This window comes from Eumetopias jubatus, unplaced genomic scaffold (assembly GCF_037043125.1).
Source record: "Eumetopias jubatus isolate StellerSeaLion01/CBP00866 unplaced genomic scaffold, mEumJub1_p1.0 scaffold_4, whole genome shotgun sequence".
NCBI classification, from domain to species: Eukaryota; Metazoa; Chordata; class Mammalia; order Carnivora; family Otariidae; genus Eumetopias; species Eumetopias jubatus.
In genome coordinates, this window is record NW_028274810.1 from 61,786,734 (window position 1) to 61,930,912 (window position 144,179).

The 144,179-nt window shown below is 46.0% G+C and overlaps 1 protein-coding gene across 1 annotated transcript; it reads left to right on the plus strand.

The window, feature by feature from the left end:
* The first annotated feature begins 740 nt into the window (after positions 1-740).
* PLPP3 (phospholipid phosphatase 3) lies at positions 741-83,184 on the plus strand. Its single transcript, XM_028106843.2, has 6 exons — positions 741-882; positions 42,009-42,166; positions 56,641-56,921; positions 57,358-57,415; positions 68,125-68,301; positions 81,677-83,184. The coding sequence occupies exons 1-6, from the start codon at positions 744-746 to the stop codon at positions 81,800-81,802; spliced, it is 939 nt and encodes a 312-aa protein (XP_027962644.1). The 5' UTR covers positions 741-743; the 3' UTR covers positions 81,803-83,184.
* Positions 83,185-144,179: the final 60,995 nt, after the last annotated feature.

The window sequence follows — 144,179 nt, forward strand, 5'->3', positions numbered from 1 at the left end:
GGCTCCCGGATTCTCTGGTTTGAGAGTAACTTTTCCTTTTAGGATTTTTTTTTTTTTTTTTTTGAAGGGGGTGGGGGAAAATGTGGCCTTAATTATCCTACGTCTTAGGCAGCTTAAGGAAGGGGCTGTGCTTTCGGGATCTCTTCAGAGCCAAGTAAGGAGGTCCCTCTCTTTCCCTCTGCCTCTCTCTCTCTCTTTTTAAAAGGACCTCGTGCGATAAAAGTGCAGAAACAAACCCAGGCGACCACAACAGCAGCCGCGGCGACAGCAGGAGGAGGAAGAGGAGGAGGAGGGAAAGTTGGAGTTGGGGCAGGCGCTGCGGAGCGGCGGGGCTCGGAGCGGCTCCCATTCATTAAGTACGCAGCAGCCGAAGAAGGCGGCCAGGCGCCCGCGCTGCCCACTCACCCGCTAGCGCAGCCGGACACGCGCCAGCCCAGCGCGCCCCGAGCAGCACAGCTCTGCAGCAGGGTCTGCTCGGCAGCCGGCTCTCCTCCCCCTGGACCTGCGGACGGTTTGGGGCTGAGAGAGGAGCGCAGAGGAGCAGCGGGGAGCAGAAAACAGCCCGGGCTGCAGTGGGAAGCGCGCGGCGGGCTGCACCGTCGCCGCCGCCGCGCAGCGAGCCGGGGCCCGACCCTCCGCGTCCCCGAGCAGCCGCGGCCGGGAGGCGGGCCGGGCGCGCGGGTGTGTGGCTGCCGCCGCCGGGCGTCTTCGCGGGGCCGAAGGCTCGCGCCGCAGCCAGCGCCATGCAAAACTACAAGTACGACAAGGCGATCGCTCCGGAGAGCAAGAACGGCGGCAGCCCGGCGCTCAACAACAACCCGAGGAAGGGCGGCAGTAAGCGGGTGCTGCTCATCTGCCTCGACCTCTTCTGCCTCTTCATGGGTGAGCCTGGGCCCCCGCCCCGCGCCCCCGCGCCGTCAGCCCCGAGCCTCCCCACCCCCCGCCAGCCCTGTCCCGGAGCCCTCGCGCCGCCCCGAGCCCGCCCTTCCCCGGGCCGCCGACTTCCCGGCCTGGCAGCGGGCGTGGGGCGCGCTCAGGCTCTCCCGGGCCACTGGAGCCCGGCCCCTTAGAAGCCGCCTCCGGCCGCAGGCTCAGGCAGGCTCCCGCGGAAGTGTGGGGTTCGGCCTCGTAGCGCAGGGCTGTGGGCGGAACCGTGACCGCGAGCCCGCGCGGAGCTTGGTGCCCCCGATCCGAGTAAGATGGATCTCCTGGGGCCCCTGCCTGCAGCCGCGCAGCCTCCTCGCTCGCTGGCTGTGTGTAAACACCCAACCCTTCCGCTGCCGCCGGCTCGGCCCGGCCGGACTCGAGCTGGCCTTTCCCTGGCTTTCCCCCCAGCCCCCGACCTCACGTCCGCGCCCCCCTCCCCCGGTGGGGCTGGAAGGTGCGCCCCGGGGGCTCGATGCGGGCACCCATTTAGCTATCACTTGTTAGGCGCCTACTGTGTGCCGGCGGTAGGAGGTGTCACCGACTTAGTTTCGACCACCCCTCGCCCCGACTCTGTGCGGGTTGGGTGAGGAGCCCCATTTCACCGAGTAGGAAACTGAGGCACCCGGAAAGCAATCCAAGATCAGGATCGCGTTTGGGGACCACGATTAACTGCAGTCTCAGAAAGTTAAGGCGATGGTCCCTTTCTGTTTTCCAAACTAGTTGGATTCCCCAGCCCGAAGAGCGGTGGGCACTAAAAAAAAAAAAAAATGGAGCGGGGAGTGAGGAGATTTATAAACTTGGCGGGGGCGGGGAGAAAGCTATTGACATGAATCTACAGGAGTTCCAAGGTTGAAGTCAGAGTAGAATATTTTTTTTAAAGCGATTCATGGTGTAATGGAAAGCGCACAGGACTTGTCATCAGAACACTGCTACTCTGCCACTTGCTGGGCGTGCCACCTCCTTGCCTCCTGGGCCTCGGTTTCCTCATCAGTTGAGTGAGTGGGTTGAATTAGATGCTCTCCTAAGGCCCCTTCCTGCATTAAGAACTCGGATTTGGTCCAGGAGCTGTTCTGCCAACTCTGCTAACTGAAGAAACATCTGTGTTCCCAATTCAGTTCCCTTAAAATAGAACTCCTGCACGGAGACGTAAGTCCCCTTTGAAATGGATTTGTCCGTGCAGACTGTGCAAACCAGAGACTTAGTGGGCTGGAGTTACACTTCTCTCGTGTTTCGTGAATCTTTTCTGCAGCAAGGTCCTCACTGAGGTCCGTCTGCCCGTGGCTTGACTGTCCGTAGTACGTTTGGGAGTCAAAGGAAGATGGGATACTTAGAATTATTAAAACATAAGAATTGTTCCCTTTGGGTACCGGGAGATAGCTGTGGGTAAAATTGTGCTCTGTGGAAGGCCAGAGAGGTGACTAGTTCAGGTGGCAAATTCCCTTCCCACCTCTTCATAGAAATTGGACGTTTTAAGATGCTATGTAAAGGAATTGTCACTGGGGGGCCTGCCTTCCTGTGGGCCGCGCGGGCTTATTATCCTGCACAGTGGGAAGATTAGTATTTAAAGTCCGCTGCCAAGCTGTTGAATTTTTAAAAGGCCCTCCCTGGTCCTGGGGGAGTACAAGGAGAACACTAAACACATTGAAACTGTTTGCTGTAAACTTGTCTGGGGCTTCCCAGTGTTTACTGGTGTGTTTTGTTGGTGGTAAGGTAAACTCTTCCCAGACAGCCTGTGCTGAGTACCCTCCTACCTCCTACTTTGTGATTAGGAAAGCAAAGCTAGAAACACGCCTGACAGCCTTTGGAGAGTTTCATTGTTCTCCTCCCCTCTTCCAGTCTTCTGATTTCAGAAGGCAGTCCCGATAGGTGGTACATTCTTATTAAAGGGGAAAGAAGTGTGAAGGAATTTGCCGGAAGACACACCTATCAGCTGCAGTTTAGCCAGAGACAGTGTTGTGCATTGACAGTGCAAGTAAGGTGAATGTTTGCACATTTCACTTCATCTGCCCCAACTCTCCCTGTGTCCCCCGAAAGCTAATATTCTCTACCTAGCTTTTGATTATGTTTACTCACGGTTGGTCTGTTGGAATAAATGATTTTGTTTACCAAAAAAAGGTGATAACTGGAGCCTGCATTTTATTCTGAGGCACATAGCTATCTATTAAGGAGTATTTGCCCTGCTGTTAAAAAAAGAAAAAACAAACATGCCAACAAAGTCATTTTCAAAGTGACTTATCCATGTCTCCCCTATGCATAGACCAAAATACAACATCACTAGTTTAATGCCTCACCTGCCTTTAAGAGGAAAAACTGTAAGGTAAATACTTGAGAAATTTGCGCAGGAGAACTCTATTTGGCTTCCAAAAGAAAATGAATAACACAACATGTGATTTTAATATCCCCTACACAACAGCCCTAAAAAAAATGATTTCTTCTTGGTTCACTTTTTGCCTAAGATTGTCAGTATGGTTTAATTTTTATATAGTTTATGGATCATATGGTCTGGATTACAGGACACTAATATAGTAAAAAAGAGAAACATAGTTTTCTGTTTATTCTCTCACAGGAATATATACCAAGCTTCATCTCCTTGTATCTGGAAAAAATAAAAGCTGATGTGCTACATAAGTGTTATGTGAGTGGAAATATGTGAGCAGTTGAGCTTGTTTCACGTACCTTCTTGGAATGTGAAATTCTTAGCAAAAAAACAAAAGTCCCCTCTTGTTTGAAGGCCAAAAGAATCTGGTGTCCGAGAACCCCAAAGGGAGTTTACTGCCCATTGAACAGCTGTCTTTGCCAACTTACTGCTTTTATAAATACAGTTAAGAATCTTTGTGCTCTAGTTTTTCTGAAATTGATTTTGTTTTCCTTTCAGTTACATAATATGTCCTGCCTTATGTTTTCCAAGCACTGGTTCTGGTGTACCGGGTGACAGGAGAGCGGTGGAGGCTGTTCCCAGGCAAGAAGGGAGGAACAGCTTTCTTTCTAAGCTTTGTTAGCCTCTTAATATAAATGTGTGTACTCTTCGCTGTAACCTTCATGAAGAGATTATCTCCATTTCATAGGTGAGAAAACCATGTGGAAGTTCTGAGATGAACCCTGAAGTCGATTTGGGTCGATGCCTCATTTTCAGTGAGCATGACTGGAGTCCATCTCCCTTTCAGACTCAAGGCTCTTATCCAAAAAACCTGAAGCTGTTTGCAGAAAGCCCTGCCTCTCCACATTTCCAAGTTACCCATTTGCGCCAAAGCAAGTGGAGAGAGGTGGTTGAACTCTTCTGGTCAGTGATGCTGTCTTGCTCCACGGCATTGTTTGGATATGGAGCTGGTTCCGAGACTAAGTAGTTCACAGATTTTTGAGGGCACCTTTTTACCCCATGAGACCATGGTTCCACAGAAAGAACACCAGCAGCTAGTGGCTGGAGCAAAATGCAGAGATTTGGTAAATCCATGCTGAGTGTCTGGGCCCCAGCTTTCCCTCTCTCCTGTCCCTCATCCCAGCTATTTACTGATTGCCTCCTTCCAACCCATGCACTTGGAGGGCTAGGCAGTTTTAGGCAGGTCCAGCTTTTTCTGCGTGGACTTCGCTCAAGGCCCTTCATCCTTTGAGTTCAGTTAGTTCATCTGCAAAACGGTGAGCAGAATGGCCACTTCATTATGTGGCTGTCAGGATCAGAAGAAATCTTGAATGTGACAGTTTTTTTTTTTTTTTTAATCTCTCAAGAACTTGGGCAAACACAAGGGCAAATGCAGGAGATTTATAACCTGGAGCCCTGGACGAAGGCTTTGTGGTTGTCTTCATACATGTCTCAGAATCATAGGTAGATGAGACCATGAAATTAATACTCAGTAATATTACAGTGAAGATCATAAAGCTGCGCTTCAAATAAGAGAATGTCGTATTTGCCCAGTAAGTTGAAGACAGATGATTTCCATTCATTTTGACTCGAAACTTAACGCTGAGAAGGCAGCCCCTAAAACTGAGCAGAACTCTTGAGCCAACTGATCTTCACAGGGTACGCTGAGCCCTCTTTAGAGAAGGTTCTTTTGTTCAAACAAAAACTGTTCCTCATTTGGCTTTTGATACCAGAAGGTAGGTGAGCTGAACTTATACCAGGAGGGGTGGGAGACGTTTGAAGAAGCAGGTGCTTGGTCAGGTTTAGTCTGAAAGGCCGGACTCCTGTGCCAGTCCCCACCAGGAAATGCAGTCAAAGGGTGGAGTATCATGAAGCACAGGGAAAGAAGCTCAAACAGGTAAAAATTTAGAATTTGGATGCTCAGCAACCATGCTGTGTAATTTAGCGGTTCCAGAATGTTCTTGTCCTTTTTTGATTTTCAGTTAAATGGTTCAGATAAAATTCCTAGAACTTGTTCCATATATGGGCTATGTAACATCATCTTGTGCTATTATTAAATTATTCACTTTTCATCCTAGAAGAGAGGTAGTGTGGTATAGGGAAGGGAACAAGAGACTTAGACCCAGAAGCTTCAGGTTCCAGGCTGGCCAACGCCACCATCCAGTTGTGTGGTGTGGACAAGTTGGTGTTCTATGGATCTCAGGGTTTTTTTTTTTTTTTTTTTGTTCCATTGGTAAAATGGGCAGGATCACATCTAATGCATAAAGCTGCCATGCAATGTTCTGTGACAGATTTCTCGCTGAGAGGAATGACCCATTTGTTGAATGTCTCCCTCATGCATGCATTTTGCTTAGCTCTTCATTGTACATTACCTCAGTGACGAGCCTAGAAATAGGAGTTCTGGCCTTGGACTGCTGCTTCGATGCTATGTAACTTCGGAGAAATGCACTTGACTTTTCCGGGCCTGGGTTTCTTCATTATTGCAAAGAGAGGGAAGGGCCTAGATCATCTTCTCAGACCTCTTCTAGCACTAACAATTTTAGGATTCTGTACTGGTAGATACATACTGTGATGTAGAAACCCAGTCATTCCGTCATTCCTTCTGTTAGAGTATTCATCATCGATTGAATTGTTACATTTTTTAACCAAAGACTTAATGCTGACAATTAGCTTATATTGGTATTCATTCTGGAGGGAAAAGCAGCACTGTTACTAAAGTTAACCCAATACGCTGAGAAACCAGCTAGATTTTTCCTTGGCCAGATGTGTCCTTTAACCTGCCCTCCTGAAATTTATAGGACAGTTGACCCTTGAACAATGCATATGACTGGACTTCCCAAAAACCTAACAGTCTCCCGTTGACCAGAAATCTTCCCATTAACATAAACACCAATTATCACATATTTTGTGTGTTACATGTCTTATAAGCTATGTCCTTACAATAAAGTGAGCTAGAGAAAAGAAAATGTTCTTAGGAAAATCGTAAGGATGAGAGAATGCGTTTATAGTACTGTCCTGTGTTGAAAAAAAAAAATCTGTGTGTAAGTGGACCTGTGTGGTTCACATCTGTGTTCAAGGGTCAGTTGTAGTCACAAGCACAATAGGTAACTTTCCCTTTTTTTTTGTTACTCTTATTATATTCACTAAGTATGTGTTTTTAATAACTCATTAGGTTTTGATAACTTAATCTACCATGTGAACCACAGAATATAGAAACAGATTTTCATTAGTCAACTGGCGAACTGTCCAGCCAAGCATCTTGCATGGGTTGAAGTAAAGAAGGGAACCTCCGTTTTGTAGGTAAGCCACGCTGCCTTTTCCAGAATGGTTGAAAACCTCTATTTCCTCATTATCCTGAACAGTTAGGGTCTTTTGTTTTTGCTTTTTGGTTTTTTGGGTTTTTTTCCCTAGCTTTCTTGCATACTTAAGAGATACACCATGAGGGTATAGCTGTCTTTGTGGGAGACTGTTAAGGCCAGAGTTGGTGGCCTTTTTCACTTTGAGCCCTTTTTGATTTCCCGTCAGTTTTGGATTCTTTCTTTCCCCTTCCTGTGCAGTTGTCTGGGCTGGCAAGCCCAGTTGGTCAAAGCATGTTGCTAATGAGACCGTAGTCATAGTCAAGGACTTCTCTATGTAGGCAGTTATATTTATGGAAACACCCTACCGAGTGGTCAATTCAACCAGTATACATTATTGGAGGAATAATCACTCATTTGGGGGAATGTCTACAACATCAACATCTCACGGACTCACCTAGTAAGGAGACCCATCTGGTGAGAAATAGAGATTCTCAGGCTCCTTCTCAGGCGATTCAAATTCAGCAGGCTTTGGGCCAGGGCCTGGGAGTCTGTATTTTTTAAAAGCTTCTGGTGATTCTCATCAGCCAATCAGAGAATCAGCTGTGTTGTTTAACAGCTGGTGTCTTAAGGGCAGTTGGCTACGTCTGGGGCTTTTTGTCCCTGGACTGAATGTTCTGGCACTTTTCACATTGTTAGGTTTTTTTCATTTGTGGCCAGCACACCTATCTTTTCAGCAAAGATAATGAAACTTGTTAGAATTCGTTCAAAAGGAAAAATTACCTCTGGGTGCAGGCCTGAAGGTCTCCGGTGATTTTTTTTTTAGCGTAGGGACGTGGTGGTGTCTCCTAATTGTTGAGAGGCTGGGATTTTTATTTTTTTCTGGGTCCTAAACTGAGCTCTGTGTAGTGGAAGTTGCCGGCCTAGTGACCACTTTGGAAAAATGAGGTGTTAACTCTGTAAATATTTTCTTTTGAGATATTGAAGTTTGTGTCTGAGTGAAAAGTGAAATGAATAAACGAGATTCGGAATAGAGCCCTTAAAAAGATCAAAGTTAGCTTGGCAAAGTCTTGTGGAAACAATACCAGCTTTGGGTTCCCTCCAATCTGGGTGCGACTTGGGCGAAAAGTATTTCACCTTTCCAGGCGGAAAGGTGTCCTCATCTGGAAAAGAGGCAAGAGACCCGGCGACACCCTGATATGGTGAAGCTGTGGTGAAGTCGTGACTCTGAAAGCGCTTTGGGAAGTTAGAAGAGCACTCTATCGTGATTATCAGGTCTCATGTTGCTATTATTACTCATGGTTATAGTAGTATTTTCTCTCCCTTCCCAGTGTTCTTACTCCTCAATGGTGCTGTGAAATCTGCTCATTTATTTGGCAGCAAAGTTTCCGGAAATTTATGGGGGGGTGGGGAGCAATTGTGAAGAGAATCCTAAGCAAAAACCAGGCAGAGGGAACACAAATGTTTTCGTTCAGCCGAAGAAAAGCAGTGGAGGAGAGATGACCCCATCTGGGAAAGTCACAATGCAGGGACCTCGGTAGTCTCTGGTGGTTGCTTTCTTCTTCCCCTTTGGAAGGGACTTGGCCATATCATCTTAAGAGAAGGACAGACACACCTTAGGAGAGCTGGGAGGGAATTGGGACAAATGGTCTGTCTTAGGGTCAACTCTTCTCTGTGTCTTTTGACAGCCCCGGGAAAAATCTAACTGAAGAGAACAGTCGGGATTGAAAGTGATCAAAATGCTCGTCATCTAGGGCCATGTCCACATTTCTGGAGAAAGGGAGGGAGTAGCTGTATTTGTTACCATGTTGATTATTCAGGCCAGCCATGTGGTATAGGTACCAGACTCGTTTCATAGCTCAGGGCGGTTCAGGGACTTGCCCATGGGCCCCAGCTGGTCAGTAGTCTTCAGTTTTCCAGGGCCCTTGTCACCTTTAATCTGTCTTGCTGCCCACTTTTCAATGCAGTTAATGCAGCGAAGACTCGCTCTTTTCTAGTTCCTTCCATTTTATTAATTTCAATTTTATTGAGTTGGAATGTGTACGATGTTTTACAGGGCCCAATCTAGGACACAAATAGGAGTCTTTTTTTTTTTTTAAGATTTATTTATTTGAGAGAGAGTGAGCGAGCGCATAAGCACGGGGCGGGGGGAGTGGCAGAGGGAGAGGGAGAGAGTGAATCTCAAGCGGACTTCGCACCAAGTGCAGAGCCCTACATGGGGCTTGACCTCACGACCCTGAGATCATGACCTGAGTTGAAATCAAGAGTCGGACGCTGAACCCACTGAGCAACCCAGGCGCCCTGACACAAATATGAGTCTTGAGGACCTCGTTGGGCAGTGAGGAGCTAGGTATAGATAAATAATTGCAAAACAGCTCAGAGTGTGTTGCTGTGGACAGCGTAAATAACAAAAATGCTGTTAGAACAGTTCTTCACTGCCTAGATTCATGGCATCTTCAAGATTTGACAGTAGCTCTCGGAGTTGTCATTATCAACAACATCAAGGTCATTTTTTATTTCCGTCAGAAACCCAGGCCTCTTGGGGCAGGCCAGGGCAGGAGGTGGGAGTGGGGGAGCACGGGCTTTTGAGTCTGACAGATGGGGGCTTGCCTGCTGTTATTGTCTATTGCCTTAGACAAGTCACTGAGTGTCTCTGAGGCCCCCGTTTTCTGCGTTGTAAAGTCGGATAGTACGGGCGTCGTGGAGGTGTGAGGGCTATGCCAGGTATGGTACGTGGTGTTGGGCGCTCCACAGGTGGTGGCAGCCCCTGTCACCTTTGTCACCACACCCTACTCTGTGCTCTCAACGTGACAAGACGAGCCCGAGGCCTGCACTGGGTGGTGGGGTCCTACAAGAGAAATGTCCGGGAGGTCCGGTTCTCCAGGTGCTGAGCAGGGCACACGTGAACGAGTCTGGGAAGGGTGAGTATGAGAGGCTGCAGGGGTCCGGTGAGGCTGAAAGATCAGGGCCTACAACCCATGTCTTGCCTTTATACCATTTTGCTTTTCTGGTAGTGTTTATTGTCAGTTTGAGATTGGTATTGTCTGGGAGGTCCGGTTCTCCGGCGGGAGAAGGTCCTCTCTTCTTTCTCTTGTCTGTGTTCCTTAAAAAAAGGAACAAGATGGGACACCTGGGTGGCTCAGTCGGTTAAACGTTTGCCTTCGGCTCGGGTCATGATCCCGGGGTCCTGGGATCGAGCCCCACATTGGGCTCCCTGCTCAGGGGGAGCCTGCTTCTCCCTCTCCGGCTCCCCCTGCTTGTGCTTGCTTTCTACTCTCTCTGACAAATAAATAAATAAAATCTTTTTTTTTAAGATTTTATTTATTTGAGAGAGAGAGAATGAGAGACAGAGAGCACGAGAGGGAAGAGGGTCAGAGGGAGAAGCAGACTCCCCGCTGAGCAGGGAGCCCGATGCGGGACTCGATCCCGGGACTCCAGGATCATGACCTGAGCCGAAGGCAGTCGCTTAACCAACTGAGCCACCCAGGCGCCCAATAAATAAAATCTTAAAAAGAAAAGGGAACAAGACAAACAGGTTAACTTTTAATCCTGATTCCTCGGGTAATAGTTGAGTGAGGCCAGAGAGACATGAGGAAAATCTGAAGGACGGGGGAGTTTTGGGATGCCACTGTTCTTCCAACTGGCACTTGTTCTAGAAAGTGCTTATTACCCAAGATCACTGCTGACTGATTTGAGCTTGAATAGGCACCCGCTTTTGCAAATGATGTATCACAGGAGAGAAGAAAGAGAAACCCAAGTTTTCGAAGTTTTTGCTTTTTAAAAGCCTCTTGAGGTAGAAACTCTTCTCGTTTGACCAAGGAGGAAACGGAGTCTCAGATTAAATAATTTTCTCAAGGTCAGGCATTAATTGGTGGGGCCAACAGTGAAAAGAAAGCTAGGTCAGGTTCTCAAACATCCTTGTGGAACTATCCTTCTTTTAGATCCAGTTTTATAAATCAGAATCTGCATTAAAATTCCCCAATTTAAAACCAAACCAAACAACACACATAGGATCCAGTTGGAAACTTTTGAAAGGAACTTGTTGATTTCTATGTGCTTTGAAAGTATACGTTGCAATCAGAATATTGGTGGTGAGTGTGTTTTTGAGGTTTGTAACAAATTAACAAAATTATATGCCTCGAGAGTTTTGCAGAGAAATGCAAATCAGTATAAGCGCCTTGTCATAATAAGCAGTATGCTTTGGTTCCTGTTTATGTACCCCCAAAGCACATAATACACATAATTATATTGACACGAAGGAAGCAGTTCTCATTGATGGTTTCTTTATATCAGGCCCCCAAATGAGTTTGCGGTATCAATCAGTGTAATTTCTAGAGAGCCTGTTTAAGTCTAGGTTTGTACCTGTCTTTCAAGTATCCATCCTGTCTTCTGTGGTTGTTTCTGGAGCACCTACTGTGTGCTGGGCCCCCCAGGGTTTCTTGACATTTACGAATTCTCAGGCTGGTGAGTGGGAAACAGACTTGGGGAATTAAACAAGCTAAGTGTTGCTGATGTGGGGTGGTAGAGGAGGAGCTTTAGCAGGCGAGTGAAGACTGAGGGCATGGTGCTGGGTCCTACAAGAGAAATCCTAGCTCACGTGCCAAGACAGGGGAGAGGGTAATCCAGCAAAGGGGGCAACAGGTGCTGAGCAGGGTGCACGTGAACGAGTCTGGGAAGGGTGAGTGTGCGAGGCCGCAGTGTGGTATAGCATTGTGTGTTTGTATTGGGCGACGGAAGGGGGATGTTGGAGATGAGGCTGGAGAGAGATAGTTGGAGCCAGGTTACGAAGGGGGGGCTGTAAAAGGCAGGCAGCCGAGGAACTTGAACTGTATTTTGGAGGACCAGCTGAGCCAATGAAATTTTATTTTTGTTTTCGTTTTCCTTTTTATTATGGAAAATGTCATATAGAAACCGAACACCATATATACCTAGGCGTGGAATTGCTAGGTCATAGGGTAACTCCGTGTTTCACTTTTTGAGGAACTGCCAAATGGTTTTTCCATAGCGGCTGCACCATATTTTAGAAATCGCGTGACATTAGTTAAAATAGGTAAGGAAAAAAATGAAAAGTTTTATAGACAATATTTGGAATTAACATATTCATGAATAGTTTTGAAGAGAGAATTAATCTGCTCTGAGTTGTGTTTTAGCTGTGCAGGGTTTGAGGAGAGGGAAATGGGAGAGAGGAGGGAGACCGGTAACAGGGAGGCAGAGCTGGACCGTAAGCACCGGAGACAGAGAAGAGAAGAGTGCGTAAGGGGGATGACAGGTAGCTCCTGATCTCCTAGGTGGGAGCCTCTGAACGGTGGTGCTGCCATTCCCTCACAAACGCTTTCAGTGCAGTGTTTATAGAAGGCTTAATGACATCCATCTTGTAGGATTACTGAAATGCTTCATGGTCATAGCCTTACTAGGCAGATGAAGCTATAAGTTCTCTTTCTTCCCCCACTCTGGAATTTCTTAGTTCCTCAAACGCCCCTTAAAATAAATGGGCCATTGGAAATCCTTCTGGTTTAGAGAAACAGTTTTTCTTGGGTTGTAATGGTATTTTTAAAACAGTGTTGTTGAGATATAATACCTGAATTATATAAACATTACATACATATATATTACATATATAAAATGTACAGTTCACAGGCTTTCGGTATATTCTACAGAGTTGGGCAACCATCCTCATTATCAATTTTAGAACATTTTCATCGCTGCAAAAGGAAACTCAAACCTGTTGGCAGTCAGTCTCCATTTACCCTCTGGTCCCGCCATCCCATGGCAACCACTGATCAACTCTTTGGGTCTGTACATTTGCCTATTGCCTATTGTCCACATTTCATGTAAGTGAAATCATAGAATATGTGGTCTTTGTGAATGGCTTCTTTCACTCGAGATATTGTTTGTGAGGTTCATCCATACTGTATCACGTATGTACGGTGTGTTTGTTGAGCATGTATTAGTACTTCATTGACTTTTATTGCCAGATAATATTCCCTTGTATGGGCATACCACATTTATTTTATACACTTACCAGTTGACAGACATCTGGTGTTTTCCACTTTCTGGCCATTATGAATAATGCTGCTGTGAACATCCATGTACAGGTTTTTTATGTGTGCACACATTTTCAGTTCTCTTGGGTATCTATGCCTAGGAGTGGAATTGCCAGATCACGTGGTAACTCTGTGTTTAACTTCTTGAGGAAACTGCCAAACTGTTTTGCACAGTGGCTGCGCCATTTTAGAAATAGCCTAAGATTAATTAAAATATGTAAGGAGAAAACACAAAAGTTTTACCAAAGACCTTTGGAATTAACATATTCATGAAACCACTCTACTGTCACTTTGTTCTTTGAGCCATTTTCCACAAAGAAGCAAAGTTTTTAATCAGTTCACTACTGTCACTGGGTTTAAGATGAGTGAGCAGAGAACAATGAAGCTGACTGAGAAAAAGATGCTGGGTGGTCAGCTAGACCCGCTCACCCGCTGAGTAACATACTTCCACAGACCTGGGGATGTCACAAGCAGATTTCTGCCTCAGCAAAGTGAAAACAAGCCTCAGATCTTCAGAGTCTCTCGAAAACAGTTGAAAGTACAGATCCTAATATTAAGACCTTCATATTCCTAGGATCTGTTTTGCAGTATTTTTTTAAGACCATGCAGTAGAACTGTAGTTTCTGATGAGGTTGATCATTTAACCTTTTCCCTGCTAGATGTATGGCTGTGTACATAATGATCAACTCAGAAGTCTCAGAATTACCGTGTATCTTTTGGACTCACGTGTCAGATGCCGGAGATGGTAAAGACTGTTAACCCAGACACACATCTTTAGGAATTAGTAGAAGCGTCACGTTGGATGTATTCTAAAAATTAAACTGTAAGTGCTTAAAAAATGAAACCACCAATATGACAAAAGGGTGAGGAAAAGACATCTTTATTATCAGGAGCATTAGACACTGTCTTGCTTCATCTTTCCAATAACAGAATAAGGTAGATGTCAGTCACCTGGTTTTGCAACTCAGAGAGGGTAAATGATTTGCCCAGGTTCACACAGGTAATGTGTGTGGGGGCTGGGCTGGGACTCAGGCCTGCCAAAATAATGGCAGTTGCTGACATTTATCAAGTACCCACTCTGTGCCTCTCCCTGGTTGGAGCAGGGTGCACTCATTCTCTCATTTCGTCCCCCCACTGAGTCTGTGGAGTCCTTATTACTCTTATCTCCGTTTTATAGAAATAAGGTTCAGAGAGTTAAAAAATCACTTCTCAGAGGTTCTGTGGCAAGTGACTTTTGCAATATTGGGGTCAGACCTAAGCCGTCTGACCCTTTGGGCCATCCTTCACCACTGGGCTCTACTGCTTTTGTTCTCCGAGGCTTCTGAAGCCCCCTTTGTCTGCACCCCTCCGTGCTGGCTCTCACATGGGTGACACGTGATAATTTGTCCAAAATGAGTTAGACTTAGGATTCTCACCCTGGGCTCTCTGGACCTGTAAAGGTGTATTAGGACAATTATGGGGCATTTTATGCTCTTTTCAGCACTTCAAAAATAGCTAACCTGTACTATAACACATTTACCAGTGTGCAGCTAGTCTAGACTAACTCAGAGCATCAGCCTGTGCCTCGACTAGTCCAAGCACTGGCATTCTGTGCTATGATTTGAATGTGGAAGGACACCTGTCCACTCACTCTGATCTTGCTGTTTATTTCCACTAATAAGGAGATGGGCTTACCACTTTCTATGCTTTGATTAAAAAAAGGAGAGAAGTGATTTAAAGTACAGTTTCCTTGGTAAATGAAGACATCTTCCTGACGTCACAGAGGGTCAAGAAGGAAGTGGTAGGCATCTTTGGTGGTGAAAAGTTTGGACATCCTGGAATAGATACGCCGCTCTGTGAATTTAGAGGAGAGGAAGACACCGTGTCATGGGAAGAGGGGCTTGAACTAGGCCTTTGTCACTCACATCAGGCAGCAGTAACGGGTTGCTCTGTTAGTGACCTTTTTTGTACCGTGGGCTTGATCTGCTGTCCTTGTGGTTTGTCATAACCTTTGGGTCACATTGAGAAATTGTGAGCTTCTCTGGTTAGTGGCTGTGGGCGCAGCACCTTCATTAAATGTGGTGAATAGAACTTCTACTAGTAACCTCTTCCCCACAAATGACCCACATTGTTGTGGAGTTTGCAACCACTAACAGGAAGTGGCAGATAATGCTTGTCAGCCACACGGTGGATTTCATTAGACGCTTGCCCAAAGTAGCTGTTTTGGTCAATTTGGCCTCCATAGGTTTCTGGGGAAGAATGGCCGAATACGTTAGTTCTTACATTGCGTTTGTCTTGCTGTCATCTTGGCCTTGATGGACATTTTGATTAAATACGGAGTGTTGTCTTTTGAAGCAACTGCACATACTGTGATTATAGGGAAGAACTTCTAGCAGGCTGAGATTTTTTTAAGATATTTCCAAGGGTGTTACCACCTTACCTGAGTCTTTTGTTTAGTGGGCTTCTTGCTTAAATCCATTTGGAGAGAGTAACTCCAATACCTAGGCAGAAGGGATGATGGGCTCCACTCATCCTAGTAAATCATTGCTTTGGAAGATCTGATCATAGGCATTGGGTGAATGCATGACTCCCAGGGGCTGGCTGGGAAATTAAAATATACTTCTTGGGTCAAAACATTAAAAATACTGGGTGCTTTCAATCCCATGAGGGAAATAAGCCGTCTTGATTTTTGGTTTAATTTTCCTAGGGCCATTGATGGTTGAAGAACCTTTAATTATGATTTTGCCTTAAATTGGATGTTTGCGGTTCTGCTGGCCTCAGCTGTGAAATCCAGTTATTATTAATTATAATCTTTCAGTGAATAGTTCCATCAAATGATAAAGTATGCATCTGAGAATTAGAGTGTAAATATCCTTTTTTGCCTCAGTTTCTCTCATTCTAGATCTCTAGCTGCCTAAACCCTGAAAGCTAATAAAACACAAATACCACACTACGCCCAGGATGTCGTTCTCCAAATGCCAACTGGAAAGAGGCTAGGAAAAGAATGCTTTTGAGCGCCACCAAATAGGTATAATGCCAAAGGGGAGATACTGCTAGAGCTGATTTTTACAGATGAAGCAGTTGCCCTTTGGAGAGGTCGAGTGGCTTGCTGGGGATCCTGCGACTGGAAAAGTGGTCGAGTGCCTAGGATAAGAATCAGTCAACACCTTTGCTCTTTCCTCCAGCAGTGAAGACTGGCGTTGGAATTTGCACTGACTTCTATTTTCAATAATAAGCTTATGAAGCAAGCAAGTCAGCCAGAAAGTTTTGAAATGAAATTATCAGGCCTTGTAAAGTGTTCCAAGTGTGATTTGGGATTTAAAGCCTTTTGCCCATTTTAGTTTTGCCCGTTTCTTTGTAAAATTCCTGGAGGACAGAGATTAGACTGACAGCCTTCAGGCTGGAAGGGGGAAGGGCATGCACTTCGGTGAATCCTTCTCTGGCAGGCAGTAATGCAAGGGACTTTACAGGCATTATTAACTGACTTGAATTTCACAACAACCCTATGATGGAGGAGGTTGGAGTTCATTTTAGTTTTCTCTGAACCTAGTCAGCAATGCCTTTCTCAACTCCTTTTGGTGGGTGGTGACACGCTGTATTAATAATTCAGCTAGTTAATCACTAGCAGAGATCATTTACTAAGATTCCGGGGGAAGTGCTTTGCTGGAATCTGCTTGGAGCTGGTCACTCATGCCATGCAGCCACTTTTATTGAAAATATGTGGGAGAAGCTCCGCTTCTGTAGAGCATTAGAGAAGGACAGGCCGGGGCAAGAGAATACTTTGCGGATTTCATACAGAAATGGATTGACTTTTTCTGCAGAGGGATGGCAGCTTCACATTCTGTTGACCCTTCCTTTTATCAGTCTTCTCCAAAGGAGCTAAAAAGGCAGGGAAATGCAACATTTTGAGTGAAGTAGCCTACGTTTTGGTTACAGGCTCTGTGTATTTCCCAGGCTATTGTAGGTTTCCTATTCATCTGGGATTTGAATGGTGGTGTGATTAGCATGAGAGCAAGTGCATAAAGTAGGTCTTTCTCTCCTCTTCCTAAAAGAAGTTTTGTGGCGTTTCTTTTTCTGACAGAGTTGGCATGAAGCTTTGACAAACACAGACCCATGGAAAAGTTAGCTAGGACTCAGAGCAGACCCATTTTGTACAGCTCCTTCGCACTCAGAGTGCAGAGAGGCAAAGCATCTGGCAAGAGGCCCCTCGGATCATAGAGTCATAGCGAGGGCTGCTTCTCTACTGTGGACCGGTCAGTGATGGATGGGAGATGCCCACAAGACCAAGGGGAAAGTGCATTCTTGGCTGTTGACCAAAACTGCAGATGAGAACATTCCTGGGACCCCGTTGTCTATCTGATCTATCCTTCAGTATTGAGATACATGCAAAGGCTTTTTTTTTTCCTTTTTTTTTAACAAGAGGTGGATCCTGCCCTTAAGGGGCAGGTGAGAAGATGAGGAGATAAGACACACAGTCAGTTGATGGAGAAAACAAAGCCAGGTAGTGGAAAATTAAATGAAAAACTTCCAGTATGGAGTCTAGGAGGCAGCTCTTTGCTGATCTTGGGCTCTGTTCCCTGCTTTGCTGTATTGGCTGGGGGACCCCTGGCAAGTCATTGCTACTTTAGGAATGATACAGTGGGGGTGACGATTCATTCCCTCCCTGCCTTATAGAGCTATTGAGACCCAAGGGTATGGTGTCCCAAATATGTAGGGAAATGTTGTAGGCTGTAAAGCTGTATCTGTGTTGTGCGCTGAATATATATATTTTATCTTCTGATTTTGTTCTCTGCATTCTCTCTGTTTCTCATTTTAGGTGCATGCTGTCACATACCTGTGGCTGAAAATATTTCTTTAGAGGTTTATTTCTAGAGTGATAGTGTCTGCTCTCCCCCATATATCCTTTATGCATTAAGCGTACAGAGTCGTTTCTTAAAACTGCAATTCTGATCACATAGGTCCTTCTCTTAAGACCAGGACTTTTATGACCTCGCATTGACTACAAAATAAACTTTTAAATATATTTGAGACCCTTCAGAATCAGACTCCAGCCAGTCTTTCCTGCTCCTCATTCCCTTGCTTCCTGTCCCCCCCTCCTCCGTTGCTCCATACTCTTGTCCCAGACATCTCCATCTTGTGGCCAATCCACGTGCTTTCCTACTGTCATTTCTCTTCATTTGATATGTGCTACTTACCTCATGATACTCAGTCAGTTCAAGTGCAGCCCCTTCTGTGGAGCCTTTCCTGATTTCCTCTGGGTGGAATTAGACCTTCTTTGGGCCCTTTGTATTGATCTTTCTTAGGTGGGAACTCTGGTTTGTTTTCAGTTTTGTACAGTTCCATCTTAATAGGGTATGACTTCCTGGTATATAATAGATGCTTAACAATTTTTATTAAAGAAAATGGGGGAGGTGGGGGGATGGGGTTAACTGGGGGATGGGCATTAAGGAGGGCACTTGATGTGATGAGCACTGGGTGTTGTATGCAACTGATGAATCACTGAACTCTGCCTCTGAAACTAATAATATACCAGCCGTTAACCAAATCAAATTGAAATAAAATATTTTGTTAAAAAAAGAAAGATGCTTTCAAAAAAATTTTTTATTAAAGAAAATGCCAAGAAAAAGTTATTTTAGAAAATAGATACAAGAAGCAAGAAGAAAAACAACACTTTTTCTGCCTCTACAACCGCAATGGTAAGGTAGCCTGGCACGGTATGTCTTCTTTCTATAAATAGCTACATTATTATTAAGTATAATTATAAAGCTAAACAGTGGATACTTAACACATACTTCCTGCGAGGCAGTGTGATGAAATGGAAAAAAAACAAAATAAAACAAAAAACAAAAAAACCCTTTGCTGCTAGAGTTTGTAACAGCCCATCAAGTACTAACTAACTTGAGAGACTTGGGTATGTAACAAAATGAAATGCAGTTAGATATTTTGAGTTCAACTTTGTATTCGTACAGTGTTTTGAACTTGGTCAACAGACTGAATTTGTACTAAGGATGATAGCTGCCATTGGGGGAAAAAAAAAAAGTTTAACTTACCTTAAAAGCTAGGCCTGTGTTTGGAGTGAGAGGTTTTTCTCATCTGGTCCTGCCTTAGGTGAGGTTCTTCAGGGAGAGAGCAGAAGCCTTCTGCAGAAGAAAGTTGCCCAAACTGGGAATAAGAAATCTGGGTTTCTGTCCTAACTTTCTTTGCCTTACTCTCTAACTTACTGGGTCACCTTAGCCAGGTAGCTTTCCCTGCCTGTGACTGTTGGCCTCAAAGAGTATATTAATATGAAATCTGTCTTCCTGTAATTGTAACGCAGCATCAATTATGTTTGGTACTGTGTCTTCAAGTAATTATTATCATTATTAATAATATTAATTAGTTTTATCATTAAAAGCCCCAGAATAAGTGGTCGTGATCTGTCATTCAACAAATATTCCTTGAGCATCTTTAATGTACCAGGTACTGTGCTTGGTGTCAGGATCTAATGATGAATTGGATGTGGTCCCTGCCCGTGAGTATTCTAGAGTAGACATTGGTAGATCCGACTCTAGAAGTACAGCACGGACATCGTACAGAGAGAGGTAGCAGAATTGATTTGGGGGGCTGAGGGTAGTAATATCACAGTTGTTTGGATGGCGAATCGGGAGAATGCTGTTTGGCACCGTTTTCAAGTAAGGCATTCCAGTAGCAGAGTGGTTCTTCTGTCTCAGCTCTGACCAGTACTGATGACCACGCTTTAGAAAAATCTTAGAATGCAGGAGGTGGGGGGACCTGACCATCAAGTTTTTCCCCTGCCTACTCCTATTTTATGGATGGGAAGACTAGGCTCAGAGAAGTTAACTGTCTTGGAAAATGGGTAAAATCCAGAAGAAATGAAACCCTTGTCTTGTGCAAGTTCAAGTTTAAATCCAGTAAGTACCATATTTTAAAGCATCCCTGTATACTATGGATTTGGTTATTCTGCAAACCAGATCTTGGCCCCATGTGTCAGTAATCTACAAAGCCTTTTAAACCTTAACACAACATCCCAAAGCGTAGTAATATATTCTTATAGTAAAAAAATTCCAAAAATACGATTATGCTTAAAGGGAATAACCCTCTCACCTGTCAGCCCTCTAAATTCTAATCCCCAGAGGCATCTACTGTTAACAGTTTCGAGTTCCTGCCAGCCTTATTCTGAAGGCACAGGTATTCTCATTGATACCCACCTTCAGCCGTGTTGCTCTCATTGTTTCCTAGACACACCCCACAGATGTCTGCCTTCTGGCCTTTGATCATGTCTTCCCTCTTCAGAGCACCGTCCTCTTCCTCTCTGCCTGTGGGAGAGAGAATCCATTCTAATGGCTGGTTTCTGCTCATCCCACTCGCTCACTATGTCTGCCTTGGGGTATTTCCATCCCCCCCGCCCATCTCAAGTCATCTCCGCTCTGGCACTAGTTAGCGACCTTAAGCAGATCACTTGCCCTCTGTTGGTCTAATACTCCTCACCTAAATAATGGGCTGTATAATTAGATGGTCTTTAAGATCTGCTTGTGGCCATAAAATACAAAAGGCTGAACCTAGCGCAGTGCTCAGTTAGTTGGGAGTCTTGACCGTACTGAATGCCTGAACCCTGTCACAGGATTTCAACATAAGAGGAGAGATGAAGAGGTTCACCTACCAAGTTCCCCCAACTTAAGTCTTGCCTAAAGTGTTCCATTCTAAGAATGGAAAAAGGGTGTGTCTTAGGGTAGTTCTGGGCTCAAATCTTGGTTCCACCATTTTGCTAGCTCACAACCCAAGGCAAGGGTCGTAATCTCTCTGAAATTCAGTTTCCTCATCTGGCAGTTGGGGATAATAATTCCTATCTTAGAGGTTGTCCCAGGATTGGGGACAATAATTCCTGTCTTAGAGGTTGTCCCAAGATTGGAAGATGCCTGGCAGACCATAGGCTCTTCCGCATTAATCTCTGCCCTGCCCCCTCAAAACTTTTTGTTCAGGAACTGTTATCTGTCCGAGATAATTGGCAAGCTTCAGAACAAATAAGCGTGTAAGAGTGCTGCATGTGTAGTGTACAAAGCATGGATTAGACGTAACCTATCTGATCTTTGAAAAGTAGCTCTGGAGTCCTTCCAGAGAACCCTATAGCAGCTGCACCATGCAGCTACCTTTCCATCGGCTCTCGCTGAAGGAAGGTGTTTTCCAGTTGGGAGAGTGCACGCTGGGAGTTCATCTTTAATGCATTCCAGTGTCCTGAGGCAAAACTTGCCTCAGAGATTAAGCCGAGCATATTAACCAATATCATTTAAAGTTGATTAAAACTATCATCTTAATTAAATACAAGAGAACAAGAAGTTCTCAGTCTTCTGGTAGCAATTAAAGACTAAAGAGTCAATTTGAAGTTGTTTTTGCAACTCTTAAAATAATACTCTCTCTCCCCCCCTCCCGTGAAAAGAGTTTCTTAGCTATAGACATGCCCTCACATTGAGGTTTTTGAAAGCTGTTAGGACTACAAACCTGCTGGCAAGGCCTTCTGCTGCCAAGGCATCCGAGTTCTCAAAAGCAGGAGGGTTCAAGCTCAGGATACGCTGATTTGGAAAGAGAGCCCAAACAAAGGACCTTTTGAGGCAGGAAACGGGGCTTTGGCCTCAGCACAGAGCAGTGTGGGATTGGAACAGCGCCCCGGGACTTGCCGAGGAGGAGAGGGACTCTGAGATCGATGGAGGAAGTATAAACTTTCTCCATACAGCAAGAGTTTATTCCAAAACCCTCGAAAGTTGGTTTCAGGAGCTGTTATCTTTCCTCTGTCCGCTTAATCAGCATGCCTGTAGAATATGGACTTACCACTCTTGTATGTCTTTTTTCAGAAGAGGGAAATGATCCACGAAGGTGGTACACACAGACGTGACCATTCTAGCAAGGCTGTCTGACCTGAGACCAAAGGTTTTCTTTCAAGATCCGAAGCAGCTATGCTCATGAATTCACTTATTCACCCGTGTATTCGTGCAGCATTTACTCATCGCCTGCTCTCTGCTAGGAGTGGAGTTGAAAGGGTATGGTGTCTGTTCAAGGAGGTCAGACTTGAAGGTTTGAAGGGAAGGAGACTGCCCTTCATAAGTACCCACCGCTGTGTTCACGTACGCGTGACCCTCCTCCCCGCACCCCCCCCAACAGGTTTTTAAATTTGACCTTCCCTAAAGTCACGCTTCTAATACTCATCTTCACAGATGAACAGCAGCAAACCGACCCAATAGATGGAGCCCTGCGGGCACAGGTTGGTTAGAGAAGAGTGACAAACATGGAGAAGACTCAGGGATATAACTCAAGGAGGAGAAAATAAGTTCTGGCGGGTTCTGTTCTCCATTTTTTTTTCCCCCTGTTCTTCATTTTTATGTATCTAAACTGTACCTACTAAGCAAACACTTCCATAAGCAGTAAAGACCCACTTCCTGTCAACTGCTGGGTAAGATTGGGGGAGGGGGCAGGGGGTGAAATAGAACAGTGGCGACAACAGAAGGAAATGAGAGGGTTTGGCAGAACCACTGACCACAGAACTGAGGCTGGGAGGGCCTGGGTCAGCTGGGACCACCACCTAGAAGAGGTGCAGTGACTCTGGGGCACACATTTGGAAAACTTGAGTTTTCTGGAACTGATGAGACTCCTAGCTGTGAGCCAGAAGGGACAGTTTGTCATAGATGAGTGATCTTAAATGTGTGCTCTTTGCCCCCCATGTGCATCAAGAATGTAGCCCATGCTGCCTGGCTTTTGAGAGACAAGATCTAAGGGTATCCAGCCTCTACCGTTAGCGTTGTTTATGCGGCAGTTAACTGCTATTGTTCCTACATAGTTTTAGGGATGTGCTGCTCAACCAGCAAATGCAAGCACACTTGAATTCAGAGGGGCCAGGGCCTTGAATCTGCAGACAGGTTAGGTTACCCTAACATCAGTTAGATGTTGTCATGAGATGAAGGGACAGCTTGTCTCCCTCTTTTGATTCCCACTTGCAGGTGGTGTTTTTGACAACTGGACTTAATCAGAGAAGTGATAACAGCTGATTGGGTTATTGAACAACCGGACGTTTAGAAGAAAAGTTTCTGATGTGTTTATCGGTATTTCCCTCTTTGAATTAGAGCATTTTGCACAGGAGATTGAAATTTGGAGGAAATATTGCATGCCTACATGTATTTGGAGAGGTGTAAAGGATAAATACTGGTTTATGTAGAACCCTGATAGTGAAATCTGAGGCAAGGATGTTCTCTTTTTACTTCCATATTCCTCGTGCCTAACTTGGGGCCTGATACATATTAGAAGTTTTTCAGAAAAAATGGAGGGCGCCTGGGTGGCTCACATGGTTGAGCGTTTGCCTTCAGCTTGGGTCATGATCCCAGGGTCCTGGGATCGAGTCCTGCATCGGGCTCCCTGCTCCTTGGGAGCCTGCTTCTCCCTCTGCTGCTCTCTCTCTCTCTCTCTCTCTCTCCCTCTCTCTCTCCCTCTGTCTCTCATGAATAAACAAATAAAATCTTTAAAAAAAAATGGAAAAACCCAAGTATTTTGACACTAGCATAAATTTTTAGCCTTTTTAAAAAATCTATGACTTTGTTTTTCATCACTAATGTTTTAAACTACCCAAAATTTGGGAAAAGAGAGAAAATCACCCATAATCTGCTACCTAACACAGATGTTATTACCATTTGGCATATTTCCTTTTAGTCATTTTTATTTGATTTTCTTTCAGTTATTTAGTAGGTATATATACATACATATATATTCATACGATTTTCTTTGTTGCTACTAACTGCCATAATTAAAGTTATTTCTCTTTACAGTCATTCAGAATTAAGGATTACCCTTTAATCACACAGATTTCTCTTCATTTCCTTTTGCTTTCCTTGCCTTACTCCCCCAAATTAAAACTCCCTGGGGTAGGTCCTATTGCCCCTGCTTGCTAGGGCTACTGTAACGAAGTACCACGAAATGAGTGGCTTAAATGGCAGAAATTATTATCTTACAACTCTGGTGGCTACAAGTTGAAGATCAAAGGTGATGCAAGGTGGTTCCTTCTGAAGGTTGTGAGGGAAGAGGTGTTGCATGTCTCTCTTCTTGGCCGAAGACGGTGGTCTTCATGTGAATATGGCATCCCCTCTGTATGCCCTGTACGGGCATCTCTACATCCAAATATCCCCATTTTTGCAGGTCACTTGTCATATTGGATTAGGATCTACTCTAATGACATCACTGTAACTTACCTACCTCTGTAAAGACCCCATCTCCAAATCAGGTCACACCCTGAGGTCCTGGGGCTAGAACTTCAACTATGAATTTTTGGGGGGGGGAGGGGACACTCCAAGCCATAGCACCCCTCCATTTATATGCAAGGAAAATGAGGCCCCAGGCAGGTAGTTTGAGATTTGAATTTAGGCTTCTGTGACTCTGAAATGTGCATTACCATCACATCCTGTTTTCTACCCATGAATTGAAAATACCGTGAACAAAGAAAAAAAAAATTACTTCCTTGATTTGAATTTGATTAGTGTGAGACAATGTTTGATGATGGTTATTAATTGCTAAATTTAACTGTTTGGCCAGTTGAAACCAGTGTAATCATGTTATTTAAAAATGAAGTTAAGTACACTATGCTTTGTTAAAACTTCTCATTGTTCTAAAGTATTTGCTAAGCCTGTTGCACAGATTGCCCCATTCTTACTGGAAGTACGGGGTAATACAGCACCCCATAGGCTCTGGGGCATCCCAATGATTCCCTGGCAGTTGGATCACGTTTTATAGTAAAACCAACCAATATTGCATATGGCTCATCAGTTTTCATCTTGTTTCCTTATCTTGTATGTAGATTCCCTTTAGTTTTTTGTTCTTCTCCTGAGGGATTATGGCAAGCTACATATACACAGACATGTGCCAACTACACCCCCCATGCACATTTTTTTTACAAGAAAAGTAACATTCAATAATATCTCATATAAGGTTCATATGCAAAATTGTACAATTGTCCCAATATCTCTTTTATAGATTTTTTTTGGATCCAAGATCTAATCAAGTTTCACTCATATTTGATACAGTCTCTTTAGTCTCCTTTATCTGCAACAGATTCTCATCTTTTATATATATATATATATCTATATATATAGATATATATATATATAACGTTGCATTTATTGAAGTGTTCTGGCCAATTATTTTACAGTATGTCCCACACTTTGGGTGTTTCTGTTTCCTTATTGCTAATTCAGTGAGATAAGTTTGGCGTGAATGGCACATACACACCAGTAGACCCCAGGGAAGGCCAGAACCAGACAATACCCAGCTAAGGTAGTCAGCCAGGCCGTGGTGCGTAGGGTGTGATGTTCACAGCAAATACAAGGTCCCCGGTGCAGCTCTTGAGTGGAGGAGGTTGTATGGGGCCTGCTCAGCCTTCTTTGTGAAGCAGGAGTGGGAATGGCACTGAGTTTCAGTCCTGGCTGGAACCGAAGCCTAGAAGTAGTGACCTCTGGCATTGTGCAGTACGTAGATCCCTGTGTCTCTTTTTCACTGAGTGCACTTGGGCCGACCCCTACTCTTATTTTTTTTTTTTAAGATTTTATTTATTTATTAGAGAGAGAGAGAGCATGTGAGGGGGGAGGGTCAGAGGGAGAAGCGGACTCCCTGTCAAGCAGGGAACCTGATGTGGGACTAGATCCCAGGACTCCAGGATCATGACCTGAGCCGAAGGCAGTCGCTTAACCAACTGAGCCACCCAGGTGCCCCACCGCCCCGTACTCTTTTTCTTAACTTCCTCACAGGAATTTATTTATTTTTTTAAGATTTTTTATTTATTTATATGACAGAGACAGCGAGAGAGGGAACACAAGCAGGGGGAGTGGGAGAGGCTGAAGCAGGCTTCCCGCCGAGCAGGGAGCCCGATGTGGGGCTCCATCCCAGGACTCTGGGATCATGACCCGAGCCGAAGGCAGACACTTAACAACTGAGCCATCCAGGTGCCCCCCTCGCAGGAATTTTATAAAAGGGTTTGACCTATAATCACTGCATATTCCCCAGTTGCTCTCACGTCTGTCCTTTGTTCATTGTGGACGCATCATAAATATTTATTGGAAAAAAGTGAATGAAGAGAAAGTGAACAAACAGTCTCCATAGAGATGGAGACTATCAATACGAAGTGAAGGTCCAAGGAAGTCCCAAGGGACATTCCATTCAGACCAGCAAGAAATGCTACGAAAATCCCCACTTATTTTCCTTTAGCTGGAAATAATCAAACATTGAAAAGACACTGGTATTTTAGAAAACTCTACTTTTATTGTTGCCCTTGGCTGCTTTAAAGGAAGTGAAGAGCTCCCACGTCGGGGCAAAGGGCTGCCCTAATCGCCTTCCTTCGTGTTGATGTCTATTGTAGGGAAGACCATGAGCAACAGCAACCACTCCCATGGATTGAGTGTACTTTATATGTCGTACTGTATCTCTCAATTTCACAGTAACCCCTCAAGATGGGCTCAACTAGCCCCATTCCACAGATGGCCTTCAGGACGCTAGCTGCTCGCGTGACGTCATAGGACTAAAAAGAGGCAGATCCGAGCTTCAAATGCAAATGGAATCGACCCCCAGGCCTGTGTTTCTTTTCTGATAATCCATAGTGTCACTCACTCATGTCTCATGAAACAGCCAAAGGCTTGGTGACTTTCATGGTACCTATTCAGTAACTGCGCATGAGGTAAACATTGGGTTTCTCTGTGGGCCAAGATAACACCTCTCTCTGTCCTTGCTGCAGAAGACACACCATCCTGTCGTCATCATAGTTGAGAGTTACCGAGCATTTCTGGGTGCCAGGCGTTGTCTTAGCAACTTTGCTCCTAGGCTCCCATCCCTCTTACATCCCCGTGAGGTGAACTGACGTGGTGAAGGTGGAGACGAGACCCAGGTGTGTCTGACTCCAAAATCCCCGTGCTTAGAGCCACACCAAGCTGTTGTACTTCAGTTGCCAATAGATGGGTTGCCCTCTCGAGCCGTTTGCTTCTAACCTGCACCGAGGTACGCTCCTGAAGAGTGCTGTGTATTCAGATAACCCGAGAGTCTAACAGGGCGGCTGCCGCAGTCGGTTCCAGAGAGGTGTTTAAAGCAAGAAGGGAAGTAGCCCCAGACTCTCCTGGAGAGCAGGCAGTGTTTATTTGAGTTGTGCTGGCCAGGACCTAGCGTGGCGTCAAGGCTGTGGGAGGCCTTCATACATCGCATTCGGGGTTGATGAGGATGTGTCTACAAAATGCAGAAGGCTTTTCCTCGGGAAGGTGGTTGGTCATGCCTCAGTTAGCAGGGAGCTTGAGTTCTGAGGACCCTGTGCTCCAGGCTGTCCTCCACATGGCTGCCAGAGTCATCTTTGTAAAGCGGCCTGGCCGTGACACTGTCTACCCTAGACGGATTCTTTTTTTAAAGATTTTACTTATTTATTTGACAGAGAGAGACACAGCGAGAGAGGGAACACAAGCAGGGAGAGTGGGAGAGGGTGAAGCAGGCTTCCCGCAGAGCAGAGAGCCTGATGCGGGGCTCGATCCCAGGACCCTGGGATCAGGACCTGAGCCGAAGGCAGATGCTTAACGACTGAGCCACCCAGGCGCCCCCCCTAGACGGATTCTTTAACGTCGAGTCTCTGCTATGCATCCAGCATTGCAGAGGGTAAATAAACACTGTTTCTGCCGGGTGATAACGAGTCTTGTTTGAAAGCCATATACATGAAACATGATTTTAGAGCCAGTGAGAGATCGGTTAGGCTCACTTTTCTTGAGAGAGTGTTCTGGAGAGTTCCGGTTCTTCGAGTTTGTACATCTCCCTTTGAGACTCAGCAGTGAACTTTGAAGACTCCGGGGAAGAGGCTTATGCTACACATGCTTTGGAATATGACCACACAGTCCCAGTTTCCTCTCTTTTATAGCTAAGGAGGCTCAGTGAAGAACAGGGACTCTCAGTGGAGAAAGTTATCCAGGTTTGGGCTCCAAAACCCAGCCCAGGGCTTTGTCTGCTGGCAGGGACCCACTCTGTTTCTGTCTTCAGCCTAGGCAGTCCTAAGGCCCATATTTCTCCTGTCTCTTGAAGCCATATGTTTCTCTGGCTTTTTCGGCCCTTCTAAGATAGGCCTCTGAAGTTGGGTGTCTGAACTCATTCTGTTTCCTTTTTGGTGCTGTCTTGGCAAAGATATTGGAAAGCAAAGTCCACCATGAGGCAGAAGAGAAAGGAGGAAAAAGAGCTGCAGGTTTGCAATATCACAGGATCCCTAGGTAAGAAAGACTGGTCCTTCTGCTGGGATGTTGCTACATCCCTGGACAGGGAGCTCTTCTGAGGGCAGGAACCCTGTTTTATTCATCTCAGTATTTCCTGTCTCCAGCACACATAGGTGCAATGGCAGACATTTGATATATATGTTTAAAGGTTTTATTTATTTATTTGACAAAAAGAGAGCACAAGCAGGGGGAGCAGCAGAGAGAGAGGGAGAAGCAGGCTCCCCGCTGAGCAGGGAGCCTCATGCGGGGCTCGATCCCAGGACCCTGGGATCATGACCTGAGCAGAAGGCAGACACTTAACAGACTGAGCCCGCCCCCCCCCCCCCCCAGGCACTCCAAACATTTGATATTCATTGTGGTTTAAAATTGTGTTGATTTGGTGTATGCATATAAAAGTTCCATTTTATATATATTATGCATCCATTTTTTTTTAAAAGCCCTTGAGTTCAAAAATGAAATTGTTTTTACTTTTTAGAGCAATGACTCCCAAATCACCTGGGAATAGAATCACTTCAAAGGCTTGTGACAGTTGAGACTTCTCAGGCCCTTGTCCTGGGAATTCTGATTGAGTTATTAAGCTCAACTTCTCAGGCCCTTGTCCTGGGAATTCTGATTGAGTTATTAAGCAGGTCTGGGTAGTGCTTGGCATGTGTTTTTTAATGAGTGTCCCTGATGATTTTGATGATTGGCCAAATCTGAACGTCACTAGCCAGAGAATAACTTCGTTCAGTGCCCAATTTTACCCTGCAAGACAGACATGAAAATCAGCACTAGCCTTCAGGCCTGGAACCTTGAAACAAACAAAGCGTGCTGAGAAATACAGAGGGTTCTAGGCAGAACAATAGGCCAGTATACCTGGTGTCAGATTGAGAGGGGGTGATAGAGAGAAATGACTTGGAACCCTAATTAGACCTGCTCCCCAGTTCTCAAACCTGCAGCTTTAAGCCCCCTGCTAATTGGCAGTCCCTTAATAGATTAGGAGTTGGCATCAGGCTTGCATGTTATTATAAACCACACACAGAAAAACCCAGTCGCTGAGGAGCTCCTGCCAAACCCAGGCCTGGGTTTTTGTGAAGCTTTTGAAGTGCGCTGGTCTTTCAGTATTTTGTATAGTCAGTGTACTGAAAGGCATCAAACCATTTCTTTGGACGGGATTTGTGAAGGGCCAGTTTGTTGAATAATGAATTGCCCGAGACCCATTTTGTCATCTTGACGGACAAAGCAGGAGCCCACATCCACAGTTTTGCTCTCAGTGGTACAGGGAACAGGATAGGAGAGATGATTTCTCACGGATCCGGTCTTGCGCCCGGCAGCCTGCCCCCCGCCCCCCTCGTGCTGTGGCGGGGGAGGGAGAACCTGAGTGCGTGCGCTGCGTGCGTGCCCGGCTGTGTGACCCCCCCCCATACACCCTAGCTCGGGAGATGTGCAAGGTCTGCTCCTTCCAAACGGTCACAAAACCTGACCAAACTCAGAAAACCATTTTTGATTTTTCTTGGTGCTCCGCTGATTCAGATGGGCTGTGAAACCGTTTCCTGCCGTTGACCTCCATGCGCCGGGGATACTTGTGTTGCACCCTTGGGTGGTAATATATGCGCTGCCTGTGCTCCCCCGCCCCCTGCAATTGCATAATAGGGTCCCTGGTCTGAGGGGAGGCTGCCCAGTACAGAGAGCCACATTGTGCAGAGGGACGAGCCGCGGCAGAAGGGGCCCGTTCCAGGCTGCCAAAGGCACGGTCGGGTACCCCTCCAGCCTCTGAGCAGTCCCAGGGGCCTTGCTCTCTGCTCTTCTCTGCCCAATTAGGTTCCAGTTAGGGGCCTTCCATTTCTTTCCAAGTCCACTTCCACAAAGGGAGAGCTGTAGTGGAGGCCGAGATTTCCGTGAAGACCTTCCAATTTTCAGGCAAACATACCAGGCAGCTCTCATGGCAATACCATGGTGAAGGGGAATAATGTTATTTGGCATTTCGCCCTTAAAAAAAATGTATGTGTGTGTGTGGGGGGGGGGGGGGATGGTTAGGGAGGATGTGGGGAGGATGGGCAGAGAGAACAGTGGGGGCTTTGTAATTTACTGCTATAGAGAGGTCAGGTGGGCAGGGCCATGAGGGGAGGAGGGGTGCAGAGAAGGCCTGAACCCCCCCTCCTTGGGCTTCACTACCTTCTTCTCCCCCTCTGCCTGAGTCACACATTTGGGGAGGTTGTAAGGGGGAAGATGAGGAGTTTTTATGTTTTTATTTGGAAGAAGGACACTAGACATTCTGTCCCTCTGAGGGAAGCTGGCTCCTTGCTGCTTTTCAGGGATTAAGGGCCTGGCTTCCAGTACCATTGAAGAAACATCCCAGGAACTACCCTTTTCTCTCAACAGCTGAAAAATGCATCACAGAGCGTGGCTTCCTGGAGAGTTTTGGCAAAAGAGCTTCCCTCTGGAACAATAGGGTTCCTATAGCAAACCACAGGGGTTTTTTACTGCAGCCCATTCTCCTGTATCTGAATGCCCACATTTTGTTATCCCCATCCTGGTGGGGGGAAGGGGAGGGCTGCCCGAGCAGCTGAGGGTGGCCCCAGAGCACAGGGATTTCTAACTCTGGGGACCCAACCAGTTTGCCAGAGGCACCCCTTCTCAGTCTGGGCAAGAGCACCTACAGTTAGGACAAGTGCTGGCTGCCCAGAACTGTGGAGAGCCAGCCTGGTCCAGTGGCATTCGTGCCCTGCTGCTCCGCGACCTTGTTTCTGATCTTCAGTCTGGGCCTTTGCAAAACCTAGCTGGTGCTGCTTCCCTGGAAGGGATGACTAGGAGGAATGAAGGAGGCCCCACTCTCAAGCGCCTAGAATAGTACCCAGTCTGCTGCAGGAGCTGATGCTCATTCCCACCTGCCTCCACTCCACAGGGCATTTCTGCTGTTAACCTCCTCCTTTGACAGAGCCAAGAGCTGCCAGTCATGAATTCAGTTTGCATCTGAAGGTCTGCAGATTCGGGGATGTTTGCTGGAGCTGTTCTTTTATAAATGAGCACCTTTGAATTCTGGAGGGTGCTTCTCGGCCAGTGTCTCTTCCCAGACTTAAAAGAACGTAGTGTGCCCCTGTTACCCCAGCGGGGATAGTGGGCGGGTGGCGATGCCCATTTGTCTTCCCTGCACAGGAAGGAAGCCTGCAGTTTGTTTATAAAACATCTAGGCTAAAGGCGAAAACGCCTGAATTAGAAATGTCCCTAAGACACCTGATAAAACCATCCCTTTCATTTTGCACATGAAGAAACAGAGCCTGAGAGAGCACAAGTGTGACTATATAGTTAGATAACCTCACTAACACTGATGAAGACGAGTCATTAGGATCGTCAGTTAGTATGGGTTGGTATTTGTTTTTTGAGGTCGCCTTGCCAAGAGAAACTTAACTAATACTCCCAAACTCACTTGTGTTGTCTTCTTATGGATAGCAGGCGTCTCTTCACTGAATCAGAAACTAGTGTGGAAATCATTTTCTTCTCTAAGACATTGGCTGAGCTGACCCAGCTCTGACTACTTGAGACTTCATTATTCAGTCGGTGAAAGGTTGCCTAATTCGCTAGGATAAACATACAATGTGGAATGACCCTAGTCCATCTATTTGGATTCAACTTATTTCAGTTTGTAGTAATGCTAGTGATGATTAAACTAGAAATCTTTGTCTCCAAGTAAGACATTTCTTCTGGAGTGAACAACATTTTTAGCTGCCAGTGTTTCCTTTTTAGCATCTTTTCAGCATCTGTGTTTTAGGAATTTGATGGCCTCCCTCAAACTCCTTTTCTTATTTTTCCTCGGGGTTAAAAGCTGGGTAGGGGATGAGGGTGGGTTACGACAGCAGTTTTGTTCACTGTTTTGCGGGGGGGAATCTTTCCAGTCTGGATTTTTTTTTTTAATTACTTTTATTTTTTAAAAAAATTTGTATAGCCTTAACTCTGTCATTGGCATTCAAATGACAGCAAGGAATCTTTGAAATGCATTTACTGGGTTAGTCAATAAGCTGGTATTACATCCCTGCTGGCGGCCCAGTCATGCCTCCTTGCTCCCTGAGCAATTTAGAAAGGCTTCCCTGGCTGGTCCTGTCCCACTGCATCATGGGTAGCTGTCCCGAGAGTCTGCATTTTTAGAGGGCAGGGAAGACATCCTATTAATTCCTGTAGCCCATAATTCTCCCAGTGAGGACTCAGCTTCAAAGCCCCTTTTTTCTCCTTCACTTTCTGGCCACCCAGTGCATTCTGGAAATCCTGGTGGGGCATACAACAGGCCTCGGATTTGGAGAAGAGAAGTTTGACTTGTACTTTAACCAGGTGTCCTGTAACGCCATTCCCTCCCTGGATACTTCTAAAACAAAAATGTAGCCCGTGAATACAGCACCGAGAGAGGAAATAAACGACAAATTAAAAAGCGATTAGTGAGCATTTAGGCAGAAGGTCAGAGGGATTATTTTGGACTTCAGACTTTCCAGCTTTCAGGTCCTGTATTCAGTTACAAAATTGCATTGGGGAATTACTTGTGCAGGTGAGAGCTGTCAGATTGGAAGAAGGTTTCTGGGTTCTACAGAAGGGACGTTGACAGGTTGGGAGTGGGGAGTGTGCTCCTGGCGTGAGGGTCGTCTTATCCCTGGCACCCTGGAATGGCTCCAGCATCACTTGACTGGAGTGACAGTCCTTGTCGGAGCTGATACAGCCTTGTCCAGCTTAGTCTGGCCACCTTCTTGAGGAAACCAGAGGAAACCGGTCAGGCAGGCTGATTGGCATCATGTAAACAGCTGGAGAGTAGATTTTCAGGCTGGGAGGGCAGAGGACTCACCTTCATTAAATCCCTGCCCTGGGATGGGTCATCTTCATAGCTCTTGAAAATGGGTATCGGGGTATCGGCGTCCTCTTTGTACAGTGGGGGCTCTGAGAAGTGAAGCAGCCTGCTGATGGTTCCATAAATGTTTTTAAGTGGCAAAACTGGTTTTCAAACCCAGATCAGAGCTGCATTCCTGAGATTTGTGCTCTTCCTCTGACTGGGCGCTTTCTCCTGGGCAGCCATTCCCAGGAGGATCACAGGAAGTGGGCCAGGGGTGTGCCAAAGTGGATCTCTAGGCCCCCGGGACAGCTGGGCAGCGTGGAGTGGGGCCACTGAACAGCCTGCTCAGCTTACCTGGGGGTACCCTACAAAGTATTTCCTCATAGTTTCACTACCTGACAAAGACTGGGAAGCTGAAAATTCAGGGTCTTAGCAGTCATCCAGCCCAATAGCCACGCATCTGAGACTTGGTCAGGTGCCCCGTAAATAATTCCTCATGGATTTGTCGGCTCTTCATGAGGACGTCTGGTGGTGTGTTGGTGTGTTGTTTTGGGGGATCGTGTTAGAAAAACAGGAGTTGAGATGTGAGAGAGTTCAGATGAAAATTCAGAAAGGTGGGGGAAAAAGGGATCGATAAGCTATACGCTGTATTTGGGGCAGAGCCATATCGTCTGGATTTTAGTTTGTGTCCTATATACATTTATCCAATATCCATTTGTGAAGCGCTCACTTAGTACTAGGAATTACTCTTTGTGCTGGGCATATAGAGATGAATAAAATATGGACCCTTTTCTGAAGAGACTCTCAGCTAGTGTAGGGGACTTACAGAAAAAGGAATAATTGCCATGCTAGAGTATGCTGGATAAATCATACTGGCTTTATAGTTGAACACAGATAGGCTTCAGGTTAGAACGGATATGTAAACTCATACGTGTACTCCTACACATACACACTTGTCTCATGAGGCCATTACCTACCGCGGAGGGCATGCTTGAACCAAGAGTTAGTTATTTCTATTTTTATGGGTTCATCCAAGGACCTCATATTTTCAAGAGCAGTTGGTGGAAAAAGCGAAATGTCTACAGGGGCTGGGTGGGTAACATAAATGACTGACGCAGACCAGGCATAGGAGAATTGACAGTTCGTGCTTAGGGACAGTGACGACTGACCGGCAGCCTGGATGTCAGGGAGACGGTAGGAATGGTGGAGGGCACATACAGCCACAGTTACAGCTGGAACTCTGGACATTGCGTGAGACCTGCTGTCATGAAGTGGTAACAACCGATGCTGAGAAATTTAAGCCGTGGGTGGCCAAACAGAACATCTCTGCGGGTCAGACTCAGTGCTGGGCTGCCAGCGTGTGACCTTTGAGCTAGATTAGCCCATGCAGCTCGGTGCCCTGGTGGCCTTGCATTGCCCACCAGCATAAATTGGTTCTCACAGCGTCTCCGATAGTGCTCCAACTCCTCACTTTTGGCACTGCGTCTGGCTCCAGTCTTGCCTTTGGACTATCTCGAACTTTGGCCCTCCCAGGTGTCTGATGTCCTGCCACTCCCGTGTTGTTTGTCTTACCGCCATGTGAACCTGGTGCTTTGTGTACACCTGAGCAGCATAGCTTGGGTGGGAGTGTGCATGCTGACGAATGTATGTTTCACTCTTTGGGGAAGTGAAAAGAGAATTGTGTATGTTTCATTCTTTGGGAAAATGAAAAGAGAATTTTTTTCACCTTTATAGACTTACCTCCCATTCAGCCTCGTATGATCTTTTGACAGTGTGTGGCAGGGTTCCTGCCACGATATTTCTTCTCTGCATCGGGGTGCCAGGTCCTGCTAACCACTGTCGAAGCCCCTTCTATTTATACAATCCTGAGAAGTCCCTGGAATTAGAGGATTTTATGAGCGTGCTTTTCCCGTGGGATCAGATTGCATTTGGGAAGGAGTTGGCAGGCCCCAGCTGCTTGAGGGAGCTTTTGACTGAACTCCGATCACATCTTATACCTGCTTAAAAGCTTTCGGTGGCTTCCTGTCACATGCAGGAGCAGAAGCTAACATTTATGGAGCCAGGCAATTGGATATTTTATAAACTGTGTCGTCTCAGTCCTCACAATCAACTCTGTACATTGGGAATTATTGTACAAAGTCCTATTGTATATTGATGAAGCCCAGAGAGGTAAAGTGACTTGCCCAAGGTCATATGGTAAGCACAGCAGGTAATAGCAGTAGGATGTAAAATCCTGTCTGCCTGACTCTGAAGTTTATGGATAAATTGGATAAAGTCACTCTGTCAGAGTGGCTAATGTGGCTCAGTGAATCCTTTCTAGGAGAGAGATTTAAGTCTTGAAAGACATATAGGAGTTTGCCAGGGGTACTTTAATCTAAATGTTAAGACATTACTTCATGGGGTTGTTAGGAAGATCAAATGTGATTATGTAAGAGCCATTAAACCCCATGCACACATCAAGATTCTTCTTATGTCCTAGCTCTGGGCGGCCATATTGGAAATAAACACATTTGGGTCATCAGGGAGACTGAGGCAGGAGAGTAGCTGGATCTGTATACATCCATCTCAGCATCATCTAAGAAAGAGCCTTGCTTTTTATCCCTGCTCAAGGTCAGCATACACTTTCCCAGAGCTTTGTAGCTTTGCTAATATCTGCATATAGACCTAGTTCCTATGTGTACTTAGCAAGAAAGGCTAACTGGCCCCATCTCTGAATGAACTTCAAAGGTCTTGGTATTCTATTATATATCCTGGTTACACTGCTCTTATCAACAGTGGTGAAATACAGTCTGACTCTCAATTCTTTGGCTGTATGCTAATAATTATTTTAGAGGATTGTTTTGAGTTACATCAGTTGATGTATCCAGAGCTCCTGGCACATAGAGTAGGTACCCAATGAATGCAAATTTAATCCTTATTTAAAAGAGGGGTCAAAAGAGGAGGGAGGTAACCCAGTTTGACCTGGGATAGAGGAATTGTAAGTCTGTTAGCTCTGGTAGTTGTGTATTATCATGTCTACACAAGAGGGCCGGGGTTCTCTTTGTGAAAAGGTCTGAATCATGCGTTGTTGGCCAGTTTGTTTTTTAAGTCCCTAGTGGATCTGCTGACAACCCTTTCAAAATCCAACTGAAAAGGCCCAGCTAAGAGTTTTAAGGTGGCCCATGTCATTTTGGAGAATAAAATGTTTTCTCCTTAAGCACTTTCCAATAAGAAAGGCCATCCAAAGTTCTTTTTGACACCCATGATTAGACTAAAGACAGGTGTCCCTTTGTCATGGAACCTGAGACTTTCCAAAGTTGAGAAACTCAGAAATGGTGCAGGATCTTGATATTGTGTGTCCCCAGCACCTAATAGTGCCCCATACTCAGGAACTGTCCTACATGTTTGTGGAATTACACTGAGGACCCTGGACCTGGGCTCGGGAAACCCAGGTACCAGGACTAAATCTGCCACTAATTTCTTAACTTCTACCACGGAGTTGCTTTCGGTTCTGACAATCTTCTTTTTGTGAAGAAAGGGACTGGACTTTGCAGTTTTGAAGAATGAGCATTTGTCAAAGAAAACCCCTAGACCCAGAATATTGCCTGTTCACACCAGCCAACAGCAAGTGTTTTTCATGGCACCCCGTTTCAAAGGTGAGAAACGCCTTCATAGTAAACTTAGTTTTGTCTCATCTGGATTGTGTCCAGTATAAAAATCTGGACAAATATCGTAAACCAAAGAAAGTTTGCACACTTCTAAGACCAGTAGCAGTTAATTACTTTAAATAGAAACCCTGTCACTTACAAGCAACATAAATATTTGTATTTTGAACCTCTAAGTAGTAGTTGGGTTGACCATTCTGGCCTTAAGTGATTAAAAAAAAAAGCAGTTGGTTGTATTTTAACAGGGAATACATTTATAAAGAAAGGGAGGGTCAGGTCATGGAGTACGAAAACACGAACCAAAAGACAGACAGACCTGGGTTCAAATCCCAGTGATCACCTGACTCATGTGGGAACCCTGGCCATGTTACAAAACTTCTGGCCTCAGCTTTCTGTTGGCTACAAATGAAAATAGTAACATACCTTTTCACAGCTCTTGGGGAAGTTCAGATACATTAATTCCTAATTGGACTCTAAGTTTGAATGAAATCAGAAGCCCCACGCCTTCCATTTCTACCATCTGGTCCATATTGGCACCCTTTGCTAGCTTTGCACTTTGGATGAGCTGCTTAAATTTTCGGAGCCTCAGTCTATCATTTGTAAAATGAGCAGAACAGTAGAGTCTTTACTGTACTGATGTCTAAAGTGCTGTTGTGGAGTTCACTGATTGGAGCAGCGAGTCTGCGCTTGATACCCACACAGGGATTCTGCACCGACTCTTCTTCTGTGGGTAGGTGTTTGTTTAATTAGTACAGATCCTGGACTCTGCTTATTTTAAGGTAACTACAGATTGGATGAAGTAGAAAGCCGGACAACTCTGAGAAAGCACTCGAAGGCCTTGGTCTATGGGAGCCATGGGCAGCCCCTCCTTGATGCCCTGAGTTGGATCCTGCCAAAGTGTGGAGATTTCTTACTCTCCCACCCCCACTCTTTCCCTGACGCACAGCACGGGCTTTCTAAAAAGCACTGTGAGAGCAGGAGGCTGTGTTTAATTTTGTGCAAATGTGAAGCTGGGGCTGAAGGGAGCAGGGTTCTGGGGCTGGGTCACTTTGGTAACACTTCCCACATGACTTTATCAATGGGTGGGCCACAAAAACTTATCCTGTGTTTTTTTACACCCCACCCCCCAAACCACCCAACCTGCTCAAGTGTTAGTTTTTCAAAGCCCAAGAAGTTTCAAAGGCCCGAACACAACACAGGGGCCTTTCTTCATGCTTTGATTTTCTGCCCATTAAGTGTTTGTCAGTGAGTTCGTATTTCGCCTCCTCTGCAGCCTACACAGACCAAGAGGTCCCTGGAGGTATAGGAAGTTAATTGATCCTTGATTAAAAGGAGGAGAAGTGCTTTGAGTTGGGGTCTAAATCACCAGATGGTATGTACACACACACCACACACACACACACACACACACACACACACACACACACTTTTTTGTTTTGCTTTCCAAAACTTATTACCTTTCATTACAGATAAATCTGAAGTCCAGGATATTGGCTTCAGAGTGTTGGTTAAATTAGATACTGAGCCCATGTTTGGTACGTGGTAAATATTCAGTGAATAATCACCCATGCTATTGCCATAGCATCTTTTTCTTCAAAGGCCATAAAATTTGCTGAGCTGTAGCTAATTTATCAATATTCATAGGGGCTTCCTTCTCTGTTTTAAGTGACTCACTGACTTTAGAAAGCACTCAAAAGTCCCTGTGTCTCTGGTAAGTCACTTTAATCCCCTTGAATCTTAGGGTGACTGCATGTATTCATTATATGACTGTTCTCCCGTTAGCCCTTGGGCCACTTGAAGGTCGGGACTTCCGTCAGCACAGTGGCCTGGTCAGTGCTGAGAACATAATAGGCATCCAGGTTTGTCAAATGGCAGACGTTCATGTGGGGTTCCTCAGCATGGTTTGGGCACATAATAGTCGTTCAGTAAATGTTAGCTGTGTTGTATCTGTGTTACTTTCCCTTTCTTCCTTTCATTGTCTACTTGTGTGTCTCTTCCAGCTCTGTAGCCAAATTTAGAATCGTATTCTTGCAATGGCCATCAGTTTTAATGACTGCCTTACTGAAATCCCTACACTACGTTGAGTTTCTTGAGTGTACTTAGTCTCTAGATCCAAAACACCTCCTACTCACATAAGGGTTCCCTCAAGCCTCCCATCCTCCGTGGGCCATCTCTGGTGTTCCTGGTAAAGTAGTCTTGCTAGACCCTCCCTGTACTCCCATATGTCAGTCCTCACGTTTAGAAATACTTTAATGCACTCGTTTTTGTAATTTCCTTAAAATACCATGAGCCTGTTGAGGGCAGGTACTATGTATGATGTGTTCACCTCAAGATTCCCAGGCACCAGCACTGGGAATTTTTTTTGAAATGAAGGGATTGGGGACTATAGTGGTTGGTAATAAAGACAGTGTCAGTGTTGGAAATGGAGATCCTGCTATGGAAAAGAACAGCCTCTTCCCTGTGTCCTAGAGAGGCAAGGCATGGTGCTCTGTCTCTTGAGGACTAGCTGCCCCGTTGAGAAAATGTTTCTGCTTTTCCCATCAACTGAAGGGAATCTGAGGTTACTCTCTTCTGGAGCAAAGTCAAGACTTGACTGGCATCCCCCCCAATCATACCACAAGTGTGTAGGGGAGACAGAAAAAGCCATTGGGTTTTCTAAATGCCATCTCCATGCCTTTCAAGAAAATAAACAGAACACATTCAGATCCAGCTTCTTGTCTGTTTGTGGTCATCATCCATATAATCAGAACCGGAAACTCCCCGAGCCTTAGGCAAAGGAGGAAGAGAAAGGATTTGGAGTGTTCCCAGGTTAAGAGAGGGCAAAGGAACGGAATAAACAGATTTTCTTTACTAGCCTTCTCTGTGGGATTGCCCCCCCACCACTCGTCCTTTTAACATCTATTGAGTGTCCATAGTGTGCGCCAGATGCCGTGCTGACATTACCCAGTGCTGTTGCTCGATTTCTTTTAACTAAAGCAACTTCCTGTGCTGATTTTATTCCATTACGTCTTCCTCTACTAGATGGTAAGCTCCCTGAGGGCAGGGTTTATGCCATCTTTGTATTGCTTGTACTTCCGTGCACATAGTGAAGACTGAATAAATATTTGTTGAATAAATGAATGGGTCAGGGTAGTGGCATATTACATCATCTTGGCAATCCCCAGACTAGATCTCGTTCTTCCCATTGCACAGATGAGAAGGGTGTTGGGGAGATGTGAAATAACTCGCTCAAGTAGCAGGGAGCAGAGTTGAGGTCATTAACCCAGTTCTGTCTAACTCCACAGCTCTTTTATATGTGTTTTATTGTCCTTAGAAACATATGTTTTACAGGCCTATCATGTGAACACTATTAAAAATAGAAGCTGGGGCTTAAGAGCGTAGCACAAATGTAAGGCACTCGGGGTCTTTTCCCTTCCTGGGTTTATTAGCAACGCTTTGGCTCCCAGGCACCACAGAGGCTATGGCCGGGCTCAGACGTGGAGCTCAACGTTTTATCACGATGTGTGGAACTTTAAAAGGGGACTATTAATATACTGCTGGCTTCTCAGCTACTTTCCATAGCCAACTTGGCCACATTTCAAAACGTTGAGTAGTAGAATGAAGATGGTTCAGGCCCATATGATAGTTTTTCTCTCCCAGCCCCCCTACTCCCGAAGATCGGCTGCCTACTCTTGTCATTTCTATGCCACTATGCTTACCCACTGCCCCCCCGTTGCCTGCTTCACTCCTTCACAGAGACAGAGTCTCAAGAGCTAATGGTTACTGCCTTCCAGGGCCCCTCTGTGTTTACTTTGAGAAGGTCAGGCACAATGCTGTGGTGTGTTGCTGTTTCTTTCTTTTCAAAGCACCAGTATGAATTTGATAAAGTAAATTGTTGTTCTAGCAGGAAGCAGTTAGGGGTCACAAAATAAATAACCGTAGAATTCAAATAAATCCAAAGAATAAAACCAAATAAATCCATGTGTGTATGCACAATGATACCTAAATACACTTTTTAGAAAGTGAGCATTTTTATCGCTGCTGGTCTGGACCAAAGTAATTGAAAAATTGTGGAGTTCATGGTACATTTTTTTTTAAGAGGCGGTCTGGGGCTGCGAGCAACGTGACGTGAATTTAATTCCTTTTTGAGAAACATGAAAATGGAATTTTATCTTTTAAACAACCGCTTATCTTGGGATTTTTCAGCTAATGAAATTCACAGTTGGATGAAACCAATTTGCAAAGTTAAATTAGGGGATTCGGGCATTTGGGGGTAGACTGAGAAACTCTGAATGAGCAAAATATTCTTAGTCTCTGTTCTCTTCACTTGAAGATGAACGACGGGTGCTTACATTGATGATTTAATGTGACCGCTTCGGGTTGTTGGAAGATTCAATGCAAAAATGGGTATAAAGTACCTTCCACATTGCTGGCTGTTAACAAGATATTTTTCTTGGTCTTCCCCAGTCCTAACACTTAGCGGCTCACCTTTGACTTTGTGAAGTGGCATGGCAGCTCGCTGTTGAACTTGGGTGGTAGGGGAAGAAGAGGTCTTCCAGTCTGAGAGAAGAGTATGAACCAAAACATGGTCTTTGTGTACTGTCTCCTTGGAGGCCGTGTCCAGGAGGGCAGCAGACCATGAATCAAGAGAGAGGAGGTCCAGGACACAGGGAACCCCAGAGGTCAGACTTAGGGACTTATCTTGTCCTGTGCAATGGGGAGCCATTGAAGAGACTTAAGCAAGGCAGTGACATACTCGTGGTCAGGAAGTGAACTGGTAGATATGTGTGAGAGACAGTGAAGGCCGGGAGACCGATGTGGAGGCCGTTGCAATGATCAGACAGGAGATACTGTAGGCCTTCGCTTTTTGCTGTATGTTATGAGGAGCTTTTCCTGGCAGGTGATGGAATCCATTTGCCATGACCTTTAAGAGAACGGCATCTGAGCTAACACCGATAAACTGGCAGCAGCTGCGAGGGCGGCCTGGCGCTCCCAGATGCCCTTGGGCTCTGCTCCAGGGCTACAGGCGGCAGGGCCCCACTGAGCTTGCGTAAGTCTTGTTAGTGACTCTTCAGTGGAAGAAAGAGGTTGAAAAGGGCACCACTGAGCAGCTACTATGTACCAGGCACCACGCTAGAAGTTCTGTGGGCTTCGTTCTCCCCTCCTCGTCCACACAACTCATTTGTGAGGAAACTGAGGCGCAGGAAGACAGAATTAGAACCAAAGGCCACGTTGCTAGGGAGTGGTGGATCTGAGATTCAGATTCAGGTTCTGTGACTCCAAGGTTCCCTGCTCCAAGCAGCAGAGCCTTGGGATGAGCTTCTCCAAGGGGGAATGGTGACGGCTGACGCACTTGGAGAACGAGACGTCATTAGCCTTGAGGCTCTGTTGGTCATTATTACAAATTGGGCCTAACTTTAGCAAGGTGTTGTGTGCAGGGGCAAGGCTCCTGCCCCAGCTCTTCTGCTGCCTCCCACAGTGCTCTTGGACAAGACAAGAGGGTCATTCTGTGCTCCTGTTGGGGGTGACCAGGAAGGAAGGGCATGCGTGTCCTGAGTGCTCTCTGTGGTCCCGATGTCGCTACAAATGCAAGGAATTACTATCCCTGTCAATGCTGTTACTCAGGGTGGTCTTTGCTGTCGGTCAGTGCTTGTCTGACCTCCTTTTGTTGATGTTTTCCCTTTCTCTCTCTTTCTCTCTTTTTTTTTCCTGGTCCCTGTGGTGGCTCCATCTTGAGCAGCTGGCCTGCCCTTCCTCATCATTGAGACAAGCACCATCAAGCCTTACCACCGAGGGTTTTACTGCAATGATGAGAGCATCAAGTATCCCGTGAAAACCAGTGAGACGATAAACGATGCTGTGCTCTGCGCCGTGGGGATTGTCATCGCCATCCTCGCGGTAAGCGTCCGGGCCACCGTGCTCAACCCTGCTCACCGCCCCTGGATCCCATTTCAGAATATCTGAGCCAGCGCAGTGGGCAGATCAAGTAGAATTTGATTTGATTAATACTATTTACTTCATGTGGTTAATACTATTTCTAAAAGTATTTTCCAGGGCACCTGGGTGGCTCAGTCGGTTAAGCATCTGCCTTCGGCTCAGGTCATGATCCCGGGGTCCTGGGATCGAGTCCCGGACGGGGGAGGTGGGGTGGGAGTGGTCCTTGCTCAGCAGGGAGCCTGCTTCTCCCTCTGCCTGTCCCTCCCCCAGCTTGTGTTCTTTCTCTCTGACAAATATATAAAATCTTAAAAAAAAAGTATTTTCAAATACTAAATATATATGTATATACATATACACCAGAAGTATAATCTATATATGCACATATATACTAAAAGTATCATGAAAGTACTCAAAGTCCCCCTTAAAATACTTTGCCTGCATGATCCTCACAACCATCTGGTGAAGTCTAGATACTGTTCTTATCTTTATTCTACAAGTTAAGAAACTGAGGTCTGCAGGAGTAAAAATAATTTGCTCAAGTTCACTTGGAACGGCAGAGTTATGATTTGAACCCAGGTGCCCCTTAGCTCAGAGTCTGAGCTCTGAGCCATGATGCTGAGCCCCAGAAGAGGGGGAGGGGATGCCATCAGATGTCACAGGCATTTTCTGGGTTGTCTTCACACCATGGCTGTGCTGCTGGAACAGTGGTCATGCCACTGGTGTTCTCTGGCATATCATTCACTTCTCACATCCAGGTGGCAAAGTGAAGATAAAATGGGACTTGGAATCGAGAGACCGAGGTTCTAGAGCTGGCACTCTGCTGACAAGCTGTACATTCTTAAAACCAGGAATGACCATCTTGCTTCATACTATTACGATGAAGAGTAAGAGAGGTCATGAATATTGAAATACTTTGCAAACTCTCAATTGCTGAACAGGTTACTCACGTGCAAGTATAAATATATAGATCTTCCCTTAAAGGGTGAAGTCCTCATTGAGGATGCAAAAATGTACCACAGACTTTGGGACCAACTCCAGAATTATTTTGAGCAATGGTCACCTCGTGGCAATTGGGGTCTGGCCACCCTGTTTTAGATGTGCCCATTTGGGGCAGGGGTGGGGAGAGTAATCCGGTGGTAACCCGACGGTAATCCGGTCTTGTAATTTGTGAGTCCTACATTTTCACAGCTGTCCGTGCTCCACCTGCAGAATTTTCTGTTTGTTCTCTGCCCTTGAACCCCAGCCATGTGGGCATAAGGGACAGGCGTCCTGTCCACCAAGGTCATAAATTCTTCCTCTCAGATCCTTGAGTCATGTTTATATTAGCCAGAACCTGGAAGCTTATCTTTGACCTGTATTAGAAGCCAAGAAGGAAGGAAGCTAAAGCTAAGAATCCTACATGCAAGTGAAGTTCTAATATCCCCATTATACAAATGGAAAACCAGAAGCTCAAAAGGGGTTAAATGATATGCTCAAAGTCTACAGCAAATAAAAATTGGGGCTCAAGCCTATCCCTAGCTTATTTGATAGCCCTCTTTCCATTTTGCAGACTTGATTTCAAACTGAGAGTGACTGTCCTATCCAAAATAACTGCTCAAGGGATAGGCAGTTGGCTACTCTTGCCTATTCTGGATCAAATGCAAGCTGCTGATGGTACTGAACCACACACACTTCATGAAGTTTTTCTTTTGACTTCCCCACTCTGGGGGTTGGTTGTAAACTTTGAGACCCCTCTTTGTTTTTTAATAACATCGTAAACCAGGCACACAATCAACAGTTTGAAATTGGGAAGGGGGATGGGGACTAGTAGAATTCTTTCCAACCTTTAAAATAAAAACAGTCCATTTGGCAACTCTAGTAGTTTCTTAAAGGTGGACTGAGGATCTTTGTGTTCAGAAACTGAGAGATATAAAATCTAATTTTATTATTTGCTCCAAATTGACAGTGTAGGGTGAGTTCTGTAGGAAGAATGGCTTTTCGTGGAAAGGAAGTTTGTCACGGAAGGCAAAGAGTTGTACAGTATCTTGTACTAAGGTTTGAACAGGTGTTTTTGACACTTGGAGGATCAGTTAATTGAGTGCTTCTAGGAAGCCGACTATAGCCCAGGAGTGGTTAAGATAAGAATAGCACGGGGACGGGGTGTCACGTGCCCTTTGCTCTCTCCGCATGCAGTTAACGTGGGCTTGCATGGTGGGGCAGCTCCCCGGCCCGGTGCAGTGGACACGGGCACTCCTCAGAGGCACGTGAACCCGGCGAACCGCCGCTCCCTGCAGTGCAGCCCTCATTTTCCTCATCTGTGTCTGCATTCACTCATGGGGTCGGCTTTGAGACTCAAATGCCATTGTTCGAGGGAACGGACTTTGTTGCGCTGGGTTAGATGGACACAGGGTGCTAAAGAAGCTTCTCTGAGGGCTGCCCCTCTCTCCGGTGCTTCCTTCCTCAAGCAAAACTCCTGCTCAGCAGCTCTTGCCCTGCTGTTGGCCAAGACCAGCCCCTTCTTCCTCTTGAAATGCTAGCATTTCTGAGAAAGATCTGCTTCAAGGAGTTTAGTTTGGCTTGCTTTTCTCCTCATGTCATGTTGGTGTTTTAATTAAAGTGCTCCTTGACCTCTCAGGTTTCCTTGAAACAGGCAGTCACGTGCCACGGCCTTGGATATAGGATGAGCAAGAGCATTGCTTCCTTATCCCATACGGTGTCAACAGAAGAGGTTTGGAGAGTGCTTTCCTATAGTTCCAAAGGGGGAAAAAAAAAGCAAGAAAATACCACAATAATTGGTGTCCTTTGTTAGGGGCTGTTATGTGCCACAGAAACCTGTGAACCATGTTTAAGCATTTCATCCTTGCAGAAGCCCCAACAGCTAGGTAATCTTAAAGATCTCCATTTAGCATAGGGGTTGAAGGTACGAGCACATCTGAACTCCTGCTGTGGAATGTGTAGCAAGCTAATTAACCCCGGTGAGCTTCAGTAGGCTCGTCTATTAAATGGACATGATGTATGTAAAGTAACTCAGTGCTTGGCACCTATAGTATACTCAATAAATGTTAACTGTTTTCTTTGTAGATGAGGAAACAGTCAAAAAGTGGTGAGGTGACTTTGCCGAGACCTCATGTCTAATAAGCATAGAATCCGGGAAGGAGCTCCAGCCTTGGGACCCATCCTGTCTCCCACTCTTCCCTTGTAGTTAATTCACTAAAACCCAGATCTCTGGACTCGCCCTCCAGTGCTCTTTGCAGGAGGACTTTACCTCCGGGTCCAGCTACCCCTGCACTTCAGCTGGAGGCATATGTGAGATGTGGGCTCATCATGAGGTCTGCTTACCCACTTACCTGCCATTAAGTACTAGAGTCCTCATGGAAACAAGCTGAAGCAGAGACCTCAGAGGAAAAAGGAATAATTCACTTTAGTATACTCAATTCTGGAAAAGCTATATATGGCCTAAATTAACAACAACAACACATTTCCCCCTTTCCCATTATGACTGGTCGTAGAGCCTGGCTGGCTCCCTCCAGGATCTGCTTCTGATCAAGGGGCGTGAATGACAGTCAGGGAGGGTGGAGGGGGACCCAGGGCTGGAAATCTAATCATCCTGCAACCTGCTGCTCGGGGCTTTCTCCTGCCGACCTTGAGTTTGTTTAAAACAACAAGAGAAGCCTTGACTGATTTGGATGCCCTCGCTCCAGTTTGAGTGTCCCCACAACAAAGGAGTGGGGGGCCGGTGCGGTTTTAGAGTGTGATGTGGACATGCAGATCATCAGCAGTTATAGAGAAAGCAGACACCTTTTTATGGCAGGAGATATGGAAAAATCTAGTCGTTTTGACTTCTTTTTCAGATGTATCTCAGATTCTGGAATTATAGCATAATAGGAATTCTTTCCAAATCCACAAAGCAGTGGTTCCTATCCCTGCCTTGTAAAGGTTTAATGACTCTAGCAGCAGTGAGATTAGGAGCAAAAACAGTAAAGTATCACCCCCTACCTAGCCTCCTCTCAGTTTGCCTTGCTCTACACTGTGAAGAGTATTATGGGCGAAGATTTTAATATGGAAAAAATGCTCAGGATTCATTTCAAATAAACATGGGCTCAGTGCTTGAAAGTGGTTTGTATAGATTCTTAATATCTAGGAGTTGAAGCATGGATGAGTCATGGGTGCATCCCCTTCTCCCTCTGGCCATATAAATTCTACTTTTGCTCACAGATCCTGTTGAATGTGACTTCTGTAATAATATTCCTCACTGGAGAAGAAGCTTAGACTTTGGCATCATCTGGTTTAGGTTCGCGTCCTAACTTTTGTGCTTATTCATTATCAGACCCCTTTGGAAAAGAACTATACCTTCCTTTTCTGTAAATTGGTAATAGTAGTTCACCAACTCCGTAGGTTTTTTCTGGAGGTCAAATCAAGTGACATTATGCGTGTCGTCAGCGAGAATCATCCTTTTCATTTCTGTAGTGTCCTACGGTTAACCAAGTGCACGTTATGTGCACATTCCCTGATTTGCACCTGGTGGTGGTCCTGGGAGGTGGATTGTTACAGCTAAGGCAACTGGGGATCAAGAATATTAAGTGACTTTCCCATAACTAATTAGTGGCAGGGCCAGACCAGGGGTCCTCTGATTCAAAGGCACCTTTTTCTTTCCTTTCTTTTTTTTTCTTTTTTCCTAAATAATGGCACCACTGCTGCTTTGTAAAGCCTGCCTGCCTGCCCTCCACAGGTACTTCTCAGGCACCCCCAAAGGTAGCAGGTGCTGGGGACCCAGTGGTATACCTCTGCCCTAGTTGCATCTCAGACAGACAAATGGCACCTTCCATACTTCTGTCCTAGTAATATGATCTGTGTCCGGGTCTTGTCTCCCCAGCTAGATAACAGGTTCCTAGCAGGCCGAGACCAGGCTTTCCCTCTTGCCCATGGTAGGTATTAAATAAACCCCCGGCAGACATCTCTCTCTCCAGGAAACATTCCTTGGTTGCCTCCTCCCCCACCTTTCAAAGGTCCCAGAGATTCCCTGGGCTGGCCTCTGACTTTGCAGTTACTGTGTGGAACTGTCCTGTGTGTTTACTTGTTTATTTTTCAGTTACCCATGAGCTGCAACAGGATATTAAGTGACTGCAACAGGTACAGGGACCGGCCTGGTCTGGTTTTGAATTGCTCGTGCAGGGCACAGACTGCGGTGCTCAGTATGTGTTTGTAGAAATCAAAAGCCATATGTTTTGGGCAGCAAATCAAAAGCATTAGGCCAGGAGATGTCAGAGGACCTATGCAGCAGGGAAGAGTATCCCATCTGCTTCCCTAAAATCTTAAATACAGCCCATGATGCACATGGGAACATGCTCCGTAGGACATGCAGATTTCTCACTGGAGAGACAAGAAGAAGAGCTTAATACCTCCAAGACTTGTTTATTCAGGATCGGGCTTCAGTGTGCCCACATCTGGACTTCATTACTTCCTCCCCACCCCCCAGCCCCCTTTATCTGAGAGACCACTGCCAAGAAAACAAGGTTCCCCAAGATTGCCTCCTCATTAAAGGTTAGGGCAAGTTTTCAACTCTGAAAACAGTGAAGTCGGGCTGGCCCAGCGGTGCCTTGGTAGGAGACCCGGTCCTCCAGTTTACAATCCACTACATCTGTGCAATTACCAGACCACCCACGGAGAGTGGCCACATGAATCCTTCAGCTGGGTCGTTCCCTGATCAGATGGCTACAGAGTTCTTCTGAGACCTTCTTATCCCCGAGGGGCTGGTGGGATGGGGCATCTATTTGCCATTTATGGCAAATCTATCTATATGCCAGACACAGGCATTGGGATTAGGATTTAGTTTGTACACACACACACACACACACACACACACACACCCCACATCTAGCCCCTGGCAGAAGTGAGAGTTGCAGCAGTTCTTCCTTCGTTCTGTGTAGCTCTTAGGGGTTAATGACTATTTGGAAAATGTATCCAGTATGAAAGTGGTTTTTAATTAATCCATTTTAAGTGATAATGCTCTGGAGGCTGAGAAATCCATTCTGTGAGTCAGTGGGTATATGTTAGGGAATGGGGTGGAGAATCTGATAACATTTACAAGCTATCCAATGGTGAGGGGACTCATGCCTTATCTTAAATCATCTTCAACAATTAGATGAGGTAGGTCTTAATTACCCTCTTTTACAAATAAGGCAGGGTATGAGGCTTACGAGGGAGAGGCTGCTGGTGCACGGTTACTCTGTTTAGTGAATGAGGGAGCAGGAATTAAAACCCAGGTCTCTCTGGCTTCAAAGCCCAGTGTTTGAACTGCTATTTATGGAAGACCTACTCTTTGCTAGGTGCTATGCAGAGTTCCCTTTATTCCATGAGCTATAAAAATGTGTAGTTCCTGGGCTTGCTTGGAGAGCTCAATATATGGAGGAAGGTAACACACGTAGACCACTGGGCAGATGACTGCCTAAGATTCTAAGACCGACGGTGTGCAGTAGTGTTTTGTATAAAGTGGTTTTTGCAGAAGGCAGTAGCCTGCTGTAGGTGGATGCTTGGTGAGACCTCCCTTAGAACAAGCAGGTATTGTGGGAGACACCTCTGCCTGCAGCTGGTGTACAAGATGCAGATGCTACCCCCAGGAGTCGATGGTCTAAAGGGGAAGCAGGGCAAGGAGAAGACCGACTGCACTCTTACTCTCAGGGAGACTGAGGAGTTGGTCAGAGAACCTGAGGGGAGCCAGAGAGTGCCAGAGCACTCTCTGCTGGTGGTGGGCCCCAGAGCTGAGAGCTTCAAGGACAAAAGAGGCCAAAGGCGGTAGATGGTATGAGGGATAAGTAAAGTGCTGCTATGGGAATTCAGAGGAAGATCACTTATTTTCATTGCTGAAGACTCCATCATCATTGCCATTATCATCGTCCATGGAGCACTAGACCCACTTAATTATGACAGTGGCTCTAGAGCTCTTCATACTGGCATCGTCCCCTTTTTACACATAAGAAAACTGAGAATTAGAGTGCTCAGTCGTCTAAGACCCCTAAGTTAGAAGAGCCAGAACTCTAACCCCATCTGCAAGTTGACACTGGAGCTCTCCTTTGAAGGGCAGGTGGGACTTTCATCAGAGAGCCTGGCCTTCCAGGCAGAAGGGATTGCTTCAGGGATGAGAACCTCAAACAATGGAGTGTTTTCGGGAAATGTAAAACAAACCTGTTTGGCTGGAGAAATAGGGTATCAGGGAGTAGATAGAGATAAGGTAGAAAAAGAGCACAGTGAGATTGTGAAAGGCCTTGAATGTCAAGGAGTTTTTTACCCGAATTAATGGGCTAGAGACTGATGAAAGTATTTGAAGCTAGCTTTGTCAGTTTTGCAGCCAAGGTGAGGATGAGGCCCGGACCATGGTAGAGACAACGCAAGGGGAAGAGAGAGGAAGAGATGGATGGGAGACAGCTTGCAGAAGCAGGATGACCAGAGTCGGATGACAGTGGTTATTAAGGACGCGAGGTCTGCAGGGTCATGTCTTTGCACCACCTGTATGGTGGTGACTTGGACAGAGGTGAAGGGAAGAGCAGTGAGGTTTGGGATGGAAGTTGGAATGAGTGTGATCATATGGTTGGCATGTGGATGTCATCGGTGATAGGTAGTTGGGGGATGTGGCAGAAGATTGGAATAAGGGGTTCACTGAAATGAGAGAGAGAGAGAGAGAGAGGAGAGATGTCCTTTGGGTGGTCATCTTCCCAGAGGTAATAATTCAAACTGGGTTGAATTGAAGCAGCAGAGATCACAGCAGAAAGGCATGGCTTCAGCCCAGGAAGACCCACATTGATCTGGTAGAACCCTGAACGGGGGAGCCACTGGAAGGAGAAAGGTGTTTGAGAAATAGGAAGAAAAGCACCGTGGTGTGATACTCAGAAAGTTCAGGGAATTTGGTGTCAAAACAGAGTAAGAGATGGGCAGCAGGCAGTGCTACAGAAAACCCATTCAGGAGCCCCTTGACGGACAGGCAGGGCTGTCATCTAGGAGACCCGTGGCTCTGAGTCCCCGACCTTTAGGAAAATGATGCTTCATGCTTCAGACTGCCTTCTTCATAAAGCGTATGAGCTTCGGGCAACCACCACTGATTTCAGCCATAACTAGCTTCTGCGGCCTCTCTGCTGTCTGTACTCTAGCTATTGGAGTTTTGACTGACCCTCAGGGCCCAGAAACTCCATTGGTGGCCTTGCACAGAGCTCTCTCCTCCTTGCCTTTCCCCGTCTGCCCCCATCTGCAGGGCGCTGATCCCCTGCCAAGAGGCTGAAGACAACCAAGTGGGAGAAGAAACGAAGATTAAATTTCTCATCAATTCTTTCTAGTCATTAAAGATACTGCATCTTGTTGTACTAGCTAGAGCATCCAGCTTCAGAGAAAATACAGCTATACTCCTGGCTCCATCCTTAGAAGCAGGACCCAGATACATTTTTCCTTTCACTTGGGACTGAGAAAAATGATTCCCCCTTCTTTATTGTCCATCATCCAGGGTTTGTTGAATGAATGAGTCTGTTCTGGATGGAAAGAAGTTCATTAATATGCATAACTGAGATGTGAAAGAACAGCTTGGCACTCTGTGGCTAGCAGGGACTGAGGTATGCAAGTGCCTGATGAGTACGTGACCTTACCAGGTGCTCTAGGAGCAACCGTCTCCCTGGAAACGCAGATCCTGCTGCCTGCCAGGACTTGGCAGAGAGAGTCGGCTTCATGCCATGGGACAAGGCACAGGGACTGGAGTGGGGTCCACACTGCAGCAACAGCCCTGCCCTCGCCGAATTTCTGATCAAGGCTGATTCAGCGGCCTCTCTGGCCTTCCCCATACTGACTTATAAAGTGGTGACAATAATTTAGTAATTCCTAGGGTGTTGTGAGAAGCAGATAACGCAGTGGATGTGAAAATGCTTTGTAAGTTGTAAAGTGCTACGCAAATATTATTATTCAAGCAGATCAGAAAATAGGGAAGTTTGTCCTTCGAGCTCAGCAATCTCTCGAAGAGGAATTGTTGGGACGCTGTGCAAAAGTCTTAACTTTTCTTGGGATCATTTATAGAGGGGAATGTGACAAATGACATAAACAGTACCGTAGGCCTTCTCTTGCTGCCTGGGGTTTAGATTTCTCTTCTGCTTTGTTCCCCTAAGAAAGACATCCTGTAGATACAATGGTCAAAACCAACGTATCCATACACATATTTTCTGGTCCTACTCTGGAGGGGTGGTACTTCCAAACTCTTCGATTTGGAATGTTCTTTTCCAAGGAACTTTTGGAAGGATCTTAGAAAAGATATATTCTACAAGTGTGTGTTCATTTTTTGTTTCCTCCTCTCTAAGGGAAAGAGAAAAAAATTAACTTTTGGAGGGGTCTTCTGCTGGGGACCAGGCATTTGGCATACCACCTCCTTGCATCCCTTGGCAATCCCACCAGGTGGATGGTATTCATCTTATTTTTATCGATGAGGAGACCTAAGCCCAGAGAGGTGAAGCCACTTGCCTAAGGTAAGAGATGGGATTCAGACTGAGGTTTTTCTAGTTCCAAAATCAGTGCCTCTTTGACCACCCCGTGCTCTCTCCTTTCCAAAAAGTCAAGGATCTCCGAATTTCCTCCCCAGAACACTTTGATATTTGTGAACATGTGAGCAGTGGAGCTCTTTGACACCAGAAAGGATAGGCAGAGAAGGGCTCTCTTGGAGATGGGGACAAACCGTTACCGTTCTCAGGCAAGGAATGATCCCTTTCTGTCCCCTTGGAGCTTAATTGCAATGCTTTCCCACTTTATTAGTTTCCAGATTTCTGTGCCAAGTGCTTTAAAAGGCAGGTCAGGGAGAATTCTCTGCTGCCTGGCAGCTTGCCATTTGCCCCAGAATCTGTTGCTCGCTCGCTTGCTCGCTCACTCACTCGCTCGCTCGAAAGGGATCAACATTGAAGGCATTCTTCTGGGTAGTGAAATTTACATATCACAACCTTGCTGACTGTAGCAGAAATGAGGGCTGGGGGGGAGGGGGGGCAGGAGTCCTGGGTAGGGACTTTGCAGGGGGAGGGAAGAGCTGATTTTATTACCCAGGAATAAAAACATTGTGAGTAATGAATAAGGTCCGAAAGCAGTAAATCTGGAACTCCGCCGTTAGGTGTGTAATGTGTCAGAGAACAATTTAAACCTTCGCCTCTTCCGCAGAGGTGAGGTATTCGGGCCGCCTCTCACAGCCCGAATCTCATTCAATGGTCTTTTAAGGGTTAGGATTACAAGAAGCCAAGTCCGGCTGGTTCATAATGATGATTTATGGCTGTGTTGCCGACTCCCCGACCCTTCTGTACAAGGGGATAGAGAAAATACATAATTTGTTGCTCATTAACTGCGAGATCTGTCAGGGCTGCCCCAGAAGCCATGTGGTCCTGGAGTCATGTGTCTGCTAAATGGCTTCAGCCTGGCCCTGTCCTTGAAAATACGCAATTGCTGTTCTGCGGTGGAAATCGTTTTTAATAACGATAGAAATACAGCTGATCCCCAATTTATGATGGTTTGAGTTACGATCTTTCAACTTTACGACGGTGTGCAAGCAATATGCATTCAGTAGAAGCCATACTTTGATTTTCAATTTTGATTTTTTTTTTCGTGGGCTAAGGATCCACAGTACGTGCTTTCTCGTGATGCTGGGCAGCAGCAGTGAGCCGCACCTCCCAGTCAAGCCGTGCGATCGCGAGGGTAAACAGCCTTTCTGTACCCACGCAACCATTCTCTTTTTCACCTTCAGTGCAGTATCCAATAAATTACCTGCGCTATTGTACACTTAATGCTTTATGGTAGTTGATCGTGCCCAACTGTAAGATAATGTCCGTGTTCGGAGCGTGTTTAAGGTAGGCTAGGTGAAGCTATGATGTTCAGGAGGTTAAGCGTATTCAGTGCATCTTTCACTTAAGATATTTTCCACTTAGGATGCGTTTATCAGGATGTAACCCCACCGTAAGTCGAGGAAGATCTGTAACAAAAAATTCTGTCGATATAGTCTGTTGTGTGTCTTTGAACTATCTGGGCTCTACTTCGGCTCTGTCACTTAGAAGCCTCAATTCCTTCAGCTAAGTGCCTGTCCCTCAGTGCCTTACCATCCTCAGCTGTACAATGGGTATAAGTTCTTCACAGAGTCACAGATCAAATGAAACTGTAAATTACGAAAGAAATGTACAAGGTTACTGCTGTTAATAGCTTTGTTATTAGGAATTTGAGATGCCATGATATTTTAGTCTAAAGGTTTTTGGGTTACTTGAATTTTTTAAAAAGTTGAGCTTTATTTCTGCTATTTACTATTGGCCGTCTTTACCTCTTTCCCCTCCTGTGAGAGCAGGAAGCATTTTAACTGGCGGTTTGCTGGGTGCAGGCCTGTGACACTGAAACCAAAGTTTTAAGAATGAAGGGATGTTAGAGCTGAAAGGTGTCCTTGAGTTGTAATCCAAACCTTTCTCCCTGAAGTGGCCGAAGCAGAGAGGTGACTCGCCTGAGATTAATCAGTAAATTCATGTACGAGATGCTGGTTGGCAGTGAAATGCCACGTGTTCTTTTTCAGCATCAAAGAGGAAGTCAGGCTCAAGCCAAGTCAGTTTAGAGTTTCTTAATTTGTGGCCGTGACACATCAAGGGACTCAGGAACCATCCAAGGGCAGGGACTGTGCATGGGGCCTTGGTTCTGTCCTGTAGCCGTGGCATCATCTCTGAGGAAGTACTGTCCTCTGCTTTTGCTTATTACCTTTGCTTGGTGGGGAGGCCAGTGGTGGACGTAGCACAGGAGAGTTGAAAATGAATGTCATTGCAATTATGAAGTGATAAATTACAGGGTTGAGCGCCCTCATTTTGCAAATGGAGACACTGGCTTATCTCAGATTCACTCAGTGAGTAGGGACTTGAACCCTGGCCACTGCCTCCGAGTGGAGTGGCTGTGTCCCTGCCTCCAAAGTCATGTGAGCATGATTTATAAATAAAGAAGAAAGAGCATGATGGTGGTAGTGAACATCTGGAACTTGTTAGCCTGTAAGGTTACACAGGGTAAAAGTATAAACAGGTTCAAAGGGGAATTAGACCAGCAATGGTAGGAAAGAATGCTGGGTGGGGAGCTAGAACACCTGGGTCCAATCTTTCCTTGTGAGTTAATTTGGACCTCAGTTTCTTCCATGTATAATGGACCCTTTCATTTCTGACGTGCTATGCTTCTCAGGTTTTAATCTCTGCAACATGTTATCAAAGGGCTTTTGGCAATATTTAGAGGATATTTCCAGTTTTGTAATAAAACAACTATGAAGACTACGGTCCTGCTTTCATTCATTCATTCATTCATTCATTCATTCAACCAGTAATGTCTGAGCACATCTGTGAGATCAGGTGCTCTCCCAGAGAATGGCTAAGCCAGGACTGCGCTGGACTGGTCTTTGACCATCTCTCTGTAACGTAGAATCACACTCAGTGCAATCTGGGAACCAAAGCGTGGCTCTTAGAAATGATCAAGTATATTTATAAACACAGAATCGCTGTATACACGTTAGCAGTGCTGGTGGCTGTTCTCACTCCCACACCTGCTGGTCCCTGGGCATCCCCCCGCTGCACTTGGGAGCCCTTGAGAACTTGGACCAGACCCCATGCCTTGACCCCTTCCCCAGCTATAAAACAATATAGCTTTGAAAAGGAGTGCCTGGATATGTCCGTCTATTACTTCCCTCACGGTTGGGAACATGATCTGCGCTCCCTGAAAGAGCAAGTGTGGCTCATCACCCTGCCCTGTGAGAAACTGTAAAAGGAGCTCTGTGGTACGTGATGAGTTGACTGTTGCTGTCCCTGGACTGTGGTTGCCATCAGGAAGTGGCCAGGGCTGTGTGATGGAGTTAAGACAAGGGCAGCAGGCTGTGTGGTTGGGCGTGACCAGAGCCCTCTGCCGTGTAGGCATCACGGGCAGTGGCCTTATGGAGAACAAGCTGGACCCCTGGTCTTACTGTAAAACCGGGCAGTTTGGGTTGAGCTGCTTCCCCTGTCTGAGCTTCAGCCACACCTGTCTCATGGCTGTTGTCAGGATTTCATGAAATAAAGCCTATAGGAGCGATCCCCGATATGCAGTGGGTAAACAGTAACTGGTGGCTTTTCTTTTCCCAGACTTGAGAAGCCTCCCCTAAGTGTTAGGAGTGAACACGGTAGGATGGGGGAAGGGTGTGAAAGCCGAGACTCACTGGCTATCCTCTAGGATTGAGGAGATGGGAGACAATGGCTGCAGACTTGGAAATTTGCAAACACCAAAGGGCATGATGTTACAAGTTCCTTGGTTTGTAGGCCAGTGTTCTCATCACAGCATTCTTCTCAGAAGGAAAAACGAAAGAATCACTTTATGTGACCCAGGTCATTTCTCATCCATGTTACCAGATTTAAACCAACGACTTGGCAAGGGCGTGTGCAGCCTCCTTTCATGGAGAAGGAAACCAGAGCTTGGAGAGGTTGTCATGGCTAAGCGACACCAGGCAGGTGGCAGAGCCGGGACTCAAACCCAAGACATGGTCTTGGGCATTCACCTTCCTATAGAAACCCCTACCATGGCTCAGTGTTGACACAAGGCTGGTGATCCCTGACTCTGAAGCCCAGTATCCTGAGATTGGCTCAGATCCTCTGACGTTCTGGCCACCAAGCCTTAACCATGGCCTTGATTGTTCATCTAATCTTTTTTCCTATATCTGGGTCTTTATTTGTCTCTTTCTTTGTTAAAAATAATACATATAACTGTTATATATAACATACATATATATATTTTTTTAAAGATTTTATTTATTAGAGAGAGAGAGAGAGAGAGAGCACAAGCAGGGAGAGTGGGAGAGGGAGAAGCAGGCTCCCCGCCAAGCAGGGAGCCTGACACGGGACTCGATCCCAGGACCCTGAGATCATGACCCGAGCCACAACCAACTGAGCCACCCAGGAGCCCCAACGTATATATATATTTTTTTAAATATTATATGTTTATGTATAAATATTTTTGATTGTATATTTTTGTTTTTACAAAGTTACCATATGGCCATGTGGGACTTTTTCAAAAAGGGAAAAATGGCCATGTTAGCAGTCCTGTATTTCCTCCCATGCATATTTCTGTCCATATATTTCTCAAACAGAAAATTGAGATTTTCTTTTTTTTTTTTAAGATTTTATTTGAGAGACAGAGTGAGCGTGTACATGAGGGGGAGGGGCAGAGGGAGAGGGAGAAGCAGGCCCCCTGCTGAGGAGGGAGTCAATTTGGGGCTCAATCCCAGGACTCTGGAATTATGACCTGAGCCAAAGGCAGATGCTTAACCAACTGAGCCACCCAGGCGTGCCGCAAATTGAGATTTTCTATATTATAGCCTGCCATTATATAGTGAACATTCTCTTATGTCACTAAATATCCTTTACCACCTCCGCTTGGATGACAGGCCTCGATACTGCCTAATTCCCCTGTTGGTTTCCTTTCAGATCATCACTGGGGAGTTCTACCGTATCTATTACCTGAAGGAGAAGTCCCGGTCAACGATTCAAAACCCCTATGTGGCTGCCCTCTATAAGCAGGTGGGCTGCTTCCTCTTCGGCTGTGCCATCAGCCAGTCCTTCACAGACATTGCCAAAGTCTCCATAGGGCGCCTGCGTCCTCACTTCCTGAGTGTCTGCAACGCTGATTTCAGCCAGATCAACTGCTCCGAGGGCTACATTGAAAACTACAAATGCAGAGGTGACGACAGCAAAGTCCAGGAGGCCAGGTGAGTCACCGCCTACCATAGCCACAGTGTGCACGCTCCGGATACAGGCAGTTCAGGGAACACTACATGAGGTGCCAAGCTCAGTGCTGAGCTTTGGTTTCAAGGGGTGAATAAGGCATAGTCCCCATTCTTAAGGAACTCAGGGTCAAATGATTTAGATACATAGATAAATAAGCAGTTACGGTAGAACACTGGTAAGTCCATCCATCTATCCATCCATCCATCCATCCATCCATCCATCCATTCTTTTGCTTACTCACGCATCCACGGGTGCCTGCTAGGTTCTAGACAGTGTGTCCAAAGCATGACAAATGATGCAAAACCACACAAGATAGTGCTGCTGTCAAGGTCACAGTCTAGGGAGGGAAGACAGACAGGCAAATAAGTGTCAGGAGTGTGAATATGGCCCTTACATGGCCCTCTCTTGCTCTTGCAGGAAGTCCTTCTTCTCTGGCCACGCCTCCTTCTCCATGTACACTATGCTGTATTTGGTGGTAAGTACCTTCCTTCTGATTCCAAGCCCCAGCTTAAATCTCTTCTGTGCAGAAAGCCCTTGGGATGGTTAGGGATAGACTTCATTGTGAAATCCTTGAAAGAGAAGTTAGCTAGAAAAATGAGGTTCTGTTTTGAGCTCTGCCATAGCATCAGTGAGAAGTTGTTTTATTTTCTAGGTGTTTCCCATCTTTCAAATAAAATTAATATTTATCGTGGCTGTTTGATAAGGATTGTGCACCCATTTTGAAGTTAAAAAGTGACAAAGACACTCATTATCACGCTTTATGGTAACAAGCCCTGTTTTCTGAACATCAATTTAACTCAGTTGACCCTTCCAGGCACCCTAGGTTATAAGTAATATTATCTCTTTTGTGGGAAAGGATTACTAAGTAAGGCTCGGAGAGTTCAAGTGAACTGTCAGAATTTACACGGACACTAGCACTATTGCTCACATCTAAGCCCTGTCATCAAATTCCTTGTGGTGTTCACCATGCCAGCCCTCCTCCATTCCCTACTGAGGGAAAGGCTTTAAAAATTATCATTATCTGATAACTTAGAGTGATTTCAAGTGTGACAGAAAAATTCTGCCTCCGTGAGCACACGTGATCTCATAATAACATGGTGAGGCACGACACGTGTATCCCTGCTGCTGGGATCCAGAGACCAAAGCCCCGGGAGTCTAAGCAGTGTGATGGGGGTGGGGGGGGGGGTCCCTCAGCTAGTGGTGGGGCCATGATCTGAACCCCTGTGTCACCCCTCCCATGGCCATGTCTGTTCTGACTTCCTAAAGGCGCTGGGACAGTGTAGATCCACCTCTCCAGCTGCAGCACAGAGGGCGGCTGGTCTGTTTCTTTTTGTGAGTTACATACGGTCCCCTGCCTTTCCTCTCCCCTTGAATGAGGTCCCTGTGCCAAGGCACTTCCTGCTTTCGGCCCCTTTGATGAAGAGCAAGAAGGCGCAGAGAGGTCAGACGTAGCTCAGGGGATCGTAAGCTGTTTGCAGAGAGAACGTTTTGATTTTGACTTACTTAAAAAACATAATTAGGATTTGGAAAAACTAGCAGAAGGGTTTTGTTTTGTTTTGTTTTCCCTTGCAGTCCTTTCCAAGCCCGGAGGCCTCCGGGCTTCCCATTACCTGGGATCCAGAGCTGAAAGGTGGGCTCTGAAAAGCCTCAAGCGGGGATTTTATTTATTCACAAATCGCGTGCCCCTCCCTTCTTCGTTTGTTGTTATTGTTTTGCTTTTGCTTTGCTTTTAGAAAGCTAATTTAACGAAGATACTTAGTTTCCTATTTCATTTTTTTATAGTTTACCTGGGTCTGGAAGCAATTTTACAAATGTGATTTCGGTGTTTTGCAAAGGTGCTTGGAGGAGTGGGTCTGTGTTCATTTTTCTCCCATTCCTTCATTTTCCAAGAGAAGAATACTGGGTAATTTTGAAACCCACTCTGTGCACTGTATGCTCTACAGCCGCCAAAAAGATAAAGGTGCTGACCTGTTTCTGGTGCCTTCTGTGTACCAGGCAGGCACTGGGGCAAGTTCACACCACAGCATTTGGTTCTCTCAGTAACTCGATGAGATGCATTTTGATTACCTCGTTTTCAGCTGGAAACCAACCAACCAACCCGAATCTTAAGAATTTTGGTAATAAAAGTTCCATCTCCTGTAAAAGGGAGAAAATGGATTTGAAGGCTCGTCTTGATGACACCAGGATCACTGTCTGTTCTTTTCGTGGTACTGCTCTTCAAAACACAAAAACAACCCCACCAGGATAAACTTAAAAGAATATAAGTTCCCAGGGTGCCTGGGTGGCTCAGTTGGTCAAGCCGGGGTCCTGGGATCGAGCCCCTGCATCGGGCTCCCTGCTCAGTGGGGAGCCTGCTTCTCCCTCTGCTTGCTGCTCCCCTGCTCATGCTCGCTCTCCCTCTCTCTCTCTGTGTCAAAATAAATAAAATCTTAGAAAAAAACAAAACAAAACAGAATATAAGTTCCCAACCCTAATTTCCATTTCCCCTAACGGCAACCTGCCTTTCTTCAGATCTGCTTTAATGGAGGACCTGCCCGCTCGCCCCCACCCCCACGACCACCTCCTACCAGCGGTGATTACAGCCAGAGACTTCCTCTGCAGGGGTGAGGAGTGAGGGGTAGATTCGGACCGAACGTCTGTTCGCATCTTTGAGGGAGATAAAAATTATAGTGCCTGTATGTTTCTGGAAAGAAGGAAGGGAAGGAGGCAGGGGAAGAGGGTGGGAGGAAGAGAAGAGCCTCCTTAGTCCTCCATCGCCCTAGCATCTTAACTGCACACGCACACACAGCTGTGCACACACCATACACTGGAGAAGCCTTGCAAATGCACACATTTTAACATGCACAACTCACGGATACCCATATATACAACATATAAACATAGGGCTCTATTTTTAGCTCTCAGGTTATCGTGCCCTGAAACAACCCCTGAGGCTAGATTCCAGGGAGGACAGTGCTCTTCGGCAGGCTGGCTTCTACGTGATGCTACGCAGAGATCTCAACCCTCTGAATGTCCAATGTGCAAAGCTTCTTTAGAGCACCGTTGCTGCCTGTCAGGGTCTGTGGGAAATGCTGCACTCAGAGCAGCCCCCGGCCCGTTCCCCAGTGCTTCTCTGTGGAGCTTCAGGAAGTGGAGGTGGGCGGAGGGGACCCTGGCCTCCCCCAGTGCAGCTTCCCTGGGGGCCTTGAGGAAAATCACCTTTGAACCAGTTGGGTGTAGCATTGATGGCATTTGCCCTCAGGGTCTGGCAGACCTGGATGATTCCGCCACCTCATGACTAGCTCTGGAACCTGGGGTTGCTTACTTAGCTTTCCCGCCTCAGAGTTACTCCTCTGTCAAGTGGAGACAGTCATGTCTCTTTTGCAGGATTGCTGCTACTTTTCATCTCTAGACCCCACTTTCTTCATCTGTCAGATGAAAGAGTGGAGTTAGATGGTATCTACTTATTTCTCAATCTCTGCGGTTCTATTTGAAGGAAGTTTGAACTACCCCAAGCGGTACAAGAAAAGATGGGAAGCCGTCAGAGACAAACTTATGCCCTCGTTATCTTGGCGTTCAAAAGGGGGCGGGCGGGAAGCACCAGCCCCCACTACTCTAGGCCTGTCGGCAACATCTGCATCTGAAGCCTCCCGTGGCTCTGAAGGACACTCCACGTTAGGTTTTCATTTGTAAAATGGTTAGCTTGGAAAAACCATGCCCCAAACACCAAATTATCTCCGGGCATAGAAGCTTACAGATGAGGTTAAGGCATGTTAGCGATTAATGCAGATGCTAATAAGAAAAACCCACAGCAGATAAAAGCATGCGTGCTGCTTTTCTAGCCCTGAGTCCTGGCCTAAGCCCCAGAGAACCACATCTGGACCAGCCTTGTGCCTCCACGGTCAGGGATCGAGGATGACTTGGCTTTCTGGGTAAAATGCCAACACCCGCACAGGCCCCGGTCTGTGGGGCCTACCTGGTGTTGTCTGTTGTGCCAGGCACTCTGCTACCTCCCAGGGCTACTAACGTGAATCAGCCCTGGGCCCGGCCCTCAAGGAGCTCAACGTGGGTTCAAAACTCGGAATATCAGCACATATTTAACGGGTGACTGTGATAGACCAAGCAGCACTCTAGGGGTGGGGATGTAGACATTGGGAAGTCATGGGCACAGGCCTTGGGGTGCTCAGTCTAGGGGAGCAAGTAGACGATGACAGCAGTTTGGTACACTGTGCAGGGGGTGGGGCGGGGCAGGTGTAGGTCCTTATGGAAACTTAGAGTCGTGGCACCTAAGCCAGCCTGGGGTGGAGGGTGGCGGAAGCTGGGGAAGGCTGCCAGTAGGGTGACGATGGGCAGATTGGAAGAACCGCCTATGTGCAGGTGAAAAGGAGGGCGGTGATTTGCAAGCTGCAGGTTTTCAGTTTAGTCCAGCTGTGGTGGCCAGTAGGAAGCAAGGAGTGGAGGGTGCAGTGAGAGCTGAGAGGACTTTCAGGATCAGCCGCCCCAGCCCCTCCTCCTGCAGCTCACATCAGGCAGCAGCTGGTTGGTGGCCAGGCCTCTCCTTTGCCACCACGCCTCCCTCCCGGAACGAGCACCTTGCCCCCCTGCCTTCTTCAGGGTGCTTTGTCAGAGAAGCCTTCCCTGGCCCCTCCTGTGATACTCCCTAAGTCCCTTTGCAGCCTTATTCCCGCCCCCCACCCAGTTTCTCACCGTCTGACGTCTATATTCATTTCTCTACCAGATAAATTGTAAGCTTCGTGAGGAGGGATGCTTTTGTCTCTTGATTCACCACTGTATCCCACCATCCTACACAGGGTCTGACACTTAGTTAAGTATGCAGTGAATATTTGATGAGTGAGTGAGTGAATGAATGAATGACTCAATCGCAGGTCTTCTACATCCCCAAGCCATGCTCCTTCCCATTCTGGTCAGAATTGTGTTCATCCCTCATCCCTGAATTGATCGATCGAAAAGGACCTGGGTGGTGTAGGGAGGGCCTTTGCCGCCTCTTTGCCGAACTCTTGATGTATTGACTCTTTACTGGGGTGCCCGGGGGGACTGTTTATGTGTCAAAGGGTTTGTCGGATACCAAGGAAACGGGGAAGTGGCTGTCCTCTGACAGCCATGTTCCCTGGCCTGTGGTTGTTAGTCATTGAGGTTTTGTTCAGCATGGTTAGAATCCTGGAGCGGTGGGGTTGGTGTGCCCACGAGACATGCCCACAGATCCTGGGAGTGTCTGGTGAACCCCCTGCAGGGACAAGATTGTGGTTTCTATGGGGAATAAGCCACCATATCAGATGTAGATGTTTTCCCTTGTCTTTCCCCTCGCCTGTATCCATCCATCATCCATCCGCCCATCTGTCTGTCCATCCATCCATCTGGCAGTTTCTGAGCCAGCCCTTGTGTGAGCACCCGGGGACACCAAACAACTTCCTATTTGTCGTGGAAAGCCTAAAAAGTAAATAGTCTCAGAACAGGTGGATGAGGTCTCCAACTCAGGTGGACTGAGGCACAGGGCCCCGCGGGGAGGGCTGCTAACTCCACTCTGAGGGGTACTGACTGCACAGTTCACAGGTTCTCCTTAGCTTACAATCGGGGCAGAGATTCTAATGCTCTCACTCTTAGAAAAGCTACACACTTGCATTTTAGATGCGGGCCTTACAAAAGCATGTGACAGATGGATTCCAGGAGCACGCGCACCCAGACATCCCCTGCAGGCTGTCCTGTAGTCCACGACAGTCCCGTAGTCCCCTCACATTGCTTTTCTCCTCAGGCAGAATACCAGTAAGACCAATACTTTGTGTGCAGAGCACTAATTCCCTCCAAAGGAAGCCAGGTTCTGTGATTAGAGCTCATACTTAGAAAAAGACACATCTTACTCAGGGTAAAACATGGCTCTCTGTTACCTTGAGCAAGTGACATGGCCTTTTGGCTTTGATCTCTTCCATCTGTAAAATGGGCACAGTGGTGTCTACCCAACAGGATGGTTGGATAATTGCAGGTAAGGTCATGCAAAGCGCCTAGAACAGTGTCTGGAACAGTGCTCAACAAACTGGTAGTTTCTTTTTCTCCCCCTGATCATGATAGAAAACAAGAGCCGATTCCCTCCTGAAGGGGGAGAAAAGTTGGCTAAAAATTCTTCTTTTGTCCTGAAAGCAGTTGAATAACTTCCCAGAGAGAAATTCCAGTTCTGCCCCACGTAGACGAGACACCAGGCACATGAACCAGAACCAAGCGTGAGCCATGGCGGAGATGAGAAAAGAGAGAAAGTTCCTCCCTGTGGGTGTCAGTGATCTGGACAGACTTCCCGGGAGAGAGCAGGCAGGGACATAAGGAAGGACAAAAGCCTCCTTTTCACTCTGAGCAGAGCAGTCCCAAGAGCAATGGAAATGAAGAGGACAGTAGGGACCTGTTTCGCCAGTATGCAAATCATGTAATGAAACACAAATGACTTAGCAAGAACCCGGTGTGACTCACCCCACATCTGACTTTGCTGGTTCAGACCAGAGGAGCCAGCCTGAGTTCAGCCAGACCTCTCCAAAGAGGTTTTGTTGGAATTCCACAGGACCCCAGTTTTGAAGCTAGGACCAGGAAGGAGGAGAGAACTCCATTTATGGAGTGAGTTCCATGTGCTGGGGACTTTCACATACATCCTTTTGGGGATGGGGGCTCATGGGCGGACACGAAGCTTTCTGTTGTAAACTTCCTGTCTATAGTCAGCCGTTTTATTTCAGCAATTGGAAGAAACATCTTAGTACAAGAACGAGATTTCATTTTTAATTTTGATATTCTTTTTTTTTTTCAGGGAGGGAGTTAACTTTATAAGTGTGTCTTTCACAATTTTGAGCAGAATAGATGCTTGCGACAGGTGTTTATTTTTTATTTTATTTTTTTTTAAAGATTTTATTTATTTATTTGACAGAGAGACACAGCGAAAGAGGGAACACAAGCAGGGGGAGTGGGAGAGGGAGAAGCAGGCTTCCCGCTGAGCAGGGAGCCCGATGCGGGGCTCGATCCCAGGACCCTGAGATCATGACCTGAGCTGAAGGCAGACACCCAACGACTGAGCCACTCAGGCGCCCCTGTGTTTATTTTTTAAATGAACGAATCTCATTACATAAGAGAAAGCAGAACTTCAGAGAAGCAGGGTGACATCCTACAGATGGCATGGAGCAGAGAAAAGATTCAAATTTAGTTTTGCTCTGATTAAATCAGACCCTTTTCTGCAATGTCACACTGATGCTTAGAAGTGGATTCTGCCAGCCCAGAGACCTTCAGGCAGATGGGGAAGTAAAGACAGATAAGTCAGGACTGCAGGGCTGTTGACCTCTGTGAGAGGTCAAGGCAACTCAGCCTTTCTGGTTTTGTCCAGCTCTGCTTAGCTCTTTCCTAACCACCCTTTGCAGGATGCCTAGGACTTTTCCTGAGGCCCTGCAGAAATTCTGACTCCAGGCAAGTCTCCTTACTATTTGGTCCAGGACAAGGGCCGCAGTATAGTTGTGGTCCGGAGCGTGACTTTCTCCTGTGCAATGGGAACGAATGCAGTCTCCTGCCCCTTGTCCTGTCCCCAGGTGCAGGTTTCCAAGGGAGCAGGGTGCTCCAGAAAGTTATCTCCGGTCATAGTGAGGCCCAAGCCTCTGGTACGGAGAGCCTCACAAGAACTGAGCTATGAACCAGCAAAAGCCAATCCATTTAGCAGTAGGATTGGTGGGGCATGGAAGGACTTACCAGATCCTTTGGTCAACCTCAAAGCCTATTGCGACCAGCTTCTCAGATCAGAAGTAGGCACGATGTGGAAGGTCATTGTGCAATCTTTTGCTTTAGTAATCTTGTTTTGGTGAAATCAAGCACAGTCAATGAGTAAATCTCATTCACCAAGGCAAAGGGTGATACAGATTTCCTAAGAGCACCTTGAATGCCCAGTCCTGTGAGTCTCATTTGATCCTGGCAACCCCGAGAAAGAGATACTCTTGTACCTGTTTCCCAGATGAGAAGTTGAGGGACCACCCACTTAGGAAGTGATAGAGTCAGGGCTGCTTCCCCCCCCCCCGCCCCCGCCAAATTCATGCTACTCTTGCTCTGCTCCCCCCTGAAGCCCCAGCTGCAGACGCCAAGGTCAGTCCTGAGACCTTGACCTGGATCAACGTGTTGGTTGCTGATGGGTAGTGAGGAGCAAGCTTCAGCGTGCTGCTGGCCGTTCCATATCTGACGGCTTCTGCGGCGCATTCTTTGCCCGTGGCCCCTGCTCCGTTCTCATTCATAAGCACTCCCTTCCTGAAGCTCTCCTGGTGACTGGTCTCTTCCTCCCTCCTCAAGGTCCTCTCCTGTATTTATTTTTTTTCTTTTCTTAAGCTCCAGCCTTTAGTATCTGAGTCAGTGGAAGGGGAGATGTGTGCCATGTCCGGTTGGGAAACCCACCCTTCCTCTGCCCCACCCTGATTTCCAAGGCCCATGACCTAAACTCAGCGCGGGGTGGCGGGGCGGGGGGGGGGGGGGATTTCAAACAAGCCTTTTCTGAGGATCTGCAGATTATTGTATTTGTGAGAAGACCTAAGGTTCAGTGAGATTTTTCTGATGAGCACCTGGTGTTCTTTCTGTCCCCGACCCGGCCCTTGCGTGCTGCCAAAATGCTGGAGGAAGGCCAGATTATGGTAGGCACAATGCAAACAGGCTGTCGCTTTTGCCCCGAGACTTGTGTTAAGCGGGAGCTACGCCAGCGTCCTCCCATCCCCGCTCCTGGAAGGAGAGGATCTTTTGATTCACGATTGCAGAATCCACTGCTGGCTCATTTCTGCACAAACGAGGGGTAGCCTTTGACCTACAGGTTATTTTTTACAGTACTGAGGGCCTTGCTTAAAATCATTTTAATTTTTCACCATCTGCTTACAGTAATGTTTCCCAATTGTGATTCAATAGATAGATACTCTGTAAACGTCATGTATTGTCAGTAGTAAAATTAAGGATTTCCTATAGAGCATTTACCATCTTTGGTTAAAAGACCGTTAGTGTTCCATGGAGTATGGTTTGAGAAAGACTGACCTGCTAAGTAAAAGCCAGGTTCCTTAGTTTGATATCCACACCCTTCCTGAGCCCCCCTTTGCCTCTGTAGCCCTGTGGTTATCAGTTCCCCCACCCCCACCCTGAAGAGCTGTACTGAAAGCTGTGAGGTTCTCCAGAACTCTGGCTTCTTTCTAGGCCATTGCTCTGCCTGGAATACACACCCCTCACTGCTGTCCCCTCAACTCCTAGCAAATGCAGATTCATCTTTAGGACTCAAGTCACGTGCCTGTTCCCCTGTGACTGACCTTGGTTCCCCAATTTTCTTCGTAATTCCTAGGAAACCTGTAAGTGCCCTTGCTTGTTTTCATGGATTCCCCCAATGAATGAACGCTCTGTAGGGCAGGAATTACAGCTTCCCATTTCTGTGTCCTTAGCATCTGTTGGAGTGCCTGGCTTATTTGTTGGTTGGTTGGTTTTCTGGCTAGTTGTACAGCTTTGGCCTTTTAGATGATTTTTAGCATAATTTCTTTCAAGTCTTTTCCTCCAGATCTTTTTAGGACGTCCCTAGGAATCTGATGGGATTTATGTATCAACTTTAGGAGCTTTTAAGTTGAATGTTTATAAATAAAAATTCTAGCTGTCTGTTCAACTTGTCCTTTATGTCCCTTACTTCATACAGGGTCCCATGTAGTTCTTGGTAAGCTAATTACTGTTTATAGAATCACGTCGGCTGCTGTGAGGATTTTACCTCTTCTTGTAGATTTTTAACCGGTTATGTTTTACATGGGAGAAACTGTTGACCTTTATCGCTTGTTTAGCAGCCAACATCAGTGCATTCTTTATTATTATTTTTCATTTGTTATTCTTAGATTGCCCAAGAATGCATTCATAGACTTTCATAATGATTATAAAGTTGTCTGCTGTTGTGTAGGCCTAGGTTTGGAAATCGTCTTCCAGGTAGTTTGAGGAGTCAGTGCTACGCAGTCTTCCCCCTAGCTAGTCGCTTGACATGTGACCTGGGGCAAGTTTCTTCCCCTCTCAAACCCTAAATGTCTTCATCAGTAAAGTGAGCAAGGTGGACATCTAAGATCTCTTCCAGCTGCAATGTTTTATGAGCCGTGATTAGCAAGGGTGGCTCCGGAAATTTCCACTTGTCTTTCGCCTCAGGACCAGTCACTGACTTGCTCCTTCCTGTCCGCCAGAAGGAAGGTGTCCCTTTGTCTCAGGAAGGGCTGAGGCCTGCCTCTGCCTCTGTCCCAGGTCTATCTTCCAGCCATCAGCTCCTCCCCTCCGCTCTCTTCCCCTTTCTCCTGGTCTCCCCCAGTGCCTGCCTTTGATTGGTCGTCGGAAGTTCCCCTTGTCCAGTTGCCTTTTCCCCCTCCTTTCCCAAGTTCCCACAGGAACCTGGGAAGTAGGTTGTGCCCAGAGGTTAGAACGGAAACTGCAGCAAGATAATTCTGAGGGACAATGCTCAGTTGACGTCATTTCAACTTCTTTGCTTCTGCCAGAGGTGGTTTTTTTTTTTTCTTCTTCCATTTTTCTTCAGGTTACTCTTCTACTCCACCCAGCCCAGTGTCTGTCAGCCTCTGTGTGAAAGCGCTCCGGCATTGTCTGGTTGGTTTATGTGTTTCCTTATATTCGAACGCAAAAATCCGTAGTTGGGAGTGGTGACTTAGAAACGTGTTCTTTGGTAAAGGTGCTTTCTGTTGAAGCAGAAACATCCCCTTGGGACTATCACGAGAACCTCTCCTGTTGATCCTGCATTTTATTTCTAAGAAGGTCCTAAGCAGCACGTAGTGTAGGGATGGTGCTGCCCTGATCTCCAGGGAAACACACAAATGCAGTGCATGAGTTGTCATGGATTGCAGAAAAGAAACCTTTACTCCCCTGGTTACTATGCTTTCGTTTGTTTCAATCATGAAGAAGATAAAAGGGAACGCACGTTTATGAAGTGTCTAGAATGTGCCAGGCAGTGGGCTCTAAGGCATTCCTCAGCTCTTCTCATTTTTCTAATTTTTTTTTTTTTTTTTAATATGGGGACTAAGGCTCCAGGTTTAAGTAACTGACTTGAGGTCATATCCAGGTTGAATGCTCTTTGTGCACCATGCCACCGACGGTCCAGATGGTTCCATTTAGTGGAAATGGAGTGGGGGCGGACCTGGTGTTCTAATGCACTTAGTTTCTGTTCCTTTTCTCTCCTCTCTCCAGCTGTACCTGCAGGCCCGCTTCACTTGGCGAGGGGCCCGCCTGCTCCGGCCCCTCCTGCAGTTCACCCTGATCATGATGGCCTTCTACACGGGACTGTCGCGTGTGTCCGACCACAAGCACCATCCCAGCGATGTGCTGGCAGGATTTGCTCAAGGAGCCCTGGTGGCCTGCTGCATAGTGAGTAGCATCTTGTTCTCAGTCCACAAGCAAAGCCCCGGACACCCTGGATGGCTTGCTTGTTCCATGTTTCCAGCTCAGCAACCAAAGCTAGCGAGCTCTCGATCCTTTTCTCTGCCCGGTGTATCAGAGGTCACCCCACCCCAGGGCCCCTTCAGTAAAAGGACAGTACTTTCTGTTTCCATCCAGCCTGTGAGTTTTCCTTCAGAATCTGAAAGTCCTCTTCTCTCTAATCACTGCTCATAAAACATTGCAGCTGGAAGAGTTCTTAGATGTCCACCTTGCTCACTTTACTGGTGAGGACATTTAGGGTTTGAGAGGGGAAGTAGCTTGCCCCAGGTCACATGTCAAGTGACTAGCGGAGTCTGGGTCTCTGACTCATCTGGTGCTCACATGCTGCTTTGGTGGACACTTAAATTCACTAGAACTCGGCTTCTTGGGAAACTTCTACCCTAACCACTGTGACCCTTAGGGTGACTTGGTCAGACTCTAAACCTGGTGTTGGCTAGAAAAGAGGGGCTTAGGTCAAGGCTAAGCCATCCCCTGGCTAGCCCGAAGGGCCTTGTCCATCAAGAGAAGGGCCTAGAGAATGGCTTTGGGATGGGCCAGGTTCTCATTTGCCCCAGGTAACCGGGTTACCCTTTTCTCACACTTCATCCCTGACTCTCAGTGAGTGCGGCATAAGGCATCTCACCTCCCTGAGCCTCCATCTCCTCAAGAATCTCTGTTTTACTTGCCTGTGAAAAGTTCTGAGGGGCTTATTCAGCAACCGTGAGGAGCACCTGCTCTGATCCTGTGCCTCCCTGGGCCCCACTCAGGGGAGCTCACGCCAGGCCCGTGGGAATCCCAGAGCACAGTAATGGCTGGATGTTTAGGCACCCCACACATGGGCTGTGTTGTTTGTTTAATCCTTGTCCCACTGACTATAGGACTCCTGAACAATCCAGAGATCTAGACGCACCCTCGGCCTTTCCTCCCTTCTAAGCCTAACTGCGGCCCCATGTCTCCCAACGATAGCCTCTCGCACTCCTTCTAATGGCATTTGTCACCCTGTGCTGACGTAGCAGATGTGTGTCTCCCTTGAGACTGTAAAGTTCCCCCGGGGACAGGGACCATAGGTGACGTACGTGTTGCTCTCCCTGTCTCACCAGCGCCTCTCAGGCAGTCTAGCTCAGAGTAAGTAAATGTGTGTTTTAATCAACAAAAAGCGAGAATCAATGGGTGGCTGTCTTCCTTGAGAGCACTGCAAGAGACATTCTTTTGAAGGCGGAGGGATGAGTAAGGCAGGGCCCTTGCTCCCGAGGACATCCCAGTCTGGTTGCTCGCATGGCCGGCCAGCACAGCACTTGGAACACAGAGCATGGCCGGGGCTGGGTGCGGGCTGCGGAGGCAAGGGAGGGGGCGGGGGGCCAGGGCCATCCGAGCGGGCGCCACGGAGAAGGTCGCGTCTGGAGCTTCTTGCCAAGGGACTGCCTGTTTCGATGGCTTTATTCATTCATTTCTTTCTTTCTTTCTTTCTTTCTTCCTTCTTCTTCTTCTTTTTGTTCCAGTCAAGGCCAGGGGGGAGCGAAATTGTGGGAGCAAACCGTTCATGGGGGCACCTGTCACTGGTGACAGCAGGGGTCCGGTGTTTGCAGGGAGAGGTCACCCTTTGCGGACTGGGCCCTTCTGAGCCGTGCTCTCGGCAGGCCATCGGCCCCCTGGCCCGCTGCTGTGTTCCCCTCTCTGTGCTATGCTGCCTTCGTTAGTCTCCTGCACCCCCAGCTGGAAGAGGTGCAGGGCGTCCTTCGTAACCGCCCTCTTGCATACCCCAGAGCACTCTCCGTGTGCAGTGAGACGGTGTCCGGGAGGACCCGGTTGGTTTTCAAGGAGGGAAGCGAGGGGTCTGACTTCTGTCCTGTTTGGCTCTGGCTGACTGTAGCTCAGGATAGGAATTTGGTCCTAGCGTTTGTAAAGCCCCGACTCGGTGCTGGCACCATTTTAGATCATTTACCTACTGGATCCTTTTAGACACACGGAGCCATTTTACAGATGAGGTAACTGAGACTCCAGAGAGATGAGCCAAGGTGTCCAAGGTCAGAACTGGTCAACGGCTGTCCTCACATGACCCCTGACTCCAGAGCTTTGCCCTGTGCACTGGGCAAGGAAGGGTAGTCGCTGGAGCTGAGGGCCAGCCAGGGTTAACCTGAGACAGAACAGCATAGACAACTGCCTAAAGAGCATCATTTAAGGGTGTCACAGGGCCCTTCCCTACCCTTTGGGCTGATCTGGTCGTTGCTTTTGAGTTTTTTGGGTTTTTGTTTGTTTGTTTTAAGTTAAGATTTTATATATTTATTTGACACAGAGAGAGAGAGAGAGAGAGAGAGAGAGAGCACAAGCGGGGGGAGCGGTAGAGGGTGAGGGAGAAGCAGATTCCCTGCTGAGCAGGGAGCCCAGTGTGGGGCTGATGTGTGCCAGGACCCTGGGATCATGACCTGAGCCGAAGTCAGACACTTAACTGACTGAACCACCCAGGAACCCCCATTGCTTCAAGTTTAAAAGCCTGTTTGACAATATAAAGATGGTTTGGAAAGGGTTGATAAATACCTTTCCCTGTTTTTGGCCTACTTAGCTGTGGACACATGAGGGCAGGGGTTTGGTCTTATTTACTATTTTTCTCCAAATGCCTAACAGCTGGCCTAGTACTCAGGAGCTTGTGGTCCTGACAGGCTTGGCATCACAACACGGAGCGATCCCCTTCACAGACACCATCAGAGAGGCCAGGGCAAGACACGGTGGCTAGTCAGCCCAAGAGCTCAAGAGTGCTCAGCATGGAGGAGAGAAGGCAGTGGGTGATTGCCCATCACAAGAGCTGTCATCCTGGCTTTGAATGTGAGGAAGACATGCAAAGCTCAACCCCGGCCCGAGCTGGAAATGGGTCTGGGCAACCCAGAGGCCATGAGAGCACCCTGTGTTCGCCGGGGGAGGGGCCAGGTGGTGGGCCGTGGCCCCACAGGTGGCACAGTGCCTCAGTGCTCTCCTGGAGCTGTGCGGTGGTGGCGTTCGTGGCCTAGGCCAGAGCCCGCGGCCTCTCCTCTATTTGTGTCTTGTGGCAGAAACTTCCCCTCAAGAACCAGGGCTGGCTGTCCCAGCGAATCCCAGGAAAAGCCAAGCACTCCTCTCTGAATGTGGCTGTATGGAGTGGATCCTGAAACACAGAGCACAGGAGCATCTCCTGGGGTTGGTGAGGAGCAGCTGGAGGAGGTAGCACAGGGTGGTACAGGGCCACTGCCCGGGTGCCAAGAACCCCAGAATCCATTTCCCCCTCTGCCTGATCATCTGAGCGGGCTTCCCTGGACTCCCCATCACCTTAACAGAGAAGTAACATTTGCAAACATGTATTGAGAGCTCCGTGTGCTGGCCATGATGATAAGCGCTTTTCACAGATCATCCTCAGTCCCCTGAAAGTCCCATTCTACCCTGTACCCGTGATCATCCTCTCTCAAGAGACGAGGAAGGGACGTGAAGGATGTCATACCACAGAGAGGGTGGAGAAGACAGGGTTGTCCGCAGGTGGTCGACAGAGCCACTGCTGTGAGACCCCAGGGCCTGGTCTCCTCCTCTCTACACGCCTCACCTCCAAGCACACCAGACTTCTCAACATTTCCCACACCCTGAGCTCCTGTTTTAGATGGCGGTCCCCCTTTGATGGAGCATGGCTTCGGTTTCACCCCATCGCTGGTGGAACCTTCTGTGTTTCCCATGTTGTTGCTGCAACAAATTACCTCCAGCCTAGTGGCTTAAAACAACACAGATTTACTTTCTTGCAGTTCTTGAGTTTGGAATTACAAAATAGGTCTCACCGGGCTAAGATTAAGGTGTTGGCAGGCTGTGTTCCTTCTGGAGGCTCGAGGGAGAATTTGTTTCCTTGACTTTTCCAGCTTCTGGAGGCTACCTGCATTCTTTAGCCAATGGCGCCTTCCTCCCTCTTCAGATCTTTCCTTCATTTTCTCTGGCCTCTGCTTCCATCACCACATCTTCTGAGGTTCCAACTCTCTGCCTCCCTCTTAGGGCTCTGGTGACTCATTGGGTCTGTCCAGTGAATCCAGGAGAATCTGCCCATCTTGAGGTCTTTAACTTCATCGCATCTGCAAGTCTATTTGGCCATGGAGGGTGACATAGTGGCAGGTCCTGGGGATTAGGACACAGACATCTTCGGGGGCCATTGTTCACCTGCCAAACCTCCCCCTCCCTCTTCCCTGAAGACAGAATTGTCTGGCTTTCTCCTCCTGCTCCCATGGCCCTTTGCATGGACTTCCTGCTGTGGCCTTCAGCCTGGTTTTATTGTGGTTGACGGCCCAGATGTCCATGTCCCCAGCTAGACGGCCAGTGTCTTAATAGCAGAACCCATGGCTTCACCTTCTGCTGATTCCTTCTCAGGCTTAGTGCAGCGGCCGGCACAATAGGCGCTTGCTGAGCCTTGGTTGAAGAATGAGTGATGAATGAGCTTGTGACCTCAGGCCAGACACTTCCCCTCTGAGCCTAGTTTCCTTATCCGGCGAATGGGTGTTGCAGGCCCCGTAGCTCTGTGACCTTCTCCCACAGAAGTTCAAAGGTGTGGCTGACTTTGTAGCAGCTAAGCTCGACCTCCCTTCTCAGATCGAACCGTCTCCCTGCAGTGCCCGTGAAGGGGACCTCTACACGGGGATGGGGACTTGTCTCTAAGTCCCCGGTGGGTGCAGTGCATCACCCTAGAATGTTGGCTGAGTCACTGCAGAGCCTCAGGCAACAGGCCATGACAGCTTAGCACTTTCACCCAGGTCTGTGGAGAGTAAGTCCTGTCCCAGCAAGCAAATATGTCTAGACAAAAACCACGTGCCAAGCAGGAACCGATTCAGTTTCCTCCCCGCAACTGCTCACTCGCTGAACCCTTTCCAGAGAGGAAAGATGATGGCACTCATCACAAACAGAAAGCCTCTGTGGTGGCATCAGGGACTGAACAGAAACGTGGGCACGTAGGGTTGGATAGGCCTGTGCACTGATGTACTTCTTCATACATGTGAACGGAGGTAGGGAGACCCAGTGGCACATGGACAGACCCAGTAGCACCCAGACTCATAGATGGCCATCCTCTCTCTCTCTCTCTCTCTCTCTCTCTCTCTCTCTCTCTCACCAGCACTGAGAACCACACACACACACACACACACACACACACACACACACACACACACACACACACACACACACACACACACACACACACACACACACACACACGGAGTCATCCCTACCAACACAGCAGCTCTACAGCTGAGCTTACCAGACCCACGCCTGGAGTAACCCAGGGACTCAGACAAGGCAACAAACATCAGTTCATTTCCTGTCTGGTGACAACTTGCCTATCTGGTCACCTCCTCCCTGACCCTCTGGCAGATGGCAAATTACGGGGCAGGGCAGGGCCAGGCCGCCCTTGCCATCGGGTCGGCAGAGGAAGCAGCTGCGCCCGAATGTCATAAACACACAGCAGAGGCTTTCCTGGTTTTCCTCTTCCCTGGGGGTGTAGCCCCGCTAACAGTTGCTCTTCTGTGTGCTGCTGTCTTCCTCCAGGATGTAGGCAAGGGCGAGGGTGTTCTTTGTCTCTGCCCCAGTGAGGTGACCTTGGGAGAAGAGACAAGCAGAATAGGAGTGTGAAGAAGAGCTCCGTGGTGACACCCCTAGAGAGGAAATGGGTGCAGAGAGGGTGTGATACGCTCGAGGACGCACAGGGCAGAGTTGGGACCAGATCCCGGCCCTCTTAATTCTCTCTCACAGGACTACGACCGTGAACTCCAAACATGCTTGGTCTATGCCAGGAATCTGTGAGATCTCCCTCTCTAATGGAAGATTCCCATCTATTTGCACTGGATTTATCCCACTGCTGCCTGGGCACAGGGAAATGGATGAAATGACCTTGTAGGTCTCTTCTGGCCCAGCAAGAGTCTAGCTCTTTGCCCAGTAGGCCCTGGGGCTGAGACCTTGCCTTCTCAGGTGGGTAGGGGTGCCAGGACCGTGGATATGCCTGAGAAAAGGAAGCTAAGGTGGAGACAAGCTTTGGCCCCAACAGATGATGACTGTATCCTCCACCCTCTGCAGTGTCCTTCTCAAATCTCCTTTCTCATTGCACCGCTGAGATGAATGGGATGAATGATGAGGCAGAGACTCCAAAAGGGGAGTCTCACTAGCCATCTGCTAATTAGGCATATTGTGCATGTCACTTCCTCTCAGCCACTGTGTGACGTGTGGAGGATCATACCTCCCATGATCTTTGGATTGAGGATTCAATGAATAAAAGATGCTCATGCTTAGCACGTGCAACACAGATGTAATGTGTGTCATGGGGAAGTACTATATTTTGTCTTAAAGATTTGGAGCTAAGAAGAGTTGGTCCTTAAAGAGCTTTCATGCAGGAGCTTCCCCAGACTTGACCATGATCCATGATAAGAACATTTTCCATCATAACCCAATAGAGGCACCCACACGTAACTGAAACATTTCACCAGATAAGACTTACCCTTACTGTGTGTGATGCATTCTAATATTTTTTATTCAACCTTTAAAGATGCTGGTAGTGACCACCCAGTCAATGGATTTTGTAACTTACTAACTAATGACTTGTGACGTGCAGTTTAAAAAACACTGATCTGGTGAGGACAGCAGGCACACACAAGAGGGGATAGTTAGTTCTTCGTGGGGGTGTTGGAAGGCTAGAGAGAATTTGTCAAGGAGACGGAACCTTGACGAGGGGACATTTTCTATGAGCTACAAAGGAGAAGGAAAGGCATTTCACACAGAAGGAATGTTGCAGTTGCAGGGACACAGGGATGGATGAGAACAGTGAGAATCTGGTGTGTCTTCTGATCCTAGAAAACTTCAAAAGGTAGGACTTCTGGAAGTGAGGGCCCCTGCCTCTTTCCAGCCTCTGTCATGTGTCTCTGTATGGTGTTCCTGAACCCCGGCTCCTGCTGGATAGAGCTGTCCACCCGGTGCACCCCCTTCCCGGAAACCCTCCTTCATCATAACCTAGAAGTGCCTTCCTGGAAGGCCCCTGGGCAGCCACAGATCCCTCTCCTCCTCCAGAACGGCACCCACCGTCTCTACTCTGCTGCTCCGAGCCCTCCTTATTTTTGTGGGACTAACTTCCTCCACATCCCTCGGTAGCAAGGATGGCCGTGAACCATGGTAACTGAGGCAGCATATGAATGACCCTTTATGGGTAGAAAGTGTTTTCACATAAATTCTTCCATGGAAGCCTGACAATAATTATGCGACGGTGAATTTTTAAAAATGTTTGCACACAAGTACAAGGCAGATCCATCAGCTGAAGTCACAAACCTCTTTGCTTTGGATAAATTCAAGCCCCGACAAGAGTGTGGCTTGGCCTGGGTGACACAGCAGGAGCAGTTTGGGGACCAGATCCTGCTGTCTGACTCCGAGCGTGACACTCTTTCCACCCTGTCAAGTTCCCTCGCAGATAGACCAGGAAATCATTCAACAGAGACGCTGGCAAGTTCCCAGTACCAAAAGCCACTGGAGGCCCTTTTTGAGGTGAAAAAGTGATGATTGCAACTGGGTCACTCTCATTTAGTCAAAAGACAGGGCTGCCAAGGATGGCTTTTCTTTAGACAGCACTTACACTTAGGGCATGAGGTTGAGCCAGGTCCCAAGGCTTTCTCCTACAAAGAAAACGATTCCTTTAATCTATGAGTTTGTTTATTATGATAGAGCAGGATGCCAAAAGGAAATCCAGGTGCCAAGGCATGGGGATGTCTGCAAAAGCAGCAGCACAGGGGCGCCTGGCTGGCTCAGTCGGTGGAGCATGTGACTCTTAAATCTCGGGGTTGTAGGTTCAAGCCCCATGTTGGGTAGAGATTACTTAAAAATAAAATCCTAAAAAAAAAAAAACCCAAACCAGCACATGGTCTCTATCCTCACGTGGGGTGGATTCGAATTTATTGAGGGCTACAGTTGCTGGGCTCTGAGTAGTTCATGGGCTTGAGTAGGTCATAGTCTAAAATGGAAATACCGTGTAGCATTATGCCTGAAAGCCTATGCCTAGGGCTAAGACGGAAGGTCATTGAAAGTTGTGTGGGTAGCAAAGAGAAAATACGGGCAGCTTGAGGAAGGTATCACGAAATCCAGGGTACAGATAAAGGAGCTGCTCTCAAAGCAATGACAAGATGTGTAAGACGTTTAGCCATTAAATAGCAGATGTAGGATTTGAGCCCATCTGTTCATGTGCACGTAGTGGCCACTGATGGTTCTCCTCACTTGAGTCTGCATAGCAGATACCTACAGGGCTATTGAAGGCAGACTCCAGGCCACACTTCTAGTAGGTCTCGGGCGGGTCCAGGCCGCTGCTCTATCAAGAGGCCCCCAGCTGATTCTGAAATAGATGATCTGAGGATGACACTCTGAGAAATACCAGAATGGACAACTTGCCATTTTCTTCTGGTTGTAGGATTCCAACATTCTTCGCCTTTTATATTTATCCACCCTGTGCTGGCATCTAAGCTCGGAGTGGGGGTGGGGTGGTGCTTATAAAAATCTCAATGTATGAGGATGCGATTCCTCTTTTCACGGCGTTCACTTACGCATTCTCAGAAGTTGACGCACTCAAGGACTCCAGAAACGTGTAAAGAACAATTTTGTCATCATAATCTACCCTTAACAACATGACCCTCAGAATTCGCTGAGTTGGCCATTCCCAGCAACAGGAGTGGAAACCTGGCGACAGACCAGAATGCTTGTTCCTGGCTGGCTTGGTTCTTGGTGAGCTCCAGCCAGGCAGCACCCCAGCAGCGCTGGACTGTGTGGGCTCCAGGGGGCTGGTGTCTCGAGCCAGAGAGTGCCGGCGACAGGATATCAGAGGCATCTTCCTTTTTGATTGTGCTGACTCATTCCCCGAAATAGCCTCAGAAATTACAGGACTTCAAGATCAGATTCTATCTGTCTTGTGGAAAACTCCCACCTGCATATTGTCTTCCTGTCTGGCTTGACTTCTACCTGTTGGCTTATAATTCTGAATCATTCTTCTTTCCCCTTCTCTGTACTTTTCCTTTTTTCTAGTTCCTTCCCTTGTTTCTTGCCTTCCCCCACAAGGGGCGGGAGAAGAGAAGGGACTTTGTATAGGTAGGCACTGAACGCACAAGCCAGTGACAGTGGATCCCATTTCTTAACCTCTCACTGGGCCCCAGGCACGTTGTCACGCTTGTGCCTTTTGTTACAGCACATCCTTAGAGGAATGCTCGGAGGTGGGTACTGTGTCCCTCATTTAGGTATTTTACTAAAAATGGTAAAGCTTGGATTTGAAGACCAGTCTGTCTTGCTCTAGTGGGCAAAGCTGGTTGCCAGTACACAATGGTCCAGTAAGGATAGTCACCATTTGCAAGGAGACTGTCTGTATGTTTCTAACCTCATAACCGTGAATGGGATTTCTCGCCTAGAATTGCCTTGTTTGCGTGTAGTCTTGCTCTCGGTTGAACGACTCCACTGTCCTGAGGGCTTGGGTCCTCGATACTGCTAGGGGGACCCCAAATATTAGAAGGCAGAGGAAAGCAGAGCTAGAATTTTCTTCCCTGGGTGTGGTTACCCAAGAGTTTTGGTGGGAACGAGTGCACAGATTTCTAGAGTTAAATGCAGAACTGGAAAGGAAAGCATCGCCTCCCCTGCACACATAACCACCTACACACATACACAGCACCTCTGTCAACCGCAGTCCGTTCTCAGTGGTTCAGAAATCTGTGTTGTCTTCCCTTGTGCTAGAGCCAGGCCATGGACTCACCCTCCCCTAGATGCTGCAGGTCCTACCTGGTGCCCTTGCCTTCGGGTTTCCCGCTCTCTTTTAGACTCCTTCTGCCTCTTAGATACGGTCTTCTCAACAGGCTGCTTCCCTGCGACAGCCTTGACAGTGGTTCCTGAGGCCCATGAGGGTAAGGTCCGAATTCCTTAACGTGTCCTGGGAGGCTTCTCAAGATCTGGCTCTCTCCTCTCCAGCCTTACGGACTGCTTGGCCAAAGCCAGACTGAGCTTCCTTCCTGCAGCTCCTGAACGTGCTGTCCTCCCTCACTCCTGTGCCCCTCTGCCTAGAACAACATTCCTGGCATTCAGCACCTGGCTAACTCCCACTTACCTTTATTGAGCTCATCTAATAGACCTCCTTTGGGGGAAGCCTTCTAAAGCCCCCTCCCGTCCCCTTCAGTCTGGGTTAGATGCCACGTTCTCTGGGCTGCTTGAACACCCTGGCTTCCCTCTATCATGATCTTTAACACTGCATTGTAGCTGTCTGTCTGTTTGCCTGGATCTCTTCCTCATTGCCCTGTGAGCTTTTGGAGGACAAAGGACTCTTACGTACACTTATCTTTATAATCTCAGGGCTTGGCACAGAGCAGGTGTTCATTGTGAAAAAGCAGTTTATAAAATGCGAAGAATCGGAGAAATGGAATTGAAGGCAAATGCTTCGGGCAGTGCAAACAAGAACTGTTCTTGTTGCATAGGGTATAGATGTCTGGCTTGCCAACACTGTTGTTTATTATCTACTGTGCCCTTTCCTACACAGAAATCTGTGGACGCGGGGCTGCAGGCTGGGAGCAGTCCCCTAGACATCAGATAGCTACCTCATTTGTATAGTAGACCCTTCCCCGCCTGGGCCTCTGGGTTTTCTTTTTGGGTGGAGATCACCTTCTGCAGGAAATGGAGCTGCCCTCCGAGCAAAGTTTTCACTTTTGCTAGTCCTTTTTGTGTTCTGCTGTTCAAGTGTTAGAAAGACTGAGCCCTGTTTTGAGTCCTGATAGGATCGGGTTTCATGATCCCAAAAAAGTGTTTGTGTGAGCTCAAGCTCATGCTGAAAGCGAAAATGCAGCTTAAAGGGGGATTCTGCTGGACCTCACTCAACTTTTCATCCCGCTGCCCAGTCGCGCACATGCAGGGTATGAGCACATGGTTCCCCTCAAGTCCGGGGGATTTGCCTGTGCCGATAAGATCGAAGGCTAGAGTGCTTGCTTCCAGTAGAGAGGAGTTTAGAAATTCAACAACAAACACCTACTGAGCCCCTCGTGTGGGCAAGGCTCAATGCTAAGTGTTGTGGGTGATGTAGGATCATTAGGGCCCGGATTCCATCCCCAAGAGGCCTCCCATCTAGGAAGAAAAGCTGACAAGCAAGGTTTGGGACACATGAGGAGCGTGGCTTATTCAAGGCCCGTTAGGTCATTCCTTTGGGGCCCAGAGCATCACAGAAAGGAACGTTTTTTATTGAAGTATGTTCCAGACGCAGGTTTAGGTCTCCTCAAGTACATTATTGCCTTGAACCTCGATATTATCCCTGTCTTGCAGCTGGGAAACGGAAACCCTAATATGCAATAGATACGAGCTCAGAAAATTAAACTGGGAAATAAGCCAATAGATTAAGGTGGTGTCAGAATCTTTCTGAAGGGAAGATGTTTGTTAGGGGCTGGGGGCCTGTCCCCTGCTATATTTGTCTTCGGCAGGTGGGATGAAGCTGGGAGAAAGATCTCTGAGAAACGAGAGCAGTAAGAGCCCTTATTTGGTGCGGCCAGCTGCTGGGCAGGAATAAGTGCAGCTGAGAGCCAGCCATGGAGGGCTTGATCAACGCCTTCCTCCGATATAAAGTTAAGGGGGAAGGGGAGGGTGGTTTCCAGGTAGAGGTGGGGACACTGGCTCTGCACCTGTCAGGCAAGACTTGAAAAGTTTAATTGTCTCCACGTTTAACTTTAATCATGTTCATTAGTATTTCCTTATCCCGGGAACACTTGAAAGCCTCTTCTCCAGTGTGTATAAAGGATTCCCGGCCAGGGGGCCTGGCACCTCCCAGCAGGGTTGGGTACCAATCTTTTCTTGCCTTGGCTCTCAGTTCTTTCACTGTTTATACCTCCTTGGAAAAGCAAGGGACAGAAGGCTTAATTTTTTTCCTTTGTAAAATGGCATATTCAGTAGAGCTTGGACTGCAAATGTTTGAGTAGATGAACTATGGCACGGGAACAAAATGTAAAAGGTGTCATGGTTTTGTAGTGGCTGGTAGGTCTCTGTTTCCCATTTGTCTTCTATTCACTTCAGCTCCTGAATAACCAGCATTGCCAGTTTCTTGCTGTGATTTTTGTGGTCCTTTTGTTGATTGCTGTATTTCTACAGAAAAGACATTTTGGAAATTGGTTCAACAGGTGATCCAAGTTGCTACTACAGCCGGGCCTTGGCTTCTCCAAGCCTTGGTGTTGGCAAAGTCTTATTAAATTAAGAACTTCACTTGCTAGCCTATGCTGTGTCCAGAATGAAGTCAAAGTACCATCATTATTAGTGAGTGTGTGACCCACTGCGGGACAAGGACTTTTCAATCCAGAAAGCTGCTAGACATAAGGAAATTTGGAATTGTGTTCTAGTCTCCATTCTAGCCATGTGTTTCCTATTAAAAGAGCTGACTGATAGCTGCCTCTTATTATGGTTTACTCAATACAAACTCCTGTTGCTGAGTGGCTCAAATGGATGTCTGCATGTTTACTTTGCCATCTAATACAAAGCACAAATTTTTCTTACTCTGCCAACTCATCAAGTTCTTGAATCTGTCATCGTCAGCTAATTGAGACAGGAACTATATGTGCGAGCCATCCCCGTAGCCTTGCAGGTTGGGTGTTCAGTAAATGTTCCTCAGTGATTCTAAGATTGGGTGAGGTCTAATGCTCACCAGGAGGAAGGACTTTGGGAAGGAGTGATAGGAGTTTTCATTGACCTCTCCTCCGGGTTAGTTGCTGACTCCCTCAACTACAAAACCCCGGCTTCTTCACCCCCATCAAATTGTTGAGCTCCCTGGGTTTCAGGAAAACGTGGTCACAACTGCTTCCTTCTCCAGTCCTGCTGATAGGAATTCATGTCCGCTGATCTCTTGTGGTCACACCCTAGATTTCTTTATGAGGAAAGGGAAAGTATCGTGGATTAATGAGTGTGCCTAATTACAACTTGCTTCCTTGTTTAGGAACTTATTTTTCATCGCTATTCTTTTGCCTTGAGAAATAAAGGAAGTAGGATTTCGGATATGGAGCACTGGACTGAGAGTCCAGAGAACTGAGTTCTACTCCTATCACGGCTGTGCAACCTGGGGCATGTCACCGTCCTTCCCTGGGCTCAAGTTTCCCTATCTGTATAACACAAGTTGGAATATATATATGTGTGTGTGTGTGTGTGTGTGTGTGTATACACACACACATGATTTTTATGTGATCCTTTCCTAGTCAAAGATCTATGGTTTGAGGTCCCCTTTTCCCAAAGTCCATGCTCCTATGACCTTCCCTTTGCCTATCCCCAGACCCCAGATGTCGGCTGTTGATTTGGATGTCTGATTTTGTGCTTCTAGGTTTTCTTTGTGTCCGACCTCTTCAAGACCAAGACGACACTGTCCCTGCCTCCCCCGGCTCTCCGGAAGGAAATTCTTTCACCTGTGGACATTATTGACAGGAACAATCACCACAACATGGTGTAGGTGCCGCCCACCTCCTGAGCTGTTTTATAAAATGACTGCTGACAGCAAGTTCTTGCTGCTCTCCAATCTCATCAGACAGTAGAATGTAGGGAAAAGTTTTTGCCCGACCAATTTTAAAAAGGAAAAAAAAAAAAGTCTTACTTTGTGGCCTTCCAAAATAGGTAGCGTTCACCTATATGGAAACAGCAGCAAACTAACACCAAGTGCCGAAATCCTGGATGTGCAATTGGTTTTAAGTGTTCATGTTCTAGTGAACACAGGCTTGTTCTGGAACAAACACTAAAATGATTTGTGTAGAGTCTGCCAGTCAGCTTTGTGACCCGAGGAATCCCAGGCCTGTGGGAGAAGCTCAAATTCACTCTGTAGCACGCAATGCCAGAAATAGCACTGAATCAAGAAAATAGCCATTGGGGGGCTCCTCTCGTTTCTCTCTGTCCACACCACTCTATTCTGTACTGTGACTTCCATTCAGGAAGTTAAATACAAGGAAGGAGCAAGTTTTCTAAGCCAGGTGATCTGACCCTGGAGTCCAAGCTCCCCGTCCTGAGGCCTCAGCCCTCACGCCCCCGGCCCACAGGCCAGCAACCACAGCCCCTCACTTTAGTGATTAGGAGACTCTTTGTGGATGAGTGAATTTCACAAATAGCACAATTTCAGAAGAGATCGAGGGTGCTGGCCCTCACTGGTCTTCTCTGGCCGCATCATGCTGTGATGGGGGGACGTCGGCTGCGGGATGCCGCTGTTGTGTTCACCAGTCACCCAGCACCCGCACACTCTCGGCAACACTTAGTTAGCTTCGCTCACTGCTTCTCCCTTGAAGCCCTTGCTGTGTGCCCACCAGGGTTTCCTGGGAGGGCCCCGACAGAGCAAAGGCGTGCTCTGCCACCAGCTGATGGAAAGCAGCCTTACGCACAAGAGACGTGGGAGCGAAGGGGCAAGAATGAAAAACCCACCAACTTTTTGGCTACTCGACGTCAGAATGAGCCAGAGTAGCAGACGGTCTCATGCCTGACAGGCTACCCTTCCAGATCTTGGAGCTGACAAGGGTCTCTGTGGGGGCTGCTCTTGCTAAGCTGTGTAAAGCACTATTGTCTTGGGGTTGATCTCTAGGGCAGTTCTTGGTAGGTTCTGCTGGGCAGAACACATGGGTTCAATCTCCGTAGAGTTTTTCTCATCCTCTCTCCATAAGTGTCCTTCTAAGCAAGGCCCCACTCTAGGCAGTAGACAAGGATCCTTTCTACTGAACCTTTGAGGAAAGGAGGAAGGAAGAAAGGCTTTCCGATGGCGGATGCAGACCTTTCAAAGGGCTAAATGTAACCACATGGATCAACCACATGCACATCCCCACTACAGAAGTCGTCCTTTCATTTCAACTCCTAGCAAGCTATGATTTTTATATATAAATATTATATAAATAATGTATAAAACATTAAAAGTTAACTATGTAAGATATTATTTCTGAAACAATTGTAGCTATATCCACTATGATTATAAACTGTGTCTCGACCTGTGTTATTTACATTAGCTGCTTAAAAAAAGCATTGAGTTAATTTTTTTTAATATCAACTAAAATATCGTAGTTCCGTGGTAGACCTTGTTTTACAATGAAAGAAATAACTGCAACTAGAGAAAACTGTATAAAAACATTAAAGTGTCAGTATTTTTGTAAGGTTCCCATTTTTTGTAAAGAGAATAATATTCAAAGACTTTTGTAGAATACAAAGTGAAAACTTGTATCTGCGAAACTATCCTTGTATTAAATGTGCTTTTTAAATAAAAGCTCATAACACAACTAACGAAGGAGTTGGAATCCTAGAATGTTCCTAGGGATGTGCTGTGTCAGGTGTGTGGTGGGAGGAAGGAGGACTGTGAGCGATCTGAGGTCTTTGAATGGGCCATCCTCACCTCAGGGCGCCACCGATCCTTCCAGTGGGAAAAATGGTGGCCATGGATAGCCATGGCTCTCTGGGCGGCTCTTTCATCTCTGAACGCCTGTTGGCCCAGCGAGGCTCTGGCTCTGCTCTGTCTCAGGCAGTTCTAAAGAGCTTTTGTATGCTAAAGGGGTTTTGTCGAGGAGGGAGGAGCTGTGGGTCCCCCAAAGGCAGATAAGGAGCAGGACTCCAGATAAGGTGTGCTTGGGGGGCTCCCAAGGGAGCCCTTAATACATCAAAGGAAGGAGGGTGGAGGGCGTTCCAGGGAGGATGGCAGTTGGCCCTTGCTTTCTGTCCCTGTGTCGGCCCAGCCTGGGAGAAGCCGGGAAGCTGGAAATCTCCCCTTCATCGGCTGTTCTTATTTTGAGAAATGAGGAATACGTAGCAATGCAAAGATGAAATGACTTGTCTAAGATCCCGGAGGAGTCAGTTGCTGGCCGGGACCTGTGTTCATTTCCTATTGCTGCTGTAACAAGTTACCACAAACGTAGTGGCTTGAAACAGCACAGGCTTTAGTATTGGACAGTTTGGGAGGCTCTAGGGCAGAAGCTGTTTCCTGGTCTTTTCCAGCATCTCGAGACCATCTGCATCCTTGGTTTGTGGCCTGCTTTCTCCATCTTCAAAGGCAGCAGCATTGGGCCACGTCCGGCTCACTCTGCCTCTCTGATTCTCCGCTTCTGCCACCTCTCCCCCATTTAGGCCCTGGTGATTATGTTGGGCCTACCTGGATAACCGAGGATTCTCTACCTGTGTTAAGGTCAGCTGATTCACAACCTTCGGTCCCTGTGCTCCTTAATTCCTCCTTGGCACGTTGCATAGCACATGCGTAGGCCCCAGGGATTAGAGCATGGACATCTCGCGGCACCTGGGTGGCTCAGTTGTTAAGCGTCTGCCTTCGGCTCAGGTCATGGTCCCAGGGTCCTGGGATCGAGTCCCGCATTGGGCTCCCTGCACAGCGGGAAGCCTGCTTCTCCCTCTCCCGCTCCCCCTGCTTGTGTTCCCTCTCTCGCCGTGTCTCTCTGTCAGATAAATAAATAAAATTAAAAAAACAAAAACAAACAAAAATGGACATCTTGTGGGGAGGGCGGGTCCTGCTGCCTACCACAGTTCACCCTCCAGGCCCCAGAGGTTCACATCCAGCACACATGCAGAATACTTTCACCGGAACCCAACATCCCACAGAGTTACAACACATTGCAGCATCAACTCAGATCCAAAATCTTACCTAATCTTAACTTCAGAGTCTCAGATCTCATCATTGAAACGAAATCATCTAAGTCAGATAAGGATGAGGTTCTGGGTTTAATCCAGTCTGAGACATAATCACTCTCCATGTGAGCCTGTGAAACAAGTCGGCTGTTCCCAAAGTTCAGTGATGGGACAGGGGTAGAATAACAGACATTCTTGTTCAAAAGAGAAAATGGAAGGAAAAAAAGGAGCCATGGATCACAAGCAATTTCAAAATCCAACTAGGCAAACTTCATTTGGTTTCAGGCCACGGGAATAAGCCCATGTGGCTCATAGCTCCTGCCGCCCAGGTCAGTCTGCTCTTCACTTCTAGACAAGCCCGCTCAGGCCCTGACACTAGCTTAGCACTTGCCCAGCATTTTCCTGTAAGCAGAAATGTTTCACTGGGCTCCAGGATGCAGCCAGGAAGATCCTTGAGGTCAGAATCCAAATTTTCCCTTCAAATCGAGGGGAACAAAGGTCCAGATAGGCACAATGACTTGCTGGGGCGGGGGCGGGGTGAAGGGGGACACACGGCAAGTTAGGGGACGGACTGGGAAACCAGACCCCACGTGTCCCCATGTCCCCATACTGCTCATCCTCCAGTCTTCCCATCACAACTTTCCAGTAGCACTTGATAGACTCAACCAGTCTCAAGAAGAAATAACCCGATTTCCCGGAGACTTAAGGAAAAATGGAGCCATGCCATAGTACGGGCCACTCTGGAATTCCGATCCAAAGCATTTCAATTACTTGTCAACTAGTATTCATTACCTACTGTGCACTGAGCACTAGCAAACACAGAAGGTAGGATAGTGGTTTAAAGGAACAGGATCTCAGTTTTAAGAGGTTTATAGGCTAAAGGAGAATTTATAAAATCAAATAATCACACACATTCGTAATTAAGAACTACGACAAGTGAGTGGTTTTGTTTTGGTTTTTTAGAGAGAGTGGGGTGGGGGGCAGAGGGAGGGGCAGAGAGAGAATCTTAAGCAGGCTCCACGCCCAGCATGAAGCCTGAGCGGGACTCGATCTCACGCCCCTGATATCATGACCTGAGCCGAAATCAAGAATCAGACGCTCAAACGACAGAGACGCCCATACACCCCAAGATGAGTGAGTGTTACGAAGAAAGTAGAGGAAGCTGTGAGGGGTCCTATCTGAGGGTGGGAAGCTCCCCTGGGCCAAAGCCTGTTTACATCACTCCCTGCCTCAACAAAATGAAGAGCCCTGCCAAATGCAGGTCTAGAAGAGACAAATGAGTAGCAAATAATGACAGTGGTGTGATAGGGGACGGAGGGACCTGTACAAAGTGTTCTGGGAACATGAATGAATCAGAAAGACTTTGAGGCCCTTCATGTGGACCCTCTCCCCACCTCGTATAAGCATCCCTTCTAGAACATCCAATCCTAAAAAAAAAAAAAAAAAAGCCAGCTTCTGTGAGAACCCTTCCAATGATGATAATCAGGCCTTTAACAGCCCCTTTGCAAAGCTGTTCAAAAACACTTGAGCGCACACAATCACAACTGGATTCCCCACATCTCTTTTTAAATGAAGACGTGGAAGGAATGGCCCCAGAAATGACAGATGAATGTTAGTAACAGGTAGGCCCTGGTAGTTTTCTTTTGACACCAAAACAATTTGTTGATAATAAGAAGAAAAAAAGGGGCACCTGGGTGGCTCAGTCGGTTGGGTGTCTGACTCTTGGCTTTGGCTCAGGTCATGATCTCAGGGTCGTGGGATCGAGCCCTGTGTCAGGCTCTGTGCTCAGCAAGGAGTCTGCTTAAGATTCTCTCTCCCTCTCCCTTTGCCCCTACCCCCTCTCCCCACACTTGTGCTCATGCACACAAAAGCACACACACACACTCTCTCTCACTAAAAATAAATCTTTAAAAAAAAAAGAAAAAGAGACAACCCATTTTTAAAACTTCATAATGGAGGATATACAAATGGGAAATAAACATAAAAGCATGCTGAACTCTGTTAGTCATGGGGAAAGGCACATTAAAATTACAATGAGATATCACTATATACTTGTGACCACCTTTCTAACTTAAAAAAAAAAAAAGCAACCTGATAGTACAACATGGTGAAGACATGAAAACTAGAACTCTCATGCACTGCAAGTGTGGAGGTAAATTGGCACAACCATTTTGGAAAATGTTGGCAGTATCTACTAAAGCCACTAATATCCCCCAGAAATTCCTCTCCTAAATATATACCCAACAGAAGGATGTATGTATGCTCACCAAAAGACATGTACAAAAATGCTTACAGATGCACTATCTAAGACTGGAGACAACTCAAATTCTCATCAACAATCAAGTGGATAATTAAGTAGTCACACGAGGAACACTACTTAACAATGAAAATGAACAACCCCCCATTATGAATAGCAATATGAGTGAATTTCACAGAAAGACTATAGAGTGAAGGGAACCAGGCCCATCAGAATATGCACTGTGTGAGTTCATTTTTATGAAGTTCAAAATAGGCAAAACTCACAGTGAAAGAAATGATCAACAAAATGAAAAAACAACCAATGGAATGGGAAAAAATATTTGCAAATCCTATATCTGATAAGGGGTTAATATTTAAAATTATATAAAGAACTCACACAAGTCAACAGTAAAAAAACAAATAACCCAGCTTGTTAAAAAAAAAAAAAAGTAGGAAGGGAGAAATGAAGGGGGGGAAATCGGAGGGGGAGATGAACCATGAGAGACTATGGACCCTGAGAAACAAACTGAGGGTTCTAGAGGGGAGGGGGGGGTGGGGGCATGGGTCAGCCTGGTGATGGGTATTAAAGAGGGCACATATTGAATGGAGCACTGGGTGTTATATGTAAACAATGAATCATGGAACACTACATCAAAGACTAATGATGTAGGGCGCCTAGGTGGCTCAGTTGGTTGGGTGACTGCCTTCAGCTCAGGTCATGATCCTGGAGTCCCGGGATCGAGTCCCACATCGGGCTCCCTGCTCGGCGGGGAGTCTGCTTCTCCCTCTGACCTTTCTCCTTCTCATGCTCTCTGTCTCTCATTCTCTCTCTTGCAAACAAATAAAATCTTAAAAAAAAAAAAACGACTAATGATGTAATGTATGGTGACTAACATAACATAATAAAATAAAATTTAAAAAAAAACACCGAAGGACCTCACTAGACATTTTTCCAAAGAAGATATATGATTGGCCAACAGGTATATGAGAAGATGCTCTGCATCACTAATCATCAGGAAAATGCAAACCAAAACCACAATGAGATATCACTTATACCTGTTAGAATGGCATCAAAAAGACAAGAGATAACACTGGTAAGGATGTGGAGAAAGAGGAGCCCTCTTACACTGTTGGTGGGAACGCAAACTGGTGCAACCACTGTGGAAAACAGTATGGAGGTTCCTCAGAAAATTAAAAATAGAAATACCATATGATCCAACAATTCCATTTCTGAGAAGATATCTGAAGGAAGCAAAAACTCTATGTCAAAGAGATATCTGCACCCTCATGTCACTGCCACAATGGTTTTTGTTTGTTTTTTAATTTTTTTATTAACATATAATGTATTATTTGTTTCAGAGGTACAGGTCTGTGATTCATCAGTCTTACACAATTCACAGCGCTCACCATAGCACATACCCTCCCCAACGTCCATCACCCAGCCACCCCATCCCTCCCACCCCCCCCGCCACCCCATCCCCCCCGCCCCCACCACTCCAGCAAACCTCAGTTTGTTTCCTGAGATTAAGAGTCTCTTATGGTTTGTCTCCCTCTCGGGTTTCGTCTTGAGCCACAATGTTTCCAATAGCCAAGACATGGAAACAACCTAAATGTCGTCAACATGGAAACAACCTAAATGTCGTCAATGGACGAAGAAGGTGTGGAATATATGTACAATGGAATATTGTCCAGCCATGGAAAAGGAGGAAATTCTGCCATTTGTTGCTACAAATGGATGTACCTTGAGGGCTTTAGGCTGAGTGAAATAAATCAGAGGAAAAAAAATACTGTATGATCTCACTTCTATATGAAATGTCAAAAAATAAGCAAGAAAACAGACATAGAAAAAGAGATCAGATTTGTGGTTACAAGGCTGGAGGTGGAAGGAGAAGGAATTGGATGAAGGTGGTGGAAGGCACAGACTTCCAGCTATAAGATAAAAAGTACTAGGGATGCAATGATGACTACAGTTAACACTGCTGTATGGTTTATTTGAAAGTTATTAAAGAAAATCCTAAGAGTTCTCATCACAAGGAAAAAAAAAATATTTTTCTTTCTTTTTTTTTTTGCTGTCTTTATGAGATGATAAATATTAACTAAGCTTCCTGTGGTAACTATTTCACGATACATGTAAGTCAAATCATTATGTTGTATACCTTAAACTTACACAGTGCTGTGTGTCAATTATATCTCAAAACTGGAAAGCAGCAACAAAAAAATAAAACCAACCTAACAAAAACAATACTTCAAGGAGCTCAACAAGAACAGAAAATTCCAGAGTAATGATTATACCTTAGAAAAAGACTCTCGAACCAAAATAAATATTTGTACTACTTGATTCCTAACATTGAATTGGCCTGGTTGGAAACCAAGGAAATTACTTGACTGTCATAATGGCACCCAACCTAAGAAGATTGTTCTTAACCTATCTTCCAACATGGAGTCTAAAAAAGAGGGTCACTGGCTTTCCAAGCCAACTTGCAGCTGCTCATGTTCTGTGTATTTGAGAAAACAGGAAGACACTTGAGGAGACATCTCATTAACCTGGTTATTGCTGCTTCCTTCCTTTGGCATTGTCCAGTGAGGGGTATGATGTTTGGGTTTATGGCAGCCAACTTGCCAGCCATAAGGAAAAAGCCAGAACCTCAGAGAGCCATTGACCCTATGCCTTGGATGGATTAGCTCTGAAATCACCTGGATCTAGACTCTCATGATGTGTGATAATTAAATGCCTCTGTTATTTTAATAAATTCAATTCACAGATGAAATTCATCTTTGGTGACAGAGTCAGCTATGTGATTACCTTTGGGGTTATACTGACTGGGAGAGGACTTGCCCTGGGTGGTGGTCACTGTGAAAATTTATTAATCAGTATACTTATGATTTATGCATTTGTCTATTGCTATGTCATAATTCAACTCTAAAGGGAAAAAGGAAAGTTTGTAAAAACAAACAAAAAATACCAAAGTAAAGAAAAAGACTGACAGTATATTGGTAATTTTACTTCCTAAATAGCTTTTAAACTCATCCCTTCCTTTCACTCCCTGACCATGAACTTAGGCCAGGCCTCATTAACTCTTTCTTCGTCTCCTGTAATAACCCTGCCTCCGCCTACATTCTCATAAAAATTCCTCCACACAGGGGCCAGAGGGAGCTTTCCAAAGCACAAAACTAACCATGTCACTCTCTGCTCAGGGAATAAAATCCTTTGCATGGCATTTATTCTTATTTTATTTTTTTTCCTTTAAATTTTTTTATTGTTATTTATTCTTATTTCAAAATTTCAATTTGTTTTAAAAATGTAATGTAATACAGTGTTACATAGAAACCATATGACTATCCCTCAGATATAACAAATTTGCATTTTACCCTATTCCAGATTAAATATTGTTATAATTTAAAAACAAACTGTAAGATACAATTTAAATTCAGTCCCTTTCTTCCCCACAGTCTGTCCCAAAGGTAACCATTATCCTGAATGCTAGTCCTTTCATATCAGAACTTAGTTGGCCCAATATATGGATGCATTCGTGAGTAATGTATAGAACTGTTTTATGAGTTTTAAATATGTATGTATGTAAAAATTATCAAAATAGTATATATTTTTATAATCTGCTCTAAATACTCAACATTGTGTTTTTGCAATTTATATATGAAGGAACACAAATCTAGAATGTTCATTTTAGCCACTCTGTAGCACCACTGTATGGGTAAACCATTCCTTATTAATCCATTATGATGTTGAAGGACATTCAAGTTGTTTGCAGTTTTTAACTATTATATACAGTGCAGCAATGCACGCCCTTATGTCTCTCTCCTTGTCCAAGTAAGTGAGTTTGAGTCCTGATATACACAGAAATGGAATCACTGGACAGTAGAGTATATACAACCTTTCTTTAACGTCATCGTTGCCAAAATACTCTCAGAAGTAGTTGTATCAAACTTATACTATTATTAGCAGCACATGAGAATTCCAATTGATTTTCGTCTTCAACAACTGGCATTGTTGGACTGTTAAATTTTAACAATCTGATAAGTATAAATAAGTAAAATCCCTTTGCATTTTAGTTTTCATTTTGGATACTTAATAGGTTGAGCTTGTGTTGTTTATAATTTTTTATGCTGAGCTTATCTATAGCAGGGCTTGTGTTTTCTGTAGGGATCCCATGTGCCCTGGTCTTTAAAAGTAGTTTTGTCTTTGCTCCTGCTGGGAGGGAGCCCCAAGGATTTCATAGGCCTTAGGCTATGCAAATCTAATCATATTATTTTCTTTTTAAAATTTCCAAAGAAGGATTGCAGGAAAGAGTTGAGACTTCTTAGATACACAAGACTGCATGATTTGACCTCTATCTACCTCTTCAACATCAACTTCAGCCTCAAGGTATTACCTTGGTTTTATACTTTTCTTTCATTTCAGATTTAGGGAACTTCTGCTGATCTGGTCCATGGATTAATGGGGGCATGGAACTATTATACTTTATTCACCGGAGAGAGGTAGTATATTTTATTCAGTATTTCTACGTGTTTTTTCTGGGGGAAATAGTTCTATATTAGTGAAGTCTGCCATGTTGCTAGATTTGGAATTTCAGCATGGGATGACTTTCATGATCTGGGACTTGCCTATCCCTCTACCCCTATTTTTTTTTCCAATGTGTATTTACTTCTTCCCTTGTCCCCTAAAATCCAGCCATGCTGAACTGCTTGCAAGTCTCCTAAACTCATACTACTTTGCTTCTACATATTTAGCTAGTCATCTTCAAGAATTGGATCTGCCTCTACCCTCCCTGGAAAAACTCTGAGCCCAGAGGTTGTGTTGGATGGCTTCTCTGGCCTTCCAACTGCCTTCTTGTTCTGCAACTGACCATATGTCTCTCTATCTCACGTATTGACTGAGAACTTGAGGGCAGTGACAATGTCTTATTTTTTCCTTAGGATGGAGAACGGAGGCCAGCACAGAGTAGAAACTCCATAAATAATTTTTGATTGAATAGATGACTAGAGAGTCCCTCTTTTAGCTTATTTATGTGGAAGTTGTGTGTGTGTGTGTGGGGGGGTGATTATATGAGCCAGTATGTATATGTATTTGCAAATACATTATTGTATATTTCCGGATATGCATGCAAGTATGTGTGTGTGCATCCAAATATGTGTATGTCCATATTTACACTGCTTCTTATGAGTGGGGGACACAAACTGTTAGGTGGCATTTGTGGAGATGCTGTGATGTTTGCGGTGACAGTGGAGAAGGGAAATAAAGGATAATTGCCACTTTGGTGACCAAACTGTGGAATATGTGGTCTGAGCAGCTCTCAGTCAGAACTCTCCCTATGGAAGGTGCCTGTTATGGGGGTGGAATCCATTCTACCTAAGCAAACACTGCATTGCTTTTGCATTTAGGGTGTTAGGAGGAGGGGTGTAATGAGTTTTGACATCAATGGGACAGCCTCGGTGGACAATGGTTCCTGTGGGCCTGATCTCTTTCATGCCGATTGAAACTTATGTGCCAGGTTTTCACTTTTCATTTTCTTTTTAATCCTTTGAGGCCAGTTCCTGCCGCACACAGGGGCCTCTTTCCATCCCATTAAACCTCTGCCTTCTATTTCTGTGCGTCTTTTCCTCTCATTACTCTGGCATGTGTGGGCAAACAGAAACTTTCTACCTGCGCTGCCACTCGACATCTTTCTTTCTCCTTGATTCATGGGATGCTGTCTGGGGGTCCACCTTTATTGGTGCAGGAGTTCCATGACCATGATGTCACCTCTGCACAGTTGGAGGACCCCAGCATGAATCAAGACATCAGAGGAAATGAGTGGTGATCCCCCAAGGAGACAAGCTCATGAAGTCCTCATCAGTGACAGCAAAGGAAATTAAGGAAAACCGAGGTCAGAGTTATTAGAGTACAACCAGTGTTTGTTGATTCATTTCTCATTCATTCAATGGATATTCACTGAGCTCCTATGCTATGGCTTAGACATAGTTCCTTCCCTCAAGGAATGTACAGTCTAGCAAGAGAGACTGATGTATGGACAAACAGAAAGACAGATGTAAGCCCAGGATACTATGGAAACCCAGAGAAGGGGAATCCAAATGGCAAGAAGTTCAGAGAGGAAGCAAATTATATACAGTGATAAGGAATGTGGGCTTTGAAGCAGAGAGAGTTGGGTTTAAGTCTCCATTCTGCCACTTAACAGTAGAAGCCACCCACTAATGGAGTCTCCACTTCCTCAGTTGGACATTGGAGACAATATAACTATATGAAATGGGCTGATGATTCAATGACATGAATTTTTAGCATAAGGTCTGACTCACTGCAAATATTTAAGGGGAGCATTCTATTTTATTTTATTTTAGTAATCTCAACACCTAACGTGGGGCTGGAACTCACCTCTCAAATAAGTAAATAAAATTTTTTTTAAAAATCTTAAAAAATAAAGAGAATATGTTTAGATTTGCATTTTTTTAAAAGTTACTCTGAGGCAACTTGATAAAAGTGTCAAGAGACTTAAGCACATTCATATCATTTGATCTAATAATTTTACTTTTAGGAATTTATCATAAGGAAATAATCAGAGATAAAGACAAAAGTTTATGTGTGAGAATGCACATTGAAGACCGTTTATAATAATCAAATTAGAAACAATCTAAATGTTAAATAATTGGAAAATTATTAAATCCACTATAATACATCCAATTGATGTAATATTTTAAAGCATCCGAATGTATTTGACAACAATGAAAGATATAGGAAACATTCATAAGAAAATGTCAACCCAAAAAGAAGAATACAGAGCTTAAATACGATGGTTCTGGTTTTGGTTTGAAAGAAAGAAAGAGAGAGAGAGGAAAAGAAAGAAAGAAAGAAAAGAGGGAGGGAAGAAGGGGGGAAGAAACTATAAATAAATAAATAACTGGACTTATCTTTGTGTAGTAGGATTATTGATGATTTCTGTTCAATTTTTCATTTTTTCTATACTTTCCATATCTTTAGAATGAATGTGTTGCTTTTACAATTTAAAAATACTTTTTAAATTATCACTCTTATGGACATTGTACAGAATAGAGGCTTAAGTAGGAGAGAAAGAAAAAAAAATGAGACAGTTGGTTGGCTATTCTACTAATCCAGAAGAGAAGGATAAGATTTTTTGCCAAGGCATACCCAGAGGAGATATATAGAAGCAGGGACAGATTCTAGGAATATCATGAGCTAGAACTGAGAAGATCTCATTGCCTATTAGATATGGGTGAAATTACACAGAAGAAATCAGGTTTCTGACTTGGGCAGGCAGGTGGAGTGTGTATTGATCTCTAAGAGAGATGAGATACGGAAAGGGCAGTTTGGAGGACAGAGTCATAGATATGGATAGGTTGAACTTCAGGTGTTTGTGGGAGGGTGAGTGAACACATCCAGTGAATCATGGAAAAATAGGTCTGCAGTTTGGTTATTCATTCATTCACTCCTTCAACAAATATTTATTGAGTATCTATTATGGTGCCAGAAAATGTTTTGGTTTCCGGCATGTAGCAATGTACAAGACAAAATAGAGCTTGCATTCCAGTTGGGGGCTAGAATCTCTGCCGCAGAGTTGACATCCAGGCTGCATGTAGACTTTTTGGAGCCAACAGCTGGTGGAGATGGTGGACAAGTATGTGGACATAGTGCAGGTGGAGGAAGCCACGAGCAGTGGATGGAATCAATGGCCCAGTGCAAGAGTGTAGAATGAGAAGTGGGTTTAGTGGGGATCAAGGTCAGTCAGGCGACTTCTTTTTCATGGTTTAGGGGATTGGACTGCTTTGATAAATGTCTGCAAACCCTTTAACTATGATGACTTTCTGGCTGTACCTAGCCCCCACCTTGTGAGAGGTGGACGAATCACTGTTTCTCTCCTCGATTTAATTGTCTTATCTCTAACATAGAGGTACTATGACTTTAACCTGCATCAATACAATATTCCTGCTTCAGGACCTCTGCATTCTCTGTTCCTTCTGCCCAGAGTGCCCTTCCTTATGTTCTTTCCCTGCTTGGCTCTTTCTTGTCATTCAGGCCTCTGCTTAACTAACACTCCTGCAGATAGGACTTTCCTGACTCCCCAGCATAAGTCAGTATAAAGCCAGGCCCTTGTTCCTCCAGGACTCTCTTTTAATCTGGGCCTGGTATTTTACTGATTGTTGGTTCTCCCACACCCCAACCAGAATGTGCCATGACAGTAGGGATCCAGCTTGTCTTGTTCTTTGTGACAGTCTGTCTCCTAGAACAGAGCCTGGCTCATAGAAGGCGAGCAGTAATTTTTGAATTATTTTGAATTTAAATTTTGAATTATTTGAATAATTTAGAATGAATAAATGAGAGATTTTCCAACTTTAGGAGTAAACCTTAAAAAAGAATTATTAAACATTTCTAGGTGCCAAGTACTTTGTTAAAGTGCTGGGAATACAGAATAAAATCTTATTTGCTTCTTATTTGCAAACAGATCTACAATCTCCTGAGAGATAACAGACACCCATGCAGCTATCATAAGGGAGTGAATGAATGTGGGCAGACGTTTGAGTTGGTGTGCAGAAGGATCTGGACGTGCTGTATGCTTGGAGGATGGAACTAGGTAGTTTCAGGGCTCCAGATTGGAATACTGAGATTGTGGTATCAACTTGATATTCTGACCCATAGGCTTGATTGATGGAAGAAAAGATAGGAGAGGAGAATGGGTCAACTTTTAAGTCTACAGTACACTGTGAACTTTATATCTGTCTGGTACATCATATACAGATGAATATGCAGAAACATAGGTGATCAGTAAGTATTTTTTGAATTAAAAAAAATCCTATCTCAGGGCGCCTGGGTGGCTCAGTTGGTTAAGCATCTGCCTTTGGCTTAGGTCATAATCTCAGGGTCCTGGGATCGAGCCCTGTGTCGGGCTCCCTGCTTAGCAAGGAGCCTGCTTCTCCCTCTCCCCCTCCCCCACTGTGCAAGCTTGCTCTTTCTCTCTCTCTCTCTCTCTGAAAAAAGAGAGAGAGAGAGAAAGAAAAAAGAAAGAAAGAAAGAAGAAAGAAAGAAAAAGAAAGAAGAAAGAAAGAAAGAAAGAAAGAAAGAAAGAAAGAAAGAAAGAAAGAAAGAAAGAAAGAAAGAAAGAAAGAGAAAGAGGAAAGAAAGAAAATTAAAAAAAAAAAATCGTAACTCAGGGCACATGGGTGGCTCAGTCAGTTAAGCATCCGACTCTTGATTTTGGCTCAGGTCTTGAACTCAGGGTGGTGAGATCGAGCCCTTTTGGAGCCAACAGCTCCAAAGCCAAAAGCCCTGTGTAGGCTCCATGCTCAGTGGGGAGTCTGTTAGAGATTCTCTCTCTCTCCCCGTCTCCCTCTGCCCCTCCCCCTGCTCTCTTTCTCTAAAGTAAAAAAATAAATCTTTAAAAAAAGAAAAAAAATCCTATCTCAGTGTGAAATAAAATTCAGAGTCGGTATATACCTACGGTGGAATGTTATTCAGCCTTAACAAGGAAGTAAATTCTGACACATGCTATAAATGGATGAACCTTGAGGACATTATGCTAAGTGAAATAAGACAATCACAAAAGGACAAATGAAGTATGATTTCACTTATATGAAGTATATAAAATAGTCAAAGTAAAAGAAAAAAGTAGAATGGTGGTTGTCGGGCTGGGGGAGGAAAGAACAAAATGGTTAATGGGTATAGAATTTCAGTTTTGCAAGGTGAAAAAGTTCTGGCAATTGGTTGTACAACAACGTGAATATAGTTAACACTACTGAACTGTACAGTTAAAAATGGTTAAGATGATAAAACTTTATGTATAACTTACTACATTTAAAAGTTAAAAAAAGAAATAAAATTCAGAGTGTGTGGCGGGCGATTCAGCTGTACCTGGATCTGTGTTATTCTTCTCAGGAGACTGAGAAGTTAAAGAACTCAAAATGTCAGTGTTCCCTGTGAGAGTCCCTTCTGCCTCTAGCCACCATGAAGGAGAAGGGGAAGCTGAAGCTCAGAGAGGTAGTATAGCTTGGGCAAGCTCACACTGCCAACAGAGACAGGGTCTTATGATTAGAATCTAAGTCTTTTTTTTTTTTAAGATTTTATTTATTTATTTGACAGAGAGAGAGAGAGAGAGAACAAGCAGGAGGCAGGGGAAGTGGCAGGCAGGGGGAGAGGGAGAAGCAGAGTTCCCGCTGAGCAGAGAACCTGACGCGAGGCTCCATCCCAGGGCCCTGGGATCATGACCTGAGCTGAAGGCAGACGCTTAACTGACTGAGCCACCTGGGTGCCCCTAGAATCCAAATCTTGACTCCAGTTCAGTGCTGTTCCCTCCCACTGGCAGTCAGGATCAGGGTCAAGATTAAGGTCAGGGTCAGGGTCAGGTCAGCCTCTGCAGCCACCTCTTACATACTGACGCTGCCCGGAGTTCCACCGTTTTCACCACAGCAGACAGAAAATGCATTATTCCTTTGACATCTCTGCCTAAATGTCTAATATGCACCTCACACTGCCCTAAACTGATTTGTCATCCAGTGATACACGTTTGAAAATAATTTTTTTAAAAGATTTTATTTATTTATTTGACAGAGAGAGAGACAGCAAGAGAGGGAACACAAGCAGGGGGAGTGGGAGAGGGAGAAGCAAGCTTCCCGCTGAGCAGGGAGCCCGATGTGGGGCTCGATCCCAGGACTCCAGGATCATGACCTGAGCCAAAGGCGGATGCTTAACGACTGAGCCACCCAGGCGCCCCTGAAAATAATTTTTGATGATAGTTCACTATGTGGTTTTTGGAAGATGCCTTAGAAGGAATTCAAAGAATTGAGTCACATTCCTTTAACAAACTCTTTCCCCATGTACTTATTTTTGAGAATAAGGTTTCTCAGTGCTGACATCTGTAAATATGAAAAATAGGAACAGAATTGAAGCTTAACTATATACCAATGGGTACATGAACTGAGCAAACAATTCTCATATATCTCATTATGAGATTCATTTCCAATCAAATTTTACTTTATGTGTTTAAGAATTATTTTAAAAAATCCATAATGTATTTGTTGTTTTGATCAATTGTGTACTATTGATTATTACAATTCAGATGGAATTTTTTAATACTTAGAACCACATGGATACAGGAAACATTTTACATTTCCATTTATATCCACATTTTGTTAGATATATGGTATGATGATGAATAAAGGACTTTCAATCAAATAATCTGCACTAGGCTAAGATTCTGGAGTGGAGGTAAGTGGAATAAAAATATAAGTTCAAGGAATAAAAGGAAGTATGTAAAATTTATGATTCTTTTGTTCTTTCATCCATTTTTTAAGTAAATGTAAGCATCAGAATGCTATATTTAAATTCAGCTGGATACACCTAAAAGACTAAATACTTTTATAATTTCAATATTTACAAATTACCATAAATTACCATGTTTGTAACTATTTAAACTTAAAATGATCAATTTTTTTTCAGATTCGTGAATTTATTTGTGGTAAAGTTCATACGATTGCTTAAAAAATTAGATTCTATTGTGCATTTACATTATTCTCTTAATTAAAATAATTACAAGTATATGACATTGAGAGAGTGCTAGGAAATTTCTGGTGGCCATTCATGTAAACTAAATGCTGTGCATGACATACACAAATGTATATACATGACAGGGATTCAGGGATGGATGAGATCATAAGTATAAAATGAACAATTTAATTTTTTAAATGTTAAAAAAAGATTTTATTTATTTATTTGACAGAGAGAGAGCAGCAGAGGGCGAGGGAGAAGCAGATTCCCCACTGAGCAGAGAGCCTGATGCTGGACTTCATCCTAGGATCCCTGATCATGACCCGAGTGAAAGGCAGACGCTTAACCAGCTGAGCCACCCAGGCGCCCCTAAAATGAACAATTTTAGACACTAACTTAAAAATGTGCTTTAGAGTACCTAATTTTTCCATATTCTTTCGGAGGGCAGGTGAACAAAACAAGCTTGACCACCACTGGAACATACGGTTCTTGATGAGTTGCTCCCCAAAGGGTGCAGAGCAACGGGTAGGAAGCCGGAGGGATAGGGAACCAGAAGCGATTTTTGTTTCCGGTTTGGCTTTGCTTTGCTTTTGTTTCTAAAGATTGGAGAAAACCTGTGTGCCAAGGAGAATGATTTAGGCGAGAGGGGTGAGGGACAGGGCGGGCGAGAAGATCGTGGGCACGGAGTGCCAGCGGAGGCGAGGCCTAGGAGAGCGGCCACGGCCACCTGCAGACCCCCAGGTGCGAGGGTGGGCACAAGGCGCCGCGCAGGCCCAGCGCCGATCTACATGTGGGGGGCGGGCCTCGGCCGCACGTGGCGCATCTAGCCCGATTGCGTCTACTTCCGCAGTAAAATGGCGGCAAGATCAGGAGCTGTGAGGAAGGGGGAGGAGGTGTTGGGCTGGTAAGAACGATGTCAACGGTCCTTTAGATTAGTGGGGAGGAATCCCCTCGGGAAACGTAGTAGACTTGGAGTTGGTGACAGGAATTTATTGAGACCAGTCAGCATGGTGGTGTGCTCCTGGGCCGTGTTCCCGAGGCCGGCGCAGGTGAGGGCGGACGGGAGGTGGGTTTTAACCAGGGAGGGGGTTGGCACGGGCACAGGGTGTTGGTGGGGGGAGGCGCGTGGAACGGGGGTTGAGGCCCAGCAAAGGTGATGGAGGCTGGCCTTGGAGCTGCGGAAGGAGCGAAAAGGCGGCATAGAGCTGAGTGATGGGAGCAGCGGATCTCCGAATCTCTGAGGGTGCAGTAGGGATTTTTATATATTCTATATATAATTTTTTTTTCCAAGAGCACTTTGTGACTCTCCAGTTCTCCTTTTCCTTTTTGTAATAGCCTCTGCGTCGCTTTCCCGAGTGGAGTATCTTCTGACTTCCCGGAGGTGATTGGAGTTTCTCCCAGGGTTACCTCCACCGCCGCAGAGGCCGGCCGGCGCCTTGCGGTTCGCCTCTGCCGGCTTTCCCGCGCGCCCGCCGCCCCCTTGGCCGTGCACTCCGGTGGCGGGAGACGGAAGGAGGCGCTGATTGGAAGCCCACGGGCGGGGGCGGGGCCTGGCCCGCGTGCCGGGGCTGGTGACCCCGCCGTGAGCTCGGTGTGGGCTCCGGAGCCCTCGGTGCCGCGTGGGGGGTCTCGGGTCCGCGCGTGGGGCCCTATGGGCCCCAATTCCCTGCTTTTCATCCCCGCCCCCACGGTTTAGACTGCGAGTGCTGAATGCTGTGTGCAGCGGCGGAGCGCTTGTCCACCGTGGCCTCCGGGGGGACGGGGGAGGGCGGGGCCGGCGCGGGCCCAGGGGGAGCCGCCCAGGGCTTCCAGCCCGGCCCGGTTTTGAGAGGACCCGGGTCAGAAGAGTGCTTGAAAGCTCTCTGTGGAGGCGGCTTATCCATGGGGGAGGCGGGGTGGCGGGAGGCTTTGGATTTCCCAGCTGCTCAGAGCACTGCATGCAGCCCTCCAGCAGTGTAGTTCGTGCTTTGTACCACACCCGGGGGACGTTTCCGTACAGAAAAGCGACTTCCAGCCTTTTCAAGTGACTCTGTCTTGCCCCAGCTCTTGGCCGTCCCTGCATGGAATCCTCACAGCCCTATGATGTAGATATTAGTCTGCCCCTTTTTAGATAAGGGTTGAAGTGACGTACCGAACATCATCTAGATGGTAGGGACAGAATTCGGGTTGGCCCAGATCTGCCTTGATAGCCTAGGCACTTTGTAATACTCCACCTGCGCCATGCCCTCCAGGGGTACCGGTCTGGGTCGGGAGAGGAGAGAAACTAATGATTAGTGAAGTAGTAAGTGCTATTATCTGGTGAATGCTAAAGGCAAGGGAAGATGCCAGTGGTTATTTTTGTGTTTGCCCGTTTCTGTGTGATTTGACGAAGCATCCCCAGATGAAATTAAATGTAACCTGGTCAATGAGGATGAGTAGGAAGTTCACGGCAGAGAGAGATGCTTCAGGCCCAGGGAGCAGGAGGTTCCAAGGGGCAGATATCGGGACCCTCAGAATGGAATGACTAGAAGACCCTTAGGGATCCCCTATCCTTTCATTTCACTGAGGAAATAAATGGAGGCCCAGAGAGGGTAAGGAATTATTTAAGATCCCTGAACGGTCCTTGAATGCAGGTTCTCTGCCCTTTATGCTGTGCTCTGGCTTTCTTAATAATTTAAGTTTAGACTTATCCTGTAAGAGTAGTTCACACTTGTTTAGTACTTATTAAATAAGTACTTTATAATATACTTTAGTTTCTTTTAGTTCCTGTAACAACTCCATGAGATATTTGGGCAAAATACAGTATTTTTTACAAGTATTTTACAAAGGAGAAAATTGAGACAGAAGTAACTTACCCAAAATCACACTGCAAATCTCAGCCGAGCCCAGGCTCTTTACTCCTCTGTTATCTTTAGAGATAAGTAGATAAGGAAAGAAGGGTATGACAAAAAAAAGCAGGAACCTTTCAGAGTAGAAATGTGTATCATCCTCTTATTCAGATGAGGACCTGAGGCTCAGAGATGTTGGGTGATTTGCCCAAGGTCACAGAGTGAGAAGGAGGTGGGGTCTGCACTGGAGACCAGGCCTGGATTCTCTCTGCTCCATCTAGCACACCCCACCTTAGCTAGGGAGGCAATCACAGCCCTCCTCTTGACTCACATCTTTCTGACACTGCCTTGGGGATATTGGCCTCTGCAGGCAAAATAACTCTAGTCTTGGCCCAGTTGTATGGTCAAATATCACTTTTCCCATGAGGAATTTCCTATTCAAACAGGACAGGGACCTGGGTCTTCTGGCTTCCAGTGTGATGATTTTCTGCATTCCTCCTCGCTTTCTCCTGTGCCGCATGTCCTCAGGGAATCTGGATCAGATTATCCCAAAAAACCGAAGTGTGAGATGCTTTTAGCTCTGGGACCCTTTAGAGAAGCTAGTTGGTAAAGCAACTTTGGTTTAGGTTTGCAGGTTAAGAATCAAGGGGGCAAAGCCTGGTCAGGACAGCCTGCACTGGAGGCATGGGGCCTGCTGGAACTCAGTTAGCACCTCTTAAATCTGGGTGAAGAGTGACAAATAGAGTTATGAATTGGGGGTGGAAAAATGAGCCCCCCTCCCAAGTATTTCTCTTCATGAGTAACCCTCACTGACCTAGTGAATAAGATGCATGAGACTTCTCAAAATTAATTTAGCTCCTCTGGCTTGTCTTCACTGCTAACTTAGGTGTCTCTGAAGGCTTGGCTTCTATAAGGGTTATTTAGAAGGAAAGAGGGCTTCTACTGTGAAGGCAGCTCTGGACTCGATTCCAGGAGGTCTGGGGGGCTTGAGCCAGTGCTGCCAATCACTGGCTGTGTGACCCTGTGAAAGGCAGTTCCTTCTCTAGAGCTCAGTCATTATTCATTCAGTCATTCAGTAAACATTTCTTGAACCCCCACTGTGGACCTGGCATGGTTCTAATGGATGAGACATTCTAACAAGACAGTCCTACAGGGGAAGAACTCACAGCCTCGAGGCTCTGGAGAAGAGACAAGACCAGACATTGTTAGTGGATCCTCAACTACTCTGGGGTATGGGCAAAGGCCCCCGGGAGGAACTGATGTCCACAGGGCCACAACAACCCTTATGGAATCTTCATGAAAATTTGAAAAATGCTCCTCCCCCCTTTTTTTTCTGGGCAAATGCAGCCCCATACCGGAGCGCACAGCTTGGCTAGCAGAGCCCAAGCAGGTATTTGTGCTTCCAGTCACCCCCTGGGCTGGTCACTCCTGCCTGGTGAACAGCTTACAGATCTGACCACCGCAGCCCTGAATGCCAAGACTGAGGTGTAAAGGTCCAGTAGAAGGCAAAGGTGGAAGAGTCCATTTCAGGCAGAGGAATGAACATGTATAAAACCTGCAGGCTTGAGAAAGCACTTCCTTCACTGGGAAACCTATGGTGTTCAGTGTGACTAGAAGGGGGAGTGAGTGGTGCTCCAGGGGAATTGAGACTAGGTTGGAAGGATTAGCAGAGCCATTTATTCACTCATGAAGTAAATAATCAGTGGGAGTCACTCTCAGTTTAGTGTTGTAAACACGAGGGAAATAGTAGTGAGTCCACATAATCCCCTGCCCTGGAGGGATTTACATTTTAGTGAGATGATGGGCCTCTGGTGTCTATTACAGTATCATAAGGGACCTTCCCTCTAGCATTGTATGTAATGAGATAATGTGTGTAAAAAGCCCTTTGAGAACTGGGAACTTCTGCATCATTCCTATGAATAAACACTTCTAATCTTCACCCGTGTGACCAACACCAGGGCCCAGGCATTTGGGGGCCTGTTCTTGACACCAGGCACCTACCTGATTGTTTCTTAGAGCAGAAGTGACCTTTGGTTGTGATCGCAATGCTACAGGTATTAGGACCTTCCCTCCATCTGCTGTCACCGCCCATCCTGACCTGGAAAGAAATCCCCTCTCTCTGGGTCAGCTGAGCAGGCTGGGTGACTTGTGACTTTCTGGGCCCTGTATGGGAATTCACCAGGCTCATCCTTAGACTGTGACCACCTGCTGTGGTCAAAGGTCTTTCTCTTCTGGTTGAGATACCAATGGAGTTGAGAGGGTCACTATGAACGAAAGGGAAGCTCCATCTCTGGGGTAAGAGTGGGCTGAGGGACTCCAGGAGTCTTGTCAGGTTGTCCCTGGGTTAGAAGCTGTGTGGTCTGCTTGGTAGCTCTGATTCAGGTGAAGAGGCTGATTTTTAGGCCTGGGAACTTGGCTGCTTCTCACTGTGTGGTTGTGGGCAAGTCGCTTCCTCTTTCTGGATACTAGTTCCTTCCTCTATTAACCAGAAGGTTTCACTTATTGAAATGTGAACAACAGAGCTCTTTGAACTCTTGTGTGGACCCTCAGTATGGAATCCAGATGAAAACAGTGGACTGTGGTTGAGGCAGGTTTGGGGCCTGGAGTTCTCCTGATTTCAACTGCACCTTGTCCTCCTTATTCATCCTCTCAGGACTTCTGGCTCTACTAGATATTGCCCTGAAGTCAGAGTGGAATTTAGTTGGAAACAATTGGATTAAACATTTCCCCTCTAAATTGGCTTCTCTGGTCCCTGGGCTTAAGGTGGGGGTGAGGGCAATTAAAAGGTGTTGTGATCATTTTTATAATTTCACATATACATTAAATGATTATCCAGCCCTTTCTCCATTCAGTGTAAACATAATCCTCCTTATCTAGATGACTCTCCCTCACCCCTTTTTTCCATGGACAGACACATGAGATTTAAGCAGCGCCCTTGGCGTTTATATGTACGAGTGTGGCAGCACCCTGAAAACATCTAAAACGTTCCCTGTTTCACTTTCTTTGTGCAGTGTGTTTCCCAAATTGGGGAATCTGTTAATTTTCTTTTTTCTTTAAAAGGGATGTATTTGTTAGAAGGCAGTGGCATAAACAAGTAGGAATTTATTTCTCTCCTATGAAGTCCAGATAGGCGCCCCAGGGCTAGAATGATGGCTTCTTAAGCGTCAGGATCTCAGCTTTTTCCATCATGTTGCTCTGTAGTCCTCAACACATGCCTTCCATCTTGTGATCCAAGATGGCGGTTCTAGCTCCTGCCGTCAAGTCTGTATTCCATCTAGCAGGAAGGAGGATAGGAGGAAAGGTGAGAGCCTACCATTGCCTTTGAAGGGCAGAAGTTGCACATGTCACTTCTTTTCACATCCCCCTGCCCATAATTTGGTCATGTGTCCACCCCTACCTTCAAGGAAGGCTAAGAAATCTCTTTAGCTGGGCATCCTTGTGACCAACTAAAAATTCTTTATGCAAAAAAAAAAAAAAAAGAGAGAGAGAGAGAGAAAACAGATAGAGAGGCTAAATGGAGATTGCTGCCATAGGAGCTAGCCATTTCTCAAGCTTGAGAAAGACTAATTTCAACAGTCCTTTCTAGGTATGAAATTCTGTGATGTGAGTAGACTCTAAGGACTTCAAGCTGTAAAGGAGCTCAAGGGTTTAGCTAATCTAGTCTCCTTCATCGAAGGACTTTACAGATAAGGCCACTGGGGGTATACGAGATTAGGCAATTTGCCCAAAGGGGGAAAGTCAGTCCAGGAGTGGCAGGATTCCCTGGGCACACAGAAGGGCTCTTGTCTCTGTTCTTTATATTCCTACGTCTGTGGTGTCCTGGCCCCTTCAGACTATCCCTTTCCATTTATTCTACCATTTGGGGGATATAGTAGAGTCCGCCCCAGGCATCAGGATACCCTGAAAGGAGCATGAGCTTTGGAGTCAGGCATAGTTGGCTTTCAGTCCTGCTTCTGCTCCTTATTGCTGTGTGGACTTAGGCCAGGCATTTCATCTCCTGACTTTTGCTATCCTCATGTTTACAAAGAAGGTATTATCCACCTTACAGGTTTTCTTCTTTCCTTCCACCCTTCCTTCTTCCTCCCTTGCCCCCCTCTCTTTCCATTCGTGGAGTGAATAAGTGAAGGAATTAGGACATAAAAGTGAAGTGAGTAAGCTGTGGGATTTAGGACATAAAAGTGAAACCAAAGGTAGTTTCCTTCCTTTCTTCCTTCCTCTTTCCTCCTCTTCTTTCATCTTCTTTCTTTTTTTCAGTCTCTTTTGATTTTCTACTCCTTCCCACCAGCCTTAATAATCACACGATCCAGAGGACTAAATACATGTAGGAGTTGGTAGGCACCAGATTATCTTCACAATGTGTGATGCCCAGAAATAGTTTGCCCTGACTGGTGAACTTCTACTTCCTTTTACCATTTTTCCCCCTTGTTTCTTATTTTTTAATCAGACAAGGAGAACTGCAGTTCTTCTTGGGTTTCCCCCTTGACCATCTCATCACTGGCCCCTGATGTGGCCGTTTCCCCCCTTCTCCATGACTTCTGAACTCTTTATGGTGTTGATATAATTTCATGCTTACTGTGGGTTTTTTCTCTTCCTTGTCTTTGGCTGGAGTCTTCTGTGAGCTCCTAGAGGACAGGGAAGGGACTTCTCTGTATCCCTGCAGCTTGGCCCACAGCCTGGATACACAGACAGTCATGTGGTGTCCGAGAAGTCGGTCAGGGAGCATGGGTCTGTAGAGGCCATGTCTTACCACCTTCATGTTTTATAGACACAGGAACTGAAGTTCAGCTGGGGGTGAGCTTGCTCCTCTGAGCAAGGACCCTGCGCTCTACCCCGTGTCTGTCACAGTACCTGCTGGGAGCAAATCTGGAAAGGAGTGGAGGGAAAGGGGAGGAAGAGAGAAGGTGGGAAATCACCCTTGATTCAGCACTAAAAGTACCTGCTTTTAAGTAAGTGCTATCTTCATCCTGACAACAGGAATGTGAGGCAAATACCATTAACCGTCCTGCAGAGGGTGAAATTAAAATGGAAGCCAAGAAAGGTGAAGTCATTTGGTTAAGTTCACACGGTACCTAGGAAGCGTAATGAGAAATGAAACAAGGTCTGTGAAGCCGAGGCCACGCTCTTATTCTTGAACTGTGAGTCAGAGTTACTGACACGGTCAAGTGTGAGAATTAAATGGCCTGTATAGGAAGCCAGATCACTTTAGGAGATCTCTCCCAACGACATTAACGAGGCTCTGTGACCCTGCTGGGAAGTGCACTCTGTGAGTGCTAAGTCCCTCTCAGCTCTTGAGTGCTGGCATTCAGTCTACCTCTCTCTCAGTTCCTCCACCATCAGTGTGAGCCATTTAAAAACGACAGATTCTTCCAGGAGCAGCGATGTCTCTTTAGCTTGAATCATCAAGGTCAGGCCAAGCATACTTAATTTGGGGTTTTTGATGGGATTTCTCTTAATTGATTGGGGTGAAGAGTTCAGAGCCAAGTTGGAGGATTGGCTTTTCAGCTCCAAGCTGCAAGAGACTGGGGCTTGGCACAATTCGAGGTTGTCTGATGAGGCTGCATCTGCCCCCGCTTCATCAGCCCACTGGAGAGCACCTACTAGCACCCTCTACTCCCTGGAGCTTATGGAGGTAGCTGCTGCACAAGGAATAAATATGCTCTTAGTCTTCAGAGAAACCATGTCAAATTTCTGGGGCTTTCCTGTTTTGATTCTACCCACTGCCTGGAGGGTTTTCTGTGTTGTTTGGCTGTCTCTCTCCATCTACCCCCCACCCCCGCACCCTCACTTTCTCTCTCCCCCTCCATCTCTCCCTCCCCCCATTTTTTTCTTCTTTTCTTCCTTCCAGATATTTTATTATTCTAGCTTTAGAAACACTTTAGGACAGTAAGAAGTTTTGAATTATAATGCTCCCCAGACTCCAGCATACAGTGGCTTTTATTTTCTGAGCATTGGTATGTTCTGTCTCTTCCTTAGGAAATTCATTTAACTAAGATTCACTGATGATAGCAATAGTTTCAAGAGGGAAAACTTATACCGATGGGTACCAGGCACCAGTCTTTCAGGGACTACCGAGTACTGCATTCTTTCTGTCAACAGTGTTGTCGAGCATCTAGCCACTTCAGGGCACCATTGTGGCGCTGGGATTTAGCAGTGCCCAGGGTAAGTCCCCTTCTTCACAGAGCACACCTTGTAGTTGGGAACGCAGGCAGTGAGCACATAAACAAGTATAGAATATCCTTTCAGATTATCTAATTACATTTTCAAAAAGACCTCACACGGCAGGTATTACAAGCCCATTTTAGATATGCAGAAATACTGAGGTGCAGATAATGAACTTATCTGCCCAAAAAGGAAGGAGAAGTTGGAATGTAGCCCAACCTGTGGTCTTTCTAGCACCCAGTGTGGCTTTGTATTATTAGCCCAGAGGCAGATACACTGTGAAGCCGTAAAGCTTAACTCCAGGGTCCCTCACTTGCACGGGCCCTTTCTAAATTCACTTCATACCTAATTTTTAACCCTTTTCTTAATGAGGACCCACCACACCTTATAAGCCTCAGGCCTTGGCCTCACAAAACCTGGACCAGTCCCCACTGATAAAAGGATTCAGAGACCATTCTGAGTTTCCATAAGAACTCGGAAGCCAATAGAGGAGACAGATATGAAAATAAATCATCCTGATTCGTAGAGGTAAGAGCTGTAATGGACGTGCTATGGACTGAATTTTGTCCTTCTCCCCTAAGTTCATATATTGAAGACCTAACCCTGAATGTGACTGTATTTGCAGGTATGACCGTTAGGGAGGTAATTAGGTTAAATGAGGTTTGTTAGGGTAGGGCCCTAGTCCAATAGGATTAGTGTCCTTGTAAGAAGAGGCAGAGATCCTGGGGAGCTCCCTTCCCATGCACACACAGAGGAAAGGCCATGTAAAGTCATGAGAGAAGGTGGCTGTCCCTAAGCAGGAAGAGGGTTCTCATCAGAAGCTGAATTTTCCTACTTCTTGATCATGGATTTTGGCCTTCAGAACTGTGAGGAAATAAAATCTGTATTTTGTACCACTCAGTCTGTGATATTTTGCACCCAGAGCAGACTAGTACAGGAGGGATGTACAAGGCAGATGGATTTGAGGAGGGGGAAGCCTTCTGGGCATAGGAAACAGTCTGAGGAAAGATACGGAGAGCCAGGAGAGCACGGCATATCTGCAGACCCATAAGTAATCCTCGTGCACCTTGTGGAGTGCGAAGGGAGGGGAGGGGCAGAATCGCAAAAGGTGTGGTATGCCACGCTGCAGAGTTTGGGTTTTATCTGGCAGATGTGGGAGCGTCCCCGGCTTGCCCAGAGCAGGGGAGAGTCACCACTGTCATGGTGGCTGCACAGAGGAAGATGCACGGCAGGACGGGAGACCAGTTAGCCCACTAATGCAATAGCCCAGGGAGGAGAGGATGTGGCTCTGGAACAGGTTGGTGATGGCACAGGGAGAGGGATGTGTTTGGGATCTGGCAGGAGACAATAGGAGGAAGAGGGAGGAGCTAGGATCACACTTGGGTTCTAGTTTGGGTGTCAGAATGGATGGTGTTTAAAATATCTTGGCCATGTCTAAAGTAACTTGAATATTTACATAGATTGAATTTACTTCTGAGGAAAAGGTTTGGAAGTCCCATATTTCAAAGAAATACCAGGTGGAAGTATGCTATGGTCCTAGATCTATAGGTTTGGTCAACTGGGTGCTCTGCCATGACAGAGTTTTGGAGGGACTCAGGGTCAAACTTGGTAACTACTTGGCTTGGTGCAGAGAACACTTCTGTCCTAACCTGAGTCTTGGTCTTGATCCAATTTGCTGTTTACCTCTGGGTGAATCATTTGCTTTCTCTGGTCCTTAGTCTCATGTTCTCAAAAAGGAACCACTTGGGTTAAGTGATCCTTAATTTCCTGTTTAGTGCTAATAGTCTACACATCCGTGTTTATCAGCCTATGTACAAATCAAGACTTGGGCGAAGATTAAAGTCTCATTTACAAGGACAATACCCAGTTCAGTCCCAAAGGACAAGCTTTAACCCCCATGTCATTTCAGCTCTGCTTGGACTCACAGATTCATAGAGGACTCTAGAGGGAGGAGGATACTTGGAAGCTATCCAGTCCAGCTTCTTTGCTCTGCACTTGAAGAGACTGAGAAATAGGAAGAACACTGTCCAAGAGCATCATACAGCTAGTTAGAAGCAGAGCCAGGAATTGAGCCCAGGTCTCCTGACTAGGGGCGTGGGGGGCCGATTATGCACTGCATGACTGTAGATGTTAATGGGAGTTGTAGCCCCTGGAATTATGGAAGTAGAGGTCCTGGTCGTCACCCTTATTTTGGCACTGCTCTCACTCTATGTATCTAATTGTTTCAAATGCCTCCTTCTACCCCCCTGGATACCTGGTATCCCCTCTTCCTCCCTTTTACCTGCCTGGTGGTACTCTGTTCATCCTTTACAAATGTCACCTCTCTGGTAGCCATTCTTCCCTTTGTACATACCTCAATGGCTATATATAGTGAACACATTATGTGAAAATTGTTGTCTTACTTACCTCCTTACAGTTGACCCAACAAGGGTGGGAACCATGTCTTATTTATCTCTGTACTTTTAACATCTAGCCCAAGTACTTAGTTAATGTCCATGGAAAGAATGAATACAATAGATAAATAATGATGTCATGAATGAATGAATGTAAACTGAGGTCTGCTGGAGAATATATAATCAGAAAAAGCTTAGGAAGCCATGCCCCACGAGGGGTAAATGAGACTAGGGTTTTCCTCTCATCTGGACCTACAGGTCATCACCCTCATTAAGGATAGCTCCCCTAAGCTGTAAGCAGGAAATGCCTCGGTATCAGGTCCAATGGCCCATATTGAAGACATAATCCTTTGGCTCACCAATGACTCACCAATGGATTCCAGAAGGCTCAGTGTGGGTGGCCTTCCTCAATCAATCAATGGTTGGGCGTCCCAGCTTGTGATTGGATCCCCTTTCTGCCACCCAAGCTTATAGGTCTCTCAGATGCAGCCTGTATGGAGACCTCTGGCCCTCAGGGCTTGCTCAGTTTCTAACCACCCACCAGGAGACTAGGGAATCATCCATAAAAGCTAGATTTTATGACCACTGACACCACTTGAGCATGGTCATTATGATTATTTAACATTTATGAGACACCCTTAGTGCACTTGGGGCAAAGGAAAGGCAGTTTGGCAGCCTCAACACAAACGGATGTTTCTCTATAACCCCACAAAGGTGCTCCCTCCCACCCAGATTAGTTCATTTGCAACTATGTTCAGGAGCTTATATAGGCCAGGGCAGAACTCCCTTAAAGCATCCTATGTACTGTTTAACCTGGGCATTTCCAAGAAAACCTCAGTTAGCCAAATCCCCAAAAAGGAGAACCTTTAATTAACCAGATTTTGATTTTTGCACTTCTCTTGCTTTGTTCTGTGAGTGATGTTGATGTGCAGATTCCTTTATTCTTTCTCATTCAAAAAAATATATGGGCATCTGACTTTATGTCAGACTATGTGTCTGGTCTTGGCATTATAGAAATAAATAAGACAGCCCATGGTCCTAAACAACTCAAGCATGGAAACAAAAATATAGTGTTACAGGTGATCTATAAGAGCCAGATTGACAGAAGAGTGCAGGCCTGCAGGAGGAAGTGGTCAACTCACTCTTTTGGCGGGGGCAGGCTAAGAAGGCTTTATAGGAGGAAAAGCTCAAGAGAGCATTTGATTGATGATGGTTTCAGAGTGGGTGGATGTGGACCTCATAGGCAGAGAGAATGACCGAGCAAAGGTACAGGACGGTGAAATGGCAGAGCCTAGTCAAGGAATTCTAAACCATATAGACAAGCTGGGATCTACAGTGTGAGGGGATGAGGTGGGAAATGTAGGCAAAGGCTAGATTATAAAGGGCTATGCCCATCACTGAAGAAGTGTGGTCATGACTGCTGCTTTGGGAAACCATGTCACTCTTCTGGAAAGGCACTCCTCCCTTGGTTTGGTTGACATCACTCTGATGGAGCAGCTCTTACCTCCCTGGCCACTCCCCCTCTGTCATGTCATTTGCATAGGGTTGTCTTTCTCTGCCCACCTTTTAATGCCAGTGTTGCTCAGGGTTTCCTCCACTATTTGTCCTGCTCTAGAACCCCCTTTGGGGAATTTTCCCATTGCAGTGATTCCCAAAATGGTATCTCTTACCAGATGAGTGCTTTCCTGAACTCTAAAAGTGTACTTAGACCCAACTACCTGTTGAAGTCTCTACTTGATGCAGGTGGCCATCTGCTCCCTAAACTTTTCACTCATCCTCTATTTCTTATGCTTATGGACATCATCACTGTCCAGCCGCTCAAACATGGAATTACCCTAGACTCCTCATGTCCACTCATAAGTTATTACGTGAGGTCCACTGAAGATTCATTCATTCAACACTTACTCAGTTTTTACTTTTTGCCAGGGCTGTGACTAGCAGCTGGTGGCGTAGAGATGAGTAGAACAGAACTCTGGCCCTGGAGGAGCTCAGTCAGATGGGAAGAATGGCACATGAACATTCTAGGTGCACAACGTAGCCAGAAAGGGCTGTGGGCAGATGATTTACCTGAGTCCTAGAAGTGCTGTGGAAAAGGCACCTACCATCGCCAGGTGGATTGGGTGGGGCGAGGGAGGCCCGGCAAGGCTTCCTCAAGGGGATGATCCTTGTGCTGTACCTCAAAGAATAAGTAAGAATTAGGCAGGGGTGGAGGTCGGTGAGGGAGGGGCGGTGTCCTAGGGAAAGGGAAAAACATGAGGAAGTGAGTAGAGATGATAAGCGGTGTGATGCGGTTTTAAGCAGCTCACAGGTGCCAGAGAGAAAAGTGGAAGGCAAAAGCGGTAGGAGGAGATGAGGCTGGGCTCTGTGGGGCCTTGTGTTTCTTATAGAGAGTTTGGATGTATCCCAAGGGAAATCGGGATTCAACAGTCAGAGCAGAGAACTGACCTGATCGGGGTAACTGTGTGGGAAGATCAGACCAACAGGTAGGGTGGGTTGGCAGGCGGAGGAGGGCTGCTGTGGTACAAGGGCCATGAGAGAGGCAGTAAGACCTGGCCAAGGGCAGGTGCTCCAGGGACAGAGAAGAAGGGATACTGGGGAGACATTTCTCAAGTAGAATCAGCTGCCTTTGTTCATCATTTGAATATGAGAATCATATAGAGATGAAGTAAAAGACACTGAGTTTTTCTACCTCAATGATAGGTGAATATTGGTGTCTACTGAGAACACAGGAGTGGAAGTAAGCTTGCAGGATATAAGAGCCCTCAATTTTAGACCAGTTTTGAGATATTGTACGCAAAAATGCTTTGTAAGCTTGAAAGATGTTTTTCACATGGGGACTGGGGGGTGATTGCTGCTCTGGAATCTGACCTTGACCTCTCCAGGTGGAAGCCATACCCTTGACTTGGGCACAGAGGCCCAGGACAGAACAGAGGGCTATTTTGCAATGTGGGCAGCAAGGATTGAAGTCTTGGTGATCTTCAGACTGAAGAGAGGCCTTAGTAACCTTTGCTGACCCCAAGGCTGCTGGCCACACGGGGACTTGTGCTCTTTGCCATCTCCTGCTGGGAATGCTGGGCCATTTGGGACATGTGGTGAAACCCCATCTATGCCAGAGAGGCAGGAGCTTCTTCTTCTTCTTCTTCTTCTTTTTTTTTTTTTTAAGATTTTATTTATTATTTGAGAGAGAGAGAATGAGATAGAGAGAGAGAATGAGAGGGGGGAGGGTCGGGGGAGGAGCAGATTCCCCGCTGAGCAGGGAGCCCAATGTGGGACTCGATCCTGGGACTCCAGGATCATGACCTGAGCCGAAGGCAGTCGCTCAACCAACTGAGCCACCCAGGCGCCCAGAGGCAGGAGCTTCTTGAGCTTTGGCCATTCCCATGGTTACTCCTGTCCACCTCCACATGTTTCTCATGAAAGGGGTGCTGGAGGGGGCTGCTGTGGTTGGTGGATTCATCCTCAGTCTGCTCTCCTCCAACTCAATCCTTAAGGAAAGCCACGGTCTTCCAGGAAAAGGGGCTTTGAAGAATAAAGTGCAGTTCTCAGGGAAAAATGGATTTTAGGGTTCTGTCTAGATAATGGTTTTCTTTTTCTCTGTTTTGCTTTTCATTTATTTTGTTTTAAAGGGCAGATGTTTCCTGCTGTCTTGGAACAGAGTAGCATTTCTCTGTATCTCTGCTATTTGGAGTAAATGGAATGAGGTTGGCCTGAGGGTGAGGATGGTGAGCTTGGAGCCCCTTCTTCCTTGTCTGTAAGAGGTTGGACTAGATGCAGCTGCAGGTCCTCTTATGTCTGAGTGTGTAAGAAATGGTTCTTGTGGTCAGTGAGTTTGGAGACTGCACCAGAAATGGAAGGAGCAGGGGCTCGGGAGTCCTTACTCACCAGCCATGAGACCCTGGGTAACTCCATACATCTCCCCAAGTCAAGATTTTCCTGTCTGTCCGATGAAGACAATTAGCCTGTTTGCATACTTTTCAGGCGTTTTTGAGGATTAAGGGCAACTCTCAAAGTGTGATTTGTAAAAGGCTGTGCACCTTCAAGGAGCTTGGGCCTTCCTGGTGACTTTGCCCAGCCTGCTGTTTCACTGGTTCAGGCCAGTTGAATTGTGGCTGCCCTGCAGTTGGTGTGAATAGGCAGGGTCCCTCCTTGGCGGCCCCCCCCAGATTTGCTCATTTGCTCCATGAGTATAGTAGTAAGTATCTCATAAAGCTGTAGTGACCCAGGGACATGATTCCACGCAGCTCTGCCTCCATCCGTGTATGGATGCAGCAAGCTTGTATCGCACACCTGTTCTGCACAGTTTCTGTACGAAGTGCTAGAGATGCAGAAATGAATAAGATGTGGATGGCTCTGTTTTCCATGAAAGCACAATGCAGGCACAGGGACACCAACTCTCTAGGCACACATACAAACTATACCCCCCAAAATTATAAAACAATGTGGGAATTTAGGGAGAGCCCTGTCCTTGAGGGACCTGGGAACCCCGAGGGGAGCGCATCTGGCTTAGCCTGCAGGTCAGCCCAGTCTCTGAGGAGGAGATGGTACCAGAACTGAGCCTTGGAGGACGAGTCAGCCAGCTGTGACAGGGGGAGGTGCACAGGAGAGGCAGACCACCGTGCAGAGGGGCTTCTCATACTGTGCTCCCTCACCTCATCCAGGCTTCTGCTCAAAATGTCCCCTCCTCACAGGCATTTATTCTGAGCACCTCAGTCACTGTCTATCCCTTTACCCTGTTCTAGTTTCCTTAACATCACTGCTCCTGAGCTGAAATGTCTTTCTGTGGCTTTACAGTCTGTCCTCCCTGTTGGAATGTAAGCTCGCTGTGGGGAGGGACCTCCTGTGTCTCATTCAGCGTGGTCTCCCCATGGCCTCAGGCCTGATGCTGGATTAGTCTGCTGCTGCTGCTGTAAGGAGAGACTACAGGCCAGCGGCTCAAACAACAGAAGCTTAATTTCCCCTGTTTCTGAAGGCTAGGAGTCTTGGATCAAGGCATAGGCAGCGTTGGCTCCTTCGGAGGCCAGTGAGGAAGAAGCAGTTGCATGTCTTTCCCTAGCTTCTGGTGGTTTGCTGGAGATCTTTCATGTTCCTTGTCTTGTAAATACATCACCCTGCTCTCTGCCTTCATCTTTGTGTGCCATTACCCCATGTGTGTCTGGGTCCAAATTTTCCCTTTTTAGAAGGATACAATTCATATAGGATTAGGAGTCCATGCTATTTCAGTGTGACCTCATCTTAACAAATCACATCTGCAATTTTCAAATAAGATCATATTCTGAGATATTGGGGGTTAGGACTTCAAGATATGAATTTTGGGTGGATGCAATTCAACCTTCAAAAGACACATAGTAGATAGTCAAAATATATTTGTCGAAGGAAGGAATGGTTGGATAAAGGCACAGAAGCAAGAATTAGCTTGCTGCGGGGCGGCGGGGAGAGAGGTGGGGAGGCAGCCTGGAGGGAGCTCTGGGTTGTTTGGGATTCTTGGAGCTTCAAGAGCAAGGCAGGGACTGGTCAGAGCTGACACTCAAGAGGTATGCATACCTCCTCCTTAGCATGTGGAAAACACTCAATCAGAGGTAGCTTCTGTGATCTTAATTTCTACTGGTTGTTAGGTGGATGCGTGAGTGTATCAGTGTGCATGCATCCCTGCTCCTGGAAGCCTCCCTTCATAGTGTAGTGGAACTGCGTGTCAGCAGTTTGGACCGGCACCATCCTGTTTACAGAGGGCCACATGGGCACCCGCTTACTCAGCAGGTCCCGGAGGCCAAGTCTTGTACAAGACGCTCTAACCAGGTCATCTTTCCTTTACATCTCAACAATAGGCTGCCTTCTGCCCCTCTGATAAACAGCTTGTCCTTCATGAACTGAGATCAGTGACGGGTTGGCAGGGGTTCTGGAACATTTCCTTCAGGGTCATAACCACTGAGACACAATTTCTGATTAATCAACCCTTGTGATACAGCATGGCAAGGTAACAGAAAATAAATAGTGTAGGAAACCAAGATTAATGTGGAAATGTCCCTGAGATATCAGGATAGGAAATTGCAAAGGAGCCATGGGGGCTCCTTGGAGAATGAGCTGGAAGTCAGAGGGAGATAAACTCATAGTGAGGTGGAAAAGGGCCCTGACATGAACCCAGCCTCTGCCACCTACCAGCTGTGGGATCCAGGGGAAGTCACCCTCCTGCTGGGAGTGTCCTTTCCCTAGCCCAAAGGTGGGGATAATATGACCCATGGCACTGTAAAAACTAGAGCAAATATATGGGACTTAAACACAGAGGCTGGCCTTTAGCAAGAGCTCAGTGCATGGCAACTATAATAATAGCTTACATAAATTGAGCGCTTAACAAATGGATGAGGCATTATTCTAAGTGATTTAACCTCACAAGGTAGGTGTGGTCATAGAGCTCATTTTACAGTTGAGGAAACTGAGGTTTAAACAGTGTAAGTAGGGTGCCTGGGTGGCTCATTTGTTAAGCGTCTGCCTTCGGCTCAGGTCATGATCCCAGGGTCCTGGGATCGAGCCCCGCATCGGGCTCCCTGCTCGGCGGGAAGCCTCCTTCTCCCTCTCCCACTCCCCCTGCTCGTGTTCCTTCTCTCACTATCCCTCTCTGTCAAATAAATAAATAAAATCTTTAAAAAACAAACAAACAAACAAAAATGGTTTAAGTAAATGCCCAAGCTCACCTAGCTACCAGGTGATGAAGCTGAGATTCACATTCAGGCATTCTGTCCTAAAGCTTGTGCTTTTGACTATTAGGCTATGTAATTACTGGCATAATTATAATTGACATGGATATTCTGTAGCTATAAAGTGAGAATTTGGGGCATTTTCAATCAAGAAAACTAGAAGGAAGAGAAACAACAAAAGTTAAGCAATTCCCAGGTGCCAGGCAATCAAATACATTTATCTCAATCAGCCTTCACATGCAGCCTGGAAAAGATATATCATTTACTTGCATTTTAAGAAATAAGTAAACCAAGAGACTCAGAAAGATCGAACAGCCTAGATTCAAACCCAAGTATCTCTGGGCCCAAAGCCCAGGCTCTGTCTACCACACCTGCTGCCTCCAGGAAATTCACTCAGGTTAACACAGAACGGGCTGCAGGACATGGACAGCTCTGTCCCTAAGGGGTGACTAATACATGGAGGCTCTTTCTGACTTGTGTCAGGGCTGGCAGTTAGGAAAGGGAGACCATTAACAAGTTCACAGAATATCGGGTCCAAAATGAGTAACAAGTCAGACTGCCGGAGGAAATTAAGAGGGCAGTAGGAAAAATACTGCTGGTCTGAGGGTCCATGAAGTTCGGAGGAAACATTGGTGAGTAAGGAAGATGGATAGGATAGCCTATATTTAAAACTGGCTGGAGGAAGGGAAGGAAGCGATGGGCCTAATTTTAGAAAGCCTCACACTCTGAGGCTCCTAAGGTAGGAGACAAGGAGCTCAGTGAGGATTACTTGTCCTTTGTCATCCACGGGTCTCCAGGGGAGGGGCTGGGGCTAATGAGGAACCCCCCAGTGAGTAGAAAAAGGACAAGGTTCGAGGCCAGATAGACCTAGTGTTAAGCTACATATGATCGAGTCATCTCTCTCAGGCTTGGTTTCCTCATCTATAAAATGGGACGATAGTATCTGCCTGACAGAGTTTTTGTGAAGGATGAAGTGAGAAAAGATAAAGAACCTGCTAAATTGTCTGGCCCTGGTAGGCACTCAACTAATGTTCACTGCATGAGTCTCATGGGGAGATGAAATGTTTGTAAAAAGAAGTCTTCATTCAATCACGGTAAGAGTATCACCAGTAGATTCTAATTTCTTTAGATCAGAAAAGAGATTTTCATGTCTACAGTGTTTGGCCTTTCCCTTATTCAGGCATACAATGCACTAAAGACTCTATCTGAGAATGGTTAATAATGGCATGACTAAATGTATATACTCAAATCCTGGCATAAAATATTCTTGCTAATTATATAGTATGCTCTGAAGTTCACATTATAGGACTTTAATACCATTACCTCTTTTTTTCCCCAATATTGAGGTATCTTTATGTTTTTTTTTCTGATTTTAAAAATAATGTAAGTTGGTTGAAAAAAATAATTTATGAATTCAGGATGATATGAAGTAGCAAGTGAAAGAATACTCTCTAATTCGACTTCCCAGACATAACCGTGTTTTGTTTTATGTATATGCTTCCAGACTTTATTCATATAAACATATATGTTGCATTCTACATACACATGGAGACACACAGACCCCTTAGCGCAGAATCTTTATTTTTATTTATTTATTTTTTTTAAAGAGTTTATTCATTTATTTTTGAGAGGGAGAGAGCAAGCAAGAGCACAAGCAGGAATGGGGGAGGCGCAGAGGGAGAAGCGGACTCCCTGCTGAGCAGGGAGCCCGATGCCAGACTTGATCCCAGGACTCTGGGATCATGACCTGAGCCAAAGGCAGACACTTAACTGACTTGAGCCACCTGGGTGCCCAGAATCTTGATTTTTAGCTGAGCACGTTGCCACCTGGAAGAGACTGCATTTCCCAGTCTCCATTCCGGACAGGTGTGTGCATGTGGCTAAATTCTGCCCAATAGCAGAGAAGCAGACAGATTGTGTAACACCAAGAAGGTTGCTTAAAAGAGGCTAATTCAGGTGGGAGGTGTGGCTTTTTAGCTCTTTTCCTGCCTCCTTCTGGCCTACAAAACAGATGTAAAGTTAGAGTTCCAGCAGTCATCTTAGGCCACAAGGGAACCCTGAGGATGGGAGCCACACGTTGGCGATTACAAGAAAGTGTCTGAGTCATCGACAACTTAAAGGAATAGCTATACCACTTCGGAACTTCGGACTGTCCTTCCTCAGGCTTTATTTCACATTGGAGAATAATTCCCTGTGGTTTTTAAGCTACTGTGATGAGGTTTTCTGCAATTTCTAAATGACACACAGTTCTCTCCCACCCTTTCCACTTAACTTTATATTATAGGTATTTTCCCCTGTCAGTACACTGAAAAATCTGCTATACTCTTTTTCATGACCAAGTAAATATTCCCTTGTAAGGATTTACCATAATTTACTCAGTTCCTTATTGATAAATATAAGTTATTTCAGTTTTTGAAAATGACAGTGTGAAACATAAATCTTTGTGCACATTTTAATATTTTCTCAGGATAAGAAGAGGAATTTTAGAGCTAAAATGTTTATGCATCTTTAGTTGGTAATTTAATTAATGAAATTGATAAATAAATTGGTGCATTGTAACTGTTACACATTGCCAAATTATCTCTAGAAAAGTCATTCCTAGTTATACTTCTTTAAGTAGAATTAAACAAATTTTTTTGGTAAGACTTTTCATACATGCAGGGCACAAAGAATAGCATCAAAAACACATCTTCACTATCCAGTTTAAGGAGTCAAGCTTTCCCATGGTTCCCTGAAGTGCCCTGTGTATTTTGCTCCAGTGGCATCATCCAACGCTTCTCTCTCAACAGGCCAGGGGCTCTCTTGATCTTTCACCAACGCTGGGGGCCAGTGGGTGAATCTGTAGGGTTCTCTCACTCATAAGTGATAGACATTCTCCCCTACCCAAAAATAACTTGGTTCATACAGTTTCAATGCCCTGGGGGAGAACTTGCTATAGGAAGGACTCAGAGGAAGTCATCAGGACCCCACCTGAATTCCCTTCCTGGGCTTTTTTCTCCCTGCTGGCTTCATTCCCAGTTTCCACATAGTGCCACCATGGCAGCCAGCACCTCCACATCTGCATTCTCTATATTCACATCCAACGGAAAAAACATAGTGCCTCTTCCCAGTAGCTGCCTCACAAAACCTGTATTAACTCTGATTAGGTTAATCAGAGTGATGTGCCAATTCTGAGTATATCCAGCTCCCACTATGACTGGAATCTGTCAAACCCTTCTGATGCTCATTTCTATTTGCTGCCTATTTTGGGTTCTTAAACCCCAGGGTTAACTACCTTTTTGATAATGTGGTCCCTGGCCAAGGATAATCATTGTTAACATCGCCTGAGTGCTATAGTGTATTGGGCACCTTATCTCATTCAGTCTCCCCAACAAATTTGTGAGGTGGGTGTGATGTCCACTTAATAAATGAGGAAAATAGAGGCTTAGAGAAGATAAATAAGTGAGCTGAGCTCCCACGGCTTGTGTGTGTTGGGACTGGGATCCAGCCCTTGGTTTGTCTCACTCTGGTGCCCAGTGGAGACACGGCCGACCATACTGTCTCTTGCAAGAGGCTTGTGTTTACCTAACAAGTTGCTGGAAAATGAAAACATTGTGTAAGCTGAAGATTCACAAACATCAGCTCATTGAACTCACTGATATGTCCTAAATTTACCTCCTTCAAGCCCCCCAGGGGAAGGAAGGGGACAGCTTGGTAACTGGCCCAGTCATCCTGAGTAAACAGATTAGGTAAGGGATGAGGGAGACAAGTTATTTCCTGAACGATTTTTTTCTTTATTTCTACAAATACATTTTTTGAAAAGATATCTACAACTGTTTAGGATTTTAAGAATAATGTTAAGACGCTGTCGGTGAGTATTTACTCTGGGCAAAGTGCTGGGAGGACCCACCCTACATGGTGTGATGAGAAGTAGGATTCGGAGTGAACAGGTCAGGTTTCCAGTCTGCCTCTGGTTGTTGTTGGCCCTACTGTGTGACTTGGAGTTGGCCCAGTCTCCTTGCTGGTGTCAGTTTCCCCATTGGTTTAGTGTAGGGTTTGGATAAAGACTTCTCCTATCCAAACTCCCATAGCAGCTTTTCATCTATAGAGTAAGTACAGGGTGAGAGTAACTAGGTGGTTATGGGAACCTGGGCTAACCAGGTGTCATCCCTGAGAATCTCAGAAGGAAAAGAAAATATCTTCCATTGGTTTCAGAACAATCTCCTTGTGGGCTGTGGAGGAGCTGAGGAATGGGACCCTAGGGGTTTTCCTGTCTCTGGAAATATCTGACTTTGGTTATTCCCCAGCCAAAAGCTTCACGACTCCTGCAGGGGGTTGCCTGGAGCACCTGGCCAAGCTCCAGTTTGAATGTGAGGAACATAGGTCATTAGTAAGAGACTTTAATATCCCGTAAACTGGCTTCCTGGAGTGGAGTGCTCGCCCCAGCATAATCGAGCTGTTAGCAAGAAACCCAGCCTGTTTCCAGCCAGGGAAGTAGTTCCGTGGAAGACCAGAGGGGGTGTAGTGACAGAGGTGGGAGGGGCCTGGACTGGGAGTCAGAGTTCTAGAGGCTCTGCCACGGACTGGGGCAAGCTACTCCCATTCTCTGGACCTCAGTGTCTTCATCTGCAAAATGAGGGGTGGTATTGGATGTACTTTGGGGCTTTTCAGCTCAGACAGAAAACATAGGAGATTAAGTGAGCAGATTCAGGAACCCCCTTGCCTAAGTTCTGATCCAGCCTTGCTGCTCACTGTCCTTGTGTTCTTAGGTAATTTATTTATAAACTGTCTGCACCTCTGTTTTCTCATCTGTAAAATGGGAATACTCATAGTATATACCACATGGGGTTTTGTGATGATGAAATGCAAAGCACTTCAAATAGTGCCTGGCGTGAAGTGAAGGAAATGCCCTACAAGTACAACAGTTACTGTGATTCTCACCCATCCCACAGCAGGCAATGCCTGCCCTCTGTTCCAGAGGGTGGGTGGAGCCGATGTGCCACTGCTGGGACCGCAGGCCTGTGGGGCCCTGACAGCGCACCAGGCTTCCTGGGCTGGTGGGAAGGTGACTTTATGCCCAGCTCTACCTCTTCAGGACTGTACAGGGGAGGATGTGTCTCACCAGGGAAACCCCTGGGGGGTCCAAGTGTAAGAATCAGAGGTCTCATGGCAGGGAAAAGGAGAGGGCAAGAGAAAGGAGGGGAGAGGAGGTGGTCTACCCTGTACAGTCAGGGCAGGAGGGGCCGGTCAGGAGGGGCCAGGAAGGCTTGGCTTCCGGTCCTGGCTCTGACGCTTACTTGCTGTGGGAGCCCTGACCAAGTTTCTGGATTCGTCTAACCATGTTGCTTATCTGTAAGATGAACACGTAGTGCTCAGACCACAGATCTGTGGAGGGTCTGAATGAAACCACACAGTGGCACAGAGTCAGCTGTCCTGGGGATGCCCGACAAGTGTGAGTTGGATCTGAATCAGAGGAACAGAGGATGCAGCTGGTGACAGCACCAGGGCACGTCGATTGGTGCTAGTGCTGGCGTGTGTGTGAGAGGTGCGTGTAAGGTAGGAGGAAGAGGAAAGGTTTGCAATTTCCTGAGGTTTGGGAAGGCCTTACGAATGGCTTGTCAGAATCTCATTACCCTAAACACCATTGCTGGGGTCCAGGCCTACCCCCCTCCCACAGGGACATCTGCCACGGCCTCTCAGCTGGGCTTCCTGCCTCCAGTCCTTCTCCTTCACACTGTGACCCATTCTTCTAGGGTGACACTCCCCTTAGTGCAGTGACAGTGTCACCACAGGGGCTCCCCACCACCCTCAGGATAAATACCAAAGCCCTGGACATAGATGTTTTCGGATTGGCCCCTGTGCGTCTGCCATCCTCTGGGCCTCAGGACTCTGACCCATACTGAGTGTGTCAACAGGCCCACTGGCGTGAATGTTTCCAGTTGGCCTCAACCAGTGAAGCTCCAAGAGGTGGCGGCGGGGGGGGGGGGGGGGCGGCGGAGTGGTCAGAGCATTTACCTCCAGCTTCCCCCCTGCCGGGTTCCCACGGAGGGCTGCATCCTTCTACCGAAGGCCACCGCTCCTGTCACATTCCTGTCCCCCTCCTTCCTCTTGTCCCCTTAGGCTGCAGGTGGTGGTGGTTGCTAGCCTTTGAGCACCACAGCATCCATGATCATTTTCCCAGTCCTGCCCACACTTTGTGTAAAGTTCCTTTCTTAAGCTTTCCTTAAATCACGCAGGTGAGCATGTCACCTCCCTCCCACCGGGACCCTGCCTGACACATACGGCTTCTGAGGCCCTGTGTGAGCCACCCCAGCCAATCTCTCCCCTGGCTCCCGCCGGTGTTCACATGCACCAGTCCCCTTCTCACCCCAGGGTTTTCCCGCTTTGTTACTGTACATCCACTTCCTCCAAGAAGCCTTCTTTGATACCCCCAGGCTCGGTCAGAACCCCTCCTCTCGCTCCAGTAGCTCCTTGTACGTCCCCCATCACAGCTGAATCATACTGTCATTGTCTGCTTACTTGTCTCTTTTTCCTGCCAAACTGTGAACCTCCTGAAGGCAGAAACCATATCTTGCCCCGAGGGAGGTGGTATAAAGGTCAGGAGCACAGACTCTGGAACTGGCCTGCTTGGGTTTGTGGTCTAGCTCTTCACTCCTCTGCTGTGTCTTTATGGCCTTAAGCAGGTCACTTAACTTCTCTGTCAACGGCTGCCCCATCTGTAACATGCGGGTACAGAAACTGTCTACCTCCAGGCTTGTTATGAGAATTAAATTGTTAAACAAGTAAAACAAAGCTTTTTAAAAACATACATTAACACATTTAATATATGAAATTTAATGTAGGATTATTAACTAATTTGATATATGGAATTAGTACCCAATAAATCTTAGGTAGTCTGGTCAGCTTGTGACACAAAGTGTATGCTCAGCAAATGGAGAATATAAATGGATTCTTTCTTACAGGTAAATGATTGCACAATGCTGTACTTTTCCCTTGAGTTTTTACGGCAGCCTTAGGAGGAAAAGAGGGTAGCAGTTCTGTATCCACTTTATAGAAGAGGACATTGACCTTGGAGGGACTTGCCCAGGGACCCACAACTGACACAGAGTTGAGAGGCGAGTAGAACCCGGATGCAGAGACGCCGCTGGGTGCCCTCTCCCGCAGCTGCCCCAGGGCATGAGAAGGCCTGTGGGCTGCAGCTCTGGCCAGGTCTGCCCTGGGAGAGGGGCAGCTGTGGGGTTGGTAGAGTCCGTGGCCTCAGCCGTGGTCACTTTCCCTGAAAGTCTCTGAGTCACCTTTGGGATTTTCCAAGTTATCAGCTTCTAGAGGGTTAAAAAAAAAAAAAAGTCCATTGTGTTGCAAGTTCTGAAACTAGCTGCATTTACAAGTTCTGTTGGCCCAAGTGTCCATCTGAGGAATGCGGGATCTGAAGGGAGAGCCCAGGAAGGGAGACTCATAAGGGAAATGAGCCTTTAATGTTCCAGTGACCAACAATAATAATAATTTATGTCGGGTTCCTAAGAACCCTGAACATTTATCTGGTGCTGCTGGGTGCTCAGTCAGTGCCCTAATAACGCTTAGCATGCTGCCTTGGGTTAGTTGCATCAGGGTCCTTTGTCCTTGTCAGCAGAGACTCTCCTTCAGCTCCCAAATCCCAGAACCCAGCTCAGTGCCCCATATACCAGGGGAGCCCCACAGGTGGTTGTGGAATGACTGGCTGAGTATGCAAATGGATCTAATGTTCTTGGGTCCCCACATAACTCCATTTTACAGATAAGGAAACTGAGATTTGGAGAGGTTCAATGCCTTGACCAAGGCAGCACAGTTAATAAGGGAAAGTGACTTATTAACTTCATGAAATTCTTCCAGGAGGCCTCCTGTCCTGGTTCAGTGGGGAGCAGCGAGAGCATTCAGTCACAGACATAGGTTCAGGTTCCCAATCTGCCAGCTACCTGCTGTTTGATTTCGTATAAGTTACCCTCTCTGAGCCTCAGGGAGCCGACGTGGTGAAGTGGGCATAGTAAGTATTTTATCAAGTTGTTGCAAGGATTAACAAACATAATGAATGCAAAGGGACTGGCACATAGGCACAAAGAAAGAGCTCTGGAAATATTGGTCACAGTTACCACCGTTCTCATTTGTCCTTAGTTTCCTTTTTATTGCTATTACTTCTTATTATTAGATAAAAAAAAATACTGCAGTATTTGTTACTTTTATTATTGACTATGGGCCTGGTATTCATTTGGTTTGCAACAAATGAGTTTTTTTCCTTTTTCAGGGTTAGTCTCTGGTTGACTGTCCTGTAAGTGGTGGCCCAGGACTGAATGTTTGCACACCCTGACTCTTGCAGATGTCACGGGCATGGAAATTGGAGGTGAAGAAATTGGGGGTGATGGCCTGGTAATACATTTACTACAGGCAGATGTGCAGAAAATATCACCCGGTTTCTCAGCAACCCTAGAATCACATCGCACAAGCCCCAAATCACCCACACTTTTCCTGCTGTGGCTGCGTGAGCTGTTTGAGGGACTTTCCAAGGGTTTCTTGAAGCTTCTTGCTTCTCCCAAACACTCCTACATCCCAGTCCCCCTGCCAACCTCTCCCTGGTGACTGACATAAATGCTTTTGGTGTCTTCTGAGATATTTTCCCAATACAAAGACAGCTCAAGGGCCAGCTACTTAAACATTTATTTATAACCCAACCAGGAGCCAGGTTGTCTCTCCATGTAGAGACTGTTTGGATGGGCCTCTGTTGTTTCATATTTACAAATCTCAGAGACTCTTGCTGCCTTTTCATGACTCAGAAGGGGAAACTGAGGTTGAAATTGGTGAGTGAATTGCCCCAGATCACACATTGGTTAGGGGTAGGGTCACAGATCGGTTAGGGATCTGGAAGAGATCCAGACTTTGGGACTCATCATCAGTGAGCCAGCGTGAAGGAGTGGGAAATGAGGACCAGCCTTGACTGTAGCCTGGTTCTAACTTTTTATTGCATGTGTAACCTTGGGCAAGCACTGCCAGTACTCTGAACCTCAGTCTTCTTACCTGTGAAATGGGCATAATTATGCCTTCCTCACAAGAATGGTAGGAATAAAGAAGATAATGGAGAGGAAGTCATCCAGTACAGTGCATGGCAGAAAACTAATAAACCCCTTCTCCCCTACCCACCCTTTCCTTCTTGAAGTGAACAGGGGCTTTGGAATCAGCCCTGGGTTCAAATCCTCTGTGAACTTGGGAAAAGTATTAATTTCCCTGGGTTTTTGTTTTTCTTATGTATGAAGTGGTGATAAGAACAACCACATTGAGGGTTCTTTGAAGAATTGAAAGAGATGATAGATATAACATAGGAGGCCTTTCTAGACAAAGCTTCTCTTTTTCCTTCTGCCCTCCTCCAGGATTCCTTCCAGAGCGTCATGGGCCAGGGTCTCCTGACCCCAAGCTAAGATGGTGGGAGACTGTGTGTGTGTGTGTCTCTGCCTCCTCCTCCAGGCACAGGGCTCTGCAGCCAGCTCTCAGTTCAGCCAGCAGAGCTGATGGCTCTGGGGACAGCAGTCCTCCCTCCCAGCCCTCAGGCCACTTCAGGACACGGATCCCTTGGAGGGTGTCAGACCCAAAGAGGGTCACTGCAGCAGCTTCCAGAGGGGGTGTTGGAGACCCGGACACTTAAATAACCCTGAGGAGACAGCCCCTTGGCACCCCTTCCTGGTCGTCAGAAGTACGCATTACGTTATTCTGAGAGACACTGAAGTTTCAAACCACTTCATATTTAATCGTCAGTCATGCTCCCTTCCAAAAGCCATTCCAGGAAAAACATCAGTTTGGTTCTACGAAAACTTGCGCACACAGCCCAGGCCTTGAGGGACCAACTCCCAGCCTGTTTTGAGCCAGAGGTGGCGCCAGTCTCAGACACTGTGGCCAAAGCCGTGCACATCTGTCTAGGGTTTCAGTTGTCCTGAGGAGTGGTGTTGCCAAGTTCAGGGACACAGGGGTGTACGTGGGTGGACACGGATAAACCTGTGTTCCAATCCTCCTCTGCCTCCCACTGATGGTGTGTCCTTCAGCAAGATGTGGAGTCCTGCAGAGCCTCTGTTCTTTGCTGTAAAATAGGAATAACATACCTACCTGGAAGGTTGTGTTGAGGTCTGAATCACATATGCCAGTGGTTTAGGTTGAATCATATGAAATTGCCACTTTTGAAGGTCAAAAATGGTTGAATGTTGGTGATTTCATATATTTCAAGTGCTCTCTCTATAAATAAATAAATAAATATAAATAAATAAATATATATGTGTGTGTATATATGTATATGAAGTGGCACATTTAAATAGTCCCCAAAGTGGGCTAAGCATTTATGCAGTGAGTCTCAGAAGTTAGTAAGCATAAGCAGTGGGGAGGGGGCCATTGGAGATCTGCATGGGGCCTAGAAATCTGCATGTGAACAGATGGGATCCCCACCACAGGTGATTTTGATGAGGTGATGCTTTGTGCTTGGTTGAACTAGGCTTTGAACAAGAATAATCTAGAGAAGGAGGGGCAGATAGGATGCTATATGCCAGTTTCTGTCTCCTATTCCTTTTCTTTTTTTTTTTTTTTTGTCCACATGGGTAGTAGGATTAACTTGGTGTGGGGTGTGTGTGTATAAGGAAGAGAGGGAGAGCATGGGAGAGAGAGAACTTGAGATTCCCTCTGGTCATATTAAAAACCCTAATCCTCATATTTGGGGCCTCTCTTTCTTTTTAAATTACCTGTGCCTTAAATCTTTGCACCCTTTTGAGGTGGGGGGTGGTCAACATGTGTTTTACTCTCAGTAGTGCCTCTAATATTCTAATATTAAGGACACAATTTCAGCTCTCTTTGAAACATCCTTAGACATTGGCGCTAAAGGAATTAGCCAGTGGGAAATGTGACTATCAGACTTGGAAGCAAGTTGTGAACTCTCCTGACGCCACCTCCTCTCATCCCAGGAAAGAGACAGCACCTCCCCATGTCATGCAGTGGGAGATGGGGCAGCAGTGGGACTTGAACTCAGGTCCTCGAGGGCTAAACTTTTGCTCTCCTAGGAGTTTGTAAGCAAACTTCTCCTTAGTCTCCTTGTCACTGTTAATGGCCTAACAAACACTGGCCAGCAGTTATATCAGTGTGAACCCATATGACTTGTTTCAACTGCTCCTTCCTATTGTAATTCATGCTGGACACACAGCACTGCCAGGTAAAATAGGCTTCTTAATCATCTGTTCCTTCAGCACTGAGGATATGGTGACAAGCACAGTAGACGTAATTCTTGCCCTCATGAACTCCACAGCCTCCATGCTACCATTGTGTATAATTCTCTGAGCTATAGGTAAATGCAGTGGAACTTTGAAAATGTATAACAGGGAGGCCTGCGCTAGTTGAGGCTGGGTGGGGGGAGTTACTTGCTCCTTTCTTTATCATGGGAGCCTGATGATGTGTCCAGGCTTCCAAAATACTTGCAGATTTTTATTAAATCCATGCTCATTCCAGACACCATGCTGGTCTCTATGGCTTAGGCACAGATCAAGAAAAAAGGATGACGAGGCCCGGAAGAGTACCAACACTCAAGCTGAGGGGATGCCAGCCAAAAGCCCTGAACCTCACGATGTATGGGGGGAGTCCTCCTGTTTCCCGCAGAGAGGCATTCCTAGGGCCTCCGTGTTTTACACCAGGAAGTGAGCGCAGACATTGTCAGCGTTGCTTGGTCTTGAGTTCTGTCCCACTTCTGCAAAACGGAGACAATAAGCATCTCTGCCTTACAGCCATTGTTGTAAGGACACTGGAAATAACAAGACAGAAGTGCCTAGCGCCAGCTCCTCTCTTGTAGTACCTGAGGGATATTCACTAGTTTCTTCCAGGAAACTTGTCCACACAATTGAGGCCCTTGGTGGCACCGGCCTGCCTTCAGCTCAGCGTGTGTGATTCCTAGTCCAGAGCCCTTGCCCCACCATACCATGAGCTCACCTCAGGATATGTGGTGGAAAATTCTAGCAGACCTTAACCTGATGCTTTGAATTTTAACTTCATTTGGGAGATATTAGGAACTCACTGAAGCTCTTTAAACTGAAAGTCCTCTGATGAAGCCGCTTTTAGATGAGGAGTGACCAGGATAGATATGGGGGTTGAGGAGGGAATGAAAACTAGGGAGCAAGAGTCTATTTTATTTTGACTGTTCCATGCATTCAGGTCTACAGGAATATCCACTCCTGCACTGGGGCAGGGCAAGGCTGGGAAGGACAGATGGGAGAGTAGTCATCTTCTGCACCAAAGCACTTAGTGGCTGCCTGTGTCATTTGAGCCTGGTTCTGTTAATTTATGTGGCCCATCAGCTGTGCCCACAGTGTCTACCTCCAGTATCTGCTTGCTGCGATGTTGGCTGGTACTTATACTCTCCCACCCTTTGAAGAAGGTGATGGTTTCAGATGCCAGATTTAAATCGCTGCCATTCAAAATTAAAGTGGTAATCATTCTGCCAGTCACCCCTCACGAGTAATGTCATCGTGGTTCTTCCCACTAGGAACTTTCCAGATATTCTCTCTCATTCTCCCAGCAACCCTGAAAAAAGTGGGCATTATTATTTATACTTTATGGAAAAGGAAACTGAAGCTCTGAGGTGCCTTTAAACCACATGCAAGGAAACAGTTGGCTAAATGAAAGAACCAGAAAATGAACCTAGCCTGTTCCGAGTGTGAAACCTATTGCTTTCTCCCCAACCACCTTTTACAGAGGACCCATTTTTCCAGATGAGGAAGCTGAAGCTCAGAGAAGCTGTGTGAATTGCCCAAGATCCTGCACCTAGTACAACAGCTAAGCAACAGCTAATTTTTACGGAGTGTTCTCTGTGGCCCAGGCAACAGACTTAGGTTCTCACATACATTCTCTCCTTTAATCTACCTACTGGCTTGCCTTACATCACAAATAAATGCCAGAACTGGTATTTATGATCAGGCATACCTGTGTTCAGAGCTTTCAACTGCCCAATTCTACTTTAAGGAGACTGATGGGGGATTGATAAAAATCCCAAGTTTTCAATGGAAGAAAGCTAATGTTCGCTAAGAAGACACATAATTAGAATTTATGGGGTGAAGTTGTTATGAGCCACCTCTTCCTCTGAATGCAGTTGCTGTCCATTTCTAAGTGATGGATGGAAGTCAGAGCAGTGAGGATCAGTAATGTCTGGCCTCATGTAACGGACACTTGAGTGAAGGGCACCAGTTAGGCGCTGCGATCAGTGAGCAGATAAAACCCCAAAGACACCAGGGATGGCTGAGATCAGACAAATGAATGCAGGCTGCCTCTCTGGGCTCTTTCTTTCCCAAGGAAATTGATGGAAGATGTGTCAGGCCTGGATCACTGCATTCCAGCCCGAAGGGTCAGCTGTCCAAAACCTGCGAGTGTCCCACACCCAGAGGTGAGGGGGCCAGAGAAGGGTCCTCACGGGCTCGGCCTCAGCCCTGGAGACGAGGCGCTATCTGTCTGTTCTGTAAATACTGCAGACATTCCTGGGAGATGAAAGGCATTTCCACAGGCAGCACCGTGAGCCTGTCCAAACTTCAGGCATGTAGTGCTCATCTGCCCGACTCTCTCTTTAAACAACTGTGTAAAATACAGTGACGATGTGAAGGGCGGCGGAGTCCGGAAGGCAGCAGTTGTATTTTCTCTGTGCAACCCCAGGAGAGTCATCGGATCATTGAGTTGTAACGAAAATCATAAAATTAATGGACTTTGGTGGAAGTTTTTGGAGTTAACAACGAGTGCTTGCATATCAACAGTTTCCTTTCTTTCCCCCAATAGCCCAGTGAGGAGTGCATTGTGATTACACCCATTTTTATAAACGAGGTGACTGAGGCCCCCAAAGGGAAGTCATTTGTCCTTAGGCCTTGGCTGCTAAGTAATGGAGCAAGGTCTTGTGTCCAGGGCTCCTATCTCTGGCTCACATTTTTTCTACAATGTGACTTAGATATGACCTGGTTCAGCCTCTGGCTGCTTCTGGCAGTTCAAATCTGCTTGAATGTCCAACGTGGCACATTCTGGGGTTGGACAACTATAACAGAGTATTAAAAATAATAGTGACCATTTTTTGAGCCCCTGGTATAAATCAAACTGTACTAAATGCACACTAACCCTCAGATTAGCCTTACATGCTTTAAATTTGTGGGAATTAAGTTTCATAGAACACAAGTGACTTGCTCAAGGTCAATAATCAGTAAGTGTTGGAGCAGGATTTCAAACTCAAGTCCATCTTATGTCAAACCCATGGCACTGCACTTTCTCATTATGTTGAATGGAAATCATCTCTAATTTCCACATAGAAGCCCTTGCTTGCTTTTGCCTCAGGCAATCTGTTGTCCTGGCAGGTGCTAGAAGAAATTTTTGCTTTTGAAGTCTTCTCTCCTCCAGGTGCAGAATTCCTAGTTCCTCCAGTGCTTCGTGATGAGATGTGGCTGTCAGGTGGTTCACGCCCCCGGCATTCACCTTGTAACAAACACGAAGCACAGAGTAAAAGAACTAGCGTGGGGCTTCAGGTCTAGAGAAGTGGGCTCTGCTTCAGTTCGGGGTTTACAAGCTGCGTTTCATCACTTGGCTTCTGGGTCCCTCATCTTTTCTCAAGGTTGTTTCAAGAATACAGTGTAGGAAATTAAGGACATGACAGTGCTCAGAAAAGATGGATAAAGTACATGCATGTCCAAGGTAGCATTATTTATAACAGACCAACAAATAAAAGAAAGGCCATTCACAGTAAAACAGAAAACAGAACTAACTGAAACATTCACAGCAGGAGAGTGGCTCAGTAACAGCGCTATGTCCCTTCAGTGGGGTGGTGGTTTGCAGACATTAAAGCTTCTTTAAAAAAAGCTTATGATGAAATGCTAATTAAGGCAAGCAAGCTGTGTCAGTTATACCTCCCTTAAGATAAAAAACCCCACACAAACAAGGTATAAAGCATTATTTCTAGTATGATTTCAACTTAACATAAAGTAAGACTGGAATAAAATACATCCCCCATGTTAATAATTATTTCCATAATTTTCTGGAGATGATAGGCTTATGAGTTGTGTGTGTGTGTGTGTGCACATGTGCGTGTGTATAAATATGTATGTGTGTATATTCTTTTTTTAATTCTTTTTTATTTAATTATTTATTTTTAAAATTTTTTTTATACTTATGTTAATCACCATACATTACATCATTAGTTTTTGATGTAGTATTCCATGATTCATTGTTTGTGAATAACACCCATTGCTCCATGCAGAATGTGCTCTCTTTAATACCCATCACCAGGCTAACACATCCCCCCACACCCCTCCCCTCTAGAACCCTCAGTTTGTTTTTCAGAGTCTATTGTCTCTCATGGTTTGTCTCCCCCTCTGACTTACTCCCCTTCATTCTTCCCCTCCTGCTATCTTCTTCTTCTCTTTTTTTTTTCTTAACATATATTTCATCATTTGTTTCAGAAGTACAGATCTGTGATTCAACAGTCTTGTACAATGCACAGCGCTCACCATAGCACATACCCTCCCCAATGTCTATCATCCAACCACCTCCTCCCTCCCACCCCCCACCACTCCAGCAACCCTCAGTTTGTTTCCTGAGATTAAGAATTCCTCATATCAGTGGGGTCATATGATACATGACTTTCTCTGATTGACTTATTTCACTAAGCATAACACCCTCCAGTTCCATCCACGTCATTGCAAATGGCACGATCTCATTCCTTTTGATGGCTGCATAATATTCCATTGTGTATATATACCCCATCTTCTTTATCCATTCATCTGTCGATGGACATCTTGGCTCTTTCCACAATTTGGCTATTGTGGACATTGCTGCTATAAACATTGGGGTGCACGTACCCCTTCGGATCCCTACATTTGTATCTTTGGGGTAAATACTCAGTAGTGCAATTGTTGGATCATATGGTAGCTCTATTTTCAACTGTTTGAGGAACCTCCATACTGTTTTCCAGAGTGGCTGCACCAGCTTGCATTCCCACCAACAGTGTACGAGGGTTCCCCTTTCTCCGCATCCCCGCCAACATCTGTCGTTTCCTGACTTGTTCATTTTAGCCATTCTGACTGGTGTGAGGTGGTATCTCATTGAGGTTTTGATTTGGATTTCCCTGATGCCGAGTGATGTTGAGCACTTTTTCATGTGTCTGTTGGCCATTTGGATGTCTTCTTTGGAAAAATGTCTTCTGCCCATTTCTTGATTGGATTATTTGTTCTTTGGGTGTTGAGTTTGATAAGTTCTTCATAGATTTTGGATACTAGCCCTTTATCTGATATGTCATTTGCAAATATTTTCTCCCATTCTGTCGGTTGTCTTTTGGTTTTGTGGGCTGTTTCTTTTGCTGTGCAAAAGCTTTTAATCTTGATGAAATCCCAAGAGTTCATTTTTGCCCTTGCTTCCCTTGCCTTTGGCGATGTTTCTAGGAAGAAGTTGCTGCGGCTGAGGTCAAAGAGGTTGCTGCCTGTGTTCTCCTTTAGGATTTTGATGGACTCCTGTCTCACGTTTAGGTCTTTCAACCATTTGGAGTCCATTTTTGTGTGTGGTGTAAGGAAATGGTCCAGTTTCATTCCTCTGCATGTGGCTGTCCAATTTTCCCAACACCATTTGTTGAAGAGACTGTCTTTTTTCCATTGGACATTCTTTCCTGCTTTGCCAAAGATGAGTTGACCATAGAGTTGAGGGTCCATTTCTGGGCTCTCAATTCTGTTCCATTGCTCTATGTGTCTGTTTTTGTGCCAGTACCATACTGTCTTGATGATGACAGCTTTGTAATAGAGCTGGAAGTCCGGAATTGTGATGCTGCCAGCTTTGATTTTCTTTTTCAATATTCCTCTGGCTATTCGGGGTTTCTTCTGGTTCCATACAAATTTTAGGATTATTTGTTCCATTTCTTTGAAAAAAGTGGATGGTATTTTGATGGGGATTGCATTGAATGTGTAGATTGCTCTAGGTAGCATTGACGTCTTCACAATGTTTTTTCTTCCAATCCATGAACATGGAACGTTTTTCCCATTTCTTTGTGTCTTCTTCCATTTCTTTCATGAGTATTTTATAGTTTTCTGAGTACAGATCCTTTGCCTCTTTGGTTAAATTTATTCCTAGGTATCTTATGGTTTTGGGTGCATTTGTAAATGGGATCAAATCCTTAATTTGTCTCTCCTGTCTTGTTGTTGGTGTATAGGAATGCCACTGATTTCTGTGCATTGATTTTATATCCTGCTACTTTGCTGAATTCCTGTATGAGTTCTAGCAGTTTTGGGGTGGAGTCTTTTGGGTTTTCCACATACAGTATCATATCATCTGCAAAGAGTGAGAGTTTGACTTCCTCTTTGCCGATTTGGATGCCTTTGATTTCTTTTTGTTGTCTGATTGCTGTGGCTAGGACTTCTAATACTATGTTGAATAGCAGTGGTGAGAGTGGACAGCCCTGCCGCGTTCCTGACCTTAGGGGAAAAGCTCTCAGCTTTTCCCCATTGAGAATGATATTCGCTGTAGGTTTTTCATAGATGGCTTTTATGATATTGAGGTATGTACCCTCTATCCCTATCCTCTGAAGAGTTTTGGTCAAGAAAGGATGCTGTAGTTTGTCAAATACTTTTTCTGCATCTATTGAGAGGATCATATGTTTCTTGTTCTCTCTTTTGTTAATATATTGTATCATGTTGATTGATTTGCGGATGTTGAACCAACCTTGCAGCCCAGGGATAAATCCCACTTGGTCATGGTGAATAATCCTTTTAATGTACTATTGGATCCTATTGGCTAGTATTTTGGTGAGAATTTTTGCATCCATGTTCATCAAGGATATTGGTCAGTAATTCTCCTTTTTGATGGGGTCTTTGTCTGGTTTTGGGATCAAGGTAATGGTGGCCTCATAAAATGAGTTTGGAAGTTTTCCTTCCATTTCTATTTTTTGGAATAGTTTCAGGAGAATCGGTATTAATTCTTCTTTAAATGTCTGATAGAATTCCCCTGGGAAGCCATCTGGCCCTGGGCTTTTGTTTCTTGGGAGATTTTTGATGACTGCTTCAATTTCCTTAGTGGTTATAGGTCTGTTCAGGTTTTCTATTTCTTCCTGGTTCAGTTTTGGTAGTTGATACATCTCTGGGAATGCACCCATTTCTTCCAGGTTATCTAATTTGCTGGCATAGAGTTGCTCCTAATATGTTCTTATAATTGTTTGTATGTCTTTGGTGTTGGTTGTGATCTCTCCTCTTTCATTCATGATTTTGTTGATTTGGGTCCTTTCTCTTTTCTTTTTGGTAAGTCTGGCCAGGGGTTTATCAATCTTGTGAATTCTTTCAAAGAATCAGCTCCTAGTTTCGTTGATCTGTTCCACTGTTCTTTTGGTTTCTATTTCATTGATTTCTGCTCTGATCTTTACGATTTCTCTTCTCCTGCTGGGTTTAGGCTTTATTTGCTGTTTTTTCTCTAGCTCCTTTAGCTGTAGGCTTAGGTTGTGTATTTGAGACCTTTTTTGTTTCTTGAGAGAGGCTTGTATTGCTATATACTTTCCTCTTAGGACTGCCTTTGCTGTATCCCAAAGATTTTGAACAGTTGTGTTTTCATTTTCATTGGTTTCCATGAATTTTTTTTAAATCTTCTTTAATTTCCTGGTTGACCCATTCATTCTTTAGGAGGATGCTCTTTAGGCTCCATGTATTTGAGTTCTTTCCGACTTTTCTCTTGTGATTGAGTTGTAGTTTCAAAGCATTGTGGTCTGAAAATATTCAGGCAATAATCCCAATCTTTTGGTACCGGTTGAGACCTGATTTGTGACGTAGGATGTGATCAATTCTGGAGAATGTTCCATGGGCACTAGAGAAGAATGTGTATTCCGTTGCTTTGGGATGGAATGTTCTGAATATGTGTGTGAAGTCCATTTGGTCCAGTGTTTCATTTAAAGTCTTTATTTCCTCGTTGATCTTTTGCTTAGATGATCTGTCCATTTTAGTCAGGGGGGTGTTAAAGTCCCCCACTATTATTGTATTGTTGTCAATGTGTTTCTTTGCTTTTGTTATTAATTGCCTTATATAATTGGCTGCTCCCATGTTCGGGGCATAGATATTTACAATTGTTAAATCTTGTTGGATAGACCCTTTAAGTAGGATATAGTGTCCTTCTTCATCGCTTATTACAGTCTTTGTTTTAAAATCAAATTTGTCTGATAGAAGGATTGCTACCCCAGCATTCTTTTGGTGTCCATTAGCATGGTAAATGGTTTTCCACCCCCTCACTTTCAATGTGGGGGTGTCTTTGGGTCTAAAATGAGTCTCTTGCAGAGAGCATATCGATGGGTCTTGTTTTTTAATCCAATCTCATAGCCTGTGTCTTTTGATTGGGGCATTTAGCCCATTTACATTCAGGGTAACTATTGAAAGGTATGAATTTAGTGCCAGTGTATTGCCTGTAAAGTGACTGTTACTGTATATTGTCTGTATTCCTTTCTGATCTATGCTGCTTTTGGCTCTCTCTTTGCTTAGAGGACCCCTTTCAATATTTCTTGGAGGGCTGGTTTCATGTTTGCAAATTCCTTTAGTTTTTGTTTGTCCTGGAAGCTTTTTATCTCTCCTTCAATTTTCAATGAGAGCCTAGCTGGATATAGTATTCTTGGCTGCATATTTTTCTCGTTTAGTGCTCTGAAGATATCATGCCAGTCCTTTCTGGCCTGCCAGGTCTCTGTGAGAGGTCTGTTGCCAATCTAATGTTTCTACCTTTACAGGTTACATATCTCTTCTCCCGAGCTTCTTTCAGGATTTTCTCTTTGTCTCTGAGACTCGTAAGTTTTACTATTAGATGTTGGGGTGTTGACCTATTTTTATTGATTTTGAGAGGGGTTCTCTGTGCCTCCTGGATTTTGATGCCTGTTTCCTTCCTCACATTAGGGAAGTTCTCTGCTATAATTTGCTCCAATATACCTTCTGCCCCTCTCTCTCTCTTTCTTCTTCTTCTGGGATCCCAATTATTCTAATGTTGTTTCGTCTTATCGTTTCGCTTACCTCTCGAATTCTGCCCTCGTGATCCTGTAGTTGTTTCTCTCTCTTTTTCTCAGCCTCCTTATTTTCCATCATTTGGTCTTCTATATCGCTGATTCTCTCTTCTGCCTCATTTATCCTAGCAGTTAGTGCCCCCATTTTTGATTGCACCTCATTAATAGCCTTTTTGATTTCGACTTTAGATTTTAGTTCTTTTATTTCTCCAGAAAGCGTTTCTCTAATAACTTTTACGCTTTTTTCCAGCCCAGCTAGTATATTTAAAGTCATGATTCTGAACTCTAGGTCCGACATCGTACTAATGTCCGTATTGAGTAGGTCCCTGGCAGATGGTACTACCTCTTGTTCTTTTTGCTGAGGTGATTTTTTTCGTCTTGTCATTTTGTCCAGAGGAGAATAGATGAATGAGAGAAGAAAATGCTAACAGGTTAACAACGTCCCCAGAAAATATACTCTATACAAATCAGAAAAGACCTGAAACCAGGGGAAAAGAAAGGGAAAGAAAGAAAAAGAAAGAGAAAAGAAAGAAAGAAAAAAAAAGTAAAAGATTAAAAACAAAAACAGAACAATACAAAAAAAAACGAATAGATCAAATATGATCAGGCTAGTGCATAGATCAGTGCCACAACACTAGATTTTGGGTGTATTTTGGTCTGTTAGAAGAAAGTGCCTCCTAAAATTTTAAAGGAAGAAAGACTTATATATGTACAAAATAAGGGTTGATACAATGAACGGATGGAAGATGAGTGTAAAGATGAAAATTATAAAAGATTTTATAAAAGGAATTGATAAGATAATAAGTTGTTTGAAAAAAGAAAGAAGAAGATTAAAAAACAAAGAAGAAACAAAGAGGAAAAAAAAGGGAGAGAATGTGATCAGGCAGGAGACTAGAACAAAGCCATACACTAGTGATTTAGGGTATATTTTGATCTGTTAGAAAAAACTGTATCTCAAAATTTTAAAGAGAGAAGAACTTATATATATGTGCCAAAAATAAGGGTAACTACTTTGAAGGGATAAAATATGACTCTAAAAATAAAAAATAATTTTTTTTAAAAAAAGGGATTGATAAGATGTTGGTTGAAAAAGGGAAAAAGAAAAATTCAAAAAAAAGAAAAAACAGTTAAAAAATTAACCTTGAAAAACTAATGAATCATGGTAAAAAAGCCATGAATTCTATGTGCAGTATTATCCTAGCGCTGGAGTTCTCCCGTTCCCCTTGATCGGTAAACTTGGTCTTGGCTTGCTGGCTGTTCGTGCTGATCTTCTGGGGGAGGGGCCTGTTGCCGTGGTTCCCAAATGTCTTTGCCGGAGGCGGAATTGCCCCGCCCTTGTCTGTCCAGGCTAAGCAAGCTGCTCGGGTTTGCTCTCAGGCGATTTTGTTCCCTGCAATCTCTTGGTACAGCTTTGGAGGACCAGGTTGAGAATGGTGACCTCCCAATCTCTGCCCGGAGGAGCTGAGAACTCGGGGCCCCGCTCCTCAGTGCACTCCCAGAGAAAAGCAGTCACTCCCGTCTCCCTGGTCTCTGGCCGCACTCCGTGCTCACCTGGCCTGTGACCGAGTGTTTCTATCTCTGGCCCCCAACCCCATGTAGAGTCTCCAAACCCAGCAGATCCCTGCGGTGCGTTCCCGCGCCGCTCCTCCTGGGGGAGGAAGGGAAGTCTCCCTGTCTCTGCCACTTATTGAGTCCCTGTTGGAGGAGCCGTGGCCCGACTGCCGCGGATCACAGTTTATGGCAACCCCGAGCTGAGAGCCTATGCCTTGGCTCTGTCTCTGCAGCCAGCTTCCCCGCTCTGATACCTGGGAGCTCTGGCGCACTCAGGCACCCCCGGTCTTTCTGTGACCCCGAGGGTCCTGAGACCACACTGTCCCATGAGGGTTCCACCCCCCGCTTAGACACTGGAGCGACGTCCCTCAGTGGAGCCGACTTCTGAAAGTTCCGATTTTGTGCTCCGCGGCTCTATCACTTGCCAGAAGCGGCCGACAGAGGCCCCCTCCCCGGCCGTCTCTTCTCCCAAATATCGCCTCGGATTCACTTCTCCGCATGCCCTACCTTCCAGTAAGTGGTCGCTTCTCTGTTCAGAGAGTTATTGCTACTCTCTTCTTCAATCTCCTGTTGAGTTCGGAGGTGTTCAGAATGGTTTGATCCCTATTCAGCTGAATTCCTGAGACCAGACGAAACCCAGGTCTCCTCGTATGTGTGTATATTCTTTACATTTTTCTATTTTCCAAATTTTCTGCAATGAGCATGGGTCGTTTTGAAAACGAACACAAAATGTGGGGCTCAGAGTGGAGCACAGTGAGCTTCCAAATAGGGCCTCACTGGCCCAGAGACCAATTAGCACCTTTTCAAAACCCATTTTTTTCTTCCTGCTGTGCCAAAGTGCCATTTCAGCATCTCTCCTGTGCTCACTCATCTCTTTTGACATCACTATCTTGATTTGACTGGATTCAAAGAGGAAGCCAATACAATAGCCTAAAGCCAGTCTCTAGGAACTGCCTGGGCTCACATCGCAAAAACAATATCCTGAGGCAGTCTTTAGAAAAACCCACAAAAACCAACAACCTGTTTAGCATCTCACCAAACAAGCAGCAAGATGAGAAGTTACCTCAGAGTTGGTACTCTGGCCTTGTCCCCTGTCCCCTGTTAGCTGTCCTGGGCATGGCAAGGCAAGCCGGGTCAGGGCAGGGAAGTTTGCCAAACAGATGAGTTTTGCCTAAAATATCAGTGGGTGACCTGGGGACAGGTGAGTCTTACCAAGATGGCTCCCTAAGTTACATCTTCTTTGCCTGATAATATTCTAACCGAATGCCTCTAAGAAAAGTGCTGCTCCCACGTGGTAGGTAGGGAAGTAGGGGAAAGGTAAGGAAGAGAGTGTTTTCTGACATTGCTTCAGCTACACGTTCAGAGCAACAGCTGGAAGCTGAGTCGTTGGTGAGTGTTCGTGGGACTGGTTCTGAAAATGGTAGAACCTTAGCTTCCTTCCTGTCTTACCGTGGGAGTGGCCAGACTTGGGGACTTGATTTTTTTCTGTTTACACAATGAAACTATGTAAGAAGAAAAGGAACATAGATATTATGGGGTGCAGGATGTAAACCATTTGTTGTGACAAGGTATTGCCAAGGTCGTCCAGGCAGCAAGGCAGGGTTAGAATTTAGAAACTTGTTTGGCACCTCCCAGCCCCCATTTATCCACTAGAACATATAAGGGAGAAGTGGTCATCTACTGTACCATGTCTCCCTGGGATACCAATGCCAATGGCACCTCCTGTCTAGCCAGTGCCTGCTGTGTGCCAGGCATCATGCAGAAATTTACAAGCCTTATTCCAACTGTTAAAGGCTGAATTGTATTCTCTTGAAATTTATATGTTGAAATCCTAATCCTGGAACATCAGAATGTGACTGTATTTGGAAATAAAACCTTCAGAGAGGTAATTAAATTAAAATGAGGTCATTAGGGTGAACCCTAATCCAGGATGACTGGTGTCCTAATAAGAGGAGGAAAGTAGGACACAAAGGAAAGACCCTGTGAAGACACAGGGAGAAAGTGATCATCTGGGAGTCAAGGAGAGAGGCCTCAGAAGAGCAACTCTGCGGACACCTTGATCTCTGACTTCCAGCCTCCAGAACTGTGGAACTTGCTATTGTTTAAGCCCCCCAGCTTGTGGTGCTTTGTTATGGCAGCCCAAGCTGACTAGTAATGCACCATCCTAACCATAGCCCTGCCAGTGGGAGGGATTGGTCCCAAGAAACAAATAAGGAAATTCAGACTCAGAGTGGAGAAATAACTCATCTAAGGTCCCAGTTAAGAAGAAGACCTGAGGAGAGCCCATTCCCACTGGAACCTAGGGCTTGGCCACTGCCCTTAGAAGAGATGGGACCTCCTATATGAACATGCACTACAAACTGTAAATGATTGTTGAGTGAACACATCATAAGGCATCACTTCTTATTTTTGCTGTGATAAGTGGCTGTCCCTTGATTGGGAATTCTAGATTGAGCCTGGTCTTCCAGAGGAGCCCCTCCTGGGGTTGCTTTGTGCTTTAACCCCCGGGCCCCATCTTTGTGCCAGAGAAGGGTCTTTCTAATCCCCCTGACCACTGCAGGGCATCGTGAGGCAGCAGACTTGGAGCCAGGGCTCTGGGGCTCCTTCTCTCCATCTGCATCTGCATGGGGACAGTGTTGGGCAAAGACAAAGTTTCTCTGGGCATTTGAGTCTGACCTTCACATATATTGACGGCTCTGCCAGCTTCTGCCACCAGGTTCTTTGTGTGCATTTTAGTGTGTTGGCATTTGTATTTTCCTAGCAAACTATTAGTCTTTCCACCTGCCTTTTGCCTTCTTCATGCTGGCTCATCCCTTAGATCTTGGCTCAGCTATCACTTCCTCAGGGAAGCCCTCCTGGCCTGGACCAGTATCCTCTGTTTTAAGCTGGGTTAGCTCTGTAACAGACATAGTTCCCTGATGAGTCCCTCTCAGAGCCTAGACCTCTGATCGGTATAAGGTGAGCTCTCAACAGATATTGATGCACACATTAATATTCTTTTTTATTACCTTTCCCTGTGCTTTTCAATTCACAGCACATATCATAATTTTTAGTTATGTGATTGACTAAAGTCTTTCTCCCTGTCCCCAGCCACTGGACTGTAACTCCATGAGGGTAGGAATTTGTTTTGCTGACCGATCCATTCTCAGCACCCAGCCTGACCCTGAACAGAGGAGGCAGTTTCAGAATGCTAGTGGCATAACGTAAATGAGGGACACTGACAGGTCACAGAGGTTTGGGTTCACCCAAAGTGGGTTTCCATGACTTGGGAGAGCTCACTCTACACCATTCATTTCTTTATTCATTCAACGAACTGTTGACCTATCCGTCTCAGGCAGTGCATTTACAAAATCGTTAAGAAATTGTCCCAGCCTCCATGTGGTCCTAGTCTGTCGGGGAGGCAGGCATTGACACTGGTAGTAATAATTCAGCGTGGTCAGTGCTGTAACTGGAAGCAGACATGTGGGTGGGGGCGACGTACGGCAGGATGCAAGTGGTCCAGGTGTCACGGGGTCACAGAGGGCAGAGAGGGGGCAGCTCTTGAGCTGAAGCCTGAGTAAGCGCACTGCAGAGGAAAGCAGGGGAAGGGCACTTTAGGCAGAGGAAAAACTTGAGGAAAGGCCTAGAAGGGAATCGAATGTGGCTGGCAGGGGGCAGGACAATTAGGCTACTTCCTGGCTCTGTGGTGTGGGGAGGGGAGGCCTCTGGGAACAGAGGTAGGAAGGTGGGGTGGGCCTTAAAGGACGTGTGCGCCCGGCCCCCCTCGCCGCTGCAATGTATGCTCTCTGGAGACCTTTGCAAGAGGAGAGCAGGTTGTCATTCTTATCCTGCTGGGACTCAGCTTTTGTCCCTTGTCTGGGCCTTACTCTCTTTGATCCCAGCAAGGCCATTGTTTCCCCAGCACTGGCTTCTCTGCTTTGCAAGGGAAAATGTGGTCTTTGTTCTCCAGAGACTTTTCATCCAAGTCCTGCCCTGGTGGGGACCCGCCAGGGAGGGGCTCAGCGTGAGGAGCTGGTCCCCGGCAGCTGGGGGACAAGGTCCACCCCTGTCCCCGTTCTCTGCCTTGTGAGCGTTGCACAGAGCTCTCAGAATCCTCTCACTTGGTACAAATCACGCTGTGTTGGGGTGGAGAGGGAGTTCTGGGTAAACAGTTTCAGCTTCTTTATTTTTAAAAATTGCCTTTGTTAACATTTTCAGCCTGATCTTAATATGAATCAAATGCAGCAAGGCCTGGTGAAAGCCTGGGTTTAAATCTCAGCTCCACCATTTACTGGCTAAGACATTTCAGTTCTTGGAGTCTCAGTTGCCTCTCTGAAAAGTCAGGAAAATATTAGCCCTACACCATGGCCCTGCAGTTTTCTTCATTCATTTGGTAGAATATGAAGCACCTACCATGGGGCAGGCACTGTGGCAGGTGCTAGATGATCACTGGAGAAGGAGGTAGACTTGATCCTGCCCCTCACGAAGCTTCCACGGGAAGAAAGACTCAACACAGCCTCGTAAGTATTGCCAAAGAAATGCAGCTTGCTAAGGGAGTGTGTAGCAGGACTTCACCGGGTCTGGGGGGGTGGTCAGGAGAGGGGCCCCCAGACAGGTGATGCTCATTCTGAGATGTGCTGTGCATACAAGGAGCCTGGGATGTGGGAGATGGTCCACCAACGTTCACTCCTGCCTCCTTGCCTTGGATCAGATCCCTCACAGACACCTGCCGGGTTTCTGTGGGTTTATGAAACCCCCTCCCTTCCAGGGAAATTACTCAGCTGAAAAGAAGTGGAGGCTGGGGGGCTGCTTCCAGGGGCCTGGAAATTGGTGAAAACATATACAAGGGAATGACCATGGGGCCAGCTGTGACACTTTCTTGTGCCTTAATGAGGAGTGCCAGCACTGTGCTACTCGGAGCTGAGCTCTTGGCCCAGCTCCCCAGGCCGGAGAATGGGGGCAGCTTCCAAACCATGGTGCTTTGTGAGGGGAAACAAATGGACCTGTAACTTGATCGAGGTGGCTGGGGAGGCTCCGAGAGCTGTGAGGATGAAGAACAGCTTTCAGAAGCGTGTCAGGGGAGCGGGCAGCCTCCTCTCCTCCAGTGAGGGGATGTGCAGCACAGAGCTGACCCTTGGAGTGGCCTCGAACCCCGGGGGCACAGGCGGTGCTGCTTTGGACATCTTTGGGCCGCAGTGCTCACGTGGATGGAGACACTTTCTATAGGCCAGGGACATTTACAGAGAGTGTGTTAGTCCTTCAGCAACCTGTCTGCAGGGGAGCATTTCTACCCCTATTTTGCAGATGAAAAAGCTGAGGCTCAGAGAAGTGAAGTAACTGGCCTGAGGTCACACAGCCTGTAAGTGGTGAAGTTGGATTTATATCCAGTTTGGAATGTCTTTCAATCCATAGTTCTTCCACTATATTATGCTGTCAGATAGTTTTTTGGACAGTATTTCCTTCTGAATTATCAATAATGATAAGAATCCTTTTTTTGTATTATGTATTATAAAGCAGTCTTATAAATGGCATTTCACAGGGTCTTCATAGTGCCTTTTCTGGGAGGTGCAGTGTTATTATATTCGAGATGAGGAAATAGAAAATAGAAGCTCAGCCAGGCGGGTGGATCCCCCACTGCCACACAGCAAGGAGGTCAGGGAGCTGGGATAGATGCCAGATCCCATGCACTTTCTACCATTGTCTTGAGACCCAGGTGGGCTCCTCAGGTATCCCCTGATATCCAGACCATCTCTTGATCCTTAAAATAAAAGCCCAAACACAAACCATGTGTTTTTCTAGCAAACTCAAAGCCTTCACTTTGTTTCTAACTCTTGATAAAACCAGCAGTCCAAATCCCCTTTCCTGGGGCCCCTCCTGCCTAGAAAGGGATGGTTGGCCATGTGTATTTTTCACTGGGGCTTCCACAAA

What these genes read in the sequence shown, in the direction of transcription:
- PLPP3 (XM_028106843.2), top strand. Translation starts at nt 744, where the DNA reads ATGCAAAACTACAAGTACGACAAGGCGATCGCTCCGGAGAGCAAGAAC. An exon ending in TTGTCATCGCCATCCTCGCG is followed by an intron (nt 42,167 to 56,640) that starts GTAAGCGTCCGG and finishes GTTTCCTTTCAG; the next exon opens with ATCATCACTGGGGAGTTCTA. An exon ending in ACACTATGCTGTATTTGGTG is followed by an intron (nt 57,416 to 68,124) that starts GTAAGTACCTTC and finishes TCCTCTCTCCAG; the next exon opens with CTGTACCTGCAGGCCCGCTT.